Raw genomic sequence first — 144179 nt, 5'->3', positions numbered from 1 at the left:
GCAAAAAGTTGCATCAAAATCTAAACAAAATACATCAAGCTGTGGACTTGACAGAAACATATGTACCAAACAGGTTGATTCTATTTCAATAAAACTGTACACGGCTTGATAAAAAATTAAAAAAAAAAAAACCCTATAAAACCAGAAAGGATTCACAGAACAAAGATAAAATTTATATTTCCACTTAAATCTTATTTACATAGCTACATCAGATAAAAATTGCATCACGCAACAAGGACATATAGACTTCCACTGGAAGAAATCTGCATTTCAGTTCTGCAGGTTCATGATTCCTAAAAGTACATGTTGCATCCAGTTGGCAGGTGGTACGTAATGCCACGTATGGACTTCAGGTTGGCCTGATTAACATGCATTAGATTGTTTCAGGAATTAAACCAGTAAATGTCCTCAGATCAAATGAAGACAAGCACAAGCAGTGCTAGACACAAGAAGTACTCTGGCCGCTGTATTCTGGTTCCATACGAAGGAAGCCACACAACTTCCTGTGAGTCATCTGCAAGAGAAAAGAGAACTATGCATTATAAAGATGCACCTCTAAATGGGGAGATTTTAAACCTGGGGAGGCGGGGGTGCAGTTAGCACATCTTCAGACTTTAAACCCAGCCACTGAATAATCTCAGGCAGACAACACTGCCAAGCCTGTATCTGTGATGATCACCAGGCCTCCCTCCATCCTGTTAGCCAGTGAGGTGTGAATGATAGCTCCCAGGGTCTATTCACACCCAGACTGGTGCCTGGCCCCCTATTGAGGCCTCTAGGCAAAGACAACAGCAGAGAATCTGCAGAACACCTATCAATGCAAATAAGGTTAAGTAAAAATGGAAATGAAGCACTTCTGTTTCAATAAGACACTGAAGTAGTTAAAGAAAAACCATGTTTCAGGCACATTCTGGGTGCCAAACCCACATACAACAGCATATCCCCTTTCGATTTCAGAAGAAAAAACATGCAGCAGGTCAGATAGCTGCTACAATTACAGATGAACATAATGACACCCTACAATTGAATAACTGCATAAACATGGTATACAATGCAGTTGATCATTTTTCAGAACACAGCCTAAGCTGAAATGGTTAAAGGCAAAATGTTTTGCATAGAAAATATCAAGAAGATAATTATGTGTATGTGACATTCCAGGCCTTAGTTACACTTACTGGTGCCATACTGTTTGAACTTCATTCATAAAGTGCATACTTTTCTGGTGGGTCTGCACCTATAAGACCTATATTCCTTCTAGCTTATATTGAGGCGCGTATGCATACTTGCCAATGCATTAGATAACCAAATGACATGACTAATGGAAAGTAAGCCTATGTATGCAGAAATAAATTGTCTACTTACCACAGTTATCCTGAAAGACTTGAGGGAAGCAGTGAAGCATGCCGTACCCACACCTACAGTATGAACAGCCTTTCTGTACCCATTCTCCATGAGGAATGACACCACAGTTTCTAAATGGGGAGACATATCGTTAGAACTTAGTAATATCTTGACCGGAGTTATATTTTACTTTACAAGATTAAATCAACGCTAGGTCGTAGTTAAACTGAAAATTCGAGTTTAATATAAATTGCCACACATACCTGATGCGCTCATCATATTCACAGCTTCTTCCAGTGTAATGCTTCGGACAAGCGCAAAAGCTGCCCAAAATACAGGTTCCCCCATTCTGACAACAACTTCGGCTTTGCTTTGCACCTTACGGGGGGGGAATTAACAAATATGAATTTCATGCAAAAACGTGTGCTTAATTATATTATAAACTTTATGGACGCGCCATAACGTGTATATTTATTTAGAATTCATGCCAATAGTGTAGGCCTATGTTGCGGCATTTCGCCGGAAATGTTCTTAATCAAGGTGCACGAAACCCAGCTGGACTGAACAGTTTCGGGCTCCGAAACTAGTTATTCGGGGTGTTAAACAAAGACCAAGTAGGACGTTTGAATTGCCAGAAAAAAGGAACGAACCACCACTTTCCTTAGGACCAATTTAAGCAACTACGTGTTATGGGCTGAACAAAGATATTGAGAAGATTACTGATTATATCACGATATTTTTAATTCGTCTCCATTGTTTAACTTACTTCCAGTGAGGCCAACAAATGGAATAACGGATTCCGCATGTTGGTGTTTTCGTTCCCCAGACAGAGAGTTCATTTCATTAAATTGGTTCAGGTACTCAGCGCGTTCGGTGGTTTTCCCAGCGAGTATCTTTATGTTGCATCCTGATCCATCGCAACCTGGAATTAGATGGAACAACTACAGTTAAAGATGCACTTGCAAAATTAAATAAATATTGTTTCATATAAACATCGCCTATTGTTCCGGATTAATGTGAGTCAAGGCCTCCGGTTGATAACAGCAAAAGCGCACATACCTGCTGCAATGTGTAGAAGATGAGAAGCAACCACCGCAGACAGCAGAAATCTGAGGTAAAGAAAATGCATTTCATTGTTTACCACTCGGATCAACTCGTTAAAACACACTTAATGACAGAAAGCGTAACATTTCAAACTGTGTTGTGAAACAAGCTAAATCCGAGGGGCCTGGAATATATTTTACCTCAAAAACCTTTCCCGTGCCATGTTGCGCTTCAGTTAATCCAACTGAAATAAAACTATTTAAATCCACTTTCGACCACTGACGGAAATTCCATACAGGCCCTAACCATAAAAAATACAGACTAAAGCTATGCTCTTAACACGCCATGTCGGGAGTTAAAGTGGTTTATGTTCCTCCTTCATTGCAAACCTTCAACCTGCCTCCTAAATTCAGAGCCCACACTCTCAAACCATTCGCAGCCAATTATCACCTACAAATCCAACTGTTTGCGTCCTGTGGGTGAACGTGAAGTCACACCCATTGACGGAATTTCTAGATGCAAATTACAAATAAAGGGACTCCTCGCCCTCAAAACAATCTCACAGCCAACACATTAAAAAAAAAAAAAATGTATTTCACGTCTATGTTGTAAGCAATATAATGGCTTGAAAAAATACATGAACGAATAATTTGGTATTTTGTTATCTAGGATAAAGCATATGACGTGTTGTTTAATTTTGTTTGCTTAACACACACGGATTCAAAATAAAAATGTGACCAGTATGAAACCCCTGATTTTCAGAAGTTTCCAGTGCTGTTTGCTTTTGCGCCTGTGGAATTTTTTTGTAGAACTTGCAACGGTGTATATTAGTTATTATAGTTATTATACTAGTGTATTATAGTTATTATATTCCACCATGCTTTTTTACTTTTTATTCATTTTTACAGCTGTTCTATTCCATACAGCCATTTTGGTTCTACGCATCTTACCCCTTTAAATGTTTAACCTTTTACCAATCTGTCTTTTTACAAAATGACCTAGTATAACACAGCATGTCTATTATTGAAGGTGTGAAGAAAACAAAGTTTGTGGAGTTAGTGGATTAAAACAATTACATGACACTCATATATTCTGCATTGTATAAAGATGAAAAGTTATGACTGATGACCTTCTTGTATGTTATGGATGTTATGACCTTCTTAGAAATATAGTGCATACTTATTACAGGTGTTGTAAAGGAACAGTTCTGTCCTACATCCAATATGCTTACAAGAGCAATGCACTGTATACAATATCTAGTTACTGTTGGTCATAATTTCTGTTAGCATGGAAAACGAACTCTGTGAAATTGGTCATGTAAGCCTTCTGAACCTATTTGTAGTACTAGTTAATGGAGAGCACAAGCTTTCTATTTTCATCTAAATTCTCTGGACCAGACTTGAGTATATAGATCACTTGATGAGCATATATAATAACATTTTGCTCAGAGCCTAATTCAAGGTCTCCCAGGTATCTTTAGCCTGAATCCCTGCATGCTCTCCTGCCAAACATATCTTATGTTAAATCCTGCATCAAACATGACCTTAATTTCACCCTGCCATCTCATATGTAAACAGATCTTACATAAATGTGTGTAAAAGTTTGCACGTGTAACTGAACTGTTAATAGAAGCGGGATTTATTGCAAAAAACAAAAAAACAAAAAACAAACTGTTCACCCGCTGTCACCAACTCAGTGGATGACATGATTACACTGATCAACAAGACCGCGTTTTAAGGTACATATACAACGAAAGGCTGGATGATTTTTATTTATTGTAGAAAGTGTGAACACATTTTTTCAGCCTTGCATGTAAAGGAAGGAATTCTACCATACAGGAAGGGGCAGCGAAATATTTTTTTCTTACAACTAATGGTGCCAAGAGGAACTATGGTATTCCCATTGGATTCGACAATGATAAATTATATATTATAGACTAGGTTGTTGAATAAACAAACACATATGGATATATTTTGGACAAGCCTTTTTTCTACTTGCAATCTGTTTGTTTCTGGGCATCCATTTGGAACAGGTGCTGCAAATTCATAATTAATGAGAGGGGGAAAAACAGCCCATAGGCTACTTTTCCCAAATACAATCGCACAGATCAGCAAAAAGCAGTGATGAGTATATCTAAATATACTGATATCTAGCCAAATATAGCAAGATAGCTAACTGGCAATCAAAATTGTATATAGTGTGTACTCCTCAGTGGAATTGCGGTTAGCGGCCTTCAATATTGTACAGGTGACTTTTGCCACTTATCAATTAATACTATATTTTTAGATGGCTAATAACATTTGGTTCAAGTCCAGGTACAGCCATTCTGCTCTTGGTCAGTCTGAGGTTTTCTGTCATGTTTTGTCCGCAGACTGCCAGGGGATCGTAAGATAAAACATCCTTGCCAAGATTCAAGATATTGAATCGTGTAAATATCCACAGTGCTTGATGCTATAATCAGTGTTTAAACCTGCTGTAAGTTTCCAAGACATTCTTGGATGTCTAAATTGTGCAGGATGTCAATGGACATCCTGGCGACCTGGCAACAGAATCAAATAGTTAGTGACAGGGCGCGAATGAACCTTGAATCTGAAAACATATAAATTCAAGAACAAATTTTATTATTTGTGCTGCAAGGTGATACGTTGAGTGGGTAACACTATCATACTATTTCAGGTTGGACATGCATAGTGTATATGTGGGGGTTCATTTTCAACAATTTATATGTTGTTCTTTTCAGATGCGCTGTTTAAGTTTTACATATGTATGAGCACGCTAGCTGTATGGCTTAATCCTATTGGTCGGTGTTGTATGTTCACTTACTGATGCCATCGATGTTCTTTTGTTGCCTTTATCTTACAGTATTTTATGATATAAGTTGATCACACATGAACAATATAACTGTCAGAACAGGTTTTATATGGTTGCCAAATAAAGGTAAGAAATAATAGATCATTGTGGAGTACCAAAACTCTGCCATTGGATTCTGTTCTTCTTTCTATGCAACACAGGTAGTTCTCTTCTCGTCAAGAAATAAAGCATTACAGTATGTGCATAATCCCAGTGATGAACGCACATCTTGGCCAAGGTGTTGACCTTCCTTACATCCTGTCCCTGGTGAGTTTGTTGCATGCTCAGCACAACTCTTCATAGGATTTAGAAAAGCTGAAAACTATACTGCTCTAATGATATCCCTTCTTCAAAGAGATTTTCCATCTTCCTTCCTAGCTCACCTGACACTGTGGGCTGGTTTAGAGCAATGAGCAATGGATTATGTAAAAAAAACTGCAAACCATTTTCAAGGTTTTATTTCCAATCACCAGCCAGATAATGATGTGCTACTATAGCCCTTTAATGGCTGTGCCTTATGCAGAATTAGTCACTTAGGCCCATGACCCCACAGACAGGCCAAGTATGTCAGCTTGAATAATGCTATAATGTGATGGGGGAATGTACTGTATGCGGAAAGTTGCCAGATTATTAGGCTTTCTCTCTGCTTTGTGTGGGTCATAGCTGTTGTGCTCGATGAATCATTATAAGCATAACTGCAGTGACCCACGATAAACCCAGCTCTTCAGTTAGAGTTTGTGCATATTATCCATGTTGTGATGTGAAAGTGTAAGCAGCAGAGAAAGTCAAATGAGTAAGGACATCTGCTGGAACACACCAGGTAAACTGAGTAAATCTGAGCACCCTAAAAAGGGAAGAAAAAACATTGCACTTCATTCAAGAAAAAGAAGGGACCAAAATCGAATTTCATGAGGCTTTGTGTCTCAGTAACACAAATAAACAAATTATAGCTTAACATTGCTTTTGAAGTTACTAATAGCCACTTAGATCAGTAAATTAAATTCATGTTTCATACCATAAAGCAAAAATGCTTATTTTATATCCATAATCCATGTGAACACTGCTCTGAAAGGCTAACATTCCCAAATAGAGGGTTGAATTCTAAAATGCTCTCTTTGAGGAATTGGCTAAAGATGGCACTAGGATGTCTGCATATATGCATTTAGAGTTGGTGGTGTAAAATCACAAGTGATTCTGAATTTGTGGTTTGTTGTCAGGAAAGAAAAAGAGGCACATTTTGCATCCATTAGCTTAACAGAAAGTAACTGCATGCTGACCAGATGTTTCTGAACAAAAAGCTCACATAAGCTTGTAGGTGCAATAGATTTTAGGTGGAGAAGTTGTACCCTTGAGGCTCCAGTAGACAAGGATTTTTGTATTTTATGCCCACTCCTATCAGAGGCCACTGCAATTTTAAAGATATTTGCATCATTAGCATCAACATCATCTAGTGTAAACACAGAAATCATAGAAACTTGTTCTTTTATCTTCATTTACAAAACATATTCTGGCATCCGACCACCTACAAGTTGCAATTTCCAAGAGCATAACTTATTGACTCTGTCACTGGGAGAAAGTGCTGAATGTTGAGACAGCTATTTTCTTTCATTTAGTGAGTTACTGAACAAGAGAAAATAAACTGGCTCACTGAACCTTTTTTGCTGATATGTCTTAAATGCTTATTTGGTGCAGCCTCTCAATAGTACTATGTGCAGAAATGTTTACAGAGCCAACACATTAAAAATACATTTTGGTATTGGCATATCATTTTTACCAAATAGGAGGTAAAGTATAAGAGATTGATAAACATTTCAGCACTTTGTCATAAAAAAAAATCCTGTCAATGATGTTTCAATCATTTGAACAGTTGTTCATCACAGCTGATTTTATTGAAGTATACCTGCCTATTAGTATTTGTGGTTTGTTTAAGTCTTTCTGCAGTTCAGGCAATGATGTGATTCTGTACCGTATTACTGTGAATTGGAGTGGATTAACTTTAGTTGGCTCCATATAAATTTACAGAAAATGTTGTTTCAATACTACCATGTTCCATGATTATAATACTGAATATTTTCCTTCAAAATTAGTTTAAGAATACACCTGTACACTAAAAAAGATTTTATTTGTAGTTTATATTCAGTTTCTTAGTTTGTACACTACTCTACGAAACAACAATTTATATTCCAATATTTGCTTAATAGTTACTAAATAAGGTGTGATAAGGTAAGGCAACCCATAAAGAAAATGACCAGGAACAAATTATGTTTCACATGCCTATAAATCCAGCTGCTGCTAAAAGCTATCTTAAATCAATCCTGGAATAGTGTTCAAAGTTGCTGTAAGAACAAGCAGGCTAGCCTCAAATAATCATATTTAATGGACAAATCACTCTCAAAAAACATTTGAACTTGATGGCCTAGTAAAGCTGTCAGAATAAAAACTAAAACTAATTTAATATTCTTATAGTGGAAATGTTTCTTATTCAAAATTAAGATAATTTTACAAAAATCATAAGCTAATCATATTATTGATTAAGAATAAAATTACCACCTAAAAGAGAACTAGCCCTATGTGCCCACAATTTCTACAATAAAGTACACGTATTGCAGAGCCAAAACAAAAGTAAAAATACCAACAGAATGATCATGCACATATATTCAACCATTTCTGAAACTGGCTATTGTTCATAGTGTTACGAACGTGTTGCATTATAAATGGTCGCTTGCAAGATGACAAAATAATCTGTAGCATCTGTTTGACCTACAGCTTGTTCAGTGTTTCATTATTGATGCAGAAGGCTCAGCCATTGGACGCTGAAAGATGATTCCGAAAGGAAATTGTGCAAGATAATGATGGGAAGTTAAAAGCCCTTGAAAGCACGAGGCCCTTCAAGGCAACAGCTCTTGTCATCGGTTCTTTTTTCTACCGTCAGCTGCACTGAGATTTTCAGTGTGTGACAGAAATAGAGGTAGTCAAAGGGTCCTCTCGATTTGCCCGTACCCTGGTGTATTTCAGTGATACGAATCTGTCAAGATGTCATATGTTCTATCCAGAGCATATGTGCAGTAATTAGAGTGACAGAGGTGGGAAAGGGGAAATCATATATCAGATGTCGTGATTTGTCTGTTACGGATACAATAAGGATGCACAAATACCATGTTTCCCAGGCAAATAATTTTTTTTCTAATTTCCAAAAGAGTATACCTTAAACATTTATTGTAAATAAATACATTTGAAAAAGTCCTACTATATTAATACTCAAATTGGACACAAATTTATTGTTGTGCTTAGCACAGCCAACCAAAGCTCAGAGTCACTGTAAAGGGCAAACTGAGTGCTCAGGGTCAGTTTGAAACGAGGTGCTTACAGGTGTGATGATGCCTTCTCAATTAGGACGCTTGATAAACTTTCAATTTGGCCTTTGATCAGATGATAACAAAGTGTAATGGAAACCGAGAACAACTTAAAATTGAATGTGGAGGCTCCGTGATTTGTTTCACAGCTGACACAGCGCCTTTCCCCAGATCTGAAAAGTGCTGCGGTCACAGGACTGCGCCATCTGCTTAATGTAATGTTTGCAGAGATTTGTTAGACTCTCAAGATGGGAGCGGAGCGCTGCAGTGGGTCTGACAACGTTCACCGAGAGCAGGCTGCAGTGTTCGCACGCATCAGCGCTCACATTAGCGGAGGGGTTCGGAAGGAAATGAATAGAGTGCCTCACAGCCACTCGAAAGAGAGGAGGCAGATTGGGAGAGCCGTTAAATTGCAAGGCGTCCCGTCCCAGCTGCTTCGCTGTTGACGTGCCTGTTTTTGAACAGACAGTCGGGTTTGATGTATGTCTGTCAGGGGCACTGAAAATGCGACAGAAGTCGATGCTTTCTGTGCCACGCCTTGATCAGGAAGCACAGGAAATACGACGCCGCTGAGTAATTTAGTCATCACAAAGGCACGTCTCGCCACTCGTTCCCTCCCTCTGCTCCGGGAGGGCTCCAGCAGCACGGTCTATAACAGCTGGAGCCTGTTAGTGCTTCTTCACCCTTTGGCAGCAGCTACAGCAGTATTCCACTGGCTAAGGCTGCAGCCCAGACCTCTGCAGCAGCATTAAAGCACATGATCTGCAGCCCGGGTAGCTGTCTCTGCTTATAAAGAGCTGGAGCACATGAGTACCAGATACTTATGAGTGGATGAGCGGCCAGATCTTGGCCTACTGGATCTTCCTCCCAAAGGTTTTTCCCCTGTATCCTTTCATCTGCTTAGCTTCCAAGCTGTCTGGAACATGCAATGCAAATGAACCCTCTCTCTGCGGTATGGATGCTGGGCTGCAACAGCAAACAAATGGTGATGCTACCATTGGTCTCTAGCACTACCCTTTTTTTTACAGCAAGAGTGTATAGAATAGATTAGGTCTGCAGTGGAAGTTATTTTTATTTATTTTTTTTGTGCGTGCATATGCTTGTTCAGCTCCAGCAGACACCGAGAGACAAGTACATTTTGAAAACAACCAAACATGGCTATAAGGAATTAGGCTATAAGCAAAAGTCCAGATTTGTAAGAACTCCTCAAAACACGAATCCCTGCATTGCTAAATAAATTAAGTGAATAGGAAATAATGGCATACGTACTCAGGAATGACAGCAGCGTTTCTGTATAATTAATCTTTGGAGCATAAGAATCGCATCATTGTGGCTCATTGAGCCTAACAATGTCGTGATATCAAAAACCTGTAACTGCAAAACATAATTTCAGCAACTATAATATAGTAAGCTCCTTTAAACCGAGAAGAGCTGTGATACTGCTTAGTTCATCACTCCAAAAAGTGATCATCTGTGGTAGACAGTAGCTTTGTCAAGATCATTGGGAGAGCGGACACTGGCTGTCATGCATTGGAGGAACCTCCCATGTAAAGGAATAACTGTGCAATGGATATTTAAAGTGAGGTTTGCAATGACTGAGGGGTAACCTCCAGTCTATCTTGGTCCCCAACACACATCTCAGCTTTGGAGCATACACACTCTGTGTCTTCCCTGTGGTGTTAAATGGCATTACACTCACCGGCCACTTTATTAGGTACATCTTGCTAGTACTGGGTTGGACCCCCTTTTGCCTTCAGAACTGCCTTAATTCTTCGTGGCATAGATTCAACAAGGTGCTGGAAACATTCCTCAGAGTTTTTGGTTTATATTGACATGATAGATGTGAATCTCCCGTTCCACCACATCCCAAAGGTGCTCTATTGGATTGAGATCTGGTGACTGTGGAGGCCATCTGAGTACAGTGAACTCATTGTCATGTTTAAGAAACCAGTTTGAAATGATTTGAGCTTTGTGACATCGCACGTTATCCTGCTGGAAGTAGCCATTTGAAGATGGGTACACTGTGGTCATAAAGGAATGGACATGGTCAGCAACAATAATCAGGTAGGCTGTGGCGTTTAAATGATGCTCAGTTGGTACCAAGGGGCCCAAAGTGTGCCAAGATAATATCCCCCACACCATTACACCACCACCACCAGCCTGAAACATTGATACAAGGCAGGATGGATCTATGCTTTCATGTTGTTTACACCAAATTCTGACCCTACCATCTGAATGTTGCAGCAGAAATCGAGACTCACCAGACCAGGCAACGTCACACTTCTATTGTCCAATTTTGGTGAGCCTGTGCCAATTGTAGCCTCAGTTTCCTATTCTTAGCTGATAGGAGTGGCACCCGGTGTGGTCTTCTGCTGCTGTAGCCCGTCTGCTTCAAGGTTCCTTGTGTTGTGTGTTCAGAGATGCTCTTCTGCATACCTCGGTTGGAACGAGTGGTTATTTGAGTTACTGTTGCCTTTCTATCAGCTAAAACCAGTCTGGCCATTCTCCTCTGACCACTGCCATCAACAAGGCATTTTCGCCCAGAGAACTGCCGCTCACTGGATATTTTCTCTTTTTCAAACCATTCTCTATAAACCCTAGAGATGGTTGTGCATGAAAATCCCAGTAGATCAGCAGTTTCTGAAATACTCAAACCAGCTTGTCTGGCACCAACAACCATGCCACATTCAAAGTCACTTAAATCACCTTTCTTCCTCATTCTTATGCTTGGTTTGAACTTCAGCAGATCGTCTTGACCAAGTCTACATGCCTAAATGCATTTAGTTGCTGCCACGTGATTGGCTGATTAGATATTTGCGTTAATGCGCAGTTGAACAGGTGTACCTAATAAAGTGACGTGTTATTCATATTTTGTTTTTACTCAACTGCGGTCTTTAAAGCTGCTTATACATTACTGGTCTGAACAACTTAAGTAACTCAGCATAACCAGTATAAGCAACACACTTATTGTATGTAATGTATAATAGTTGAAAGTGTTTGCCTTTTAATTATTTACAAACACACACACACATTTATTACCTTTTGACTCACTTTTAATTAATCATAAAATTAGCGTCATTAATTAAAGTGTCAGTTTTTACCTTCAAACAACTTGAAGAAAAATGCAATTATGTTAAATACAATGTTCAAAACAGTGCTAAATCCAGGCTTAAGGTTCATGTAGCTGTACACATAAATAAGCCATACGCTGCATTCACTCTGCCTAAAATAAAACCTGTGGGTCAATAAAGTTAATAGACCAGGTTATTCACTAAACATGTCCTGAGACATGCAGTGAAATCTCATGTTCCACAGCTCAGGCACAGAACATGATGTACAGATCTATCTTTACTCCTTAACTCCTCAAGAGAGCTGACTTAATTAATATGGTGTATTCAATCACACACACACACACACACACACATACACATATATGTATATGTGTATATATATATATATATATATATATATATATATATATAGATATATATATAGATATATATATATATATATAGATAGATAGATAGATAGAGAGAGAGAGAGAGAGAGAGAGAGAATCCAAACATGCTAACATTCTCTTATGGACATGCATAGCTGACCACTGACCTCCTTTTTTTCTATATGGGCATGTTGCTGTGCATTTAGAACAGAAATATCCTTCCCAACCTTCTAACCGGATTGAACTATTCTAATGATTTTATATAATAAAAAGAAAACGTTTATTTATATCAGCAACAAAAATTATTATTACTTTTCATGCACAAACTCAACACAATATGATGAGAGTTGTTCAAGATGTCAGGAGAAATGTAAAAATATAACCATGGCATTAAAAGGGATATATTAGGGATAGGGATATATATATATATATATATATATATATATATATATATATATATATTATATATAGATACAGCTAGATGCTGTAACCGTTTTGTTAATAGGCTGATATATTCAATATGCTACAAAGTCTGACAACACTCAACTTAATGTTAGTCTGTCATCAGAAATATTACTCACATCAAAGCATTTGAAAATAGGCAATAGTTCAGCTCTTTATAAGGAAATAGTTGCTAGCAAGCTAAATCAGCAAACTTTATAACTGTTAGCTAACAGGTAGCTAGCAAGCTATTTACCCTCAGTTTTGTTATTGTATCTCTGTGGTTGTGAGACAAAAATGAAGCGACAATGGCACTAGGCCTCATTACGAGATTAGTGCACCTAGTCAATGCAATTGAATTAATGATATTTGGTCATATCTTCCTCTATTCTGTTAACCCTAGAAATTATTTTGATCCAGGAAAATATAAAATGTAATTTTCTGCTTCTATTAATTACCACAATATGAGCTTCTGGCACCTAATTCACGCTGGAGTGTATTTGATGAATCCCTAAATCACTCTGAAATACATGGCAGACTCATCAGTAGTACTATTTCTGATTGGGGAAAATTGACTTACCTAATGTAGTGACCCTAACTAGTGCTCACACTAAGTTCAGTTTTTATACATTGTCACCATAATTTGCAAATAATTCACGTACATGCCCACCGAGTTCATTCTCAATGACCCTAATTAGTGAGGTCATTGACCGGTGCAAATGGGTGGGTGGATGAGCAACTGGGAGCATGTTTCATAAATCCTTTGTCCATTGGTTTGAGACCAAACACTGCTGTTTCTGCTGCTGCTGGGGCCTGGGCACTATAAATAAAAAAATAAATGTAATGTAATGGGCACTTTCCGAAGTTATTCTTCTGTTTGGAGGCAGCCGTTAAACTGGGATCGGTGCAGTCCACTCACGGTTATCTCATTGGGCACTGTTGTTAGGTTACAACATCGCCTGTTAATTTGCTGACTTGTGCTCCGCCACCAATTGAATTTGGCAATATTCCATATTGTTTATGACATTTGTTTCTCACAAGTGAACTAATGCAAGCCGATGCGTTACAGATGGCATCGTGAAGTGCGTGTGTTTCTGTGGTGCTCCGCCCCAGTTGTGTCAGCCAAACTGTTTTCCTAGGCATACACTGTTCCGTGATTGTTCCAAAACTGATTGTTTAAAAGCATCTGTGAACTTTATAGCGCAAGACTTGGTTATTTTGCCCGATATTCCACCCAGTTTAGGGCAAAGTGATTTCTGTATCTCTATGGCGGCAAAGGAACTTGTGGGGAATGTAATTATCATTTTAGTGCCCATTCAAGAGCCACCTGCCTTGTGGCCCTGGAAGTCGGGTGTACCCCTCTCGTTCTCACCTGCAGCTTTGACGTGTCTGTGGCTCTCTAACACTAAAATGTATAAAATGTAACCACAACCACAAAGTTCATACTTGGTCTTTTAAATGAGGTTTTATATGTTTCTCAATATCACCATGTCGGATGATGATGTTGATGTTGATCGTCTCTAGCCTTCTTTCTTGAAAATATGCTACCGTGGGATTATGTTCTAAGAATATAGTGCTACACCCCCAAGCAAACCATGACGTTTTGTTTGGGGGTGTAGCTTCTTTTGAAATGCAACTCTGGGATTTGGAGTATGAACACAAACTCTTTTGACCACTAGTCACTACAGATGTCGCCAAATCCACCAAACTTAATAAAAGAAATTAAGGATTACCACTTTAAACCACTGCTACTTCTGATACTGCAATCTGTGAAGTGGAGATTGCGCAGACATAAGTCAGAAGAAGATACTTCATATGCAGCTTTAGCAAGCAGATTGTACAATTGCATTTTAACACTCCATCATGATGTATCCTGAGCATGCACACTGGAGTCTCTCACATTGGTGTGCATGGGCTCTATTCTGTGCATTGTGCTTTGTTTATTTCTAGCACTTCCTCAGAACAAGAAATACATTAAAATTTTATGGATAACACAGGTATATACATTATGCAGGTTTGTGTTTATGTAAATAGTATAAATACGCACATATATGCTTGCTGTCATTTTAGTGGATTGATCACAAAGTAAAGGCTTTCGATGATCATTTGTTTAAGCTATGCAGATAAGGATAATATTTTTAAAATATGAAAATATTAAATTAAATAAAAGTATTTATTCTATCTGTTATTTGCTCTGCAAAGGAGGAGCTGACCTGTAAAGTTAGTAATGTCAAAAATGACGCACAGCTGCTTTAAGCTGAACTGTAGATACCAAAGGGACCACAGACCCCGGGTGCCATTACACTGGGGAGCAATTTATACTTAATAGTACTTAACAAAAGCAACAATTTACTGTAAAAATTCTACCATGAATTATATTGTCTTTACTAATCGATTAATACTTCTGGAAATGTGAAATTGTGTAGCATAGATGGGTTCAGCCGGAACTACATTTCAATAGTAATTTCAATTTTTTAAATAATGAAAGTTAGGTAAACAAATTTTTTGTGCACAAAGTATTCATCATTTATTTGTTGTCTCTCATTTGGACAAGTAAAGTTTAGCATTTCTTCACGTCCACAGGGCTGACACTTGTTGTAAGTGTGACAGAAGGAATCGTATCTCCAGGAGGTAAAAATAGCACATTCAAGCATCCCAGTCACACAGGAAGGTTAAATATGGTTGACAGTCTCGGATATATATGAGCTGCTCTGTGAATGTGAACAGGTTGTTGAAGTTTGAGAACCAAGAACAGATTTAACTGTAACTGGTAAGCAATGGGAATGCTATTTATTTTCCTTATTTTATCATTTTCAGTTGTATGTCTTGCATACACGTACATTAGCATGCATGTCTTGTATTTCCATGACAAAAGCACAAGAGTAATAATAATAATAATAGACTTGAAGTAAGAATGGATTATAAAGTGGTGCATCATAATAACTTTATTGGTTAATGGCTTGGAAATATATGTAGGCATGCATTCTTCTGTTTTCATTTGCTCAACACTACTAAGCTTTAAATGTTAACTCAATGTTAATATCTACATCCCATTACTAAACAACCTACTCAAGAATGATATTCTTCAATGTACTGGCCAATTAAATAATCAAAGGTGCACACCTAGGCACAACATATTTTGTGTTTTTAGTGGATATTTTACTCATATTAATCCAAGACATCTTTTGTAGAAAATGTGATACTGCACAGCTGAAAATAACTAGTTTGGATTAGCCTAAATAGAATTGTGCACAGAAGAATTAAAATTGCCAACTAACAAGATCAAGAAGAAAAGCATGTGGATTAAAATACTGTATTGAAACTTCAGGCTAATATTGCTTGAAATGCTTGTTTGAAACAGTGCATAAATAAAAGTACCACCAACATTTTTTTCAAAAAGATTTCATTCCAGTTGAGCACGAATAATTAATAGGATAAGCATTTAAAAATAAGGAAATCCTATAAATCTGTCATATATTTAAATCTGGTTTGTATCCTGTGTAGGTCAATAATACATTTGTCTTTGCAAAGACTATTAAATATATATAAACCTCAAACAATTAATTTCAATTCATGGAGGCAATAAAATAACAGCCTTTTTCCCAATATATAATTTTTCTGTCCAGCTGTTTTTTATACGGTATGTTCAAGAAGGAAAACCCCATGGTACAAGCTGACTCCAAGCTTATTATTTAGTGTGTTTCTAATGCTTGAAAAGATCTTCTGAAGTTTAACCTGGAATTGTGATTTTTGCCAGCATTCCAGGAATGCTCCTGCATTTGTTTCTGTTTACAGCAGCCTGTGTCTGTTTATCTTATTGCCACACAATATCAAATCTTTATCTTAATAATAATTTTTTTTTTTTTTTTCTTTTTCAGGGGGATTCAGAATGTTTCAGGAGAAAAGTCCAGAGGCGGTGTGTAATGCCTCTCTGATTCGGAATGTGTGGGAAATCAGAACGAAAACATACACACAGAAATTGAACACAGAAGAAGAGAGGGTGAAAAAGAGTGCACTGCAACAGTAAGACCTGTCCCATGTATAACCTGTCTGTAAATATTGGCTCCTATTTTACTGACAACCTCCTTTATAGACACCTTTGATAGCAGCAATTAAAATGAGAAAATCCTCATAAGACACAGTGGCCCACACTTGCATGTCTTAATTTGATTTCAGTCATATGGCGGATATGATAAACAACAAATAACCTAATCTTCAAATTTAATCCACCAAAATAATCCGTGGCCATTATTTCATTCAGCCAGTTCTGTAGCTAATTTCATACTTCTCTCAGCTTTTCACTAACAAAGTGGAGTGTAAATGCATGTGTGCATGCATTTTTTATTCAAGCTAAAGATGTGCAAATAAACACTAACAAAACAAAATACTAACACTAAAACAAAATACATCACAGAAGTGCATCCACTTGACACTGGTATCATATTTTAAAATGCTCAGATAAGGAATTGTACACAGATATGTTTTCTTTACAAAGTTGACCGATGATATACGGAAGCTATCTGAAAGATGCGATTAGCAGAAGTAAGCATGAAAAATAAAACAATAATCTAGCAAGCATGTGCAAAATAAAACACATTTTAATCCTTTTTGTGTTATCTATTCCAGATAATGTTTCAACAGGAATAGATACAGATAGCGCTGTCTGTGCACACCTATAGCGTATCAGATAAAAAAATAAAAAATAAAAAATTAAGTGTTTCTTAGTGTGGAACTTTAACACAAGTTCTTCTTCTGAAAACATTTTAATGAGTAAAAAAATATTTCACATAATTTCTTATATACAGCCACTTGAAAGGTTGAAATGTGATACAGAGTGGCAGAACCTTGCTTCTTTTTGTAGTTTCACATACCTTTCCGAAAATAGAAAAGGACTGATGTCTTGCAAGTGCCCGTGTGTACTTGGTTAAGACGCACATCATCTTCTTGTTTAGAGCACCTCTTAATCCTCAAGAGGGATGAGTAAACTGGACTCAATACTTTATTTCCAAATATGGAAAGCAGGAATAGTTGCCCATAACTATGAATTGCATTTACAACACCTGGCTTTGAATTCAGCCAGATGATTTTACTTTCTCATGAACTTCTCTGCAGCTCTTTGGTTGCCCAAGGAGTGTGATGCTCTTCAGGAATCACCAGCGTCCTATAGTTTTACCATTCAGAATTGCTCCCATACACTTCTAAGATGAGTAAGTACTGTATCATGTTCCTGGATTCCATTTCAGACACAACCTGATGAATCCTCACAGCTTTCCATATAAGATGCCCCACTTAAACAAGCAACATGCCTTCTTCTAGACTTATGTAATATGATGTCATGCTGTATGTTTGAGCTTGAGCTTAAATATAGCAGCATTCTCTGTTGCCTTCTTTGGAGCTTTCAGCACTGGCTATCTTTTTCCCCCCATCGGCTAAAGGTCAGTGTGCGCTTTTACTTTTTTCTCTCGCAAGTGTATCCAGGTAAACTGTCCTAGCCCTGAACAGGCATTCTGTGTGTTGCTCCATGTTCTTGGCAATAATTGTCCTTTTCAATCAATCAATCAATAAATCAATCAATCAATCATTCTGTCTTTATTTTGAATAGCTTCATTTGCACACAAGCTGCTGCACAGCACTTCACAATGGAAATTTTCCAGAAGTTTAATGACTATTTGTTTCCTCACCGTGGATGATGGCTGCTACAAGTCACATTGCAACAGACAATTGCCTCAAGAATGGATCTGCAGAAAGCTGTGATTTGTTTTAAAGTCCCTTCACCTCAAGAATACTATCATATCCTCAGATTTCATATGTACACTATTGCAGTCAATTGTCATTTTCAGCTTCTCCACATTTCTGTTGCTTTGGCTGAATGTATGCCAGTTACTAAGGCAGCTCGTTTAAAACCTTTATTTACACATTTACCTGCCCTTTATAAAATGAGTTATTGAGTTTTTTCAGGAATATTTTTGTAGCTGCATCAATCCTCATCAGAATGTCTAATCACCAATACCCAGCATATGGTATATCTACTAAGATTAAGAAATTTGCCTGCTTGGTATTCTAAAGACACAGTTTCATATACACAGAGTGGAGGCTTGCTGAGTGGCAGATAATTACTGGTCAAGAGCAAGTAACAAAAGTGTCCTCTCTTCAAAGCTTTTGACAATCAACTGAAATCAGTTTCTAAAACTCTTATTATTTAAAAAAAAAAAAAATTCACATTTTTTAGCAATCACTGAAACACTGAAACTGTCACAGGCTGTAAATTTCACCTTTATATTTATCTGTAGGTTCAGTGCCACTCCCGCACCCGTAAATATAAATAAAATAAATCATTGAGGCTCTTCTAGAAATTGCATAAATCAAAGCAGCATTCAGATCTTCCTTGAAAGACAGCATTCTGTATTTTTTCTGCTTATTCCACCCGGCCCTGTTATTTATCACTAAAAAGTCACTAATTATGTATTAATGAGGCCAAACGAGTTGCTCAAAGAAGCTTTGACTCTATATCCAGCATTTATTTAAATATGAAATTTGGTTTTATTGCACACATAATTTGTTTTCTGAGAGTAATGCTGCTACATTGGTGGCTCTGCCACAGTTGGATCATATTTGCCTGTTTCATTTTTGTGCTTTCCATGTGAAACTGCATGATGTTTAAATTGTCTTAAGTGGATTAATCAATTTGAATAATCTCTTATCATCGTTTTCTAGCTCTTCAACTAATCCATTCTGCAAGGTTTTTCTCTTGGAAGCTGTTTGCAGGAGTTAGTGAATTACCTTCCTTCAATGCATGGCTGTGCAAATTTCAAAATGCGATGTTATAAACAGTGGATGACATCACATGCTTTGGAGGAGAGTGCATTGTGTCTGTGCTTTCCTGAATAGAGAAGATTGCAGCAATGAGCACTGAGCAACAGGAATGACAAATTCAGTATTAATCATAGATTATTACAAAATATTAAAATAAGTGGTAAAAACATACAGTGGCTAGACACCCCTCTTTCTCCACCTGACATATATGGTAAATAGATGCATTTTACTGGGAAATTGTAAGTTCCATAGCCTTAGTTTCAATGCAGTTATACCTCACAGGTTTATGCTTCTCACTTTCCTCATATTAAGCATTGATAAAGGTAGCAGTGGATGTTATATCAGTGACCTTCAAAGACACTGCTTTCTGTTTTCAGGATTAATCAAGAATGGCAGAATCGTATGGAATCCAAGAGGAAGGCACCGCCAAGGCTGGAGAGAAAAGCCAGGCACAATGAGAACACAACACTTCAGAATTACTTAAATAAACCAGCTCTCTCTCATATGAATAACACTGATATTTTTAACTCCAAGTTTCAGAATCAAAGGGGGTCACTGTCAAAAAGGGGAAAGTTTATCAATGATATCTATCAGGGCCAACCGTCTCTGCAAATGTGGGGGAAGTCCTGGAAGTTCTCACGACCCAAATTGCACATGGAAGAGGAGGGACAAGCAGAAAGTGTATCAGATTGGGGTGAGTCATGGAAGTTCTTGAATCTCCAACCCAACCTGGAAGATCAACCTTGGTCAGAGCAGGACTTATATGATGATGACCTGGATTTCCAGCTTCATAATGACACAACATTACTATCAAAGGAGGCCAAGTCAAATGCATTCTTGAGTTCCCAGAATCTTGAGGAGAATTTGTGTTGTTTTGAATGGGAACAGTCTTGGAAGTTTCCAAAGCATCCTAGCCATGAAAAAGAATCATCATCAGAGGAAGAACAATATAATGGGTCCACAGATATTGAAAGCGATGAGGACATGTGTCTGTCATATGGAAGCATGCCCTTGGATTATGAGAATGAAATGTCAGAATGGAGCGAGTCCTGGAAGGTGCCAAAGCCTGAAGAGACGGATTCCCAGTCTGTAGAATCAGAACCTATGGAAGATGAGGATCACGAAGACAATCTGGATAAAACATCTGTTTCTAAGTGGTTTGAGTCCTGGATGATTCTGCATCATGAGCTGCCTAAAAAGAAATCTCAGTCCTCTGACTGGAGTGAGTCTTGGAAGCTCTTGCATGTTCCATCACAACAAGAAAAAAACAGTCACACAGATCAAGGCTTGTCTGACGAGTCATCACATATTCATGATTTTGAGAGGATGCTTCCACCAAAAGGGAACAAGATAAACATATTACTGACTTCCCAAGATTTCTCAGTTTCTGAATGGAGTGGATCCTGGGAGATCACAAAGCCCCAAGTGCAGGCTCTCCCCCAGAATGATCAGAGACATGAATCAGAAAAAGATGAGTCAATGAAAGGAATGTCAGAGAGCATTTTAGATTTTCAATCTGAAAAGGAGAGTTGGAAACTCAAGAGCAAGTATAGACAGTTTCTGAGTCCCCAGGTCTTCTGTGATGAGTTGTCTACATCTGAATGGGGTGAGTCTTGGAAGTATTTTAAGCATCAGTCTTTCCAGGATATTCACACAGATGAATTCTTTATTAACCAGATGGACAAGAAGAGATCTCTTTCTGACTGGAGCGAGTCCTGGAAATTCTCCCAGAAGAGATTGTGTAATGATAAACCATCTTTTACAGAGTGGGAAAACTCATGGTTTTTCACATCTGAGCCGTATATTTGCAAGGCACTGTTAATACAAGAAAACAGGCCAAATGACCACTTGGATTTACTCCCTGGCAATAGTACATTTCTGTCTAAGAGTGTCAAGTTCAGAAACTTATTAAATTCTATGCTCCACAAGGACAGGCCATCTCTTTCAGAGTGGAGTGACTCTTGGAAAATCACAAATCTCGAGATTTCCCAGCAAACCGAGTTCGAGGAATCCTTGGAAATCCAGAACTACAATGAGATGATGTTTAACTTTAAAGCTGAAAAGTGCAGAATATTCCGTGCATCCCACACACATGAAGAGAAACTATCTTTGGAAAAATGGGGTGAGTCCTGGAAATTTGCAAAACGTCAGCACCCCAGGGATGGAGCGATTTTATCAAAAAAATGTAAGGTCATTAACTTCCAGAATTCAGAATGGGCTTCTTCCTGGAAGTTCTTAAACCTTACACTCAACCAGAAGAAAGATTGTTGGGAGAAAAGCTGGACCAATGTGGCAGAGATCTGCCGTGAAAATCCATCAAAATGGGGAAAGCCCTGGAAGATATCAAATCCTCAGCCACCCATGGAGAATGGATCCTGGTTAAAAGCTGAGGATTTCCATCACCAAAATCAATTAATAATCCTGGCAAAAGGCAGGTGCAGAAAATTCTTATTTTCTCAACTAGAGACAAATAGGCAATCTCTGAGATTGTGGTCCCATTCCTGGAAGTTATTGAAACGACATGCAGATAACAAGACAAAAGCTGGGAAAAGTAGTTCTCAGGATTCCTCTGACTTGTATACGCATATAATGTCAAGGAGGAGCAAGGCAAGGAAAGTTTTGATGACTCCGCTGGAAAAAGAGAAGTTGGCTCCGAGAAAGTGGGGTGATGCCTGGAGGTTAGCAAAGACACAACCCCGCCAAAGGAGAGGATCTTATTTAAAGACAAGCAAGGAAACTATGAAGGAGGACAAAGCACATCTTGCTGACTGGAGCAAGTCTTGGAAGTTTTTATACACTCAGCAAACTGAAGAAAAATCATTTATGCCAGAATGGGAAGAGTCCTGGAAATACTTACTTACCCATCAACAAGAGAGAGAAGGAGAGCGATCAAAATAAAGGCTAATTCAAATAGTCTGTGACTGGCTGAAAAAACCACTGGCAGAGAGAAGAGGGAAAGATATCTGAAATAAAATGGCCAACCAAATGGTATAATGTTTTTCAGACTGAAAAATTGCAAGTTGAAGAGAAAAGATTTATGAGCCAAACTGACATTTATATTTATTAACTTATATGATATATATATGACTATAAAGCATTGAAAACCATGTATTTGGATTTATTAGAACCAAAAACCCAAGCAATTTTATGAAAGGCAGTAAGATCATAGTTGTATGTTTGTGTCGTCAATTATATTTACTGTCTATAAAGCTCAATATTATTATACATACTATATAATACACAGGTTTATATAAATGTCCTCAAGTGTCCATGCATTATTTATTGTTCAGCTGATACTGGGCCGTGGAACTACAATGTAAAAAAATAAAAATATGCAAAACTGATGATCTATTTTGGTTATTCCAGTTTGGTCCTTTGTCTTCAGTTATGTTATATATATATATATATATATATATATATATATATACACTAGACATGATATTGTAATAATGGTCTTGACACAATTTGGCTAATTATGGAAAAATGAAAATGACATTATTGATTCATTTAAGAAATGACATTTTTTCCAGCGAAATTTGTGAGCCAAAAGTCCTGAACTAGGGACAGGCATCAAACATATTATTTGCATAAGTAAGACTATCATGACTCAGTGAAAGCAAATTTGTTCATTTAGAGAACTGTTAAATAGTACCATCGAATATGTATGTTAAACTAAAGAAAAAATACATTTCCATTAACCTCTAGTGTCTAGTATTCAGAAATGCAGAAAAAAATGTTTCAATATCAATGGCTAATTACATTTCCCCAAGATTCTGTTCACACTTCAACACAATTGCAACTCACAAGGCTATCACTCAAAGAGCCACACAGTCTAAAGATATTGCCCAAATTCTATTTTTTAATTTTTTATTATCACTGTCATTAGAGAAAACATTCTGTCATACTGCAATAAAAGTAACCTACTGTAGCTAATACTGAAGACGCATAATTCTGTCTCATATTCCTCCAGTAATGGGCAGGACTTCCAATGATGAAGTGCCAATGCGACTATAGAGCTGATGAGACATGCCCTGTAGCTGTTGATTTCTGAGGTTTGACACCAATGATAGTGGTGGTTGGTGAGCTGAAAACAGACAGGGCAGAACACTTCTCTTTAAACAGATCATTGGACTCGACTGTTGGGACAATGGAACTACATTTCCCTACATACCACAGCAAACACAGATGGTGTCAACAACGCACCAGCTTGACATCCAATTACAGTGAAGTAATCCTGTCACCCGAAACATGTAACAGGCCATAAAACTTAAAACCAAAGTAATAAAACTGAGTGACCATCATCTTCTGTCTTGGTGCTTCTTTCTTGGCCTTTTTACCTCTTGACCTGATCTTTCTGCCCTCTTAGGTCAGGCTTGGACATTGTCTTTGGGAGTACCCACACACTGGAACTTCCTTAGACCTAGCTCTAGAGTTCTCACAACTCAGTGAAACTGTTCAATTCTAAGGTTTGCAGAATGCTTACAGTAGTTTGCTGTTACCACCGCTACAGTGATTTATCAGTACAAACACATAACGTTATTGTAAGGTGCAGCATATTTAGCTCACTTACAGTGACTAAGGATCTTAACTCACATGGAACCTAGTGTGTGCCCAGTGCTACATTGGGTAACCACAAGGTACTCCAACAAAAATTTTTCCAAGGAGCAATCAACCTTTTCCAACCAGTATAAAAGGCTCTTCTTCAAATGACCGACTGGATGGGAGAACACATACGGCGAAGGACTCCTGTTTCACAGATTTCGGCTTGAGACCTCCACAACTTTCCAGCTCCACCTGCGTACACTCCCATGGACCCAACAGTGACCATCGGAGGTCAATACCGATGTGGACCGGCTGACAGTAAGACTGACTTACATCCCAGGCAATTGCTATACAGCTAGCTTAATCTTAACCAAGTTTAATGTATGTTCTATGTTTCCATTTGTCTTTTTTGTTTTTCTGATCATTTCAATGAGTTGTTAGTTTTGTAGTTATGTAGATTGGTTCGCTGTCTGTAGCTGCCTAGTGCAAACACACACATGGCCTCATCCAGCTAACTTTCCACCTCCAACTCTAGCAAACTTACAATCTCAATATAGTCGGTAGTCTGTGAATAAACCACAATTAGTTACCGATTTCGCTCATGAGCTGAAGCTAGGCTTACCTCTTCGGCCCTACTGGGTGTGAGACTCACTTTTAGCCAAACTGAAGTTCTTCCGTCATGTTAGTTTGTATTTCTCCTTTATCCAGACAAAGAACACAAGGTCACGTGCACACACGCACATACACTCTAATAAAAGCTCTCATGCATTCAATTCTACTTAGCTTTCCCAGTCAGATTATTCTGTGCATGTTCTGTATTTTTGTATATTTAATAAATTATTTTATTAAACTTGTGTCTGTTCGGGTTTGCCACTCTGTTGTGCAGCTGTGCTTTAATGCTCAGTCTGGAATGTGCACTAGCTATGATGTACACCCTGCTACTGTGTGAGAGATAACCGGGAAGAACATTATTCAGGAATAGGTATCACAGTTAGTTAAAGTGAAGCAACAGCTACTTATTTTCTTCACCAATTAATTTTAGAGGTAGGGAGATTCTTTCTATTGTGCATTATGGATAGCCAGCTAACTAATCCAAATACAGTTTCTTCAGGCCACTAAATACCACCAACTTAATGTGATTAATATTGACTTCATGCAGCTAAAGTTGGTTTGAAGGACCATACCAATGTTACTACATGTCATTGTCCATTGTCAACATCAGCCACATAGTTTATATAAACCTTTCCCAAAATCGCTTTATTTTTGAGATATCGTGTTTGTTTACGTTTTGTCCAGACAGACGTCATTCACTGCCATTCATGTTGAAACGGTGTGGAAAAACACTTTACGAGACTTGAAAGTTGCTAGGTATAGGTAATTCACCCTTTTGAAAATCACTATGCCGTTTATTTTTTCTAAAATTACAAAACGTCTCTGGCTGGCTCTAATTGGACTTTGTAACCAGGAAACGGTAAAGACACAAGTCTAAGGTGTAACTTTCAGCCAGTCGTTGACCTTGATGCTTGTTATTGAGGCTGGCGTACACCTAAATGAGATGCTCTTGAACTTGATATTATGTGTGAATTTGAATTTGACCGATGTTGAGAATGGACAATGACAATGTAGTAACACTGGTATGGTCCTTTAAGCAAGGTAGCCAGACTGCACTTAAATGATATATACCCTTTTCTGTGAGTAGAGTGTCAGACCCATATGCACATAACAATAGAATACTTTGGTTGTAGTGGTTTACTTCTTACAAATAATGCACTGAATTTCCCTAAGGGAACTACGGGATCGATAAAGTTTCTATCTATCTATCTACTTATTAAATTAATTTATTTATACCCTGCCCAAAATGCACTGCAGTGCTGTATACTAAATGGTGACACGTTGCATATGTGCAATATATTTCAGGTGTATTTTAAATGAGGCTGCATATTTCTGAGTTAATATATAGGCCTGATATTTTATGATACTGCATGATGTCATCAATACTTGTCTGATGTATGGTATAAAAGTACAAAATGTGACAGCATAGACCACATGGACAGTGATGTTCCTGTACATTACCCCAGTCATGGAACAGTTTGTACCGGACTATATTCATCTCCAGCATACCACATCCATATACATGTAACCACCACATATATAAATAGATTATTATGCATATTGGAATGCACACATGCTACATACATTTGTGTGCTCCTAAGTGGGCAAGCTGCCAATTGCCAAGGGTCTGAGGCCAAGAATACCCCTACACATGAAATAGCAATGCATTTTCTCTTGTACACATGCACAATCCCTCAACTACATTGTAACACTTCATCATTTTAATCATATTTTTATGTAGTTTATCTACTTCCCCACCTTAGAGGGGATTTGTTCTCTTAGCAGTCTATAATTGTAATAGGATTTTACACAGATTAAATAATGAGATTGAAATATTAAAATAATTACATGTGTAAATTCTTTGAGGTGGTAGGTTCAAGCACTTATCCAAATAAATCAGACCCACAATGACGTTTAATAAAACATAATTTATTAAACAAGCATCTAAACTAAAATCACAAAAGGCTTAATACTAGCGTGCTGTTTGTGTGTGTCTAGTCGTGTGTGTTCACTAGCACACGTGGTTCCTGGGAACAAAAGCTCCTCAGTTGTTTGAGCGATTTATGAATGGTGCTAAATCTGACGTGGAGTCCAGGGGAATGTACAAAGGGCTACTGAAGCCGGCTATATCTAGCTAATCTCAGTGCACCCTTGGATTCTAAATATCCGAGACCATAAATCAAATGAATATATATTAGTGCATCAGAGGTCACATGCACAGATCTTGGTTAAAATGAAGGCGGATTGTAAACTAATGTTATATAGAGTTATAGAGTAATAGAGTTTATACATTAGCTATGCAGGCTAGCTGGCTGTAGCTAACAAACAAGCCTGGATGTTTGTGCAAATGTTTCTGTGTGGTGCTTGCTTGTCCAAGAGAACTCTGACTTGGTCATCATCTCCAGATGTCCATTGCGCTGTCTGTAGAAAAAAAACAGTCTCCGTTGGTCTTTGTCCTGATTTGTCTTACTGAATCTGATTGCTGGAGCTAGAAAGTAATGCTACATAAACTATGTGCGTTTACTTGTTGATATGTTGCAGAATGATACCAACGTGTATAGTTAGTAAACTGACCCTGTGTGGACGTAGTTCCTTGGAACACATTTACTTGGAGTTATAAAGCACTAGTCGTGGCCAAAACCTGAGAGAACCAGTGTTCCTTTACAGGCAGACCTTTTCTCTCTTTAGGCTTGTGTTTGCGACCATGCTTGTTGCACATTGCTCTTGTTGAACAGCAAAGAAATGAATGGCAAAGAGAAGATGGGAACACACATTGATAAGACAGGAAGTGACGTACTGCATCCAGTCACCATGTAAACAATCTATCCAACCTTGATCATGCGATCGTGATGTTAGTCTTAGCTGTTGATCCAAAATGGCGCCCAGTCCGTACACCTGTAACCTTGATATGCTGTACATGCAGGAGTCTCTTATTCAACTGAGATGTAGCTAGTTGGCATAACAGAGTTTCCAGAAAAAAATTATTATCAGAATATAGTAAGAATATAGCTACAAGGGTGTTTGGCAAAGGAGTTCAACAGTCTCTTCACCAAGGGGCAGACCAAAGGGGGTATAACAGGGAAAGCTTTTCCGAATGTCTCCAGAGGTCCCCCAGAGGTGATGTAGTTGTGTGTGCATCCGGTCGTGCAGGGTGGGCCTCTCATATTATTTTCCTGCAGAAATTATTTCTAGGTCTGTCCCTGCTGTTCAGTACTGTTGGCAGAATGGCACTTGTTGACCTAGCATATAGTCTTTTGGTAGACGTTCTTTTATTCAAATTTCTAGATACACCGCTTTACGTTTGGAACTGGCCAAGAAACAGCTGAGCAGCCAATTGTCCTATAACTTTTGCTCCGTAAAAATGCGGGACTTTGCATGAATAGGACCCGAAATGGATGTAAATACCCTCTAATTAAATCTGACATTATGCACTTTGACCTCATATTCATTGTTTTATTTAAAATCCAACGTGACAGAGTACCTAGCTACAACAACATATACCTGAATCATTTGCAGCTTGCTGACTGCCACTAGCATGGTTTACTGAGATATATTCCGACTTTGGAAATAATCACCTTTCAACCGTGATTATATGGAGACAGCAGGCATAGCTGGCCACTGGCATAAACACTATTCAGTCGATTAGGGCCACAACCATCTCCGGGCCATACAATTACTTTTTTTCTTTTCCTTGTTGGGGCCACAACATTCTTGTTTAGGGCCACCAAATCCCTAGGGCCAGCTCTGGCAACAGGAGACATTTTAATGTAGAGACAGCAGGCTGCCAGACTTAGCACCCCCTAAATGACCTTGCTATCATGAATGAACCAAATATCCAGCAATTGTAATGAAATCTTACTTGTTCATATATGTATTATAATGCACCAGCTTAATGCTTATCAGGTTATTTTGTCAATTTTTTTAATTTGCTTATGTGGCATGTACTGTGGCTTGTCAATTAAATTTGGTTCAATTCAAATAGATTTATTGGCATGAAAGTAAGGAAACAATTTTATTAACAAACAAGTTTATTTACAGTTACTGAGCTCATCACTGGTATTTCATTGGAAATATGCTTATTTAATTATTTTATAGCAATGACATTGGTGCTGAATTTGATTTAGCAAGCATGCCACTGTGTACTCTGCTTCTTCTGAATGGCTGAAGCCGAGTAATTTGACGGGAGACCGCCTGGATAAACTAAGTTGCTGCTGGAAGTGTGTTGGTGGGCCAGTAGGGGGTGATCTTGTCTCTAGTCAAATAAACCTGATTGCCCTAGTGCAGTGATGGGGACACCCTTCTGTTGGAGATACGGTCTTACTGAGGTCCGGACGCATTGTGGTCATTAAAGATCCCATGACACTTTTCGCAAAGAAGAGGTTCTTCTGTGTCTTGGCTAAATTCTCAATTTGCACCCAGTGTAATTTTCAAAAAAAGATTGTTATATTCCTCTTCACCTCAGCTGATGCGTGGTTAAGGGTGTAATTTACGACAGGGATAGGGTTACCCCCTCCCCGAATATTACAAAACAGGTCAAATAACCCCTTGCAGTATTTGCATGATGATGAGAAAAATAATTTCATATAATAAAGATGGAGATTTCATGATGTGATTGGAATATACTTATCAGAAAGGGTGGATGTTTGTCACGGAAGTCACAAGTGTGAAAAACCTCTCAGATACACCAAACAGCATTTTGAGGTCACCAGCAGTAAGAAACCAAAACTTGTCACGTCGAGATCAACTGCATGAAGCCCCTCTGCAAACCAAACAGCAGAAGTATCTGAGTGACGAAGGAAAGCGTGTAGTCTTACCCGGTGCTACCGGAGCAGGATTATATGAATGTTATCTTGATTATCTGACTCCAAAATAGTGTTTTAACCTTTCCTCTGTGCTAACAGTTATGCATAGACGGAGGAGACTGCTGTCCGCCAGAAGTGTTTCTCTATATGGATAACTATCAAACTTGGTAGATGCAGATGCATGTCGTTGGCTTGTGTAGCCTGCATAAATACAATTGTGTATCCTGCTAATCATTAACTGTGAAAGGAAGCTTTTTCATAATTGGAAAACAACGCTGTCTAAACAAGATGTGACATAAATGTCACACTAATGCTGAAAAAGAGAAACAAACTGCCCTTTCCAGAATGTCAGTTTATATGCAGTAAAGTTGCAGCTGAAGACAATAAGCTATGAACTAATGAAATTCAGTTAAACAAACCAATTATGTGACATGATCATGTATACGATATTTAATCCAAGCAATACAAATAATATTTTATCCCGAACGTTCTCGTGTTGCACCATGAAGGGCGAAGCCAGTAATTGTATCTGCAGGTAAAAATAGCATTCTATTCATATAGACATGTTATATACAGCTGACTGACTGGGATATATATGAAATGCTCTCTGCTCCTGTAAACCAGCTGTTGGGGAGCTTGACTGAGAACCACAACTTTGATGTAACCACACATCTGAAATAGAGGTAAGCAAACTTATTGTTTCTGTTTGATTTAATGATCTTAGCATAGAAAGAGCATGTTCCATAATATTACTAGGATGCATGGTATGAATACTATTGACATTATATCAAATGATTTTATGTTTCCATTTTCATGCCAATGAGAATATAGTTCATTTAAATTAGTTTTCATTAATTCGTCTATGTATTTAAAATTCCGTAAGCTTTGGGCACGAAACATCAATGAATAAACGTAGACATGGGTCATTGTACTTGTCAGTGTTTCTTGTCTTAAAACCAATGAATATAGATAATGCCTTATACAATGACTTCGATGTCTACAATATGGCACATTTTACCTTGCTACAATCTCTCATTAAGAAACGTGTGTAAAGCATCTCAGTTGCTCAGTAAAACAATGAATTACAAAATCAGCCTCAGTCACTAAAGGTGCAGGCTAAAGCCTTTGAAAGCAAATCCATGTGAAACTTCAACATTTGTCTCAACATTTGTTTGACTGTGCATAAGATAATTTGTGATGTTTTTCAGAACATTGCTCTAATGCATTTTTAGTGCAGCCCTGAAGTGTTCTTTTCTCTGAATGTTCTGTACAAACCATGTCCATAGCAAGTAAGCTAGCAATCAAGCAAGTGACTTTTGCATTTATTTTGTTTGTGCAAATTGGTAATGCAGAAGTTATTATGTTTTATTATATTGAACTGATTGTCATTTTTGTTTTTGTTCACAGGAGATTTCACGATGATGCATGAGAGAGGCAATGAATTGACAGTGTTTGACAATGCCCAGGTTCGGAATACGTGGGAGAGCAGAGTGAACCAGTACAAAGAGAAGGAGACATGTGAAAATGAGCGACGCCAGAAGAGTGCTCTGCCACAGTAAGACCCACTGATTCATAAATCATCAGCTCTGTACCAGAGCTCACGCAAGGGTCCTCGGATATTGATATAAGAAAATATTTTTATTTTTTATAGGAATTCATGCAGATCACGATGCAAAACAACAGCTGAACAACACCAGAAACAAAAAAGATTATGACATATTTCGCAAGATCTTTCGTATGTGGCATCATTGCCTCTCATTATTTGCTTTCACTCTGGCAAATAGATAACACATCCTCCAGCTTTGGCCTGGTTCAGTAATCCAACCCTGAAAACAAACAGGTATTGAATGTGGGTTCAAGCTGCACTAAAACACCTCATGCTGGACTACTACCATTTTCTAAAGAGCATTTTCTTTTTTTCCCATCAAATATCTGACAAATTATGTTTATTTAAATCAGGTTAGGAAGACAAATCTTTATTGTAAATATTAAATTATTTATATTTAGTAATTTAGTTGGAGATACTTACTGAGGTCCGGGCGCATTGTGGTCATTAAAGATCCCATGACACTTTTCGTAAAGAAGAGGTTCTTCTGTGTCTTGGCTAAATTCTCAATTTGCACCCAGTGTAATTTTCAAAAAAAGATTGTTATATTCCTCTCCACCTCAGCTGATGCGTGGTTAAGGGTGTAATTTACGACAGGGATAGGGTTACCCCCTCCCCGAATATTACAAAACAGGTCAAATAACCCTTTGCAGTATTTGCATGATGATGAGAAAAATAATTTCATATAATAAAGATGGAGATTTCATGATGTGATTGGAATATACTTATCAGAAAGGGTGGGTGTTTGTCACGGAAGTCAAGTGTGAGAAACCTCTCAGATACACCAAACAGCATTCTGAGGTCACCAGCCGTAAGAAATCAAAACTTGTCACGTCGAGATCAACTGCATGAAGCCCCTCTGCAAACCAAACAGCAGAAGTATCTGAGTGGCGAAGGAAAGCGTGTAGTCTTACCCGGTGCTACCGGAGCAGGATTATACTAATGTTATCTTGATTATCTGACTCCAAATTTTTTTTTTAACCTTTCCTCTGTGCTAACAGTGTGCTAACAACACCAGTGTGTTCATATTACAACAAACCCTTTTGAGTATGAGAATTGCATGCGCCTACATTAATTTGTATTGCTTAAGCCTGCACTAACGCCTTCCTTCTGTTTTCTGAATACATTTATTTTGCAGATGCCCTTAGCCAAGAGAACACACACGCACGCACGCACACACACACACACACACACGCACACGGTATTTTTTTTTTAATCATCACTTTGCATAATGCACCTTGCTTAAGACAACAGTAGTGTCCCACTTTGCATTCCACATCATGACAGACCCGAAGTACAGCACAAGATTTCTTACAACACAAGCTGCATGATACGTTAGAAATATGACCTGATACTCCACATTTAAGCCTTCTTGTTTCGGTTAAAAAATATTTTTCATGGAATATTCTTAGTTTGAAAAAAGAGAAAGTTGGGAATCTCAATGAAAGTAATGATTAGCCTTTCCGCTGGACAAATATAGAATTGAAGTTTTGTAAGTGTTTCTTTGGCAAAATAATTTTAAAGTGTTAGCTTCACAACAAATTACATTGCATTATTTTAATAAAATGAATTGCATTCAATATTTGGTGAAAACCAGCACATTATCTTTAGGAAGTGAATGTGCTGGAGATAACATATATTTTGATAAATAAATAATGAACTGTGGTGTTTGCACAAATGTGCATGTGCAATTGTATTGCACTGAGAACAATACTCTATGCTTGAGAACACACTGAAAACAAACATTTGTAAAAAATAAAACAGAAGATGGGGCTTATGGAAAGTGCATTATCATTACTGCAGTGTTATGGTAACTATATTTAGATGGTAACCTTTTGGAAACACTCAGCAGTGCATTCCTCACATTGCTTCTGACGGTTTAATGGTCAGTGTCTTCTTATCCTCGTTTTAAAAGGCTATATATTTACAACTGGAATTTCTGGAGCATCATTAACATTATTTCTCAGTCTACATATAGTTTGCTCTGTGAGTATCAGTGTTCTCTTCCATTGCTTGTCCATTCCTGAATATGAGCTGATCTCACAAAGGGAAACATTCCACTGTAAGTAAAAGTAAATATACTATATTATATTTTGTCTTGACAAACCCTCATCATCTCTTCCAGCAGTTTTGTGTGTTGTGGTCACTATTCAGCAAGAGTTCACTGATCAATATTAGGGTCATGAAACTTAGATTTCAGACAGTTTGCTCACAATAGCTCCTTGCCAATTCTTAATTGCTCAAAATTTGTCTGGGTTTACTTTCACATCCCTCACTACTCTTGATTTTTCCATGTTAATCAATATTTCAGGTCAGCCATCAGTGTAGAAATTGGTCTGTGACATGTGCTGTTAATCCACAATTTATCTGCCCACATGCACAGCCGACATGGCCTATGCTCCAAACTACAGGCCGATTTTTCTCTGTTCAGTCTTTGAAGTTCTATCCTCAAGAGTGCCATCACAGCAACTGGGACTCTTCATTTAGGTAACTTCACAAATTCAAAACTGTCAGTTTCAGTTTTGAACTACCTCCCAAAAATGTGAGCATTTACTGCTCTGAAATCTACATTTCAATGACATTTCAGTGAGAAGACAGTTGAATACAAGAGTATTGGAGCAGTTGTGTCGAATTGGTTGTTTTTTCTCTGTTCTAATCCAATTTGTATTTCAAATCGAACAATGACTATGAGGCAAAATTCACAATCTCTTAATTTATTTCAGGTGTGTTTTTAAAAATAGAACTATGTTAAAAGTTAAACGTTTTGATTACTTTCATGAAAAGATGTGGAATATGGGATTGTTTTAGGCCCAACAAGTAATTCATTTTGTTTCAAATATGTGTTGGTTGCTGTGTGTTGATTTTGCCCACTTTTTGGATACTGTGCAGTAACCTTTAGTTATTGCATGTTTTCCACTACAGAACATGTATAATTCCATCTTTTTGTATCTTTTTATTTCCTTTCATAATATTCATCTTCATTTGGTCTGCCCTCAGTCATTTTGATCATCTCTTCGCATTTCAACAGCTTATCTACTGAAACATTTCACAAGGTTCCTGAGAGGTTCTCTCTGAGGTTGTGTATTCCACACTTACTTTCTGACACACATTGATCTCAGATAAGTGAGTCTCCAGTGAAATTACACGTAGCCTGTGGAAACCTCTGATTAATCAGGTTTATAGCAGGTCTTTCTTTCTTTTCCTACTGTCTTCAGAAAAGGAGTCATTGATCAGTCCAGTACTGCTTATTAGTCTTGCTAAGTTTTAGAATGCAGTTTTATTAATGATTAATGAGTTTGGTAAACAACATTAAACAGCTCAGGCATACTCAACATCTTTTGCAGAACTTCCAGACTGTCTCTTGCATGTTTCTTGCAATGTGACATCAATGTACTCTACAAACAGCATATTTTGTACCAGGGTATATAATAATAATAATAATAATAATAATAATAATAATAATAATAATAATAATAATAATAATAATAAACATGTTTCTGCTTTCTTCTGCTGTAAGATATTCAGTTATAATAAACAGTTATAATACACATGCACAAGCTGTTTCTTTTTATGAATAATCAACCTTTCAGTGTTTTTACGCAAACAGCATACTGCAAGAAGGCTCCAATGCCATTCATTGAACCTGTATCATTATTCTTTGTTGACGTATGTATGTGAATAATTGTATGTGCATAATTGCCATGTTTAATAGCATGTGCCCTTCCTTAACACTAAGAGACAATGTATTTTCCCAGGCTTTTCAATCAGTGGAATCAACGCTGGGCATGCAGAAATGGGGGACCTGAGAAGAAAGGTAAAGGATATGAGATCTCAGAATTCAGGAAGACCCTGGAGCTTAAATCTGAAGAAGTTGAACAACCCAAGCCTGTGGCTGTCCAACCCAGACCAAGACCAACACCTATTGCAAGCACACCTCTGATTCCTCCACTGCCCAAAATCCCCCCACCAAAGAAACGTGATCCAGAGGCACGTAAACCCCACAGTGCACCTAAGCCCCAGTTTCAGCCACCACCGAAACGAGAGGAAGTTAAGCTCAGAAAAGTCCAAAAATCTGAAACAATACCGAAAGAGACAGTGAAGACAAGTAGAGAGAAAGTAGTTCTGTCAAGTATTAGTGACAAACCTAGTCATGCGCCAACTCCTCCGCCTCCCAAGAAAGAAGTGCAGAAAGTACAACATATACCATCTCTTAGAGATTGGAATCACTCTTGGAAATATGCCAGGCCACAGCCGCATCATAAGACGAAACCTGTTAAAACACAAAAAGACACACGGTTTATGTCAAATAGAAACAAGTCAATTAAGTTCAAGGAGTCTGTAACATATTTCAAAACACCATCCCTTTCAGAGTGGATTGAGTCATGGAAGTTCATAAAGAACCCCAAAAGACAAGAATGCATGACAGAGGAATTGAAGTTCAAGGGGTCCTTGTTCTTTGAGCTTGAGCAGAAAAAAATATCTCCAACAGAGTGGGCTAAGTCCTGGAAGGTCTTGAATCTCCAGCTCCACCAAGAAAATGAATCTTGGGAAAAAAGTTGGTCCCAGTATTGCCGAGATTTCCAAAGTGACAAATTACAGAATTCACAGCTCTACAATGAACCAGCATCTCTATTTGGTTGGGAGGAATCCTGGAGGTTCTTAAAGCCTGAACCTATGCAGGAGAAAGAAAAAATTCCTGATGATAAGTCTAATGAGTCAATGGTTCTTCAGCCTATGAAAATGAATAGACTGCTAAATTGGACTGACTCTTGGAAACTCACAAATGCTCAGTGCGATGATGATATTATCTCTCTGACAGAGTGGAGTGAGTCTTGGAGGTCCTGTGCAGTACAAGACAAGCGCACAGATTCCCTGGATTTCTGTCACAGTGATGTAATATGTATGCCAAAGTATATCAAATTAAGCGGGTTGCTCAATTCTCAAATTCTTGAAGAGAATCCGTCTTTATTGCAGTGGTCTGAGTCATGGATGTTCCCAAAGTCGCAGGAAAACAAATGCGAGAATGAATCTGAGTTTAATGAAGACATTGCTAATCCACTTTTGTCTCCCCAATCCCCAAACAAAACCTCTTTCTCAGAGTGGAAAGAATCCTGGAAATTTTCAAATGCTAATAATGAGAAGACCTCTCAATCACCATGGATCAATTCCTGGAAATTATCAATCTCCAAGTCACACGAGGAGGTAATGGTTTTGTCAGAAGGGGATACAAACGTGTCAAACCAACTTGTACATTTTCAGCCCTATAATAATAAATTTTCAATGTTAGAGTGGGACAAATCCTGTGAAAATCTGTCTGAGCCTGAGTGGTGTGAGTCTTGGAAGACTATAAAACCTCAACTACAGCAAGACACAGAGCCAGTAAGTATGCCTAAGGAATCTTCATGCATGCAATTCAACTCAAAGAAAGTGTGTCTGTCAGACTGGAAAGAGTCATGGAAGCTGTCAGCGTCCCAGGTACACCCTCATGCACCATCTTCTCATACACCATCTCAATCAGAATGGACAGACTCTTGGAGGCTATTGAATTCTAAACCACACAAGGAACAAGACTTCTGGCCAGATATAAGCACTTTCAAGGAGTCATTGAATGGACTTTTCCACATGGAGAACCCATCCAGCTCTGAGTGGAGTGATTCCTGGAAGTTTCTGAAGTCTGGCCCCCCAGGTTCTCAGGCAAACAGTGAGAACATACCGGAGTCAGAATGGGGAGCATCCTGGAAATTTGTGAATCCCCAGTGCAATTTGGAAGGCGTGCCCTGGTCACAGCAAGATGAGTGCAATTTCCCAGATAATGTCCAGACCAAAAATGAGTTATCTATTCTCTCAAGGGGGGACAGATCCAGCACGTGCTTTGATGATGAGCTCCAACTCTGTCTGACTGAGTGGAATGAGTCCTGGAAATTCTTGAAGCCCCAAACTCAAGAGCAGCGAGAAGCTAAGTCAAAGTAGGGTCCAGAGTGAATTTAGAAATGGAAGAGGACAACCCTGGACATCCTCAGTCATGTAGTAAAATGATTTGATTCACAGAATGGCTATTGGTATATAGTGCATCAGCGTGACAAAGGAATTGTAAGTTTTGAAACAGATATAAAATTATGCAACGATTTTTGTTGGGAATTGTTCATTGTCATTTTCCACTGTAAACAGAACTGCATGCTATTGAAACATTTCACATGACAATATAACAGTAAGACAGACATGGAATGTATTTAGGTAAATTAGTCAGGATAAAGGATTTACTTCAATGCCTCGCTGAATTGATAAACTCACTAAACTCTCATTTACTGCAATTTTTTTCCCTTTTAATTTTACTCTTCCACAATCCAAGAAGTGTATGTGGAATTTCAGTCAATATTGAGGCTACACAGATTACATACTCCTTACCTGACTATGAAGCTTTCACTTCACAAGATAACTACCTTTTATTTTAATTTAACTTTGCTTTTTTACTATTATTTATTTATGCAAGATCAGTTTGAATCTGTCACTCTCTAAGCTGTGTATCTACAGAATGCATGAAGCAAAATAAATAAATTAATTAATTTAAAAGATTTTGATTTTTCCTTGGACTTATTTTCATTAAACTAAAAGTCTGACTTCACAGGCTTAGTTTAAAAAAACAAAAACAATAAAGCATAAAAATAAGTTTTGCTGTCCTGGTATTGTACGGTGTATATTATCACACTGCTGCAGTTTCTTTATTAGAGCAAAAATTATATGGTTTCTAATGGTGATGGACATCTCTGAAGTCTACATAAGCTGTCATTTAAAATATTAATATCTGAGTAGCATCCATTCATTCTTTCATTTTTATTTTGTCCTGTCCTGCACACCCAAGCTGTAAACGCTCTTTGGGCCAAAGGTAAGAATGGAAGAAAACAGGCTCCTCCATGGTTAATTTGTATGGCTTCTTTTAGGGCCACTGTAAACTTGACCATTGCTGCTAGTAAGGATCACTTGTCATGATCATGGTCATGAGCAGAAAGCACATCATTACTGCTGTGCAGAAATGACCTAATGAGTCACCACTCTAGATGCAGCTGTTGGAACCTGTAAACACAGATTCAGTCTGTCATCTGTCTCTTCCATGTTATGCTCTTCTCTGGTGTTGATCACAAAGAAACTTTTGACATCAATTTATTTCAGAAAACACAGGTGCATCTTGACCACTAGTTAGAAGAAAAGATAAAAATATCTGTAGTATATCTGACATGGAATGGAAATGTTGCCATTTGTGGCTATAACCTCTCACCTATTCCATCCAAATTCCCTCCTCTGAGGGGTATTTTTACTCTTTCGATGCCACAAAATCACACTATATATATATATATATATATATATATATAAATATTTTAAACAAGCAGAGGCGGATCTCTGAAAGAACAGGGTCTATAGTAAGCAAGTACTGGAAAATCATCTGTAATATATGGAATTACTGCAAGATAATTTTTGCCGCAGTTATTTACCTTAATTCAGGTCAGTAACATTAAAAAAAGATGCAGGTGTGGGACTTAATTTGAGTCACACCATTAGAGGATCTGATGAAGACTGTGATGTTGTATTGCCTTGGATTATTTTGAATAATTCCTTATTCCATCACAGTAACAATCCATTAGCTTTACGTAACTCAGTGATATACTCCTGGTGAAATGCCCTGCAGTACTACAAAACAAATAACAAGGCAACACAAGGTATCAGGTAAGCAAAAATTAGACACAGGACTAGCTAAAACATACAAACCAAGCAATGACCAGATGAAAACCAGGAACTTAAATCCACAGTGAAACACTTCACTGACAATGAGCAGACATGCACGGAATGTGATCAAAGGAACTAAGGTAAGAGCTGAAACTAAGAATGAGCCATGTCTGGCAATCATGGACCAGAGCTGTGACAGAAATAGACCTATTGTGGCTTGTAATAATCCTTTGTCAGGGTGAATTATTGGTTGTATTTTATAAAATAATCAAGCATATTATAATGTGATAGTCTGATATATTTAGAACACATTTGTAGTGTGCTTCACATGAAAATATACAATCAAATGCAAACGTTAATAATAATAATAATAATAATAATAATAATAATAATAATTGGGCCAAGACGCATACTTTTTTCATTTTAACGGACAGAATATAGACAGTATGTTTCTTTTTCTTTTTTAAAAACTTTATTACCACATTTTAAATGCCTATTTGCCGCTGCATACCTGTGCAATCACGGGGTCTTTGTTGCATTGATCAGACGTGCAAGCACATCCTCTGAAGCTCATAGGGTTGGCCACCACTGCTTTTCACTCTGCAGTCCCCAAGGCTAAGCTGCAGTCATTGCGCCAGTGGACTGCACCATTTCCCCAGATGGTGCTGGCAGACGGTTGGTGTCTAATTAACCGGTGGGGTTTCTATAATACAATCAGGCAAGGTATACTGCATTGACCACCCCTCCCTCCCTGGACAGCGCTCTGGACAATTGTGCGATATTGCATCAAGGACCAGCGGTTTAGAATGTGCTAGAGAGCCTGAGAATACACCTTTTATATATGTGAGTTACAGGTAGTGATAAACAAAAAATAAAAAAATAGAAAAATAGAATTCCATAGAATAGAAACATAAATATAATATACAAATGTAAACTTCATAGGATGTTGGGGTACCATATGCGACCAGTAAAGTCTGTGCTATGTCTTACACTACCATGACTTTCACCAGCTTCTGGAATTCCACAGGAATAATACAGCCACAAACATCCATGAGATCATTTTGATAAGTTGTTGGAAGTAGAAATTCGATCTTGTGAATTATTCCAGAATATTCTGTAAATGCTAAACTTGGTTTAGATTTAGACTGAGAATGCCATGGAATTTGGATCACACCAGTCTAATCCATTCTCAGACCAATAGGCTTCTCAAATAATTGACCACTATTCATACTCTGTAGGCAGGGATCATTAGAATCTTGAAATATCCCTCTCTATGCTGGAAATATATCCTTTTTGAAGAGGTGAAGATGATCACTCAGAACTTTTAAGCAATGATTAACCAGAAATAACCACCCCAAACCAATAACTACTAGAAGCCTTCACTGTTGTAATACCATTGAGATTGCGTTTGTTTATTGATTTGTGTGTGTATGTGTGTGTGTGTGTGTGTGTGTGTGTTTGATAACTGAAACTGACTGTTTTATTTTGAAACTATGTGGGCAAATAAAAGTGTGCCTTAGCATCTGGACCAATCATGAAATACAGTATGTGTAAATTAAACTCACTGATAACTAGTTATAACAATGTATTGGGCATGGACTTGCAAGGTAATCAAAGTCTTATGAATTTTATTATGAGTCTATTTGCCTAATTCAGAAAATGGGTTAACAAAAATACAGATTTAAAAAAGGTACGTAAATTCTCCTTTACATGCATATTTACTCCGTTGCAGTGTAAATGTGAAACAACAGGGGGCAGTAGAAGTATTGCATCAATAATAAAACATCAAAGCACAGACAAGACCTGAATGCTAATTGTTTTCCCTGTGGTATTTATTTCTATCTCTTTCTTTAAGAAGAATTGTAATCATTTTTGTTAAAAGTGTTCTTGCAGGGTACTTTCAAATGGGGTGAGCAATTAGCTCATGCAATTCACTCACACTGATCTGATTTACACACTACATGGGGTGCATTTCCATTCTGATTCAAATTCAATAGTACAAAATTTTTAAAACATTTAGCCATACTTTCTATGTTGCTTTGGTTCTTCTTTAAAGATATTGCCGAAAGGGGACTAGGAAATGATTTCATCCAGTGTACTTTTTAACACATACTTCAGTATTTCAAAGATAAGCTTTTTCTTAGTTTGAAGGTATATATAAGTGTACATCCTCCTTCAAATTTCAGCCAGGCTATACAACCCAGAATGTGCTCTCCTCTTGGGCATATGGAAATATGAAAATTATAAAAGAACAAGCAGCTTTTCTTTAAAAAAAAAAGATCTTGTCCTGAATGTAATGAATGGAATGGATGGAATATGCTTCTGAAATTTAAGCCAGCTGCGTTGCTAAATGGAATTTTAATGTGCAAAGAACTGTGGGTGGAAACAAGTTAAGTGCATTTAGAAGAGTTGAGAGAAAGAGGTACACAAAAGGTGCATTATTTTCTGCTGCTGACACTCTGACACTCTGTATGTTTCAGTCTGGCATGTCCATAGTGCACTTAGGATTGCAACGGCTTACTTGAAGAGACTGCACAGAGTAGAACGATTCTGGGAAATTGTACATTGGAGTGGATATGCCCGGTTAGAAACAGAATGACTAGCGTGAGAGTGTGATCTTGGTCATTTGCGTATGCCTGAGGCTCAGAGCACAGCCGTTGGCAGCCCTGTAATCGCCTAAAAGTTTGGGTATAGATAGTTATGTCTGACCATAATTTTGTTCTGTCCTCGCTTCCTACCACAATATTCCAGTAGCCCATTGCTGTTACTGAGCCACCCTGCTAATCACAACCAGACATTTGATTCATAGAATCTGTAATTTTTTTCCTCAGTTTGCCAAGCTTAAAAAAATGACTATGTCCAGCTATATATATATATATATATACAGATTAAAGAAAAAAAAACCTGAATAAATGAGTGGAGACATATAACGAATGCAGATGCTGCCATACAGGTGTACTGCAAGATACAATTAATCAATTAACATCCTACCATGCTCTGTGGTATGTAGACAAATGCTGAGCAGTCCCAGTTGACCTCGATTTTGGATCAAGATGGCGCAAGGAAAATATCTAAGTGACTTTGAAAGAGGGTTCATTATTGGGGCATGGATGGCAAGAGCTTCAATCACAAAGACTGCTCAACTGACTAGTGTTTCAATAAGAACAGTGACTAAAGTGGTATCTGCATTTAGATCAATGGGAAAGACTTCAGTTCATAGGGTTGGAAATTGTGGTCGACAGTGCACATTCAATTCCCGTGATGTTTGATGCTTATGCATTAGTGCAATATGTAAGGAAAAACAGAAGAGAAACTCTTCCTCGGGTGACTGAGAATATCAATGCAGGGCATGATCAGACTGTGTCAGCAAGAGCAGTCCATCAACAACTACATAAAGAAGGATATTATAGTAGGGTTGCAGTGCATAATCCCCTCATTACGAAGACAAATGCACATTTGAGAGTTCAGTGGTGCAAAAACCATCGGCCCTGGTCTACAGAGATGAGGAAAAAGGTGATATGGGTCATCCTTCACCATATTCTCAACAAGTGGGTGAGTACATGTGTGGCGTACACAAATAAAACGGTACAGGCTTAAATGCTAGACAGTGGCTCTCAGTTTTCAGTTACTGCCTTAGAGCAACATTCTATGCCTGGGCATACAGACACTCTGATAGAAAATGGCCAAATGTAAGGTGGCATAAATTCATGCTCAGTAATAAGTCATGGCTCAAACTGTTCCAGGATGGCAGCAGGTGAAGGGCGTACCATGTGGAACAATTCAAAGTGTTAATGCATTAGTGGCAGTCCAGCTTGAGTGAAGTGAACACTGTATTGATGGCGAGAAAAAATAATCAGAAGAAAAAAAGGCCTAATCCACTGGCAGCAAGTTGTAACATTCATGAACTGAACTGTTTCAACAAGTCAATATTACTCCTCAGGCAGCAGGAGCAGGTACAACTCATCCTTTGATGACATCCATTTGGCTCCCACATTGTCCCAGCAGAATACATTTGCAAACTGTAAAATCCTTTTGTTCTCATAACTTCCAGACAAATCCTTGTTCAAACATAAATTATCTCAGTCACATGTGTGTTTGTACTGGGAATGAATCAGTTCAAGGGATATGCAGATTTTCATGTTTCAGAGCTCGCCAGCAGCAATTATAAGACTTCTGTGTGTGTTGGGGAGTGGGTGAGGGATTGGGGGTTGGGCATTCTGCTCTCAAAAACCCACTAAGCATTTAAAAAATAAATCTTATCCGCTTGGTGGAAATCAGCAGAACTCTTTTATGATATATACTGTATATAGTAGCAGAGCATATACCATATGTGAGGAAAATTGCAGACCTTTTCTTATCTTTCTATCATATATATATAGTAGGCCTACCAACCCCTCTGATTGTGGATTTCCATAGCCAGGTCAAGCACAAAATCGTTTTAGCTGAACTTGATGCAATTGCTATAAACTAGATGGAAAGGCCTAAGATGCTGAGAGTAGAAATCTGATATGCAGGATGTTCACACACTTTGGTGTCCAGTAGTTGGAAATGTCTTTTCTGAAGTCATGACATTTTACATTTTAAACCCTTTTCTAGCCTTTGAATGTATTAAACCTTTATTTGCATGATACTTTGTATCAATATCAGATATCATATCAAGTTAATTTCTCACAAAATCAGCTTTGTGAGTTTTGCAATCACCAATATTAATTAAAAATGCATTAATACTGAAAAAGTAGCCAAGTCAAAGATGAGTTCTAAGATAGATTAATTGAATCAAGGCCTTTTTTTTTATAGGAACAAGACCTGTAGGGACATCTGAAGGATCCACATATTCATTCAAGTGAAACTTTCCAGAATACACTTGGCAGCAGAACAAGGTTATTTTCTAAAAATATGCTGTTAAGGTTAACTTTGCACTTAATAATAAGCATAACCTTATAATGGGCATAAAGACATGCCAACAAAGGCAAGCCAGTTGCAAACTGATGAAACAGCTCGCGGCCAAAGTTTACTCTCATTAATCAAATATGTCAGTCAAGCTGACAGCATACACTCAACTGTAAAAAATCAAGTGTCATTTTTCTCCAGAAACTAGAGTTCCCATACATATCAATTAGCATACAGTGCAATCTAAAACAAACAAATTCACAGTGTAAACCAAAGCTATTAAAATGGATAAATAATGGTGCTTGCTTGACTATATTTCAGTTGACTTCGAGGATTATACCTCTGTGAGGCTGTATGTTTAAAATGTCTATTTTCGGCACATGCTATGTCATGTCAATCACAATGCTATGCTTTTTGCAATGTTGGACCATCCATGCTCAGAATTGGGGGGTAATGGATTGTTTACAGAACATATTTATTTATAAGACAACTTTATTTACCATAGCTCTGCACATACCGAGAGAAAAGAATAATTGCCATTCAGTGTTGTTGTAATTAAAGTATATGCTATTTGGAAGTGAACAAGAATATCACTTCGTATTCCACAGTGCAATTGTCTCCTCGTAATGCTTCCAAATCAGATCTGTATTGAATGTGAACAGTTCGCACTGTGCTGGGTGATATCAGCCATGCAAGTGATTTCATTGTGTTGCCACACTCAGTAACCTGGATTTATCTGCCAACCAGTTTTATAATGCACTGATCTGCATTCTCAGCATGTCAGTGAATATAAGCAACAATTCAAATTGGAATTACTGGCAAACGTTGTGCCTCACTTGGAAGTACATATTAAGAGATAGTTACTTTATACATATTTTAAAAATCTTAATTGTGTAATAATAATAATAATAATACTTTATTATTATTATTATTATTATTATTATTATTATTATTACACTGATGTAACTGGTCAAGAATATGGGAGTACACTGTACAGACAAATAATGAATAAATAAAAAAACAGATACTTTAGCATGAAAAACCTTTTAAATTCCAATTTGCATTTAATCACCATCATATATAGTTACTAGTTTGTTTAAGGGTGGTATGTAATGCATCCCAAAGTGCTGATGGGGTTTTTAATCTCTCCTAGGAGAATGGCTGTTGAAGATATTGGCCCACAGCCCATTATCAAATCTCAGGGATATGAACAATGTGTACCAGTTTAGTACCAGAAACTTATATTTCTTTCACAGTCCCAACAGCAACACTTAAGCAATATCACTGGAATGCAGCCATGCACATAAAGACACTTAATACTGGACTAACATTTTCTAAAAGCAATAACAGCTTTAAGGGGTTGAGCATTGTAACTACCTTAGATCACTGTAATAACAGCTTATTTTCCTTGCCAACTAACAACTCTGCTACAAGGTCCAGGAATGAAAATAATGAAGCAGTCTTCTTCTTTTTTGTGGTGTCCTGAATCCTGATATAATTTTGCCAAGCAATCCTTTTGGTTGCTATACCATTTTAAATGAATCTTGATTTGATAATACTGGCTGAGCTCTGAAGATACACTTCCTTATGCCTTCAAATTTATTTAAATGAACATGAACTTGCTCTCATATGGTACACATGCTCAGTGGTGTTTTTGCCTTTGTAATAAGGGTTTGTGTGCTGTAGGTTTAAAATTGGCCTACTTTAGCTGCTCCACACAACAGTCCACTCAGCTAAAGTTCAAGGTCTCAAACAAAGGAAACTAATAACACCTTACCGAAGCTCCAAAGGGTGACATCTCCTACTGTAGCAGACAATATTCCTGTACACACACTTATTCTGTTATACTTTATGTAAGGAATAAACTCTCAAGATGAGTGGTTCTCATGATATGAAAATTTAATTCTCATGATATATACTGTAGATATGCGCACCTGGAGTGCTAATGCTTTGAGATATTTAGAATTGTATTACCATAGCGTAGAAGATGAGCTGTCACATGCATTTAAAGGAAAAATTTGGAAGTGTGTTTTCATGTTGATCCCTGCTTATACAGCCAGTGTGTTTGGTCATATTAATACAGAACTTGGCTTTGAAGTTGGAAGGATTTACAGCGCAATATAGAATATTGCAGGCTTAACAACTAGCCAAATGCAATCGAATATTCATCCTAGTCATGCTGTAAAACCAGCGGTAATGGGAATATCACTGGAATGCCTGGAACATTCATTGATTATTTTCTACATTGGTTTTCTGAGTGATATATACAGTATATCCTTTCCCTCAGTCCTGCCATCCCATTAGTCCTAGAATTGTCATATTTGGTCTATCAGCATATCTCCTCGTGCTTGACATTATTTCATCTAGGATCCATAAGCTCCACATGTAATTTTTGCCTGCCTTTTTTATTTTAAAAGATGAGTCCATGTCATGAAACCATGAGTCCAAATGATGCCAGATTAAGCAGTAAATGTGTCATCGTTTGTGAAAATATTATCAGGCATAAACAAATGCAGCATTTTTGTCCATTAAAGTCTGGAAGGTTCATCAGTCTAAAATTCATGACATTCATCCTTATCATAACCAATTAGTGCTCCAACAAGTTAGAAGTTGGTAGCATCACAGATGCCATTTCATTTTGTGGCTGGCATCTTCACATTTTTCACAAAAAATGATCTGTCTTAGAATTTTCTTGTCTTTCCCTGTAACGACTAAGCTAATCATCCAAAATATTACATTCTGAACAAATTACTGTAGCAGGTGGGACGTTAGGACCCAGCGGTAGCTCCAGTATAGGGAAGGCGTCACTTTAAAACAAGGTAAGATGTAATCGATCGTCGCGAGACCTCCTTCAACTATCCTTTGGTATTTCACATGCCAGGCCCGCGTTGGTAACTGGACTGAGGTATGTTTTAATTACTTTTAGTTTCGCATTGGCCGTGTTATTAAATTAACGCTTTTTACGAGGGCTTAGGCAAAAAGGGTAGGACAGTAGCGCTTGTTTGTACATTTGAACTTTTGTAGCCTTGCGTATCTCGAACGAACGTGACAAGCAAGCGCATTAAGATTCTTTTACGGAAGACAGAGATTAACCTAGCTAATGGCGCTGGCTGGGACTGAGTATGTATATCTCCTCACTTTGATTGGAGAAAATGACACAACTATGTTTAGGAAAGGAAGCTGAGGTTCTCAAGCTATCAGTTTCTTACCTGATGTTACCAGTTCAACTCCTAACTGGCAATGACCCATTTTGTATTTATTTTTATTTATTTTTTTACAATTTAGTATTACTCTCATCACTCACACTGCAATTGAAGTTTGGGCAGTCCTCTGATTTACTTTGCCATGACAAAATGACCATTTGCTCCATCACAGGCCGCACAGTATTCAAAGAGAGATTAGACTGATTAGTTAAGAAGCATACCGCTCACTGATGGAAGCTGCGTGCCTTTGGGCACTTGACGTGTTGCTAAGGCCTCATACACACTACAAAACCAAACTTGCCAATGTGTACAAGGCCTGAGACGAGCGGGTGCAGTGGTAGCCCAAGATAGCCTGCAGAGCTTAAACCCTGTTTACACCAGTCAGGTGAAAATCCAGCTGTGTGCCCCCACTGCCATTCGTAGCAGGCTAATAACAGCTCAGGCTCAAACCTGCCATGTCTAGGCTACAGGTCCCATCCTACACATGGTATGAGTACCTTTACCAATTTAGCCATTTGGGAGAAATACAGATATCACCTCTGATTTGAAAAATCGTCAGAGAACAACACATTACATTTAAAAAAAAAAAAGAACTGATTCAGAAACAAGTCATGGTTAATTATTTTCCATGATAACAGCAAGTTGAGAGGAAACTTCAGACATGTGAGGAACCATTAGGTACCATATTAGGTGAGTAATACAATTATTTTTATCTGCATCGCAAAATTGAGCACATTTATTTTATCAACATTATTTAAAATTGTGGACACATGTACTCTACATTCTCCACACCCATTCTCAGAGAATATTTATAACAGATTTGTTGCCCTTATTGAAGGTTGTGCAGAAAGCAATTGCGGTCGTTAAGAGAGTGGGTATCTTTTTCATTGGGTAGTTACTGATTAAAACTGATTTTCCTAAATTTAATTTATCATTTAATTTCCCTAACATAATGTGACAAAAGTGAAGCTGTTTCTTTTATTATTCCTGCAAATTGAATATTCATATCATTTGCACACTTGTTTATCAATGAAAATAAATAAAAATGTATTTAAAGGGAAGGTTTCTACCCCATCTATTTTTAACTCAGCAACCGCCACTGTAGGGAAGTAAGCTCATTAGTGAAATCAGGTGGTTTAGTAGGCTACATGGTTGGAGGAAATGCTACAGACACTGCGACCTTTGGGACGAATAGCGTTGATTTATACTACACTACATTCTGTAGTAATATAAAAATATCTAGTCCTGTTAAAAACTTGCACTGAAATTAAGCATCGCACTCTCCCTAAAATAAATAAACTATAAGTCAGGGCAAATTTAAAATGAACTGCATGGGAGAGAAGCCTGTTTCATGGCCAGAACACTGAAATTATGTACAAAATTCCATTCCCCAGGTGAGATTTTGCAGAATTCAATCACACACACATTTATACCTTTGGGTATTATAAGATTATCAACAGGAGATTCAAAAAAAAAAAGAAGGCACATAAGGTTTAATGCTTATCCCCTGCATTAACAGTGGAACAACAGCAAGGGCATCTATCACTGCAGGCATAGCAGATGATAAGGGGGTAGATGGCACAGACATGGAGAATGAAGAGTACATTTTGAAAGACCAGAATTTAAAAAAATATATATATATTCAGTGGATATAGGGAAAATACGTCAGATATAATAGACAAGGAGGTGTGTGTTAAAGAACCACCCAATGCGAAGCAGAGTTTGCCTCCATGGAGTATGTTCAAACCCTTTAATGCACACCTCAGAGTGGATTATTCTGCTTATGCCATGGTCATTTGCCAACGATTAAAATATAAGTAGGGGTCGTTAATATTTTGGGGAAACTTGTCCTCAAAATATAAACATTTTTGCTGGCACTAACTACGCACAAAGCTACTTACTCGGCTTGCTACTGTTTCATGTTGTTTAACCACATTCTGCCTCTTACTGGCTATTCATATTGTTAATGAGTAGTGCTATGCAACTCATCATGATATATGAGCAATTGTAAAATGGGTACGGCAAATCTCGCAATCTGATTTGATAATAATTATGGTATAATAACCATATACCATGGCTATGATATCTAATGCTTCATTACAGTTCTGTTTAAATTATCACTCCATGGCTAACAGTCATTCAAGTCAAAATAACAATCATCATCAGTCACTTATTTCAATACTTAAATTTGATTATGCTAATAATATTGATAAACACAAAGTGCCATAAATGCAATTATCTTGGCAAAATATTAAAATGTTTTAATATAAACTGTCCTCCTTCAGCTTGAAGTGAAATACTAAGAGATCACACATAGATTTAAGAAACAAAAAGAAGTGTATCCTGGTGTCCCTGAGTGTCTGCAAATCTATCCAAAATGTCTAAATTGAGCATTGCTGTAAATCATGACATAATTATATATTTAACTACAAATAAACTGTTTTGACTCATGAAACTCACCTTTGCATCATTTCAAGTGGGAATTATTACCTTTTCATCAATATAGGGGTCTAACATAGCTAGGCGTCCAAAAACATATGAAAAAATAAACCTCATAAAATACTTTTGTCCATCATAAAGCATGTAAAGTTGCCTCTTTTGATGGTTTAATACGAAACATTGGTATCACATTGAAAAATAGATGCTATGATGGAATACAAATTTTTGGTGGTGAATGAATATTTATGAACTCCCAGATAGACACTATTGTCCAGTGTGTCATGATTTGGGGGGGTGTAGTTCTGGATGAACTGCAGGGAGGGGGTGCCTCTTGTCTATAAATGAAGCTAGAACACAGAGTTTGTTGTTTTCACACATTGTTTGGTTGCAGGAGCACTGAATGTCTGAGTCGAGCAACCTTAGCAGGCTAGCCACTTGGGGGTTTGCACGAAGGGTTTAACCTTTAATTATGCAGGATAGATTGACAGCATGTCTTTGGATTCAGGTGAAAACCAGAGTACCCCGAGGAACCCCACACGGATACAGAGAGGACATGCAAACTCCATGCTGAAATGCAACAGTCGGATTTGAACCCGGGGTCTTTAAGCCGTGAGACGATAGTGCCATCTTCTCTAAGCCTGGTTCCTGCCCCTGAGGGGGCAGCAGCACTCAGGGAAGAGTTAATTGAACACGTAATTGCGTTTGTTTTCAATTCAGAAGTGTTGTCATATAAGCCTCTCTGAATATATATTCTGTGGGGGGAAAAAAACACTCTGAAGCTTTGGTTGCCTGAGCACCCTATTTTGTAAATTACATCAGAATACATGTTCATTTTGATGGTATATCCAATGGAGAAACTTGTTCTTGACAAGGTTATATAATATTTGCTTGGTTTGTGTAACTATCTTTTGTTGAGGAATCTGTCTCCACAATGTTGAACACCACAGATGTTGAGGAGGTGAAATTGAATAGAATATGGAAACTGTGAGGCCTTAGCAATTTTTTAAAATGTATATATTTTATATGTTACTCTACTGTAAGAACACAACGTGATGATCATGGTAAGATTAAGACCAAATCAATGGTTTAGAAAACACTGAGTACGGTTGGCTTTTTAATATGTAAGATCAAAAAGAGTTGTATTTTTCTCCTAATATGTTCCTGGGGTGTTTTGGTGAAGTAGGATTTAAAAATACAAAGAAAAAAATGCACCACAGTTAAACATTAAATAAGCCATATCACATTCTTGTGTCTTTTTCATTAACTTTTAGCAAAGTGCTGACACTTTAATGTATTTCCCTGCTAGAAGATATGGCTTTTGCCTTTTTCATTTAACTACCAAAAGTAGAGGAATATATTTTTTTGGATTTTCTATCCAACCAATGAACCAACGTACATTCCTTTACTGGGATAAAATAGTTTTAACAGTAAAGGAATGTTAAAGGCATACTATGTTAAAGGCAACCTATGCAGGATATTTACCTTGAATATATTATTAAATAACTATGCTAAGGCATATCTATGATGCACTGGCAATATCTGTCTTTATGCACTTTTACCAAAATTGTGCACCTTTAGCCCTATTTGTTATCTGAAGAAAAACACATTTTCAACGTACAGAAATGCCAAGTTACTCATACATACAAAGTGCTGTCTATACTATAAGTCATTAGGGTAGTGCTGGGTTATGATTGAAACAGTTGACTCACAAAAAGCCTTATATAAGCAATTATATATAATGTTATAGTGACCTTATTGTAACAGTGGAGCAGTGGAAATGCGCTCTCTGGTGTGATAAATCACGCTTTATTATCTGGCAGTCTGACGGACAAATATGGGTTTAGCAGAATGCATAGTGCCAACTGTACAGGCCCGAATAGTGTCAGCTGTACAGTTTGGTGGAGGAGGAATAATGGTCTGTGGGTGTTTTTCATGGTTTGGGCTAGACCCGTTCCACTGAAGGGAAATCTTACTGCTACGGCATACAATGACATTCTAGAGAAATGTGCACTTTCAACTTTGTGGCAACAGTCTAGGGAAGGCCTTTCCTGTTTCAGCATGACAGTTCCCCCATTCACAAAGCAAGGTCTGTAAAGAAATGGTTTGTTGAGTTTGGTGGGGAATAACTTGACTGGCCTGCACAGAGCCCTGACCCCATCAGACACCTTTGGGATGAATTGGAAAGCCAACTGTGAGCCGCACCTTGCACCCAACATCACGACATGGGTGTGATGTTCAGGTGTACACATACATTTGTAAATTAGTACTGTGCGAAAGTCAGAGACCACCCTTTCATTTATTCAATTTCCAGTCAGATCAGTCATTCAGTGCAATAATGCAGGAGACATTTTTAACATGGAGTTACAGAAAAGCCTCCACTGCTACGTATATATCAGTATTTGTCCACTCTTTTGTGCACCCTACTACAACTTTTTTTATCAATTAAGCCTGATAAAAATGTGAAACATTTATATTTATGATCACAACTATGTCTCTACAAACATGAGGAAATATCAAATTCAAAGAGAAGTAATAACCAAATATTGCCCAATAACTACCTATTAATGAATTCTTCTTCAAGCATACCTTGCTTTTTCTCTTCTAAAACTGACACGCTACTGCATGAGCTGGTTGCTAATTAGCCTAATTTCCTGTCATATTACTCAGCTGGAGAGCCACATTTCCAAATTAACATAATGAGGGAAGAGAAAACAAGCAGCAAAATAACACAATTAACTATTCCAAACATTAGCATTAAAAAATAACCCGAACTACCATAAAACTTCAGCTCATCCTGTCAATTAAAAAAAAGACAGAGAAAGTGACTCTATCAGAGCTGTAAATAGACTGTTCTTTGTTTATTTGTTGATCTTTGTTGATCCCATGCTAGTCTATTTGATTCTTTTTTTTCATTTAATCATCTATTTTTGTCTACCTGTGCAAAACACTTTATCCTCTTTAGGTGTCTAAATTTATTTTACATAGCATTGTTCACACTAGCTTGCTAACCATGAAAAGATTATCTAATCCTTATGTAATCCAAATAGAATTTTCTGCCATTTTGGGTGTGGGAGGTTGAAAGTCAGTTTAACTGCATCAAACAACTTAGAGACAGTTTTTGCAAAATTGTTCACAGTTCCCACTGTCCACGTTCACTCATGCCAAAATTGAATGATTGCTTTTGTTCTGTACATACACATCTGAAAAAAAAAATACTAGCTTGCTGCCTACAACATGAACATCATTTCAAATCTACAGCTACACTATTTTTCTGCCCTTAAAAATTATCGTGCTCACCTGCTGTCGCTAGTCCTTCAAGTTAATACCGCCACCGACAGCAAGCCACCACCACTAGCACAGGTTTCAACAATGGATTGATACTGCTCACCACCAATCCCACACATTTGGTAATGTATAATGTACAATAAAGTTCATTTTTAGCATTTGATTGTCGGATTAAAGAAATTTAAATGCAACGTGCTTATGCATATTTCACGTTTTGGTATTCCATAACCTGATAAATCAGATAAATATTTATTTATTTTATGTAAGCTTAAATTTGGATCCACCACAGCAGTTGTAACAACAATAATCAAACAATCATAATATACTATAGCTGTGGCAACACTTGAACATTACTGTTCATAACACTTTTTAAAGCTTAAAGGATTCTTAAACTGACATTATGTCTGACTGTCCTATTTGATATTCTTAAGCTGCTTCAGCTTCAAATGACCTCAGATGTCAGTTTGCAAAGTATCAGATAAAAACAAAGAAAGGCTTGGCTTGTTGGTAGCCTTTGGGGTAGTGAAAGTACTTTAGAAAGATACTGGCTATCAGCACTTTATAGGCTAACATCATTAATGAGTTTCAGTGCTCTGGTACTCCTGCATGGACAATCAGAGATATGTGTTTGAATTGAGCTCATCATGCAACAGCAATAATAGGCACTCATTATCTTACTAAAGAAGGAATTTCACATATTCTGGAAAAAAAAAAATCACAATGTAGCTTTGGGAATACAAAATGTTCATTTTCTGTGATTCACTATGCATTGACCAGCTTCTTGAAATCTCACTGAACGTGATCCTTAATAATATTGCACAAGTCTTGTCATGGCATGCCACCCATTATGAAATGGTCACACTTTTCATATTTTACATCTTTTATAATTATCTTCTTTAGGTTACCTTATATAGGTTAAATACTCATTTACTAGATAGGGATTTATAAATATGAATTTGAGGGACTGCAAGATCATTTATTTTATGAAAACCGTGAAAAAAGGGAGAAGGGGCGGCTTATGTGAGACATGTCAGAATTTGTCTGTGTGAAATGGGATGTATGGTACATGCTTTCTATTATTTTATTAATAAACATCTTTGTTGTATCCCCTCTGTAAAAAAAAAATAAAGCACTATGTCAATATTGCAAAAAGTGAAAAACCAAATGAAATTTGGAATGCTGATTACTTTTTCTTTTTATTGTTCATAGGATAGCAACATTTTCTTTTATATTTGTAGTGTTGAGTTGACGGGCACAGATTTATAACAGATAAATGACTTATGCCTCAAGTTTATGGCTCATTGTTTTTGGTTTTTACCTATTTTTAAAGAAGCTGGTTGGTTTACGTCGATTTCCACCTGGATTTCATGTTTCTATGCATAAAAAACGTTGTTGCATGCAATATTATGTAAAGTGTCCTCGTGGCAAAACTGATCTTTCGTCAAGACCCGTCAAAGTCTAACTCCTTCGTTACAGTGGCCTAACCGATGCTGCAGTTATTGTATTCGACCAATGCTTACTTTACTTACTGTACTCGACCAGTTGACTCTATGCATGAAATAATTTGTTGTAAGAAACATCTGATTACTTTTATCGTTGTCCTCTTCCATTGCTGTGGTATGTCATTGACAGCAATTCCTGTGCAATGTGCACTGATTGATTCTGGAAAATAGAGCCTTATGTTAATCTAAAACTAAACATGAGCAATGTAAATTCACATTCATCTTTATTTTTTTTTTACTACGATGATTTCACTGCCATTCACATTTTACTACATTGCATTGTATGGGTATCTAAACAGTTACAAATTTGCATAGATCATGATGCAAATAGCCTTTGCAAAGAATATGAGTATATAAGTATATTGTGCACTCACAGTTTGCCAATCAGAGATTGTGTGAATATGAATAAATGTTGACAGACTTATATTTGTGAGACTGGCATTAAATGTTAGTCTTTTTACCTTATTCTATATTTTAATTTATATCTATTAATTCATGCTCAGTAATGAGTATGATGTTTGGTAAACACCAGATGATGTTTTGGTAAACAAAAAAATGCGTATGATACCCATAAGAGCGGTGATGTGTGCCATTTTAAATTTATGCAATTTCCATGTCCTGGTTTTGGTTCCTTGAGGAAGTAGATTTTTTAGTGATATTCATCACTACTTCAGCAAAACTAACATAATGCTCTGAAATTTGCCCTATGATTTGGAATATGTAACTTGATATAGTCAACACCAAGCAATCTCACACAGGAATTTGTTTTCCTCACTGTACATTACCTGTAGATCCTGCAAACTATTAATTTCTACAAGGTAGGGAAAATATATGCATTGTGGTTGCTCATGTGGCACCTCTACATAATCTGAGGAAATGGTAGTTGTCAGACGAAATGATCACCATTATTGCAAAACAGCAAATGGTTGTTTGGACCCATCGGCAAAAATGAATTAACTCAACTGTGGCGGTTCCTCCACTAACCACTGTATCACTTTGCATGTGTATAATGCCAAAATTGTAGACATGCTCATTTGTTCCACTATTGAGCAGCTGACAGCAGTTCATATGATGATTGTGTTAATAAGATAACAATAATTGTGATGCAGCAGCATTCAACACCCCATAATTCTCCAGAGGCTGCTGCACAAGCCAAGGCAATATTAATCAGTGTCCTCTTAAAGTATGCAATTACTGCTGAGAGGGACAGAAGAGCTGGACACAGGCAGATGCAATAATTCCCACTTTTCACCAGTTTTTTATTAAAAGAGGGAAATTTAAACAAATAAACAAAAAAACATTTTCCCCTTATGGATTTCAGGTAAAAAATAATAAACTGAAATAAAAATCAAAAACCAAATTAAACAAAATGCAACTAAAAGTTTTCAGCCACATTACTTCTTTGTTTGTTTCTCTCATCGAGGATTCCCCAGTCTCAGACGCCTGCTGTGGAAAGAAGCACACTTTTAAGTTGTGGGATGATCAGTAATACAGCCCAGATGTATGGCTCTCAAATGTTCCCGATTCCCTCTCTCCAATACTGAGCCCTACCACAACTTAGCTTCCATGGAAAAGCCTCAGTTATGACAGAACAACGCTCAGTTCTGCAGTTCTTGGTCCAGTGTCATGTGAGAGATGTTTTCACAAAATGCTTAAGGAAATTTAGTCAGTTTTGTGCCTCTATCTCTCTGTGTGTGTGTGTCGTCTTCTATTCAATGGAATATGTACAAGATGCAAGTGTTCCAACATTGTCTGGTATGTGAATGAGTGATTTATGTAAATTTGGAGTGTGAGGCCTTCAGGTGATATTGTCGTGTTGTCAGTGCTAGTTTCAAGGATCTGTGCTCTGCATGATACACAGTCAAAATGTCCAGTGTTAGTTCAACTTTCAAATTGTTACATTATTTACTGTGTCCGCATACCATGATTCATTAATAATATTCTTGTGTGTGTAGCCAAAATGCAGAATTTTGGTTTCATCTGACCGTAAATCTTAGTTCCAGCTGATGTTCCAATAATCAAGTGTTTTGATCAGATGAGAGCAAAATCAAGCTATTTGGTCAGGCACACCTGAGGTGCATTTTATTTACAAGATGACTGCCATTTTGTAGCAACTTCTGCTTACATGTCTGCAGAAAATTAGCTTTTGGTAATCCACAGTGAAGTTGTCTTTCCAAGACAAGCATTTATGCAAATCCTTCAATTAAATATGCAGCAGTGATTCATACTATTAATTCCCACCCTCGTATTACATTTTCAATTAGCTTACCTCTATTCTGCAAATCAGATTCTAAAGGCATAATTATATACATGTGATAAGGAAGAGATCAATGTCTTCATGGGGCAGCAAAACAGGCTATTACCGTAGAAAATGAGTTGTGCATTTCTACAGATTGTGGAGTGTAACTGCCAATGCAAAAAGCAAAGAACACAAAATATCATGATCTTTGAGCAACAGGGCTCAGGTGTACATTTTCAACTTTTTTTGCCCTTCATTTATGATCAGTGGAAACCCTTGTCACAAAGTACTGCCTCAGGGTACCTTAGAATAAAACATAGGGGATGACCCATTGATTGACTTGTTTTTAAAATGTAATTGTATCTATTACATGCCTTACAGCAGTCTTAAAATGTCCATGTACTCCACTGAAATAAAGAATTTAAGACCCCTGAAACCACCTAAAATGTTTGACCAGATGACAATCTGAACTCATATTGGTTTACACCAAATCAAAACACACATTTTTTTTTACAGGATTACTGATTTCTACGGTGACCCAGAGGTGTAGTTATAATGAATGAAATGCTAATTATAATGCCATTTACCTAAAATATGGGGATGCTGAGTGGCTCATTTTGTTAATTATCATGTTAATTACTGTTCTAGTGCAAAGATAGCCCCACCTGTCTAGTTTCAAATATGGACTGTTCCAGTGCTGAGTGTGGCGATAACAGCTGACTCTAGCATTGCCCAGGCATGGGAGAGTTTCAAAAAGCAGTGTCTGTTTTTGCACACCGCTGACCCCTGCTTGTCAATTGGGTGCCCTTTTGCTAAACTGCACATGAACTGTCTACCTCTGCCTCAGTGACTCAAGCCTGTGCAAGCCAGACATGAAAACTGCGGTGTGATAAGAATCAGAGGCTAACTTCATGTGCCTCGAAGCAGAGTACACAATTGTCTGTACTCTCCCAAATCAATAGGGGTCATGATACTGAGCACTGATAAAAAACAATATAATTGGGAATTCCAAGACTGGGGAGAAAAAGTGAGTAAAGTATAAGAAATATTTAAAATATGAAGTGCCATTTTCTGTTTTGTCACTGTTATCATACTGTAACAATGGCAGACTAATATGTAAGAACATTTCAGAACAAATTGAAGTAGTATTTCATGCAACATATTCTATGACCAAGTTAAGACAATAATGTACAAGCGCGGGATTTTTAATGTCACTGTATCGTACAGTATAATGATAATGGCAACATTGTTTATTTTAATGTAATTTATTATGCAGTGCCTTTCTGTTTATTCCTGGTGACTCAGTCATTTTTGGGAAAAAAGAAAACACAAAACCATATATAATTCAGCCTCATTGAAAAAGTGCATTACATACATACATACATACATGCACACAGAGAATACTTGATTATCCCCATAATGACATTTTCACATTGCAATCACTGCCTGTGATCTGTATACAAACAAGACATGAGCATGATAAACCCTATGCTGTATAATCCTCCATTTGATTTTGAGCTTGGCCCTACTCCACCAATGATAATAAAAGCCAAAAGTTTAATTAACCATTTGAATTAAGCATTACTGGTTCACTAACAATAGCAGAAATGCAAATGCTACAAATCAGCTTATTTGACAACAACAAGCTGGAAAGTGGTGCAAAGGAGTCTTATGATCAGATGAATGGAACTGTGACCTAGGACCTAGTTAGGAAATTGCATTCTCTCAACAGGATTTATTGGAATGCTCTCAAGCCAGGTTTTTTGGCCGGGGGTATTTCAGATTCAGTGGCACCAGGGTGCTTAATTTTCACGGCTTTGGGTGCTTGTCTCACTCCAGAACATACACCAAATATCCTATTCACTTTCTTGATAGCATATATACAGTTTGTTTCATTTGTGAAACATTGTGATGGCATGCTCAGATAGGAAGTGAGTTCATTAAAACAAACTAAAATGTAAACTAGTCTCCAGTCAGGTTTGAGGGTAAGAACAGTTTAGCCTGAAGGATGCTGTGACTGTATTCCATAGCATTCTAGCATTACTTCAGAGGTGCAGGAGTGATTTTGAACCTGGGGGGAACACCTAAATGCTAGGGGGATCTGGGAGAAATTCCCCGGGAATTCTTTTAAAAACATTTCTTTATTAAAATAGTTAAATGCTTGTTTCTGGTGACTATTGAGAACAGAATATTCTAATTAATGTGGTTGTAACAGGGTCACATGGTGCTCGTGTAAACTGCTAATTAATGCAAAAACTATACAGTACACCCTGAGAAGTAAACTTGACCAACATATTTTCCTGACCTGAGTGCTATTCCATAGGACACCTTCAGGTAATAAAGGGCATAGCTCTATCTGTATTATTATCAGGAATTGATATGGTTCAGTTTACCAGCGAATTGTAGGAAAGTGGTGAAATCATTGTTGCAGCAAACATATCTTTCGTGTAGTGATTTTATTGCATAGCCAAAAAACAACACTAAACAAACAAACAAAACTGCAACTTATTTGTCTTTAGGTTTTTTTTTTTTTTTTTCTAAAGAAATACAAATGTCTGGGCCCTTCTTTTTCACTTGCTGCATTATTTCAAGCCAAGCCATGCACTGACTGCAAACACAAGGATATGAGAATGACTAAGACAAATTACAATGTAGGTCTGCATACAGTAATGAGGTTAAATGGGGGAACTATGCATAAAAAGGTCTGCAGTTCCTACACAGATCACCTGATATTGATGTGCAGCACATACCCTCAAATTAAAGCTGACAGTCTGCACTTTAATATTCATTGTTTCATTTCAAATTCAATGTGGTGGAGTACCACAAAAGTGATTTTTTCCTGATGCCTGTTAGCACACTGTATATCATTATTTCTGTGAGTCTTCCACAGTAACCCTGTGATCCGTAATGATGCATACATGCATTCACATCATAGCCACATTAAATAACAATTGCTGCTTGACCCAGTTGGTGAACCTGTTGTGACCTTACATGCTGTATTGCTGACTGACAAGAATATACAATTGTGTTAGTTAGAGCATGACATGGTAAAGTCTTTTTAAATAAACAGGAAAAGACATGCAGATTCATTGATTAGTATGGCTGTATGGATACTGTACAGTATGGATTAGTATGGTTAAATTCTAGACCTTGCACCAGTTCCAATGCATGTATATGTTACTTTATGCTTGATACACAGACTACTTGATACAGATGCAGTTTGCTTAAAATTCACTCTTGCTGGTGAATCTACAATTAAGCACACACGTGTAGTTCTCTAGCAGTTAATTAGCTAAGCATTATCTCTCCTTCTGCAGTGATAAACAAGCAAATAAAGAAGTTGTTTTTCTTTTTAATTAAGGAGTAATTGCTGTTTGTTATTCACAGCGGTTTCCCTCATTAAATCCACTTTGGGACTAGCCTAGGTGTCCTGCAATTTGAAGACTGAACATAGCTTTGCAACACTTATGAGTTATATGTGTCATGTGAACTGACATATTGGAGAAAAACCAACTAGAGTAGGAAATATTCATTATAAATGCATTGGGTTTCCCAGCAGAGTATGGATGAAACTGACTTATCCCCTTATTCACATCATAGTATTTCAAGTGGTAGGTCTAAGAAAACAATGCTGTGTTTGTGAACCTGAGTCTCCGGTATTGCCACAGCAACTCCAAACCAAAGGGACTTTTATCGAGCCTCTCTACTAAAACATAAAAGAAAAACCCACACCAGCAAGCAATCCTGAAAAAGTCATAAAAGGCATTGATTATTGTTTTTGTCAAAGTTATTGTCAATAACTTTTTCCATTGTCGATCAATCTACAGAAAAAAGTGTGTTTCTTGCAACTTTCCTTACATACATTATTTATCTAGAGTGTTAATTCTGTTTTATTAAAAGAGAGAAATAAAAGATATATCATCTTAAAGAGTATGGCATGTGTTGCAAGCACACAGTGAAGATGTCTGAGGTAGCTAAGAAAATCCACGAGGTAGCTAAGAAAATGTTTATCATGGATTCAGTAGCCAATGTGTATGTACCACCAGGTGCTGCGGCTGTATTAGGAATAATTAGCACAAACATAAACACAAACACCGGAAAGTTGTTGGCAAAATGTAATGGCTGCATTAAAGATAATATAACTGTTGCTTAGCCTCTATTAGACTCATGCTTTAAGAAAATGGTGTAATATATTAATAACCAGTTACAGCCATAGCCCTGTTGGTCTATGCTGTTCCACGGCCCATGAAGCCCATTTATGAAAAATATATTTCTGTGTTATTCCCTAACATGCCCGTTAACATCATGACACATGTAAGCCTAATTTTACTAATACAGTCATTTAAAGATGCCTTATAGATCATTTTTTCCTAGGCTAGTTAACAAGCTAGCTTAGGAAATAATAAACTTTATTTAATGCGATCATCATTAGTTAGCTACACCCATACAGCAGACTTTGAGCTAAAATAAAATTCCACACTTCTCACAACTTAACTTGCTAGCTTGGTAATGTTAGCTAATATTAGAACAAAATGGTTACCACTACACACATGGATTCTGGCTAACAACAATGAGGGTTACATGTTCCCTTCTTTTTTGTCTTAAGAAATAAGCAGGGCTTCTAGCTTCTTTTAGCTCAACTAAGCCTATAGAAAAAGAATGTGGAAAGCAGGGTGTAAGCCCAAGTTCTGGTGAGTACACGTTAAAATAAATTCTGTTAATGGAATTGTGAAGTCTCAATATGTTTTTGTGTTAAAGTTCATGAAGGCACATTTTGAATACATAAGTGCCTTCAGACATACTGTAAAAATTCCCCATTGATCAGACAGGACATAAGAATGAATGTTGGAAATTGCTTCTTAGTGCTATCCTAATAATTAGCAGATAGATAAAGTCAGTCTGCAGACAAATTATAATCCTGGGGCTACAGGGTTACACAGCACAAGCAAAAAAAAAATATTTTTGTACTAAGAAATAATTGGATCATTTATATATATATATATATATATATATATATATATATATATATATATTATTATAGAACAAAGCTAAAATTGTACAGTGACTATGTGCACAAGTCAATGTGCGGTGTTCCCAAGCTAGATAGTTATAGTGCACATACTCTTACTGTCATGACAGTGATCTGTAATGATTCAGTTTTTTGTTTGTTGTATCTGCAATTGTTTCACATCAGTAGGGGCTGTAGGACAGTCGTTCAGATGGCCACTAATGGTAATACAAGGGAAACAGAGGGGATAAAACTTAAATATACAGGATTTTGTTGTCACATATATTCAACATTATCATCAAAATCGAATCACATTACTATGAGTAGGTAATACAAGTCAAACCAATGGTGATTTTGAGCAGGCGATTAAAAAAAAAAACTGAAATTAGTGTATTTAAAACGTGATGTAACCACCACTCATTCAATCCCGTTCAGTTCAGTTAAGCCATGCCATTGTTGTGATTTAATAATGGACTCGTGCCTTATACTTTTTATTTCTTTCATTTGAGCAACACTGAGTTTTGGTTTTGTTATGTTTAATACAACTTCAAGAGGCTGTTGTCATTATTTCTTAGTTATAGAGCATATAAGCCATTTAGTTACAGGTTTAATGGGAAATTAAAACTGACTCATAATGAAAGGTTTAGATAATGTTCTAATTATGATGGAAGAAAATTCAAACAAATTTCTCTCAATTATGAGATTCCTTCAAACTCAATAGAAAAGTGACATCTTGTGAGAAACATCTGATTAGTGTATCATTATCCTTGTCTTTCATTGCCGCGGTAGTCTAGGGAAATTTGCAGCACGCCCTGCGCAATGTGCAAGGCTCTAAAAAGGGAATGTGAGCAGGTCAATTGATTGGCTATTAACAAATGCATCACACCCACTGATAATATATTCAGCTGCTTGCCAGTGGTCTCAAAAATATCAATAATCACGGGCCATGCCCACTGTGCCACACGCCACACCAGTGACTACGTCCATGCACCGTGCAACACTGATTCCAGCCATGCAGCCAAGCAGATGAATGGCAAAATCAATTGTTATTTAGGAGCACAGTTAAAGTGACTTTGTATGCGACCGAACGTTTTCATTTCCTGTGGGTGGCTTTGCATATTATTTGGACAAATGCTCATGTACCACAGCTGCTCTACATTACAGTGCCCTATGTTTCGCTTCACTCTCTATTTCGTGACCATTGTTGCAAAGCTGCATTTAAGTTTTCTATGGACTAATTTACATAACTGGAAATACACAATGATTATCCCTCCTTAATGATGTGCAACATTCAATATTAAAACTTAATGGTATAAGGTGTTCTGGGACACAGGTTTCAGTGTGCTATGCATAAACCAGTTTACTTAGAAGAACAGAACTTGCAAATTTGCAGTGCAGCAGCTATCCACTCCTATTGATCACATCCTGTGTTGTTCTTTATAATGCAGTATCTGAAGCGGCTTTCTCATCCTCCGCAATGTAGCGGTTTGGAGCTTCTCTGCTTTCCATCTCCTTCCTCTCATACCCAAGTGATTTCCTCCTGGTTTCAGGAAAAAAAGTTTTTGTGTATGCTCTGATTTCAAATGTTGCATTGGCATTCATGTATTACACAATAGTAACCTACACATTAATGCCCTATTAGCAGCCAAGTAATATATAAGCATAGCTCAAAACACCTCAATTTTTTGTACTGCTAAGCTTTTATGAAAATAATGTGTATTTGTGCAGTAGGCAGCATGTAATCTATAATTTAATTTGTTGAAGGCACAGTTTAAGCAAATATATCCCTGAGGTAAGCACTATACATTTTTAGTTTAGATTTTCTTTATCACCAAAGGAATTGGGTTAATGAATACACTGAGAATATTTCAGGGTGATGTGGAAATAATAGATTTTGAAGTGTACCTTATTGACTTACCACTTATGAGAGATTACATTATTCTTCCTCTAGTTGACTCAGCAGAACTACATAATGAATATATGCATTTTTTTATTATTCCAAAGGAAGCCATATGCTCAGTTTTGGAATGCATCGCTTTCTGTTTGGCCACACATTCTGTCCTCGAGCAGTCGTGCCAGCAGCCCTGAGATGGAGCCAAAATGTGTGCACAGTTATGATTTCTGAAATGTACTGGCATGCAGAACAGCTAGTCTTTATTGCCATGATTGTTATGCAATATTTTAGGGCATGTAACAGGTACATTTAGTAACCAATACATGCATCTTGCTGACTTTCAGTGACTTCCTTTATTTTGAGGAGTCTGTTCATTGGCAAAGTAACTAAGACAAGGGTTCAACAGCAATATCCAAAGAAAATACACCGACCACCATCATAGGCTAAAATGGATACACAACTTGTTTTTTACTATATAACTATAACTGTATAAAATATAATGCTTATCGCCTATTATAATGCAGGACACATAGTTTTTCAGGACTGCTTAGAACAGCAGCACAAACGTGTTCTTTTATTTTTGCTCGCTACATTACTCAAATGATGTAGCTGGGGACAGTCCCTTCCCAGAGGGCTTTTTATGCAAACTAGTAACATGAAACTATGGTGGTTTTTGGAGTTGGAGGCTGTTGTGCAGGGTGGTTTGATTCCTCATTTTTGCGATTTAACATTAACATGCACTGATTCCTGTATAGGTTAGGGAATGACCTTAAAGGTGTTGTGTTACGTCATCCTGTTAGGAAGTTACTGGAGAGAGGTTTTTTAGTAGACCCACTTCTCATTTATTTCCTTCTCCAAACTTTATTTTTACACTGCAGTATTTTTCACATACTCACTGGGGAACATGCACTTCAATGAACTATAAAAACAAACAAAATGAATGACAAGGCTGACGTAACGGGATGCAGTGGGGAGACTTCATAGTGGGTGAGTTACCGACCTCCTGCTTTTGGTTCAGGGACTTCCTGAATGTACCTGCGCACTTTTTGGTTTGTCTTAGTTTCATACTAAACACCCAGCGCTTAACCCTATGTTCAGCTATTTATAGTTACTATGCTTGGCCCACCCCATCAAGGAACGCTGGGTAAAGAATAGGTAGTGGATTGGTTAGGTTCTTTCAGGAACCTTAGATTCAGGCTTACCCTTATGGAAATTGAACATACTTGAAAATGTATTGATAAAAATATACAATCATGATTTGACAGTGCTTCAAACTACATGGGCAAATATACACATTATATTTCAATATATTATACTGCTACATCACTATATTTTCAATATGTCCACATATTTACATTCCAATATTTCCTTAAAGGTTCAGTTCCCTCAAAAATAAATCACAGCCTTGAGCGACAGATGAGTTAAAAAGGCTGTAAAATAACCAATACAGCTACATTGTATGCTGAAAAAAAGGAAAACTACATAATTTTATGTTATTATCGTAAACACATCTACCTTTTGTCTTACACTATGTGGTTCTTCTCCAGTCTTGGACCATATATTCTCTCTGCCCCTTTAATGCCCCACTAATGACCTTTTTACAGCTATTATTTTCCCAGAACAGATGTGCTAAAACGACTGTCACTTAATCATAGTTTGAATTTTGTGTTGATAAAAATTTGCTCAGGCTACATATCAGTGCCTTTATTTGCACAGCCTGTTCAGGTGGATATGGCTGTGGTACAAGTGGTACACTTGTGGTTTGCAAAACATTCTTGTTCCAAATGAATTGCAATGCTGACAATATACAGCATACCTGTCTGATTGAATAGCCAATGAATACAGAAATTTGAGTTACAGTGTTAGCGGTGACTTGGCACTGTGTAGTGGTAAGGCACTTTGCTGAAGGGTACAACTACCGGTGTCCACTTGGGAATCCATTATCCCCAGGCTCATGGCAATAATATCCTCAGGCTCATGCCAATAATATCAATATGACATGCTTGTACAGTTGCTGCTGAACAAGGCAAGCTATGTTTCAGGGGAAAATAAAAATATGTATGTGTGTGTGTGTGTGTGTGTGTGATAGAGAGAGCAAAAGGTAAGGAATTTTTCACATTGAATCCAGGCTACAGTATGTTGAAATGCAGACAGGTAACCTTTTTGTCAGAAGGAACAGTACGGTCTTCCAGATCCAACTCTGTCGGTCAGTATATAGTTGCAATACTAATGCCACTCATGATTCATTATGAATCCCTTGCCCTTGAGAAAGGCTTTGGTAGAGAAGTCATATTGTTGTTGCTGGCTCTTTGAAAACTTTCAAAAAGAGGAAGAGATTAAAAATAAAGAACTTTTCTAAACATTACTGTTGTTTGGAGTGCATCCTCTACTTTTAAAAATCATTGATTGAGAATCTCTTCCTAGAGTCAGGGGAGGGGGTCCAGGAAGAGATTAGGATCCACTTTCCTTTTGAAGCACTAGGCATGGCCGAGCACAACCCTGCAAGTTTGGCAGTCAGACCTTTGAGCTCCCTTGCAGGCACTGCAAGAAAGTAATTGTGGAGACAGCTTTGAAGTGTTTGTACTGAACGCTTTTTGACAGATAACACTAATTCCCCCTTAAGCAGAATCATTGGTTCACAAAGTAAACAGTTAAGCAAAATAATAATAACAATAATATAAGAAACTACTAAATAAATAAGAAAGTTAACAATACCAAAGGGAAAACCTGGTTCATAATAACATTTCCATGAGAATTAACTGATGTCCTGCATTTTCTACCACCAAAAGAAAAATGAAATCACAAAAGATATGAAATCAGAGATATTCATCTTCTGGCATTGGCATTGCTTCTCCTTTGAAAAAATATTAGCTCATGATCATTATTTTATGGGAACCTAACATTTCCTTGCTTGATTTCAAGGTTAATGCAAGGGAATGTCTCAATAATTACACATTTACTGTGATATTTAATAGCTGAATTTGAAAAAGAATAAGATTGGGATAATATTATGGTAAAACAATTTTAATTTGGTGCTTAAGAGGGGTAATGATTCAAACTTAAGTACCCATTATTTCTGAGAGGCAATCAGGTGTGTGGAATTTCAGACAGGTCTTTAATCAGAACAATCAGATCTAGGTCATGCTATCAGTAGGTCAGACAGTTTTCTGCAGCATATTAATGGCACTAGTCTGAATGATTCATATCAACTCTGGTTTTCCTCCAACATTCAAGTCAGTGCAGGTCGGTGTATTCAGTGTTTATGCTTTTTTGTATTTACCTCAGCAAATGCTGTCCCCAAATATATTGACATTTGAATAGGTTTACAATCCATAGTAATATTTGAACCTTACAGTGGGCTAACACAGATGGACTAGGAAACTGCAATTCCTGGGGGATAGTGCCAGATTGCCTTTTGTGTTGTGTCATCACCATCATCATCATAACAAGAGAGGTGCATGTATTTCACCAGCAGCAGTGTGACCATCAGAAGACAGAGAGACATCTGGACTACAGGACGGCAGAAAAGCAACCCTCCACGGAGGAGAACTGCAGAGCTGGAGAGCTTCTTTGGAACAGGTGAACAAAAGGAAGACATCTGCCATATGTGTACTGAATTATAAGATGCCCAAGTAGAGGTTGTATGCATGTCACCTGTTACTAAATTCGCTATCATTTTCACCGATTCAATTTCCACACACCTCAGCATCCCGGATGATATCAGCAAAGACACCAGGGCTGCTACTTAAAATTTGTGTCTTTTGGGCGCATGTTGTGAAAACGGAAGACATCTCAATCCTACTCATTACTTTCACTTTGTAAAATTCAACCAAAAGTAGAACCCTTTAATGTGGTTGAGAGACTAGTAAAAAGTGCTGTTTCAATATATCTGTTAAAAACCATAGCAACGTCTTGATTTTCTTTGAAGTTTGTGAATAACACTGAGGCTATGCCTAATAATTCCAGGGAGTCGTTCTTGTTAATATTACAGAAATTGCTGACATCCTATACATGCTTTGTTTGGATTTTTCAGGGAAGAGAATACCACCCAGTTGCTTTACCCCCTTGCACTGCCCATAACTCATTCTTTACCACTGACAAATTCTGCTGCCTGAAGAGTACACAAACGTACTTGAGGAGTGCCTTTCCTGATTCAGAAAGATTTATGGCTGTTTATTTCCTCATTCATCCCAGCAAGGAGAGCAAAATTTAAAGAGCAAGAGGTTGTCTTCCTCAGTGTGACTCCAGCTGCTGTTTTGGCAGGACTATCACAGATCTATGCAAGAAGTGCTATCTCGGAGGAGAGAGAATTCTTTCCTGCACAAGAGAAGAAAAACCGTCTACATTAGCCATGGACCAACACGGTCACAGAGGAACAGGAAGTGGAAGATAAGGACCAGGCTGTCACTAGAATGGCTGAGACCTTAGGGACTGCATGGGAACCAGATAAATGGACTGTCAGTCATATAAATGCTCCTCACAAAGACTATCCTCTGTGGAATTGAAAACATCTTTTATATCCAACAGATATGGACCCACCCAGTATGTATGCAAACATGGAGGTCTTGTTCATGTGAACTGTTGGTGCTCCTTTGAGGAGAATATAATATCTGAATTATGACAATACTAAGACATTGACCAGGATTTCACCAATAATTGCGCTCATCTTTGAAAGTTTTTTCTTTGTAAACTAAATTTAGACAGATAATCTTAGTTATTCCTGACCTTGACAAACTGTATTTATAGATACAAAATTGACACCTTTATTGTAAGTCAAAGTAAATTAAATAAGAAGCTATTCTCCCTACAGTAAGTCTATTAGATATATGTTGGAATGCATTTCATCAGGTGGCTAAGTTCTGTGTGTGGGGAAATCATTTCTGGTGATGTGACAAGCAGGAAAATTAATAAGACAAAGACAATGATAACAGAGAAGAAACGTCAAATAAGCCAAATTATTTCATTGTGCAGCTGTATTAAGTTGTATCTGAATATTATATATTTACAAAAATGAATGTATGCAATGAGTGCAAAGTCTATGGTCATTGCAATTGCAATCATTTCTGTTGGAAACCATGAAAAGTGTGAAACTCTTGGTGCTATATAGATACAGGATATCCCACAATCCAGTAACTTGGTGAATGGCCTACCTGCCATCCTAGTCTTGGAAATTGGCCTCTTTTGATGTCATATTTGTGTAAATTAATCGTTTCCTTACACAGTGATAAAGTTGGCTGAATACATTTAGATTCTGCCCTTCTGTCCTTAGTTACTGAGTTCCAGTTATACCAAAAGTATGCCTAACAAATAAAAGAAGCCACAGCAAAGAAATCCAATGATCGAATGTGTGGTCAGTGGAAACAGATTCGTTTGTCAGACTGCCAGATAGTAAAGCGTGATTCATCACTCCAGAGAACACGTTTCCACTGATTCAGAGTCCAATGTTGGAGTGATTTACATCACCCCAGCTGACGCTTGGCTTTGCGCATGGTGATCTTAGGCTTGTGTGCAGCTGCTTGGCCATGGAAACCCATTCCATGAGGCTCCCAACAAACAGTTGTTGTGCTGAAATTGCTTCCAGAGGCAGTCTGGAACTTGCTAGTGAGTGTTGCAACTGAGGACAGACAATTTTTACAAGCTATGTGCTTCAGCACTCAGCGGACCTGTTCTGTGTGCTTGTGTAGCCTATCGCTTCGTGGCTGAGCTGTTGTTGCTCCTAGACATTTCTGCAATAACAGCACTTACAGTTGACTCTGGCAGGACAGAAATTTGACAAACTGACTTGTTAGAAAGGTGGCATACTGTGACAGTGATAGGTTGAAAGTCAATATGACCCATTCTACTGCCACGTCCTATGGAGATTGCATGGCTGTATGCTTGATTTTATGCAATAGGTGTGGCTGAAGTATCCAAATACACTAATTAGATAGGGTGTCCACATACATTTGGCCATGTCTAGTGTAGGTTGATTCTTTGAACACTTTTTGTTAAATATTTGTTAAACATTAAATTGACAGAATTTATTGTAAAACTTATTTTACCCACTTATTTGTACATTATACTACCTGATAGAAAACGGATGAAAAAGAAGCAGTCTGCAGTAGAGAAATTGGAATTCTGTACAAAAGATGAACCAAGCCTCAGATACTCCACAATCCTTATCATTGATCCTTTGTCATACAGATGAATTCAATATTTTTTAAATGTGAAGATACTATTCAGGAAAATCCAAATCAAAAACACTATTTTAACACAACATTAAGGGCAAAAAAGCCCATGGGGAGAGATCATAAATTGTAGTGAGGGTCTGAAAGGAGCTGATTGAGGGGGGAAAAAAATCATGACGGGATTTCATTACATTGACATGATGCTCATTTCCCTTGATCTATAACAAGGGTACAAGGGTTTGAAAAGTGTCATTACTCACTCCTTGAACATATCAGTGTATCCCCTTTAATTGATGTCACGTTGAGGCCTTGATAAAACAATCAAAGTGTGATTAAGTTTTGAACTACAGTGCTTGCAGCTACAAACACTATTCAGTTCATTTTGGTGTAGCAACGTTGAGAAAGCCAGGTTGGGAATTTAGCCAGAACACTGGGGAATCCCCTACTCTTTGCAACAAGTGCCATGGGGACTTTCATGACCACAGTGAGTCAGGACCTCGGTTTAAAGTCTTTAATGTTTGACGTTTAACATCTTTGAACCATGCTGTAGATATAACCAGGTGCTAAGTATCTTCTGTAGTGATGCTTTTCCATGCCTGTACTGCAACCATCTCCAGCTTTGGCTTGTTTCAGGGGCTAGTTTGCTAATGTTTTTTCTTCAGCATATGAAATTCAGATCGGGTGACTGACATGGGTAGTCAAGACTTTTCTTACAGTGGTTTAGGGTTTCATTTGGCACTGTCACTGTGAGAGATCTTCCCGGCAGAGGCAAATTTGCATATTTTTATTTTTTCCCACAGGAACAACTTGTTGTTTGCACATCCACCACCAGGTAGCAAATGTGAGCACTCAAAATTATTTTTGACAGATAACACTTCAACTGTGGGACTCATGAGCAAACTATACTCCTCAAAAAAAGTTTGGAAATTTGTGTTCAGTGGATCATATCTCTGTTGTCACTGTATTATTAGCATTGTATCATATATAATTGGAAAGCCTGTTCATTTCCCTTTACAATGAAGTCCCATTTACAAGGATCATGCATTTGTGGGATGAGCAGCACAGCTGATTATCTGGGTGGGGTCCCAAGTGAAATGTGGCAAATTTCCCTGCCAATGTCAAACAGTGTATTCTCCTGTTGGTATTGACTCTATTGTTTGGAGTTGTTTGCAGGATTGGATGATTGAACTCTCTATCAGTAACAAGGAACAAACAAGACATATTGGTAATTTTACGCTTTATTCATTGAACAAACAGTCAGGAGCCTCAGTAGTGGGTGGGAGAACCATACGCAGCCACAACAGCCTCCTCCTCATGCTGGCCACCACCATGGTCACGCGTTGCTGTGGGATGGCATTCCATTCCTCAACCAGGATTCGTTGCAGGTCAGCCAACGTGGTTGCGTTGGTCACTCTAGCATGTACAGCACGCCCGAGCTCATCCCACAAGTGTTCAATTGGGTTAAGGTCTGGGCTGTTGGCAGGCTATTCCCTTCAACCACGTTGGCTGACCTGCGATAAATCCTGGTTCAAACTCTTTGAGCTTTCTTGGGAGTTCATTAACTTGCTCAGTAAACATCCTGGTCTCGCGTTCACTGAAGCCAGGAAACTTCTCTGGTACAATGTTAAAGTATTCTTGCAGGTTCTTTCAAATGCTACAGTATAATGAAGTAACAATATATAGATCACTGAACTGTCAGAAAATAGTGGCTGTTTGCTTTAATACGATGTTAAAAAATAGTAATTTCCCTCGCAATCATTGGGGAAAGGTGTCATCGTCATTTGAGTAAATTTTTCCTTCGTCAGCATGAACCAATATTTGTACAATAAAACTAATATACATGCACATTTACTCATATTGTTAGGCTATAGGATGCAACATTTTATGAAATATGTACTCACAAAACAAAGTGCCAAAATGTCTCAGTTTTAAACCTAGCAGCCCCAACGCTCAAAATTCCATCCCAGTTGGGGACTCGAATCGACCAGACACACGTCTCCTTTTTCACCGTAATTAAGAGAACATCCATTCATAAAACAGAAATGCTTTAGGTCTATTCCACATAGTAGACAAGACCTTGCTGGCAGTGGCATACTATTCTAGCAACTCGGGTGACCCTCCTTGCGCCACACCTTCAGCTGATAGGAATTGGACAACCAGGATGATGACAACAGAGGCTGGCTACAATTAGCATTATATTCGTTTCACCAATAAAAATAATCCATTCTGTGGTTATTTTTAATAGAGATTTCTGTTTAATTTATTTGTTTATTATTAGTATTATTATTATTATTATTATTATTATTGATGCCATTTTGCTTCTGTAATTGCTGTAGAAGTCCCTCAGGACCCTGGTGGCTTAACATTTTGGGACACCTAAATAAACAAAAGTATGAATACATAATAACCATATAACATGTAAAACATTTCACTGTGAGGTTTTCTTTTGACAAAATGTGTAATAATGCCATCACTGAGGACACAAATTATCGTAAACAAAGTCTAATTGGTGTAGTGGGTGGGACATTAGGACCCAGCGGTAGCTCCAATATAGGGAAGGCGTCGCTTTAAAACGAGGTGAGCTGTCGCTCCTCGCGAGACCTCCTCAAACTATCGTTTGGTAATTAATATGCCAGGCCCTCGCTGATAGCCGGACTGAGGTATGTTTTAATTACTTTTAGTTTCGCATTGGCTGTGTTATTAAATTAACTATTTTTATGGTAGGTTAGGTATAAAGGGTATGACAGTAACGCTTGTACATTTGAACTTTTGTAGCGTTGTGTATCTGGAACGAACGTGACAAGTGAGTGCATTAGGATTACCCTAGTTAACAGAAGAGGGAGATGGCTAGCTAATGGCGGTGGGCGTACTGCGCTTGCAGAAGGTGACATAGTTTATAAGTTATGGTTGCGTATGTTTTTAATGGAATTTGTAGTGTGTAAGGAGAATTTTAGAACAAACACTTGTTGCTACTGGCTATCAGCCACGTGCATCTTACCTCACAAATTAAACACGCTGTATTCCAAAGCAATGCTACCCAATGTTTCTTAAATTGTTTTTCATCAAATATAATTTATTTTTGCACTGTTTGTAATGAGTACGTGATGATAGTAATTCATATATAAATGTAGGTTATGACAGGTTATACACATACATGCATGCAAACACAGCCTACTGTGTCTGAAAGAAACATAAGCATGGATTCAATCCTTTACCATGAATGCCAAATAAATGAAAGTATGTCAATTAGAAAGGGAAGTATTTTTTTTAATTTTTATGGGCTATCTCACGCGACAGGTTAATGAATTGTTTGTGTCCGTGGAGGATCTATAGGGCTAGCAAACCATTAATTTTGAAAGGAGGGGCTGTCGGGTAGCTACAGTAACATAGTTTAAAAAGCAGTTATCAGTACAGCGGCACCGGTTACGTGAACAGTTTGAGTTAAACTAGACATACCAGACGTGAAGTCATTATCTTGCAGAAGTTTCTATACGACGGGTAACGTTACAGAATCGTGAGGCTGATGTCAGATCAATTTCGGAGATGCCTGAATGTGTACTAACGTTATACAGTCGGTCTGTCGTCTCGTTAGCAAGGTAGCTAACATTAAACACGGTGAAAATGCGGAACGTGGAACTGTAAAGTGTGGGTCTATTATTTGGATTTCAGAAATGTAATGCAGTATCCCGCAAATATTTTGATACAACATTTAAACTATTGCTTTTGCATTTGTAGTTGGCCAGCAAGCCAGCATAACGAGTTGGATATGCTTCGGTCGGAGGGGGCATTTGAACCCTGGTTTGTCAGTCGTGCAGAAAGTTCCAAAGGCGAAGGCACTACCCAGTGAGCTACGAGGGAAGCATTTTGTGTGTGTATCCAATGTTTTTATTGGTTGATGTATGTAAAAAAAAAAAAAAAAAAAAAGACCAATGGGGAGACATTGTGTGGGCTAGGAGCATTTGAGGCAGGAAAAACAAGGAAAAACTGCAAAATACCCTAAGTTTGTGGCTTTATTGTGTGAAGTTATTTGTGAATTCTGTCTGTTGAAATGTGGTCAGAAGGTACAGAAACTATTGTATTCTATTCTATTCTATAAAAATGTATTTAAGGGCTGAGAGTCTGTGGTTATTTCTGTAGGGAACCCTGAAATGTGCCAAACTCTTGGTTCTGTGTAGGTATGTGGTATGTGAGACCGACCTCTTGAATATTAAAAAATTTAGTGCGGCCTGCTGTGACTGGTGTGGGCGAGGCCGAAACCAGCGTGATAAGCAACTATGGTTTTACTGGTAGGCAGCTGTTCTCCAACTTCAAAAATGGGATGTAATGGGTGTAAGCTAATGGCAATGGTTAATCTGTTGCCTTGCAGGCTAAAGTGGAGAATTAAATGCTGATTCTGGAGAGACCTAACCACTGGTTTTCCCCATTGTAATTTTGTATATGAAGTTGTATGTATATTTACATGTGTGGATAGTTTTGAATGTAGGCCTATGTCCATGTATTTAACTTAAGTGCACCTTACCGTTTGTGTATTGGGGTTCCTGGATTCTTTAACTTTGCCCCCTTGTGTGCTGTGTTGCACCTTATCCCAGCGACTTTAATATTAATTAACTTGTGTGTAGTGGAAGGAGTCCTTTTGTGTGCAGTGGCCTTTTCTATGTGGGCATTGTGCAATATCCCCTTCCCATTTTTGGACATTGTGCAATTCTTCCCCCTTTTTAGACAGTGTGCAATATCTCCCTCTATGTTGGGCAAGAATTGTATTATCTTTGATCAGTTTTACATTGTGTGTTACTGTTGTGGTTTCCAGTCAACAAAGTTCTTCTTTTTTTGATCTAGATTTAGCCTAGCAGATTTCTTCTATCTTTTCAATAAAGAGGATGAGGCAGAATCTTCAGAATCAGACTTTATTCTCAAGTAGCCTATATAGAGTACATTTCTTATCATTTCTACTCCTCCTGGAGGGTGTTTCTTTTGGCTGCGCCACAGTTGTTTACTGGTTCTTTGTTTTTATGATTTAGATTATGAGCAATTGAATTAATCGGGGAGACTACAGTCTAAGAGTTGTACAATCTTTTTACCTCCCTTGAAAACGATGGGAGGGTTTTTGGTTGTGCATCTCAGGGACATCGACCAGCTTATGTCCTGTGCTTCTCACGCCACTCCACGCCTCTTTTCCTGGGCTTTCTATTGCTTCTAGGAAACCTTGTTTTATCTACCTATCCCAGCACTGTCCCCAAAAGAAAAGAAACCAAAAGAAATGTCGGTGGCATAACTGCTCTACCTCAGCGCTAGTTTGGCTACGCCACTATTGTCTTGTTATGCTGTGCCTGTTTGATATTTTGGAGATTTTAAAATGAATTGTATTCTCGTGAAAACACAGCTGTGATATGGTGAATCGATAAAATCTATGGGTAAAATAAACTAACCAGTTTTGTACATAAGCCTATGCCTCTATTCATTCAATTGAATTGGGTTTGTGTGGGGAACCTTAACCTTAACCTATAGGCTATTAGACGGTCTCCCATCTGAAGAGTACTGATGCAAATAGAAGCCAGGTGATGGAAAGCCATGCTAAACAGGTGAAGCTGCACACAAAGCAATATTGTGTACTTATCTAATGACTGTGTGCCATTTAGCTACATGGATAGAATATCTTATTGAGAGATATGCCAGGTGGTGGAGCTGGTGGGGAATGGGAGGGCGGTGTCCAGTCTCCGGATTAGATTTCTGGGGGATCATTACATTACAGGCATTTAGCAGACGCTCTTATCCAGAGCCACTTACACAACTTTTTACATAGCATTTTACATTGTATCCATTTATACAGCTGGATATAGGCCTATACTGAAGCAATGCAGGTTAAGTACCTTGCTCAAGGGTACAACGGCAGTGTCCTTACCCGGGAATCGAACCTGCGACCTTTCGGTTACAAGCCCAGTTCCTTACCCACTGTGCTACACTCCGTCCGATGAGTTGGATCACTGAGCTCCGGTCTGCCATTTGTAGTCTCTTTTGGTTTCACTTTGTTCCTTCTCCACCTTCCCCTTTCTCTTCACCTTTAAGGGTATAAAAACTTTGAATATATGATAGGGGTTGACAAAGACTAGCCTAATTATCTTCAGTCCCTGCTCCCATTACAAAAAAACTGGCAGAAAATTCTCTCTACCAAAGCCATATGGACCTCAGGGCTCCTGGAACCTGTTAGCAATACATGACTTGCAGCTTAACTATAATCTCTTTTTGTTCAGAGGGTACAAATATTTCCAACTCTTTATTTGCAAAATGTCTTTGCAGGTCATCTGAGTAAGTAATTTGGCTATCCATGGACTGGATATATTTCCAATGCATCTGAAGACAAGTAGGCCTACATAAAGTGTAAAGTCTGTCAAAAGGGATGAGTCCACAAGATAATTCCGTACTAAGACGGAATTCAATTCAAGGGGGCTACTCTTCATTACCACAATATTAGTTTTAAAATGTTCATCTGATTTTGTCTTAAATCAGTGTTTCTTAATCCCTGCTTTCAGTGGTGATATGTGACCACTTAAATCGTGTGCGTGTGCGCGTGTGCGCGCGTGCGTTCGTCTGCCTGCCCCTCCCCCCCCGTCTGTCGTGTCCCTCCCTCTTCTCTGTCGTGTGGGCTTTTCTTCATGGAGTACTGGGCCTTTGAAAACCGATAATGTCACTAGTAATTATGTAGAGAACTTTGTCTTGCACATTCATTTACAATTCCTTTTGCCAGAGCACCTGCCTAATTAAATATTGTATTGCATAAAATGTCTGTGCACAAAATAGTTAAATTGGTAGTTTTTTGTATAAAATTTCAGTGGCACTAATTATCGTATCTTAAAAGCCCCCTAATAACTAATGTAAAAGGGCATAAAATGTACATTATGAAATCCTTTTAAAAGCTTTCCGTCAAAGTGCAACTACTTCCATTATATCTCCTATATTGTAGCTCACTCTGAATAAGAGCATTTGCAAAATTAATGCAAATAAAATGTCATGTAATGTATGTGTATGCATCAGTAGGTGATTCTTGAACATTTTTTTTAAATGTAGCCTATAACTATAGTCTTTATATGACCAATTGTGGTGACCTTTTACATAAGTATGCTGGCATACACGTAGTTGGGGGATACCACCTCAAGTGTCTTTTGTATTTGGAAAAGAAATGAAAAAATGCAGGCCTTCTTTTGAAGTTAATGTAGCAGTGTTTAAAAAAAAAAAAAAAAAAAAATGGCCAGTGGAAGGCAAAGAGAATGGGGAATGCAGTTCGAGAGGGAGAGTGGAGGGAGGGAAGTGGCAAAGTGTCCTGAAAAATCTCTCAAGCTTCCTTAGAACACAGTTCAGGTACATATTTCCATGGTGACGCTGCAGGCAACATCCATGCATTTCAAAGTGTTAATGTTCTGTCATAATTCAAATAAGTCCCTGGCAACGTTGCAGTTTTATTATTTCTTGCCACTTTAATCTCTGGATATGCCCTGGATGATAAGGAATCAAAATTAATAGTGCTGAGTGATTTTATTGTTCAACTTCAATCATCTGTACAGTAGTGTTAAATTGCTCCTCACAGTCCCTTTCCACATATGAGCACTTAAAATTCACTGGTAGGTTTTCATAATTATAAAGGGGTTAATCAATACAGTTACAATATGACATTACATCACATTTTGTATTTGATGCAACTATAGAGAACAAGATCATTTATGAACTATATAATGCCCTACTGTCATGTTATTGTATGGTTATATTTACTATGGTAAATATAGGTCTTTAGGTTTTACTGTCCAATATTCAGTCTAATTAAATTCAATGTATAGCAAGTTTAAAGATGCATACTAAGAATAGAGATTTTGCAGTGTGGATGCACATGATTCATGTGTATTATACTTGAATGGAATCAAATTTAATAATGAGGAATGTCAATTATTTTTCCGTTAGCTGCTTCAATGGCCTATATCATACATCTGCATGATTTTTTGGTAACCTCAGTCTAGATTTGCTTTGTTTTTCTTTTAGGGTCATATGGAAGTATAGCCCCAGTAGGCCCAAAATCCAACTGAATAGATATATTGCAAAATAAAATCAAAACAGAAATGGAGCAAATTTACAGTAGGATGGCCCTTAAGGTCAAGAGGTAGTGCTTAACAGTTGCATAATAAAGTATATCTACAACTTTGAAAAACTATACTTCAAAGGCATGCATTAACAGAAGATTTCAGGAAAACAAATAGCCTACATATGAAAAGGAGACAGAAGGGGTCTCAAAGGTGGCAAGAGCTATTTGACAGTCTTGTATTAAATGTATCGTCTCAAAGCTACAATAAATTTGGTCATTTGATAATGTGCTTGCTATGATTATGGCATGAACTTCTTCAAAAAATCGATGTGAATGGAAGTTAATGAGGGATTCCATGTCCCAATCAGAGATATTAGATGGAAACTATATTTTTCCTTCAGCAGGTAGCAAATCATTTCAACCAATGTTTATATAAAAAAAATTGCAATCTGGACTGTAAACCACATTACAAATCAGTGCATGTTCTGGAAATCTGGGCTACTGCTATATATAGCCTATATATATATATATATATATTTCACCGAGCTGTAGACAAGGTCAAAAAATAATTAAAACCTGTGTAATTTGTGCATTGTTCAGACTTGAGTATTAGTCGTGCCAAGTAAACTGCCCAGAGAGTCCATTTATATGTAGGCTGTTATTCCCTAAAGGGAAGAGGAAACATTTAAAACATTGAGCAAACCCCTTTTTCTCCATTAATTTACCCATCTGATTATTTAAGATTCAATGATTTTAAAATATTGAATAGAATTATTTGTCTTAAGTACCATTGTGTTCTGAAAAGGTTCAGAATTGTTCAATACTGTAATCGTGTGCTATGGAAAGAAAAGTAAAAATGGTAATTGATCAAAAATTATCAAATGTTTCTTGTAGCTAAATACTAACGGTATGTGTAGAAAGGCCTGGCAGCTGAATATTAAAAAGGACGTTTGTGGAATTTAAGAGAGCAGCCTTGGACCAATCGGCACGTATGGAGTACCCCTCCATTCCCCCCTTCTTTTTTTTTTTTTTTTTAAGAGGCAAAAGGTGAGAAACATTGTCACAGTTAATGGAAAGATAATAGTCTCAACTGCAATTTCTCACATTGTTAAATGAAAATTTGTATGCATTTTAAACTACCACATACCAACCTGCAATACCTCTTAAAGAAATAAAAGAGGAAATGTACCTGCTTGCGGATTAATTACACCAACTTTCTGAAATTAAAATAAAAGCAATGTAGTCAACTGATGTCTTAATAGATCTGAAGCACTGATGGCCTAAAGGTGTGTTGAGTTTGTGATGAATTATGTCTATTTTGTTCCTGCAATCAAGTATGTGCAATATCATGAATATGCATGCAGTGCAAATTTGACACATTTTCAGAATTTAGTAGGTGCGGTTATCCAAAGTAATTTACGCAGATTAACAGTTGGAATTTGTGCCTATATTAAATCACATTTTATTCCCCATATAAAATGATCTAGTTTGATTTTAATCTTTGAAATACTCACTGATGACAAATATAGTTGTGAATGTGACAAATGTGTGATAAATACAAATAATTAAATGGCTGTCTTATCAATTGTACTCTTTCAGGGAGCCAGAGTGCTATACCTCTGGGGAAGAGCAGGAGTGTGCAGCTCACCAAGTTTAAGTGACCGAGGCTCATTTGCAGGGGGATGGGATGGGTTGCCTCTTAAATCTGTTATTTACCCTAGGTACTGGATTTAATTTGTTTGACCAGACCATTTGCAACCAAACTTGCCAAGTCGTCATTGATTTGGTGGATTGATTTTTTTTAAATGTTTTTATTTATTTTCCCAACATGATACAGATACAATAATATGCAATGTGATTCTATGCAGGCTAACCTTTGTCAGTGATCTCCATGTCAGATAAGCACAGACTCCCCTCTCCCCCCTGGGAACTGGCTAATTGAATTGCTAAATGTATTCTCTCGTTAGCCACCTCAGGTGCAACCACATCCCTCTTATCTGTGGCACCCAGATTGTGCATGTGGATGTGTGAGTGAGTTTGATGCATTTACTTTTGTGGGGGGGAAAAAAAAAAAGGTGTAAAATGTAATATATTGGAAGTCATTATGCAATTATCAGCTTCTTGCATTAGCTTACAGAAGTCATGCAGAACACATGGCTTCTGTGTAGCACATTACATGCTTTTGATTTTTTTAAATGTGGAGATCTCTCACATTAACGGTGATAAGAGAGTAACATTGAGCAAGTGTTTGAGAGGAACTTCCAAATAAAGTTTTAAAGCGTATTGTGTACTTTCATTTGTTAGGCTTGAGCTCCATGGGAAAAGGCTATTAATGAGAGTTATAAAGGCTGTGCAGATTGTTGAATTTTTTCCCCGTTATAAATGCAGGCAAAAGGCTAATAGGGAGTGCCCAGTCAAACAGAAAATTAACTGTGCAAACAGAAATCTTCATTTTGTTAATCTGAAATCTGCACATGTGCAATTGTGACTCCACCCCTGAAAGGCAGAGAATGAGGTTGATTTCATACATCCCAGCCAAATCTAAAAACAACCATATAAGTTCATGATGTCTGTTGCCCATTCATTGGGTAAAAGACAAATTTAGGCTGCACTAAGTTCAAAGGGGAATATGATAAACCTAACATGACAGATTCTGTATTGTAAAATTATAATAACAGCAGTCCAAATTCTGGGAAAATAGAATCTATTCACAGAAGCACAGACAAGCATTCGCTGTCTCCAAAAACATGACACCAGCTACAACATGCACGCACGCACACATACCAGAAAGCATCTCTAGTCAATCAATTTTAAGGTCATAGCACAGATCTGTAATTTTTGCTGTGTTTTTCTGGGTCTTTGTCCTGTTGGGACATGAATCTGTACAATTTCATTACGCTATTATTATTTTAAGTTGTTTCTGTACTTAATACACATTCTCCAGTTAGGTTTGTGTTTATATGAGGGCACTGAGTGGTGACTTGAACTTTATTTTTTGTAGTTATTTCAATTTCATAATTGTTCCTAGGAGCCACTGTGAAGCTAGTTATTACACCTCATCGTTTTAATCCTCTCAAAGTGATTAATGTTCTTGGCACTAATGTTCTGTTGGACATTGACTACTGGCATACCAATTTGAAATTTACTGCCCTGGTTGACAGAAAGGATAAACAGGGCTCCTCACTGCAATTTGGGGTGAACTTCTCACCAAACATATTGCATTTAAAGCCAGGTGTTAGAACTACAGTGATAAATACAATGCATTATTGAGCAATTATGCTAAGACATGCCCCTTTGTCAAATCATGGTAGCATTTCATGGAAAGTAAGACTTGTTATGGTCTAATGTTCACCTTTGTATTCCAGTGAAAATAAAGAGCTTGTTGTTGATAAGGTGGATCTACTTCCAGTTTAATAACCTGTTCAGTAGACCAGTCAATTTAACTCCGTTTTTCTACTGTACTGTTGCTGCTGCTGCTTTCTACTATACTGCTGCTTTCTACTGTGCTGCGACTACTGTGACTACTATTGATAATCATAAATGGTAAAATACAACAATGCATAATGTATATAGGACCTCATTCCAGTTGCTCGATAACATTGTGCAAGTGACATCATGGTTGTTTTGCAACCATGAGAAACGAAAATTAAATGTCATTAAGAGATCATCGTTGGTAAATTAGATTTTCTTCAAATACTTTTAAAGCCATCTTCAATACAGAGGAGAATCCTTGAAATAATTGGATGAATTAGTGATGCATGCTCATCCTGTATCATACTTTTAGATCATTTGCTTATTTATTCAGTATTTTAGAGGCTCCATGTCAGATTAGGTGCTGTAACATGCTTCTCTTTTATTGTCGCAACTTTTATAAGTTAAGGCTTAATCTAAATCTAAATTACCCCAACAAATGTTGAAGATATGAAATCAGATTTACAGAGTAATTTATATTTGCCTGTGCATTATATATTCTCAAATGTTGCTGATTTGAATTGATTTAAAAAAAAAAAAAAAAAAAAAAAAAAAAAAATTGTCTTGCTTTTATTCTGAATAAAAGGCAGAAAAATACTAACCGATGCATTAAATGACCTGAAAAATGAAGCCTGGATCTTTGTTTACTTTGATTTGTGTGCAGTCAAAAATACAAGTCTCATAAATCATCTGTAAACCTGGATTGCTGTGGACTGTATTACACTGAATTGGTTCACCTCCTAGCTATCTTTTAGATGCTTTTCTTTCAGTTGGGGATTGTATGCCCTCTTGTGCCCCTGTCATCCGTTGTGTTATTTGTTGATCTATCTTGGAATGATTTTGTTCTCCATTTACATTCCGCCCTGCAGACAACATTTCCTTTCACTTCTAAACTCTTGACAGAGAGACCTGAGGTGCTGCATGCATCGCCAAGTGATTGATTATTACTGTAATTTGGTTATTATTCATCAGGTCAAGAGTTCATTCAGATGTTTGCGATCTTGCATTGCTGATATTTTCTCTATCCCGTAAGCAGTGTTATGTTATTCCTTAAGAGCTATTTAAATAGTTTTAGTAATTATATTTCAAGTGTAATTTTTTGTGCTAATATTGACTTCATACTTTTTTGTTCAAGTACGCATCACCAATTTATTGTTCAGAAGATTGAGTCGAAGGATAAACTAGAAAATGTAAACAAATATACAATTTACAAAGTTTGTCTGTGGAAGCTTATTGATAGTTTTCTGTTTCCGTAGTCATAAAATGGGTTTTAAAGACAATTGCTCTGGCAAATTTTAGATTTGCACTTCAAGCTTTTTCAAAAAAATTCAAAGCTCTTTCAAAAAGGAGCTTTGAAAATCATGTATTCACTTATCCAGCTGACTCAGTAATTTTGCTTCATGATACATGTCCCCAGTTAGCCATGCTGCATAAATTACCATGTTTAACTGACTATCCCTGTAATCTTGCTCCGTGGTATACCCTCCTGGTTTGGACATATGCACTAAAAAAAATCATTTATTTATGTGCCAGGAAAAGTGTGCAGTTAACACATTTGACATGCAATGCAATGTAAAAAATAAAAAAATAAAAATTAATACCAATCTGGTGTTTTTTTTTTTTTGTTTTTTTTTTTATTGGCTGTACCAAGTACAAAAATACTATAAACTAAATACAATTGGCATAAATATTAATATGCCCTTTGCCAATGCAGCAAGGATTGCATTTTCAGATATACTAAGCTAAAATAGTACAATGGTATTGATTTAAAAACATTGAAAATATATACCAATACAAATATTTTGTACCTTTCTACCTTCAAGACATAATGACAACATAGACCTGGATTCAATGAATACTTGTCTTTCAGTATTCAGTAAAGTATTCAGTATCAAAATAATAAAGCTAATAATTATTATAATACTTAAAACAATACTAATGATATTTTGCTTTGGTGTAAAATAGTGACTGAGAAGCCAGATGTTCCAGAACAGTGAAGAAACTTGTATAAAACAGAAAATTTGAGGTTTGTATCAATTATATTTAATTTGCTGCTTGATGTAACAACTTTGTATTAGACACCCAAACAGCCACACCATACTGAAGAATAAAAAGAATATAAGATTTTTTTCAATAAGAACTGTGCATATATCAAAATGTCACATTTCCACCAAAGGCCAAAGTAGCCTGCTGGAAAAGGCCCACCATGGTAGTGTTCCACTCATTGATGGTATTAGGTAACGTATTGTATATCAGACTACTTGGCTAGAGAGTTCAAAAGTGCATTGAGAGCATACATCCAAGCTCTTACTATTATTGGCTGATTATCATTGTAGCCCAAAAGACTGAAAATGCCCAAAAAATTAATTATCCTCTAAATCAAACATGCATTCGTTATGATTATGTGACTGATTGTTTCGTCCATGGTGTGCACCTGGGCAATTGTTAAAAAATACTCTCCAAACAGGAAGATATGTTGAATGTTTTTACAGAAAGTAATTCAAGGATGATTTACTGCTTTGAGTGAAGTCCATGTCAAATCTGAATCTACGTCAGATTTATTGCCAAATCTAACATGCTTGTTTTGACCAATAATTTAATACAACTTCATGGAGATGACCAAGCATTTAATACAACTTGAAACAAAAGTGGGGGCCTTCAAGATATTTTTGAAATATTGAGATTAAACAGTTGACTGTGTACTCTACCAGCAGTGCCTATTCATACAGAGGAAATCAATGAGATTGTATTTTTTCAATCATTTTGTACAGCTGTTCTTAACAGAAGGCAGGTATTTAGCCTCCAGTTGTTCTGTGCTACGTTATGTAATTAAATATATGAAAGCAATATTACAATATGCATTATACATCCTTTACAACTTGTAGTTAAAGCCTATATTAAGGGCCATCTGGAGTTTGATTTGTCTTATGGAGAACATCACTTGGCATTTGAAAATGAATTGTAAGGAAAGAGGTTTAGAAATTGATGTGCAAAATTCACACTAAGTAAATAGGCCATAAAGGGCAGATTGATAAGTGTTTGCCATAGCCAACAGACATACAATCCTTTTATATGTGTATACTAACGAGTACAGATCCATGTTGCCCTTCATTCTCCTATTTCACCAAGTAAATGAGCCATACAGGGCAGATTGCTAAGTGTATGCTACAGCCAATTGCCAACAGACCTACAATCATTTTATATATGTACGGTAATGGGTATAGATTATAGATCCATGTTATATTTCAAGTCAAAGAAACACTTGACAAAAAATTCATGTGTCCATATTTGATTGGAATTACATGAGCTAGCAGTATCTTTTTTGTGATTTCTGGATTGACAGAATGTCTATGAATACATGGACTGTAAATGATATGCGAATGTGAACTGAGTTCAAGCTGTTGTGAGTTTGTAGAATTCTGGGAAGCTTCTTTTCCATGACCGAGGGAGACCCATTGATGCACTGATACTGTACCATACAGGTAATCTAAAATCAAAAGGAAAAAAGGGGGTGGCAATACTGATGACCCTGCCAAGAGTTTCCTATGGCAGCATAACTACTAGGACAGATGTACTATCTGCACTGGCATGAGAGAGCCAGGAAACCTACACACCCTTCAAGAGCCTTAAAAGTAAAAAAGAACAATCCAGGTCTGAATATTGGTAAATGGTAAATGGACTGCATTTATATAGCTACATACTTTTTTACGTTACTGACCCATACAAAGCACCCTAAGTCATTAATTCAAACTTGCAAAATCTAGGCCTGCCAATAAAATTTTGACCAAGTTACAAGAAACAATATTTGGCTGTCTTAGCTCACTCAAATTAAACAAGCTATATCCTATTCCAACGCAGTGCTACCCATTGCTTCCTAAATTATTTCAAATAACTTCAAGTAATCTACATTAATGGGGCAAACGTGTGGATAGGCTTGTAAGATTCAATATGTATTTAATAGGCCTCAATATTTCTATTTTATTTGTATTGTCTGACTTCATTTTATGGTTCTGACTTCATTGTATGGCGCTCACTGCATTGCCATGCAAGCAATATCAAGTTTAAATAAAACATTTTTTAAAAATTACTTGTATTAACAAAAATGATTTAAATAAATGAAAATGAATGAATGAAAAATGAAAAAATAAATTGGAAGCCAATATATAGTTTGTATTTAGGAATTGGCTGTAAAATGTCAACATTTTGTTGTTCTCTGATTTGTGATAAAACATCTTTTTCCACAGAGTTGACTGAGAAGATAAAAAAAAATTATACTACATCAATGTCCTTTGCTGTACTTTTTCTCACAATGAACATGTTTTGACTTCTGTGGGTTCAGGTGAAAACCATTGACATCTGATAAATATACTGACATAACAGACATTTTAAAGTAATCTTTGATCAAATGATTGACTGCCTCCATTAAGCTACATTGGATTACAATGTATCGAGGGATAAAATTATAGTGCACTGCAAAAAAATAAATAAATAAATTTCAGGTTGATGCAGAATTCATCAGCTTTTTGCCGTTAAGGCAGTCAAGCAAAGGTTTGCCACTTACAGCCCCAATGAATATCAATGAGCGTTCCCTTTTGGCATAATTTTCAGATTTCTTTGTAAAGACTGTTGACAACTGGCAGAACAGCATGTGTTTACCAAGGTATTAAAATCTGTGTCAAAAATGTTCCCTGAAGTTGACTGCACTCAGTTCCTTTTCATCTGAAATGGTGTTACTTCTGATAAATAGCAGAGGTGAAAATTCCATGTCCTGTTAATGCACAAGAACATCTGTAACATTTTATCAGTTCTTAATGAATATTTTTCACATTATTTAATTTGTTGCTTAATTCAACTTATAATGGATAACATAAAATGAATTTGTCGTTTATTGCTCAAGTCTGGGCTATAACAGTGACATTTAAGGAAACCTCCAAGTTGGTTTTAATCAAGTGATATTTAATTATTTTATCTTTAAATCACAATTGACTTAACAGTACCAGTGGTTGTTGTGGGTGTTAACACGATGACACTATCAACTAACATTAAGTAACAAGTATCCATTCATTAATATAATGTATTTCTGAATGAATGAGTTACACATGTATTTAAAAAATAATACTCGTCTACTCAGCCATCAACACAGGGAAATCTGTGACTTTAACCACATTCCTTTCCAATGTCAGATATCATGTTTCTTTTATAAAGATACAATATTTGAATAACTCAGTGTCCAGCTAAATTTCCAATGGCTAATTTAAATCACAGTTCAATAAATACCAGTTGAATACAAGAAGAAAATACTGTCATGCAGTGGTTTGAAGAAAACTTGGGTGGAAAAACCTGTCTATACAAGGAAAGCACATCACTCACTGGCCAGTCTTCTATCAATAGTTAAAGAGAGGCTAAATGGTAATGAGGAAGTAATTGGGGAATATATCTAAACTAATAATGATAGTGGTAGGACAGTTTATAGCATGAAGCAATGAACTAGCTGGCAAAGTAGACTTTCCAAGCAAATAACTGTGTGTTATATGCAGTTCAGAAAAGCAAGGCGATACATCTAGGCCTCCAGGTTGCATTGTGGCATGGGGCTCAACCGGGATAGGTTCAGGGCTAAAGCAATGTGTGAACCAAAGCTAGGGGAAAGGGGCAGGAGGTCCAGGAAAAAAAAAAAAAAAAAAAAACTGATATGTTCTCAGTGGAGGGAAAAAAGGGAAGAAAAAACATTTAGGAAAGGGGGAAATTATGTTTTTTATGTTATGTTAATCTTTCAGAGAGCATGATTTATAGATATTATATGTTTAGTTCTGATGTGCATTGTGTATCTTGTGATACTTATCTACCTTTTGAATTAATGTAGATGAAATTTTTTGTATTTAATGAAAAAATGTCATTCACATTTTTGGAAAGATTAACAACACATCCATCTATTGAGAGTTTTCTAGGATATTTGAACACTTACATTACTAATTGCATTTCCGAGTACAGTTGACTTGGCAAAATATCAGTTTTATAGTCAACTAACTTTAATTTTTGTCCACACAGTGCACAAAATGTTGATGCTAATGGGAATGTTGCTTTTGTTTATCATGTTTTCCATTCTTAGTTGCTGTGCAGACTTTCTACCTGTAAGTTTCTTTATTCTGGAGAGCCAAGCTTTAAGACCTTAGGTTAATGATAATGCAGTGATCTCCATTGCACAGTACTTGGCAAACAGATTAATTGAGCAACAGACCACCTAGCCACGCTATGCATATGTAATAGCATCTGAAACTGCTTAACTACATACAGGTGCATTCATTTATCATGGTCAACAAGTTATTATGGCAAAAAAACACTATGTACTTGACTGAAACCCATTAATCTTCTGTTCTGACTACCTTGTGTCCTTTTCAGAGATAAAGTGTTAGAGAGTATTGTATCACCTTTTAAAAACAGTAAATTAATTCCTTTCAAACAAAACGGGAAACATGGTTTTTCTGTTTTTTTATTTTATTTAATTTTTTAAATTTTTTAAAGAAGGCCTGGTTTTTTATTTAATTTAATTTCATTAGTATTTACATCTATAAAATATTACTGACATTACTGATAATGTTTTTTTGAATGTATTTACAACATTCTTAAACAACCAGCAAGCACCACTAATATGCTGATCAAGCTTAATATTTTATTTATTCGGTTTATATGGTGCCTAGGGCATTTCTATGAGAAAATAAACTGAGGTACTCAGCTTTTGCAAATCGTCACACTAGAAACCATTGATTTGATTTATTCTTGGTACTGTAGGCCCAATGTAACATTTGCCCCATGCATTATATTTGAATACTAATGGACAAAGTGGTTTAGATGTGATAGGTATAGATGATTGGTAAAAAAAATATTTTTTTAAACCTGAAAATTTCTTTAAGTAAAAAAGCAATAGGCACCCCAAAAGTCCAAGTGAACAATGTGCATTTCAGGAGTCCATGATTGATGCACTTCACGACAGAAGCACATTTTAAAGCAGTGCATGCCATCATCATCATCCATGTTGTTAGCTGTCATGACCAAGGGGGAAATGAGCCTTCAAAGACTGATGAACTAGGCTACATGACACAGTCCTGATACATAAGTAATTGTTTACTTGGACAGATTGCTCTGCTACGACAGGGGGTAACATGGTCAATCAGATGACCAGGAAGAACAAGATGTTGGGTGCCTGGATGTTGGGTGACACCCAGCATGATAATGTAAATAAGCTTGTTCAGGAAAAGTGCTTTGCGTGTCTAACTTGTTTCCATTGGCTGTCTGCTCAGACTGAGGAGCTGAATGTTTTAATGGTCATTTGGGGACGTACACTGAGCTGCTTAATGTTTGGGACAAAGCCATATTTTGTCTTGATTTGGCTCTGAACATCATCATTTTAGAATTGTAATCAAGCAATTTGTATGGTTAACGTGATGATTTTCACATTTGAAATGGTATTTTAATACATTTTGCCTGTTATACATTTCACCATGTAGGAAACTGCACATTTTATGCATAGCCCCCCGTTTCAGGTTGCCACAATGTTTTGGATAAATGGCTTCACAGGTGTTTCTGATTAGTCAGCTGTATTCAATTTCTTCTTTTCTGCAGGTACAAGAGAGATTTCGTTATCTAGTCTTGAGTCTTGAGGCTTTTGATTACGTCTGTAATTGGTGTGTGTCAGACCTGAGTAAAAGTCAAGGATTATGAGGCTGATAAATATGAAAAAACATAGGGCAAACCTTCAACTTACCAAAATCAACTGTTTGGAACATCATTAAGTAGAAGGAGAGCACTGGCGAGCTCAGTAATCACAAAGTGCCTGGTAAGCCAAGGAAGACGTCTACAGCCGATGACCAAATAATTGTCATTATTTCACCATAATGCACAGTGAAGTCTGTCAAGGTCTGGTCGGTTAGACAGGGTCTTTGCCCTCAGAGCGAAGTTGGTTTTGGTGAGCTTTGAGCATAAAACTGATGTCACGGAACCCCGCGTGCATTTCCCATAACCAGATTGGTCGATCATTGTGGGCACTCGAACATTTGATTGGCACAAGGTATTGGAGTTGTTAATCAAACACTGATGGATAAACTGTTTATTACTACTTTAATGTTTTAAACACTATTCCAGGCTCCTAGAATTCCTTCTAAAAGAGGCTGTTCCTGCGCCAAACTGGAGCCTAATCGATCAAGCAGTGAGTTTGCTGCAGGGTCACGATACGAAGGACAGCCACTTCATTATGCCTTGGTTGACCAGAAAGGTTAATTGTGAATGTGTCTCAGCAGAGGGTCAGTCGTGTGGTCTGGAAGCCAGAGGCCTCAAATGTTCTGTGTTCTTTGTTACACCACATGTGCATTGTTTAACTGAAAGTCTAAAATGGTGGAGTACAGAGGCAAACCAAGAAAAAATGTCTTTTCTCCAAACATTATGGAGCTTGCTGTAGGCCTGTATGATGTGATAGGACTGACTCACTACTGCTTGCAAAAGCCTACAAATGTAGGACAGAGAGAGATGTCGTTGCATAGCAATATATTTTTTAAATTAACATGAATGGGGATCTTGGAATGTGTGTGAAATACATGGATTCACCTGCTGCTAGTTAATATTATGTAAGTGGTATCAATAGCCAAATTGAATAGATCATAAATTCAGTTTTTTTTCTAATTCAGATTAGTAGAGATGTGAATATAAAGCAACCAATTTTATTAAAACAAATAAAAATATGATGGAACAGACACAAAACAAAATAATAAGCACTTAATAATTAGGCCTAGTTAATTATATATTATTTTGCAGTTAACAGGAGAGCTTGAGCTTATCTTACACTTATCTGTTTATTCATGTTTTGCACCTCATTATTTGTGAGGTGTGCATGCTGCATATTTATGCTCTTCACACAAATCAGTGCTGTGCATTATCACATTCCAAAACAGTGTTGACAAAGATGCTCAGAACTGATAGGAATGCAATTATAACAGGACACACATTCTGATATGTAGAAATGGTAGACGGATATATTGAAGTATCGGCAATTAGACTAAGGGTGTTTATTGTTGTTGCATGTATCACTATTGCATGGCATACTCTAGCAGTCTTTGCCACCTACATTAATCCTGCTCTGCCTCTGCTTCCATGCCTTGGTGGATTACTTTAGCCCCCTCATGAGTGACGCCCCCCCCCCCCCCACGACACACACACACACACACAACCTGTTCATTCCATCCTTGAAAAGCAGGAGAGATACTTCTCACTGTGAATAAAATGTTCAAGTGAAGTGTGCATTTTACTGAAGGGGTAGCAGTTGGCATGATGATAAAAGCAAATTCCCAAGGACAAGCATGGTCCTCTCTCATAATGTTTACTGATCTCTGTGTCCTTGGTATTATTTGAATTTTCTTGCTCTGAAAAGGTAACTATAATATTATGTGCATATTGCATGATCTACTTGGGCCCCATCACATCAAAGATTTAAGTGAAATATATTCTGCAGTGCATTTTTGTCTGAGAATTCTAGCACAGATGCATTTCCTCATTTGCTTTTTTCTAGCATCCCATGCATTTTCTTGTTTGCTTTTAAGCATTTCCTCAGGCAAAGAAGGTTGAATGACTTCAAGATAAAACTGGTTACTGACAACCCTCAGATGCACCCTTACTAAAAGCAACGTATGGCAGAACAAAATAAATTCTGCAAGACTTTGGTAAAGAGGTTGTGCTCAAAAACCTGTACAGCCTGCATGCACAAATCAAGCACAGCTTGTAAACTAAATAAAAATTAAGTAGGCTAAATAAAACCAAAGTTTACCAGGTCTGTTAATGGAATTAGCATATGCTGTTTTGGCATGTTACATTTCCACCAATGCACAGTAATAGGGAGGGGATCATGGGGAAGACATTCGGCTAGGAATCGGTTTGGTTTTGCTACTGCTACAGGGGAGAAAAATGTTAATGACTATTTATCACAGCTTCAATTTGGCACTTTACTGTGCCCAATATGCCACTTCAAGGTTCTTTGTGTGAAAGGATGCTTTGTGTGTCACAAGGAGATGACTATGGATTCTTCTGCCATCCATTTACTTATATTTCATGTGGTGAACATCTGTTGTGGTTCACCAGGATTCTTAAACCCAAAGCTGGAGGAGCCTAATTTATGTATTTTTTCCCCCCACATTTTTTTGAGATTAGGTTTTCTTGGCATTTACTGCAATTACCATTGGGCTGCCTCAACACCAAGGGCATGCACAGGATTTTTAAAAATCTGCCTGTCATGTGGGTGCCAAAGAAAAGAGAGTAGTGGGGGGAAGGGGGAATTTATGATCACAGGTAGCAATAATAATTAAAAAAAAAAAAAAAACAATGATTCTTGACTTACACAGGTCTTGCTCTGCTGCTGAATTTAGTGTCTGCATCCCCTGCATATTCCCCCCATACTTCACAAGTTGTCTACTTATTTCAAGCAATGTTGTATTGCCGTTTTGTTTGCAACACATCATGTGTTATGTAGCCTATACGCATGCTAACTATGTAGTCTCTGGCCAAATGTTACCTTTAACAAAAGTTACACTCAGTCAATTTTTAATAGAGAATTGACATTATCATTGTCAGCAGCTCAATCGTTGTTAATGTGTTGTATCCTCTGTCCAAACTAAGTTTGAATAATGTAAAAACTCAGTTATCAACATGCAGCTGATCAAGCATTGACAGTTTATAATGGTTAGCGTGCACTTATTTATAATGTAAATACAGCTAGATAGGCTAGTTCACAACAGAAAAGTTCCAAAAAAGTTGTAATGTGACTTCTCACGCTATATATTGTATATAGCTTTGAAAAGATGAAGGCAAAATAAAAGAACCAGAAACACAAGATGCACTTAAATTGTTGATGATTGTTGAAGTCCGCTGCATTGTGATAGCCTACCAAGGTAATGCCCCAGGGTTACAGGAGCACCCTTTTTGTTTTACAATCAATAAATACAATCATTTATGAAAATATTTTAATGTTTTTAAGATAAGCCATTCAAAATATGAAATTGATGACTAAATTGATTGCCTTAGATGCTCTTGTTCTTGGTGCAGTGATTCACCCAAATATAGAATCCAGTCCTGACCATGCCAGTGGGAACTGTAGCGGGGAGTCTTGTGGGGTGAGGCAGGGTAGGAATTGTCGTCCAAGCAGATTTTTATAGTTGGGAGGATTTCTATCCCCTCATCACACAAAACTCTTCTAATTGGTTGAAACATCCGGTCTGCCTGCTCATTCTGTGTATGAAGCGTACAGATGGTGGACTGAGAGTGAAAAATGTGTGGGCTGGCAATACGCACCCCGGTGGAGGTGCATATTTGTTTGTGCTCTCCTGAACTGATGGAAGATGGTTCAGCATTGGGAATGATCTTATATAAATAATAATTCAATTTGCCCTTTCTGAGGTGGTTCATGTGTTTTTTTTTTTCACCATTTGTTGCATTTGCTTACCACCTGAACATATTTCACAGTTGATAGTTTTAAATTTTATTTTGTATTGTTCTGCAGATATCAATAGTAGAATGACAGGCTACTGTTGGCTTTATAGTGGTTGCTATGATGGAATTCAGATTTTTGGTGGTGAATATTTTAAAGAGCTCCCAGAAAGATGCTAATGTCCAGTTTGTCATGCTTGGGGGTATAGTTGCAGATGAGACTGCAGGGAGGGGGTGCTTGTTAAATCGGCAAACTACACAACAATGGTGGCATTGTATTTTGCATAGTTGTCTTGTAGTGTCTACTAATAAAGCAAGCTTAACTGCATGAAAGTAAACATAGTAAAACACACATCATTGCCAGACCTTGTGTAAACCTTGTTCAGTCTTAAAATGCTAATTTTTTTTGGATCAATGTTATACTGATGTAGCAATGTAGTTACTGGTCCCACTGCATTAGTGATTCACATGCTGTACTGATCAATTAATGAAAAATAAAAAAGGCAAAGTTCTTTGAATGGATAAAGCAGACGTGGTAACCAGTGAACTTTATTGTCAACAAACATGGCAGCTACCTGGTGTGGATTAATGGACAACTTTCTGATTTTTTGAAAACCTTATGGTTAAAAAATAAGATCAGTTTTAACCTATTTTCAATGCCAGTTCTTTTGTTTTGGAATTATACATATGAATTATGCATGACAACTGGGGTCAGACCTTTAATACAAAAAATGGACCATATGCCCAAGTGAAGCAACAATGCAAATTAGTTACTATTGTATTGTGCAAAAAAACTTTACCCTTTCAATTTGTTGAAATATTACACTGTAAATATGGTTTATGCATACATTAAAACTTCTGTGCACCATATACCACTGTATTGTAGTGATTTTAACTGCAAGTATTTCAAAAATATTACTTTATTTTTGACAAACTGCATGGACATGTATACTCGCACTCTACACATACACGCGTGCACACACACACACACACACACACACACACACACACACACACACACAAACAAGCTTAAAAATACAAAGCTATAAGACACACCACACTTGTCAAAGGCTGCTATCAACACCAACTACATTCATCTCAAGGGAGAGAGTATTTCATGTGAACACATGTAGAAACAGCTGGTATATCGTATATTCCATCTTTTGTTCAACAATCCCTAACCTCTCTTTCTACAGCACTTCATGTAATCCTTTATTGTTGACCATAGGAAAGTGATATTTATTGTAATAATTATTGTTATAATCATAAAAGCGGTTATATTTCAAGTTTCTATAAGGCTTGTTTCTTTTACCCTTAGTAACATGCAAAAATACAGAAACTCACGATACACAATGTATTTGTGCACTGAAACTGAGGTGTTAGACACAGATCAATGAATTGCTAATCAGTAGAAGTTGTAAGTGAGCATTATTCAATGTAAGCTAATAGCTGAGGAAATGTTTGTTTTTTCTCACTGCAATTTTTTTTAAAGCATTTACTTGACAGGTTGTTATCTACAGTGACTGGGAAAGGAATTAATTACCATGCATACAAATGAAGCTGGTTCATAGTAGGTACTAGTCATGTATTAACAATTAAAGAGGAAGAATTTCATTTTTTTCTGGACGACTGGTTCCAGCCCTCTTTTGCATAACGTTAAGTATATATGGTTAAACCGCACAACTGCAGTGGTGACCAGAACCCATGGCCCATTTCATGATGTATTTCAGCCCCTCTGAGTGTCTTTATGAATTTATGAAATATGAAATGTGTAATTCAGTGTCCCCTGTGCCATTGCACTCCACTCACGCGGAGTCTGTGTTATTGGTCTGGTGATTTCTCAAAGTGCACAATACATCACCCTTTGAAAGTTCAGAGGCATGTTCGAAAGTGAGTTTTAGCTTTAATGTAGTACCATGGCCAAGCTTAATTAACGCTCATGTGGCATCTGTTGTGCATAGCATCATAACTCATGCGATCAAAGTTTTGCAAGACTTTCATCACTATATTTAGGTTGACCAATCTATGCTCAATCATGTACTGTTTTACAAAACTCCTGATATTCCAATCGAGCAACAGAATGAAGGATGTAAATGTGAAGCATGGCTTATCTGTATGTTAAGTGGCAAGAAAGTGAGCTAATTTCAGCATCCTGTGTTTTCAAGCACCCGATACCATTATAATGGCAGCGGGTGCTTAAAAACATGGGTTAATGAAATTTGCTGGTATTTGTTAGTGATATTACCATGCTGGTGTTTTCTCAGAAAGGGAATTGTTTTCCCTTGCTGAGAAATAGAAAGGTGCATTTTGACAGTACATTGAGGAAAGTGATTATTTTTGTCTACTGAGCGATTTAAAATGTTAGAATTATGTGATTCCAAAAGAGTTATCTATGGGATTGAGAGAATATTTAAACTATATATATATATAGCTCAGCAAAATTTAATAACCTCTCAATCGTTACAATATAATTTAATAAACATTTGACCACCGAAAATAACAAATACATTCTCCACCTGAGGGAAACACTGTTAATAAATTTGACTTGACAACCCACAACTTAGGAAAATAATGTTTATGCACTTTACGTCGTAAAACATGCATTGCACTACCTGTGGAACCAAGGCCACACTTCCTGCAGAAGGCACAAGGAATAAATAGGAATTAGTGTGCCTGTGTTAAAAGAGTTGAATGAATTTCCCTGAAGCTTTCGTGCATTGATCTTGATGTATTTGGTGTATATGCTGGCAGTGACTGTCTGATTCGCTGGCTGCCTGTTTCCATACAAGAGGCCGTAGTTCCCTCTCCTGACCCCGAGGAAGCTTTGGTCATCAATGCTGCTCTGTTTGGCACATTCCTGTTGACAATGACTCCAATGGCATTCAGGAAAGCAGCTGTTTCACTAAGCCTTTTCTTCATCAGTCTCCTTTGACCTAGTCTGACTAGGAATCAGATGGAATCAGCAGCGTGCTACATCATGGCTCATAAAATTGTGTCGGGCATTTTGATGGAGCCGACTGCGATACACTCATCAAACCCCCGCGACTGTATTGGAAAAAAAAAATCCAAGACAAAAAAAGTGCACTCATGACCTTCAGGAGCAGCAGGAGTGCATGTTGGTGATTGATATGGCTAACCTGCTTATCAGACAGTAACTTGCGCAGATGATAGATGGCAGCTTTGTTTAACCGAATACATTTTATGCGGTGGGCATCTGTTACAACCGCCCTATCCAGGCAAGGCCAATGCGCCATATTTTTCTTTCCTCTCTTAAAGCCAAAAACTTTGAGCAAGGTATAATAGCAAGCGCTATTAAATAAGTTGGACTGCTGGGCCTGAGTCAAGGCTAAAAACCGGAAGAAAAAACATGCCCTCTGAACTGGAATGTCTTCCTCAGATTTTAAGTCTTACTCGGGAACTTTTTGATGTTACTCAGCAAGGTATTTATTTTTTCCATGAGTGTTAAGTAAGTTTTCTTACAGAATTTCAAGTTATAATTAAATTACAATTATGCAATGACATTATCATTCAACAAAATGCTTTAGAAGTAGAAAACTTTTTTTTGTGGATTTAAAAAATAATTTTTTTTTTTTTTAAGTAGCTGAAAAGACATCCTGTCATGCTAAGATTTGAACAATGCAGAAACTCATCAGCAATGCTTGATGGGTTATGTATAAATAATATCTCACATGAAGTAAATCTGTAATTAAAGCCAGCCTAATTCTGCATGAAACAATGAATCTTTCAGGAAGATGCAAGTTAATTCAACATTATCTGTTCAATCTTTTTCTTTTTTTTTCTTTTTTTACAATAAATAAAAGTTTCAATTGTGAACAGGAAGTCGAAGAATTTACGTTTTTAAGAGGAATTAAGTTATGTCAACTATGTTGAAATTTACCACTTGTTTTTAGGCATACCACAACTCAGGTCTTATTTTATCATGAATTCATCTTCTACAAAATGTAACCAAAATTGAATGAAACGCTTGACACATCACTTACACAACTCAAGGGATGTAAAATAAATATATCTGGCAAGTTTGGTCCAATGTGTTCAGATCAGAATAAGAGAATCAGAATAATTCCTGGAGGCCCACAGGCACTGCGATAGTACAATAACCCCAACTGTTAATAGGTAGGGCCCTTTTTTTGCAAGGAGGATGTCGCCAAATATCTACAAAAACAATATGGCTTTGCTAAAAAGCTGGTGTATGGTGCAGTGCCTTACCTCTTTTCAACTCCCTCCCAACAGTTGCTGTTTGTTACTGCCTGTTGGGATAAGCGGAATTTATGTTTTCTCAACTAAAACTTTTTTTTTTTTTTGAGTGGAAACAGATGCTTGAGGCTGTATCTTTCCAAGACCTCCAAATGGCAAGGCTTCTGTTTAGACTTAGTCATTGAAAAATATTTTTGTTGTTGTAATACAACCTTAGTAGGCATGAAGTCTCAAGAACATTGAGACTCATGTGTAGTGTTTTCAGCATGCACCCTGAAAAATATACAGTTTGTTTACACAGGAGAAACAAGGTGTGTCCTTTTATGCAAGCCAAGCAACCAATACATTGTTAGAAACTAATTTCAGTCACAGTTTATTCACTAAGGAAATCGGCTCAATGAAAGATACATCTAAGATTTTGTTTATAGAACTGAAATGGCAGCCTGAATGACTTGTGTAATAGCAATTAATGCTATTAAGTGCCGAAACATTGGAGATAAAAATCTGCATTGGAGTAAACTGAGTGTGTGACCCTTCTTTCTTTTTAAGTTTTACTTGCATGTCCTTCTGGTCTGCACCTCGCTAAAACAAGGTGTGCGTTTTTTTCCACTTTTGATTACTTCTTTAATTAAAACAGCACTAGTATGATCTTAGATAAATCTTCCAGAAGACAAAACCATATACCCGAATCAGGATGATAAACACCAATAAAAAAAATTTTAAAAAGAAGAAAACTGACATTTCCCTTGTATCCTGAGAGCATAATATCTTTCCTGCTCAATTTTATTTAACATTGTGGAACAGCACTTTCCTCTCTCTATGCAATTAATTAACTTAATATAACATGACATTTACTGCTAATGACACCGTGGCATAGTTTAACCTCTTAGTTCTCAAATAAGGCCAACAAGGATGTTCATGTACCGATTGTAATAAAATTGTTTTTGTTTAATCAACTGCAACAATAACATTTTTGTCCCAGAAGAAGAGGCTACTGGAGAATTCTATAATTTTTGTGATACATGAAAGGTACACAATGTCACTCTGAATGCTCCATATTTTACAGACTCACAAAGAACATGCGGTGTTCTATTACATAAATCTAAATGATTATATCCTCCCTCCGCCCAAAACAATACTCAATGAGATCATACCACAATGATTAAATTGAGCTCACTGTTACCATAAACACCACTTAGAGATCTGACACAACACAAGTGGTTGGCATTCTCGCCATAAATATATATATATATTTTCCCCACTTCCATCTTGGAGATGGAATTAATTGATCATTAGGCTAACCAATGCCGTCTTATGGACATACAGTGAGCAGAGTTATAATGACAAGGAAAATGACTGGATGTCTCACATTAATTCCACAATACTATTTGAATGCAGATCATAAAATAGATAAAAGCTTCAGAAAAAAGAATCATAAATTGATTGGTGGGCGGAATATTAATTGTAAATAAAATGATTACACATGCTGTATAAATGTCTTAGAACTTCCATTCAAGGTTATTGTCATCTCCTGTGACTTACAAATAAATTATGTATAGTTCACATTGTATTTCGCTAAGTCCTTTAGGCTGCCAATGTGAGAGGAAATTGCTTCTGCAAAACTGAACTTACCTCTCGATATTCTCCTAACATTTCAACACAACACATGCAATACAAGGTAAATTATTTCAGTTGATAAAAATGAAATGGGATAGCCTGTAGTATGAGGAAGCAGATGTCACTGAACCAAAGGGGAGAAGTCAAGTGGAAAAAAACAAAAGTAGGGTATCTGAACGAAAGTACAAAAAGTCCTCCTGAAAGGACATGCATGGCCTACCCTGAATCCCGTTCATTGCAGCCAAAATGGAAGGAAGAGGAAAACTGTATCTGCTGGCTGATCATTTCTCTCCAGTTGAAATACAGCAGCCTTAGGTACTTTTTTATTTTTTTTAAATAAATCTATCAGATTATGTAGCACTCTTGTTCAAAGTTAAGAGCTGGTAATAAATAAATAAAACATTTCAGTCCCATGCAGCACTCAAACCTAATATAGGGCAGAAAGATAAACAAGTATTTCCATCAAATGCACATTTTCTTTTCAAATTAATATGAGATAATTGCAGCAGTCATTAATGTTTCATGCTGCACCAGATGGCTTAGGCAAGAAAATTGTGGGTTGGTAATGTGAGTAAAATCCCATTGAAAGCAAAGCATGACCACGGCAGGCTTCAGGATTTCAGCATATAATTCCCACAGGATGAAATGGCATGCCTGAACACGGGGAGGTGTTTCTTACCAAAATAAAATGTACCTGCAATATGTAAAACATTGTTAAGAGGTAGGCTTCAGAACGGTCATGGTAAATCCAATACATAGAGCAGTATAGAGTTAAATTAGTAAACCGAAATTTATGCATGCTATATATTATATTCAGTGATCTGTTGTGTATGTTGTATATGTATGTAAAACGTCCGTAGAAAACATTTAATACTCCGAGAGTCTGCTCAAATGTGCTGCTGTCGTGTCACAATCTTTGAAGAGCCTCAAAGTTTTTTTTAAGTTTTTTTTTTTTAAACATTTTTTTATCTCTTCTTGAAATGTTTTTCATCAACCACACATTTCTTTTTATTTTATTTTTATTTTTTGCACAGTGCACAAAAATACCTTTGTGGCAGTTTCATGTCTCTACCACTGGCCTAAGCAGGGAGCATGAAATCCACTGTGGAACATTTTCCTTATCAGCAGCAGAAGCAACTGAATGCAAAGGTCAACACAACAGACTTTGCCTTTATAGTGAAGGTGATTTGAGGTTTAGAAACGGCACTTTTCATTAGCATACAGAGAAATATGAAGTCATGTGGGGCTTGTGGGTCTTGCTCAGTGGCTCCAAAGTCCTCAGTGGGAAATATCTACATTTTTTATCAATGCAGTTGAAGAAATGATAGGTGTTGGCATTGAAGAGCTTGGAATGTCAGAGTGCTACAGTTCAGATGGAGATGACTGGATTAGAATGCAAAACACACAATGATACATTTTGTGGAATAAAAATAAAATGATGTGGAATCAGAAAGGAAGATATCCTTACACAAAATGGCAGATTTGCAGCAATAAAACTCTCAAAACATTTGAAATATATATTTAGTATTTATAATGTTCAAGCAACAACCACCTTTAAAATGAAAATCTTCTAATACACTACAATGAGTGAAATCACTTTTCTAAATAGATATTTGTACTAGTCATTCAGGGCTGATTGGAAAAGAAGATAACTGATTCACTAAGGGTTACAGAGCTTGGGTGACACAAAGCAAACAATAAAAGAAGGATTACCTCAGCTTTTCCTCCAAGCGAAGATTTAAGTGGATTTTTCCCAGCCCTCTGACATCCATTGTTCTCTCTTATGATTAAATAAATAAATAAATAAATAAATAAACTTTAGTTAAACAGGCACAGATAAACTACACTGCTACTCCTTTCTTCAATTGGTTTAAGTGATGGTAGATGTGTTCAATATTATGTGAATCACAGGAATGAATGAACTGACACCTAGAAGTGAACTGAAAACCGAGAATGAGGATTCCTTTATTTCCAGGCGTGAAGGGGATACATTTTTGGGTGAAGTTAACCTGCATACAGTCTGATATAATTTATATGCTTCCGTCTAGCAACACTTCAGACACACAGTTGACTAGCATTTTTATTTTCTTAATCGAACTCTTGCTTTGGTGGAGAACATGCATTATTTACAGTAAAAGAACAATAGACCGGTAAAACCAGATTACGGTTGACAAAGATTGTTTTTGTAAAATTGTTGTCACAGAGACTTGACAAAATAATACACAAGAGAAAAGGTTCAGTACAAAAAAGTCATTTGGTTGAATGCCATTTTTTTCATGTTTACTCTTTTCTAATAAAGAAGCAAATCTATTGTTGCAGATTTCTTATAATTGTATACGCTCTTTTCATAGGTAGATTATCACACAGGCTGGACCATAATCAACAAAAGTCACTCTTCAACAGTATAGCCCATTGTACTGCCAATGTTTGTCAATGGAGATTGCATGGCTTGCACGCTTGATTGTATGCACCTGTTAGCAATGGGCGTGGCTGAAATGGCCTAAATTACAAATTAGAAGGGGTGTCAACATACTTTTGGATTGGAAATGTAGTAATGTAGTATATTTGTTTCACATGAAGTGAGTTCCCTTTTGTCTTCTTTAATTTGTCACCCATATATATATACACACACACGGAGGCACGCATGCACACACTAAATATATACATTTATTTATTTATTTATTAGTTTCTAAATAGCATAGATTTCATCTGGGAGGAAAGGTGCTGAGTTCAGTTTTTGCAGAGGCATAGAGGAAGTAAAGGAAAGACTCCACTGGAGGCATTACATTTTTGCATGTGTGCATTTTTTTATTTTATTTGTTTCTGTTCTGTAATGCGAAGCTGTTATTCCTGAAGCAAAGTACATGCACTGAGTATGTGATTACAGAATGTTCTGACATCTTTCTGCTTCTTCAGATAATTGCAAACCCTCAACAGCCTTGGAGGACGCTAATGATGCTGACAACTGCGTAACGCAAAGTAGCACATTCCCATGTATTGCATTCAAAAAAATAATGTTAAGATTCACCAAACAAATTATATAATTGATTATTCATGTGACATTTTAAGAAATACAAAACTAAACATGATGGCAAGTGTCAGCTGAAGTAGCTCAATAATTAAAACTAAAAGAGAAAACAAAGCTCATTCAATACCATAATTGCACACACACAAGTATTAATTTAGATAAACTGCAACTGAAATATTAATGCCATGTAATTACTGAGTACATGGATGTCATTCCATTGTAGCCTACGTGAAGTCATTAAACCTGATAATAACTTGCACACTTGAGAAGACTGGGACCAAATTGATAACTGTGACCCGTCCTCCATAAGCAACACTGCAGGCAGCTATCACTGCAGGGCCGTCACGCATAATTGGCAAGTTCAGCATTCAACTCTAGAGCACAAAGTGCATCAGTTCTTCACCGAGAAACATGCAGTGCTTTAGCAAGAAGAGAGCCCCTTATATCAAGAATTTGAATGTTTGGAATTTCTTGCAGACACACAAGATGTATCTCCTAGAACAACTTTTGACTAAACACAAACTCTCCAATCTCAAAATTGTTATGCCACGGACCAAATTTCAATGACACACTATTCAACATAATTGTGCTGTGATGTAAATCATCCACTACTTTAGATGACTTCCTACAAATAGAATAAAATGCACCTATTAACCATAACAGTTGATTTAGCACATCAACCTAGTGCTGGTTTGACATTTAGTACAGTGGTTCCCAAACTGTCGGTCAGGACTATTACGTGCGCCGCACAAGGTACTTCACACATGCAGTTATATTGACTTTTCATAAAATCATTCTATTACTTGAAATCATGTCAGACTATATTTTATAAAGCAGACTGGTCATAGAAAATGATTCTACTCATTAAGTATGTTGAGGGTTTACAGTTTCTGTACCCTGACTTAATTTTCATTATATTTACATTTAAATTAAGCCACAAACAATCAATCACATTTGATTTGTCATCAGGTTAGGTCTGCTGGGTAATATAATCTTTATGTTACATTTAATGGGATGTAAAGGGTATTGTAAACCCTTATTGTGAGAGGTCAATGGCCTCTATCGATAACATTCTCTTAAATTATTGCTTTTATCTGTCATTGATTCAAGGTGCAGTGCTATGGAGTTAACAAGCTTAGACACTTCACGCTGTGATGTGGAAGCCCCATATCAATCAGTAAAACCACAAGAGATAAAAAAAGAAATAAAGCAGTCCCCTCGCCAATGAAGGGCTGAAATTGACAGCCCAGGTTGATGATTGGGGTAGTTTATAATCCATTAACTGAGTGCAACAAGTCAAAGAACTACTGATACTCCAGTGATAGTACTGACAAAACCAAAATACCCATCTGAGTCATAAGCAATCAATCCACTCTGTGTATATAGGCTAGGAAAAGTCAATACATTGCTTCCATTGAGCTGAAAGTGTTTTCAGGAACACTTGAAAACAAGCATTTCTGTGTACATAAATAGAATTTCATATGTGACAAGTACCATCTTTCTGAAGAAGCAACTTACCTTACAGACATTGAAAAAAATGATCTCAATTAGACATTGCAGTGCATTGCCTCACCTTTAAAATTGTACATTATAATTTCATCAAAAGGACTGAGCTCTGCCACTGTCCAGGAAATGAACAGGAGGGAGCTGTGACCACAGAAACATTAGTTGGAGTTGTCCAGGTGTTGAGCAGACACACAGCTGCATTGTGTCTATCATTGTGAAGTTGTTTTTATGTTTCACATGGTTGAAAACAGCTGCACAAGAGAAGTGTCTGCTGCCTCACTCATGCCTACTACTTCTCTGGGTCAGAGAGGTTGTTTCTCTCTGGCTGTTTCTCTCTGGATGTGGTGAGGTGCACATTTGGTTCCTCTCCACATCCACAGGAGACATATCTCTTCCCCTATACACCCTGGAGCTGCATGGAGCAGGATTAAATGGACTCACTTTGACTGTGCCCAGTGCATTTCGGGAGTCCCAAATGAATCGGTATTATTTCATTTAACTGGCTAAGGCCTCAAGCCTACCCAAGCCATGGTGCATGTCTTTGTGATTGAGGTTTTGCGGTCTATTAATAAAGCTTCTATCCAATTCGCACTTTAAACCTGCAAGTGGGGTTTGCCTTAAACCATGTGACACAGTCATGGGAATCTGGGCATCAATACTGTTTCCTCTTGCAGCTATTTATCAAGGGCACATGGCCCAATATGATTTATCGCTGAGATGAGTGTCTCTGCATTTTGCCTTTTGAGTTTTTTTTTTTTTTTTGGTTGCATTCCATCAAAAAGTTAAAAATTGAGTGATTTGAGTCATGTCTCCTGTTTTCTTCCTACGTAGTTCTCTTGCATCATTTATGATGGAGTGAGGTTTTGTGGAAGCTGAAGCATAGCTTTCAGTGATTCTGCTGTGAAGGCAGCCCTTACTAAAAGGGGTGCTAACTAAAGTGCCCTTAGGCAGGTTGTGCTGAAGGATAACGCTTATGAATGGAACCCCTGCCCTGGCATTGTTTTCTTGCCATGTCGATTGAAAAACTAAGTTAAAGTAGTGCTGATATCATACTGAAAATTATCCTGTCTTTCTCATTGTTCTCATAGCTGTTTTTCTGTTGTTAAACATCTCTTTCCCAATATCCCATCAAATTAGTTTCTTTAGGCCATTCTGGAGGTTCAGTTCATTAAACTTTTATCATCTCTTAGGATTCTCCAAAAGTCCTTGTTCTGCCATGTACATTTTTATATCACAAGTGCCAATTGGCAATAATTGTCTCTTTCGCCGGCACTGATCTAGCATTCTCAACTTGTATAGCAGTGTAAAATGGCTTTATTGTGGTGGTGGTATGCAAGTAATTGATTTCCATGGCGATGTATGTGTTTTATGTTGTTTGGTGAAAAATTGGATAATGCCACTCTATACACTGTGAGGACAGCTCTGTTGAATAACTGAAGATGGAATGGTTTAAAAGTGATGAAAGTGTTGATACAGCTGGTTATGTGCATGTTTATTTCAGTGCAAGGGTGCTGTATTAGAGTGCAGAAATCTCTTCCTTATGTGGTACAAGACTAATTTTGATGTGTTCTGTGTTTTCATTATGACCGATTCTGTGCACAATCATGACTGGTGTGGAAAAGGGGATAGCTGGTGGGGGGGTGGGGGGGGGTTGTCGGTTGGAGGGGCTGAGGTGAGGTGAGATGAGGTGAGAGATGACTTTGTCTCAGACCTGGGCATTATGCATAGCGGCCCGGTGTTGGAAACCAGCATTTATAGAATTTCTCACTTATTCTAAAACTAGTCTAGTCTGCTGGTACTGAAACTGCCAGTATATAGATTTCAGTCTTGCACAACAACATTTTAAATTGGATGATCAATACGATGAAAGACTTGGAGAACTAAAAATATATTTATTTTCTTTTAAGTGGGCTAGTACATTGCTAGCCTGCGGGTAACTTATTTATCTACTCATAGGCCTACTGATAGCATCAGTGTAAAGCCACATAGCTCTTGCACATCGTGTCCATTTCAGATGCTCGGTCTGTTGAATATTTAAAGAATATTTAAAGAATGTATTGATGATACCCTTCCCTGAAAATGTTAAAAGAACCTTTAGGCATGTTCTCCAGAGGACAGATATAAAAAAACAAGTGGTTGTTTCTGTTCTTAGTTGCTTCAGAGAACAGAAAGTTAAAATAAAGGCTACAGTATATGGATGTGAAAATGGATAACCTGCTATTGGCCATATGGATAACTTTTCAAGTGTTGCAGCCCCATAAGTGTTTGGACATATTGCCAATTCTGTGTGTGTGTGTGTGTGTGTGTGTGTGTGTGTCTGACCTCCAGTTGTGCAAAGATAGGGCAATGACCCAGGCCATATTAAGGGATGCAATACTACTCGCTATTTTGGTGTTAATAGAACTGGGGAAGAGATCTTTGCTTGCATATTTTTATTAACACTGCCGGTGGATTTTCCTGACTTTAATCTTTGCTGAATGTCAGGATAAGTTAGAGTAGCAATCTGATCATTTTGACCACACAACCGTAAGACATTTTTTTAAGCTGCACTGCTACAGAGCTGTGGATTAACATATAACTGTAATATGATACAGAATAAGGTCACTTTCATCTGTTTACCAGCATAATTTAAGTTATAATGAAGTTCAAGGCCAGGAGATTTCCTGCTCATCTGGAATTGGTCCTGTGAAAATTGTTTTCTTCAGTCTCAGGAAATGAAAAGGTTTCCAAAATCTAACTTGTCAGAACTAATCCAACCAAGTAAATTCCAAAACAGCCCAGTTTAATAAATATCATGCAATCTTATTCTGAGTAAGTGTATATGCATGTGAGTGTGTGAATGCATGACCTGTTTCACTATTTATTATTTGTTTGTGATGTAGGCTACATGCAAACAAAATTCACAAGTGAGATGCTGTCAGATAGCCTACTCTTTGCTGTGTGTCTTTCCTCAAAGTACTCTGGATACAATGATCAGCCAATTGCCATGAGTAAGCTCCTCGCTATTTGAATTACTGAGTGAATATGTAGAGTATGTGTGTGATTAGACTGCTGTGTGATCAGCACACCTGACTGAGTCACAGTACAACACTCCTGCACCATATTAATCAGCTTGTCACCACCTGAAATGATGGAATGGTTATGAACTTTGTTAAACTATACATGCTCTTTGCCTGTTGCGTCTGTCCAATTGCGGCATGGGCTGAACCCAGGGATTTGTTTCCAACAATTACCCTAGCTCGGTTACCCACATTAGTGGTATATACAAATGGAGGAGCACTTGTGAATTAGACCACAGTACAATATTTCATATAGAGACACATTAAGAACAGTATCTGGAGGTCATTCCTGAGCTTTTCAATAAATGTAGATAAACAATATATGATTGGATTAATTAAATTATTCATGTCAGATGTTGTCATGAAATCCCCTGAAACTGATGGCCCTCCCTATCCATTCCTGATTTTGCTCTTTGTAACACACTGAAATCTGCACCAAGTCCGGGTGAAGAGAGGAAAAAAAAAAACTGACTTCTGCGCCTGTGAGTGGTACTGATGGTTTTTTTTCCATTCACTTTTTGAATAAAGAGTGAACATTCCAGCATTCTTTTTTTTATTTTTATTTTTCTAATTCTTTTATTTAACCATGCCTATTTTGCACCACACCTATTTTTACCTATTCTGCCTAAATCCAAGGTGTCAACAGAGTCATTCCAATCTGCTTTCCTCCTTGGATGATAATGATTTTGTATAATTAAAAGGTATTTATTGTAACAACTCCAACAGTAGAGATTTATATAAAACTGTATAGAATTACTAAAACTGACTATTCCGTTAGTCTGATGATTCAGTAACTTGTGTACTGTGCTTTAAGCCAGTCATAATGTTAGTGGCTAATAGCTAATGCCTCACAGCTCAAACACCAAAACAAGCTCATTCATCAAGGAATTTCCATTACTCGCTGTCTTTTATAACCTACTGAAAACAGTGAATCTGTTATTCCAAATCTGGAACCCTATTTGAAAGAGAGTTGGCTAAACACAGTAAGAAACAGCTTTACAGAATTATCATGATCATTAACAACTTTAACAAATCATTAACAACCCACCGCAATAATATGCTCGCAATAATACAGTATTACCAATAACTGCCCCAAATTTAATTATTCCTACTAAACATAGCTGCTGATTGGAAACCAAAATATTCAGTGTTGAAATGTAATTTGAGATGTTTACTGTAGATTCACAGTAAGCATTATTATATACTCTGGATCAATCCTAATATCTTTTATTCTCAGAAGAAAAAAAAGTGTCAGGTGAACTATGGATTTTCATTTTTTCATATTTCATTTTCATTCAATTTTTTAAACATTATTTATATTGTTTTATATTATAATAACAGTAATAATAATTATTATTTTATTGCAAATACTGAATATGTTATTCCCTGTAATATATATCTAGTTATATATCATGCCCTATTTTGTTTGGAAGATGCCTTGGTAAAAACAAAAAAAAAAAGAAAAAACAGTACATTAACACAAGATAACATTTAGAACTAGTACGTACCATTTTCCCCATTCAGTGCTCAGCTTCAATTAAGCCTGAAGCACAAACAACCAGAAATTCCAGGGTGCAAGGGTGTTCCCTCCCACAGGATGCATTGCCATTTTTTCCATTTGTTCCAGTTAATTCATAGCCTTTGTGGTAAAAACAGATAAGGTTATTCAAATATCTGTTGAACACAGCACCGGGAAAATGCAAATACGTTGTCAAGGATGATTGTACATATGAGTGATCTCGGGCTGGTAAGACTCAAATCTGGCAGTGCTTTTCTTGGCTTTGTATAATCTGAAGGAAAATGCAATTACATTAGGCATTGCCCATTGTAGTCTGTGAAAATATACTGCAAACAAAGTGATTTCAGATAAAGTGGTCAGTGTCCACAGGTTCAGAAACCAGTGATTCAACTCTGCTTGTTTGAAGCCAAGTTTCTGGACACTAGTTTCATTGTTCAGAAAGGACACTTGTTTTACAGTCTTTTACAGTTGCCCCGCATAATAAGACAGGCCTCCAAGTAATTTAATACAGCCTTGTGTTTCTTTCCCCACATTTTACAGGGTTTGATTTTTTTTCACTGAGAGACTAAACCTGTAATTACCATCACCTGTCAGCTGGCACTGAGAGTATACATAACATTGAAATGGAGCATAATATACTGTTAAACAGACATTTGAAAGATACTTTTTGAAGTACACTTAAAGTCCAGTGGTTCATGAAAACAAGATAACTTGCTTGGAATGGACTGGCACATGACAGCAAAAACCAACAGGAGTATTTAAACAGAGTATTACTAAGGATCAAAAGTTAGTTGCCAAGAAACTGAAGGTATTTAAGTCCTATACAGACTTCTACTGTTTTTGGATTGTTTTCAAAGTTTAAGTATGTTTTTCAGTTTTCAAATGGCATATCTGGGTAAAGTAGTTTTGCACAGAGGAGTGACGGCTTAATCCAAACCACCATCCAGTTTGGGTCAGATCTTAACTGTGGAAACACCTACTGTGGCATGGCCAGGCACTGTGTGATGTATGTTGGGTAATGGCATCACTCAAGGAAAGGTTTCAGTTGGAATACTTTTCCAGCCTTATCTGTAAATATAAGCTATTCTGGTTGAACAGGTGCCAGTAAGCTGTTGTGCATTCTCTGGCATCTGAAAAGAAGCCGATTCCTGAATTAAAGCATTTCCCGGGGCACAACTGTACCTCTCTGACATTTCTGATGCTGGTGGAGCAAGACTGTGGTTGCTACTGAATACTACCAAAAGAATGGAAAAATGGGGTAAAATAAAAAAGAAAATTACATGTATAAATTTATATGGTGTGTATGATGGCAAAATAAAGTGATGGCTTTCCATAAAGAATGTATACCTGGCTAAGCGGAGAAGGAAGGGACTGCAGTGGCAGGAAGGGGTTACAGATATAACTGGAATCAAAACCTAGGGAAGAAAAAAATGGGGATGAAAGAAATGGCAATAATTTCAATAGTCACCTAATTATGTTACACTATTCAGAATAGCAGCATGTGATAGCTGTACCTTAGGGCCACACAGAAAATCTGTTTGCCAGTTCAGTGATAGGGAGTGTATGCAGTAGGATATTCTGTCTTTAGTATGCAATGGTCCTGCATTGTGACATTCTAAATTGCCATGGCAGTTATTACACCGGGTTGGGGGGTGGGGGGGTGGTTGTCTTGGTATCCTGGGAAAATTCCTGATCCTGTAGTTTCCCTGTCTTCATAAATTCCTTACCCTTTCAACTCAGGGTATTTTTTGTATGTTTTATGTCTCAGAACATGGCTCTGGTGTGCTGCACGTGATGGTGGAAGTGTTTTCCCTGTCCACTGCAAGGACATTTTGATCACAAGATGAAAGTAGCAGCATAAATGAAATCCATCATCATATGCACATTCATGTGTCCTGGATCACCATAGCCTACATAAAATTAGTTGTGAATCAATGCATCGCTCTTGCTAAATTATATTTTGTGAACATTTTTTAAGGACACTGCACTGCAGTTTTCTCAGGCACACTGTATTTACAAGTACATACATTTGAAGCCTATGTGCTATGTGCTCTGATCAAATGCATGTTCTTAAAAGAAATATTTTAATGCTGCATCAGAGATAAAGCCACTTACTCAGTAGTATGTCTGCTTGTCTGGATGGAAGCACAGGGAAAAAATAAAAAAAATAATAATAATAATCAGTGTCCATACAGTGGTGAATTAAATTCTGCAGTTTGATCTAAAAAAAATAATGATAATTTCACCTCAGCAAATGCTGAGAGGCAATGATGCAGAAGTGGAATAGTGGTATGGCATACAATTGCTTTCAGGAATCAGGAATGGCGACTGAATTGTAGTATTTTTGTGACCAGAGGCAGGGAGGGTACAGTACAGGAGGAAAAGGGGCTGGATTAGGCTGAATATATTATCAATGGGTGTGTTGCAGCTGGGTTTAATCATAGCCATTCAAATTACCTCTTTTCATTCGCTTTAAGAGCAATGCACTTTGTGGCCCGGTGTAATGCCAAGTTCTGTGGTCTACTGCTGCCGTAGAAGAATTGAGAATCTCATAAATAAGATAAATTTGTTCGAATTTATTTGAATTTACAACTGTCAAAATTTCAATAAAGTATTGTCTAAATGTATAATTATGGTGTAGTTTTAATTTCCCATTAAACCTGAAGCTAAATAGCTTAAACGTGCTATGCTATAACTAAGAAATAACGACGGAATCAAATAATAATGGAATCTTTGTTTAGAATTTTGTTTGAAGTTTTGTTAACCCCTTTGCAACCCCAGTTGCCAAACCTGGGTAATCCTTGCCCGTTTAGGGGGTGTTCTATTTAAGGCTTTATAACTCCAGATGTGGCAATCACAGACACTTGCAAAATGGCTTCAATGAAGCAAGACACTGGTACCATTTATAATTCTGTACAATACGATTACAATGAAATCATGTTTTACTCATGGTGAAGTGATGCATCAAATATAACACATGACTGAGCCAGCTATGAATGCTTTCACTACAGCAGTGGTAGCCAAACTCGGTCCTGTGGCCCCCTGTGTATGCTATTTTTTGTTACAACCACAATCGTTTTACTGATTTTCAGTTTACTGATTCATCCATTCATGTGTAATATCGGTATGCGTAATATCTGTGTGACACTAAGCTCAAATTGTGAAATGCATCTGTACACTAATGCATGACACAGTGTATTCTTTTGGAACCAAGTAAGTTTTCCTTTTAGTTGTATCTCATTTGATTTCAAATCCTTTCTGCTGCTCCAGCTCAAGGGATACTACATTGAGACCTAGAGACAGACAGCACAATTGCTGTGTTCAAATCCAAAACACACACACAAAAAAAGACTGTTCCTTATACTGCACTGCCTCTAGGGAACTGCTTTTCACATGGTGGAATGACAATAGTCTACACAAAGGCTTCCATCTGTCTGCTAGCCTGCAAATTGCTACTCTACAGCTGAGTGAATATCAATACAAACTCACCAGTCTCCAAATATTTAGGATTACAAAAACACACACACATATATATATATATATATATGTGGGGCTCATAAGGTGACCAGAGCTGGCCATTACAGAACGTGGTAGACATTTTTAGTGCAGTATCCTAATGTAAGCCAGTAATACAGTATATATGGCTCCTATAAGGTCTATTTTGATGTGTGCATGAGAGCCAACTGTATGACCATGCATTCCATAGATAGAATCGTTCAGTCAACCAGTTGATTTCGGGATGAGTTGTTCACTTCCCATGAGGGAAAAAAATGGCTTCACAGGTGCTTCTGATTAGTCAGGCGTGTTCAATTGCTTCCTTAGTGCAGGTATAAGAGATGTTTCTGTATCTAGTCTTGATTCTAAGCTTTTGATTGCCTTTGGAGTCTGTTATTGGTGTCTAACCTGGGAATCGAACCTGCCACCTTTAAGTTACAAGACCAGCTCCTTCCCCAGTGTACTACACTGTGGCCACTAAAACAGATCCTGTGCCAGCTCACTCTGGACTGACGAGGACATGATTACACTATCATGGAGATTATGGAGAACATATGTTTTACATAATGCTGATCTAATCAGATGCAACTGAGCACTGTCTCTCTATCACACTTGCTGACTTCCTGTCAGGGCTGTAAACAGTCTGTTTTCTTTTGGAGGTCTGATAAGGAGCACACTTTGGAGATTAGCTGTGCAGGCTGGTTTTGGGTCCCTGGGTGAAAACGCATGACATCACCAGAACGGGAAACATCACCGCTGCATTACGGGAAGCCAAGTACTCAGACTGTCAATGAAGACATCAGTATATACTTGTAAGGCAGATTGGGAATCCTTCCATGCCCAATTCAAACTGTTAGCTAGCACAATTCTTTTTTCTTCTTAACTTTTTATTGAGTGGGCATTGGGTGGGCACGTTTGGGTAGGAGTTTGGGTGGGCTGAGCCCACCCCTGCCCATAGCTACCGCCGGCCGTGCTATGAGGCCTTTGTTGGGTTTCTGCAGAGGTGATTTGGACAGTGTGCGCAGCTCGGCCTCCTGCTCACCGAACTGTGTACCAGGCCCAGGCAGCCAGGAGAGCCCCTCCATGAATGACATTAAGAGTCTCTCCAGGTGGGCATATGCTCACATGCCCTCATCAGTCCAGGGTGAGCTGGCTCGGGATCTGTTTTTGCAGGCCCCTATGGAGCCACACACCCAGACACAGTTAGCGCACCCAAAAACTCTGCAGGAGGCCTTGGAGTTGGCTTTAAAGAGGGAAATTGTGAGGGCTGGAGCTGTAATGTCAGTGTTGTAGGACAGCACACCCGTTGTGAGAGCTGTAGAGGAGAGCAGCCTACCTCAGCCTGCCTGGGCACCCGAACTGACTGGAGTCTTCTGTGCCGTATCGCTGCAGGCTCACCGTGACATGGACACATGCTCCCACATCCCATCTGTCGGGGGTATGGCGAGCCGGGGCACTGAGTCAGGCAGTGCTCCTAGTCTGCCAGAGCTCAGAGAAATGGCTCGGGGTCCACATAGACGGATGGGGGAGCGGAGCCCCAGTTAGCCCTGAAGCAGATGTCAGCATGCAGCAGGAGCCAGTGGTGGTGTGCTGGGGACTTTTTCCATGTCCCGGTTACCATGAGTGCAGTCCCATGCTCCACGCCATGCACTTTCCAGGCAGCAATGGGGGTGCTGGAGAGAGAGGCAGCGGCGGGCCTGAACCTCCACCCTGAGGAACGCCACTTCCTGCAGAGGACAAACTGCAGGCAGTCAGAGATTGGGGTGCTGGACCGCACCTTCAGGGTGCCGGCTACAGGTGAGGAGTGGTGGCAGGCGATGGTACCCAAAGCTCTTTTTTTTTGTTAAAACAAAATTCGGCAAATTTTAGCTGACTCCCAGGCCTATATTAGGAGTTGGGATTAGAATAAATCTTATAGTGAAACTGATTTAGGCTATTTGATATTGATGTTAAAATAACATTTTCAAAGTTATGTTTTATCAAATTAGAATTTACTAAAACAATTACATTGTAGTGACAGAAACATACTACACCCCTCTCTACGATGATTTTACCTGCAATTTATTTCTCACTATTTGTGATTTTAAATGTTATGACATTAGGTATTAATCAGGGTTTCTGAATAAAAATAAAAAAAAACTAATTACAGTGTGACTTGTTGAGCAAACAGAAGCTTAATTTTGGTATAATAAATCTTAGTCTACACATTTACTTTTTTTCATTGAGATAACTTTATTATGTAAAATGAATGTCAAGATAAGTGCTAAGTGAGAAGCGGTGATGAGAGGAATATCAATAATGGACCACAATTTGACAAGAGCAGAGGCCCTTGACAGTAGACGGAGAGCAACAGGGCAAAATTGATTGGCACAGTGTCAACGACTTACCCTGGAGAACAGTTCCTTCATCGTAATGTCACGCCACCGACCTTTTGCAAAAAGTCACTGGAGTGCTACATTGTAACCATCAGATGGAATGACTTTGAGTGTACATGCTAAAGTTTGTGTGTATACGTGTATAGTATTTTGTGTATGTATGTTTTATCACAATGAGAATGAGAACAAAAGGGTTTGAAATGTGGTAAGGCAACTATATTGAAACAGGAAACATACAGTACTATTAAATAAATATTCAAGAAAATGTAATCCTGCATCTTCCAAGATACTAAACAAAGTTCTACAATAACCACATTTTAAACAACGTAATCAAAATTATCACGTTGCAATAGGTATACGTAAATACTTAAGCAATAAGTAATGAGAGGCCATGCTTTAGTGTCAGAACTTTCTTTTATTCATGCATCTGTTTAGTGTGATAGGTAATTAACTGGGTTGTAATCTAGGTTCAGTTCCCGGCTAGGGCGATGTCAGTATATATCCAGCCATATAAATGTGAAAAGGTAAAAAAATAACGTGTGCATAAACGGATGAACAAATACACGAGAGGCGCATGAGTGAGTCTCAAATCAAATCTGACCTGTGCCAGTGCCGACTGTGGCGATCAGCCCCGCACGGCATGGATAGCAGCGCTCATAGCTCGAGTGACTCCTGTCGGCCAGCTGGCCACCCAAGGCTTGCTCTCTGCGCACTGCGCTTGCATGGCTCGTAACTGCAGTGTGAAAAGAATCATCTGGCTGGCATCACATATTTCGAAGGAGAACACTGAGTTGTCTTCAGTCTCTTCAGCAGGAGGGGTCATATTTGAGCATGCTTGTAGATACCATCACTTAATCTTTGGCCATTACAAAATTAGCAGTTGACTGTGGCATTATGCACTGTTTATAAAGGGAAAGATGGGGTGATCTGATTGGCAATAATGAAACCCAATCACATCCATGGTTAATTTATTCATATTGATCCAGCTTCTTTTACAACTGCACTAAAGCCTGATGTCATGTGATTACTGAAATTGAGTTGAACAGGCCCTAATCCTCCAGCACCTTGAGTTACAGCTAGTGTTTAACAATTGCGCCTTGGCTGTATAATAGGGCCCATAGTATGACTTAAATTGACTAGCTGGCAAGCTATCTAATTTGATTGTCCAAGTTACTATTGGGAATTTGGTAGAAAGCAAACTGACTGAGTTGCAAGATATCAATAGCCTGCCAAGATTAAATAGTTTAGTCACCCTTCTGACACATGCCCATTTGTCTGATTGACAGCTTCAGATCCCACTCCAGAGGCTGGAGCAGTGATGTTCTGATTACTGGAATTAACTAGCACTGTCTGGAACATACCTGAATTGCTCCAGTCCTTCAGATGATTTTGTCAGTCATTTTGAAGTCAGTGATGTTAAAATTATTGTTGTTTTCCATATAGATCTCCATTTTCTTCTTCCTATCTAAGGAAATGCTAGTGCGAATCTATTGAATGGGCTGTCTAGCAACAATGAAGTATCCATTATAGCATGAAGATGCCCACTTAGTCCTCCAATTGAGTTGTCCTGAAATATTTAACTTCATATGAAAAGGAAACATTATTCTCCCATTTATACATTTGCTAAACATAACTATACATATTTTGCCTATGCTTAATGAACACTTAAAAGTAAGTAAATGCCTCTAAATAAACATGATAAATAATTGGCTAAATCTTCCGATTATATGTTTTTTGCATACCTTTTACACTAGCAAAGCAGTTCATGGCAAATAACCTTGATCAATGAGCTGTTTGAAATTTCTGTATTCAGGACCCATGGGAGTAAATTTCACACTATGGCATGACTTCTCTCAGTATAACGGGAAATATAATTATGTATTAAATTATGTGTACATTTATCACAGCTGAAACATGTCCCCAAATGATTTGCAGATTTATTTGTGAAAAAAGAATAATAATAATACATAACTGCAGGGGGACACGTTTTTTTAAAATGATTAAGCATGCAATATAGTTTGTGAAATATCAAAAATAAAAAATAAAAATGTAAAAAATAAAAAATAAAAAACTACTGTATGTGTATCACAAGGGAAAATAAAAACTGATTGTCATTGATTGAAAAAAAGAACCTTGTTTTACTGCAATTGTAGCAATTCTACAAGCTCAGTCTGTTTTGAAAAGGAATTGACTGCTAGAGAAATGATTCAATCTCTTTCCATTCCACTGTATAAAGATCTCAATTTAGATATGTCACAGTGAATGGGGCTCCACAAAGTGCTGAGCTACCTTGTCTGTCAATGATTTCAGGCAATTCAAAATAACCTGTAGCAATGTGAGGGGGGGAAGCCAAACAACAAAGATACTATACTCAGTATATTAGAAGTCCTTTGAGCTTGCAGTAAGTCGTACAATGTAGTATTAGCTTGTTAGGGGGGAAAGAAATTGGTTGTATGTTACCACATGTTTATGAAATGAATACACATATACAAAACTAAATTATAATTGTACGCCTGGTTTACAATTTGAATTAGGGGTACAACTAGATTCGCTTTAAAAGCATTATGTAAATAGATGTTAAATGCAATAAAGTGTACAGCAACACCAGCTTTTCGCCTGTCACTGCCCCCCATGATGTCAGGACCCTAGCTAGCTGTAACTGCCATTTTATTATGATATCAGCAAACTACACAATGGAACAGCAAGGGCATTTTATCAGATGTTCGCCTAAATATTCTCATAAATCTTGGGATAAGTTGACGATGGCTGTAAAGTAGACCAACCACAGTCACTATCACACAGTCACCAATGAAGCCCAGTTTTTGAGCCCAATTTTATTTTCCACTATAAATGATTTCACACTTTCATGTGACACACAAACTTTGAATGGCCACAATCTCTTCAGATGGTAAGACAAAAAAAAAACACAGAGCCAAGTTATATGAAATAATTTAGGATAACTGGGTAGCATTGCTTTGGAATAGAGCTCATTTAATTTGTGTGAGCAAAGATAGCCAATACTGTTTGTTGCAACTTGTATGCGTGAGTAACCTGACTTTTTTGTACGTTGAACGTGTTGTAGTGATGTTTAAATACAGCAGACTGTATGCATTAATCATACCGTCTGACAATTAATAAGTTTTATACGACCAGATGCATATGAAGAATTAATGTTCACTGACAGCAGTAAAACATAAATCAATGTATCATCCCTTTAACATTCTATTAATAATACAACTGTATAATTGCACATAACATAATACATTATTCATCTATTCTTGACAAACAATTATCAAATTTGCCCAGGCAAATCGCAAGTTAACTGTGCCCCGATTATACTTGTGTGTGGTTTGCGTAAGGTTTATCTATTTTGGCAATGTAAAGCTGGAAGCACAGAGCTAAGCTAATTGTGTTTGAGGTAAAATAATGCCAATGAGTTATGCATGATGGTGACATATTGGGAGACGACAGGTTTAGAACTGTAGGATGGGGTCACATGCAATGAAACCTGAGCCCCGTGAATTTATTTATTTATTTGAGTTCAATGTGTTTTGAGTTACTGCAGATACACATATTATTGTTCTTTTTCTGTCGGCAATTTGTGCAGCACAAAAAACAAAGCTAGCTAACAAGATGACAGCTGTCAGTTTTTTATATAGTTAACTGAAAAAGAGTGCAATAGCATAACAAAGGTGAGCAGTCTGGTCAACAAAAAATGGTAATGGATGCACAGCAATCAGTAATCATATGAGTCATGGAGGCAGACTACAGATGAGCCCTTTCCCTCTCTACATCCAGAAATGGAAGAGGTTATTGATGGTGAGGTGGATTCGGGGGGAAAGTCTGTGCACTTGAGTCTCTGTCTTTCGGCCTTGGGCCCTCTTTGGGCAGTGCTTATGGTGAGTGAGAGACTGTGTAACTGCAGCACATATATTCACCCAGTGCCTGCTGGCTTACCAGGCACCAGAATGCCTGGAGGTGGAAAAACGGATGTTGGCCTTCAAGGTAGAGGAGGTGAGGAACCAAAGGCAGAAGGTGACACTACTAAGGGGCCTGGCTGACATAGCAATAAAGCAGACGTTGTGGACTGAGACTCTATCATTGGTGCTGATTCAGCTTGTGGCATCCCTGCCAGCAGCTATGGGTGTTCCCACACCACCCTGCAAAGTGGCAGATGATTGTGCAGACCATTTGATGTTCTTTTTTTATTTTTTAAATCCCATATGTTGTGCTGCCAATACATGCATTTCTTCACTTCTACAAGAGAAAAATATAATTATCACCAAAGAAATATTCATGTTGTAATTAAGTATCCAAAATAAATACACCTCTTTGGAAATTGCAATGAATGGAAAAAATATCCACGTATTGTATCTGTTTGACTGGACACGACTTCATCTCATACCACACCTAATTAAAATTCATGAGGCCATTCTAATGTTACACAATAAACATTTAATGTTTAGAACTTAAAACTACACATTGCGTGTATATGATCTGTATAATTTAATTGAGATTCCCTTACTACAAGGAGCATCCTGCTCAGCAGATTGAAGTTGAATTCCGGGTCAAGACACCATGAAAAACATTTACTTATAAAAATTTTACATGACTCAATAAGATTCAGGGCTTAAATAGTATAAATTGGCTCACATTAAAATATCTAAAAACACATGAAAAGAAGCTTTTCTTTGCTATGCATGTATTCTTCTTCCCTTCGGTCAGATGTTGGAATTACTCAGTCACATGGACACATTAGGTTTATTTTATCTGTTTGTGAGGAATTATGTGCCAGAATTCCTTGACATTTTGATGTGATAAAACACAAGAGAATGCTCTGGTACTCTAATGGGATTTACAAAAGGCCACCTTGCACTGAATGAAAATGAAATCACTGACATTTATTTCTTTTGTTTGATCAACAGGACAAGTGAAACAGACACAAGCCACAGGGTATGCAGCCTTATTTTAAACATTGTACAACAAATTTGTTCGTATAGCAATATGTAATACAATAATATATACATAAAATGCCTGTAATGTAAAAAGTAAAAGATATACAAGTACTGAATGCTTGGCTTTTATTTAAGCCGTTCTAATTGGTATAAGATACACATTTCTTATTATCTATTCAGGAAACTGCATGCAGCCAGCATCAAGTCCAGGAAACATGCTATTATTTGGATATATTATGTTCAATGTGGTGAAAATGCTGAATCAGTAATGGATTGCCATCAACAGTTCATCCAATTTAAAAGGTTAAAAATAGGTATTATGAGCCCTCACTTACACATAATGGACCACAATTGAGGTTTAAAATGACTTCTCCAGTACAAATATTGCTATGCATGGATTTATGATAATTAGATATATACCGTGCAGGACTCTAAATTTCCCGTAGGTGTGAGTGTTTGAGTGAATGGTGGGTGAATGATGTGTGTGCCTTGTGATGGACTGGCGAACTGTTCAGGGTGTATTCCTGCCTCTTGCCCAATGCATGCTGGGATAGGCTCCAGCACACCCCACAACCCTGACCAGGAATAAGCGGGCATGGACGATGGATGGGTGGCTGTACTGTGCAGTTCAATTCCTAAGAAAATTATTCTGAATGTGCTATCCCAATTGGTCCTTCGTTTTTGAAAACCTTACATCATTTTAACCACTGACTCACTGGTACACATACAAACTTGATATTCTGTATATACAGTGCAGTGCATAAGTATTTTGACAGTGACTATCAAGTAACTTATTACTAGGTAGCCAGATGTTCTGTTGGTAATAGTGATTTCACTGTTGGTACAAATGATGAATGGATAGTTGCCAGGTTAGCTTGAAAAGATGCAGAGATAAGTATTCATTCAACTGATATTTGCTGTGTGTCAGGACACAGGTGGTTATCCTTTTGTCCATATACTCTGTAGCTATGTCTAGCTAACAAATGTGCAGATGCAACTCAACAACGCCATATAGCCAGCAAGCTGCTTCCATTCACTGTTGAATGATTATCACTTTAAGACCAGAGTTAGGCTGACATTATTTAATTGTAAATAAAATGACATTCTCTTCTTTGATGCCAATATTCTTTGAATGGAAAAATATTCATTTCAATTTACTGTGTGCTGATATGTGCTAGATGAACAAAAAATATCCCTTGGAGTGATCATAAATAGTAACATTTAAAAAATGTCATCCCGTCCTCATGCAACAAAAGATTACATACTCACATCAGATATTTTAAGAGAATCTACACATCGCTGAATGGAACGTGATCTTAATGCTGCTGTGTAGATAGATAGATGCTGGATAGATGCAACTGAGTTCTCTCTCCAGAGTCCCCTCGGAAAATACCATTGCTCGCATTTCGATCACTTAATAGTTCTCGCCAGATGCATGAAGCTTGTGTCCCTGTAACTCTGCATCACCAGAAACTTGGAGCAGGAGTACAGGTGTCCAGTCACTGGCGTTCTAATGTATTCATAATCAGTTTTACCCTCAACAAGGTTAAGTTGTTGAACCTGTCACCTTCTTCAACCCTCTAGTTTGCACCCCAGGTAAAGTCAGAAAGTTTTCTGAAACCTCTGAAAATAATTGATCCTTATATCTGGGCCAATCAAAAATATGCACTAAAACTGAATGAAATAAGAAAAATATATATATATAATATAGTGACTTTTACTCTGATACAGTACAATTTTATCCCTTGTGCACTCATAAACACTGTTAAAGTTTAATTTACCTGAACAGAAATACTGTATGCGAATGTGGGACTACTGGAACTATCCAGGCCTCAGAATGACAATTATTATACCATTCAAATCCAAAAATAATTCCATAAAATGTTGTAAAATGGAACCAAAACAAAGTTTATTTTCGGTAGGCACTTCTTGTTCCGCCATGTCTACCGATAATCACTGTAATATTGTTTCACAAAAAATAATTTCATAACCAAACTCCAATATAGTGTGAAAATAATTGCCCAGAAAGAGATGGACAAAAATAGTTTCAAGCAAACTCACAAAGCAAGTCAGCATTGTGAAGGTCAACAGCTGTTTGGGTCGGCTTGGATTCCTAATGAAGCATGTCCCTACTGAAGTTCCCCTTAACTAATAGGTGAACACGCTCATAAATAACCACAGTATGCTAATGGCATTAAAAGTCAACACCGCACTGAGAAAATGACCTTAAAAAATGGCATATAGGACATAAACTGTATATACTATATATAGTATAAACTGATGCCATTTATATAATGTGTGAAATGTTGACATTTAACTATTGATTTTCACCACAGTAGAGTATTCAAAAAGTTTTGCTTGTAAGTAATGAAATGATTAATAAAACATTTACAATGGCGCAATATCTTCTCAAAGAGTTTTTCTTTTATTCATTCTGCAGTGTGTGACTCCATGTCTTTTAGCCTCATTTGTCCACTTCGACCTCCACTCCTGGAACTAATTGACATAAAAATGACAGTGTTAAGCGCAACAGCATTTTCCATGTCAAATTTAGCCAGCAATTCCACCTCACCCAAGAAATTCCCATTAGATTAATCAAACAGTGTCTGTCCTTCCACGAAAGGCCAAGTTGCGTTCAGCTGAATGACTGATAATGATGATTATTCTGGTAAGCATCACTCTCCAGTGATTTTTCTCACTCTAAATTATCTCCGTGTTGCATTTGTCAGCCGTTTCCGACCATTTGCATACGCCATGACTCCATGCTGCAAACGTGTGTGTTACATGCCGTTGTGACACCCTCAAGAGGGTGATGCAATAGTTCTGGGAGAGGATCGTTATTTGTCACACGCAGAGAGAATGAGCGCACCCACAGCCACCCCAAAATTAAACCAGGTTTCGGACAAAAACAAAGAAGTAAAACAACAAATTTAAAATAACAAAGATAAAAGATAATAAAACAGAGCAACCGCTGTTCAGCATGCCACTTGTAGCTGGCCAACTTTTCAGTTGCCAGCCAGACTGCTTCTCACGGAACGTTTTCTTTCCTGTCTTTTGTGCGCGGACAGACAGAACTCAAAACAGCTGTTCTCTCGGTGTGTGCAGGAAACATTGGGAGCATTGCTTTGGAATACAGTGTGTTTAATTTAGCCGCGTTTCCACCAAAATTACCCGGAACTTTCAGTCCCAGGAACTACTTTACCAGGAACTAAAAGGTTCCTTCAGCCAATGGTTGTCTGCGTTTCCACCGGGGTCTAAAGTACCGCGAAGATTAGGCAAATTAGCCCACTGACGTTGTCGTCGGTCCATCTGTCATATGATTTCTTCTGTAACCCCATACTACCACCGAAGTAGCCTACATTATTTTCTAATAACCGGGACAGCCCGGAGGGGTTTATTCCACATATATACAACGGGTTACCAACAATGACTATATATGGTTACTTTTGTATTTATTGATTTTCATATATCCTCTCAAACACATTCATTAACAGCAGAAAACATGCACACGTTGTAAACAATTTGCTGTTTTATTACTTTCTCGTCGTCAATTCCATATAGGCTAATCGCAAAATGACAAGAATAGAACGAAAACTCGGACTTGCGTGAAAATGTAAATTAGTAGTGGTACAGCCACCGTTTGCTTTCCTTCGAAGTTACTGCTAGCCGAGCAGCGAAGTGTGCCCTCCAGATGCGAACCGTGCACCATAAATGAGTCCATAGTCTTCCTGGTCTTTTCGTGGAATTGAAAAATGGCAGTAAAATTGAGTAAAATTACGGCAGTCTGAAAAAGCTAAAGGGAAGATTACTAGAATTAACCTGTTATTTTACCCGGATAAAAAGTGCGGAAGGTGATTTCCAGTTTGCTTGTACTGTATCACCAATGTTAATTATGCAGAACTACCGCACACCTCACATAACTGTATCAAACGTTTTGAGTCAATTACAACGGGCTAACAAAGAAAATCCGGAAGAAAATATCCGTAATATGCTGTCCCAGCACGAATGCTTAGCATTTTATAAAACGAATACTAAAGCAAGAAAAGAACAGAAGAGCACACGTTATAATTCCAAGACGTTGACAGGCTATAACCAAAAGTAGGCTACTGCGCCGCATAACATACAAGTTTGATTTGAAGTTATTATGAAAATAAATTGGTTTTCCGCTGCATATTTTCAAACATGGCGGGTAATGGCGGAAAATAAATACAACACAAATGCTACGAGTACTCGACCAATCAGAAATGTTCAGCGCTGCAAGCTCCACCCAAAAGGTTCCTGTACTTTCGGAAAGTACTACCCCCCGAGCAGGAACGTTTTGGGGGGTAGAACAAAGCCCCCAGAACTAAATTTAGACCCTAGTTCCTGCGGTGGAAACGCACTGAGTTCCTCAAAAGGTTCCTAGTTCCGGGGTATAGTTCCTGCGGCTTTTGTGTGAGCTGACATAAATCTGTATCTAACCAATTAGATACAGATACTAGATGCCCTAATTGACTTGGCAAAATAAATGTATGGTAACATGAAATGTGGAGAGTTTTGATTTTGAAATAACCTCTTATGGAAATAAAGTTGATACTCTAATTGACTTAACACAGAGTTGTGAAAAATTGAGTTTAAATATCTTTAGACTGGGTGTATGTAAATATTTGGCCTCAATTGCATGGAGATACCCGAAAGTGAATGCAAATACCGATTTGTACGAGCATTGATGTTTGATCATAACTCTGTTGCTTTATTTCCAGATTTATTTACTTGAATTATAATTTAAAAAAATTAAAAAAAATAATAAAAATTTCATTTATTGATGTGAAGTGAAAGTAAAGGTGTTGGCACTTCAATGCTGATCTGAATGCCAAAGGAAGCTTCCTAGCTGAAAAATGAGCAGAAAAAAAACCACATAATTGATGTGCTCATTTGAATGGTGTGCAAAGCAATCTCACTTTGATGTATTTGTTACTCATAATTGTAATACATAATGCAAGGCAGCCTTCTCTGCATAATTCAGAATCTCTTATATTTTAACATCTGGATATTTTGTGCATTTTTTTCTCATGTTCAATTGTCTGAGCTGAAATACAAGAGACAGACTCCACTGAGCAAAGTAATGATGCAAAGCTACAGAAGTGCCTGAAGCGATTGCTGGAAAATGAGAGACATTTGGCCATCATTGTTATCCAATCTTTGGCACCCTTCAGCTTCAGGGAAACCTGGAATTCCACACAACTTAAGGAAAATAGGTTATTTATTTATTTATTTATTTACAGTGGAAATGTATCTAATTGTACAGAGGAATCATAGAAAAAAAATAATGATTTAACTGGAAAACATAAAACCCATCCTAATCTCTATTAAGCTCTTTGGTCTATTATCAAGCTTTATTTGGCCTATTATCAAGCTTCATTTAAGCTTCTCCCTAAATGATCATTTTGTCCGATGCATGAATTCTTACAAAGTTATCATAATGATGTACAGTTTCAATACAATACAAAAAATAATAAATAAATAAATACATTTATAAGCCACTATAGTATGCGCAACTATAATATCAATAAATACATGGCCTGTTTCCACATGCAATTGTTTTCTTGCATGCCTGAAAACTTGATATTTTGAATAGTAGTCCTTTTAAAAATAAATTAATAAATAAATCTTTCAGAATGTATATATTATTATTATTTTCCACCTTATCAAATATGTCAATGTTTCACACCTCTTTTGTCTCCACAGCAACAGGAAAAGGTTCTTGTCCCATGAATTCATTACACTTATATCTCCCATCTAGGACAATTACAGCTCTTAAAAGGCAAATGGCAGTAGTAAGTGGCTCTCAGAAATTGCCATTGCAGAATTGGTTAATTCCAGAGTTGCTGTTTAATTGCTACAATCACATTTCTACAACACTTTTGGAAAGGAATAGATACCTGAGACCCCTATACAGATGATAGGAATTCTCACTTGAGAATGATGCAAAACTGAGTTCCATGAGTCAAAACAATGCATTTTATCATGTAAAAATGGTTGTTTTCAAACTACAGCAATAATGAACCAAATATATATATATATATATATATATATATATATAATATATATATATATATATATATATATATATATATATATATATATAAATTTCAGAAAATGAAGAGTGTGCCAGGTTCCATTCCAGTAATTAAAAAGTGTCATGCAAGTGTGTGCATATAAAATCCCAAATACATTTATGGTTGCTGATAACCAGTAAAATGCACATTTCTTCTGTTCTGGAAGATTCTGCTTTGGAGTCATACGTATGTGGGATACCTAAATACTTCAATTCAAAATAGCTTGACACTGAAGGCGTATTAATAATTTCAATGATATTCCACTGCAGCATATTCACAACAGATATATGCATTTTAGTCTTCAGTTTTCCCCTTAAGAAAAAATAAAATAAAATAACTCTCCAGCCCACGTCAGACATTCTCTAAAAAACATATTTTGATCATTCCATTAAATATGGTGGGAAAGTTTTCAAAATGTTGCAAAAGCTCTCAGAAACTCACATTTACTGACTGAGCGGCTTACAGAGCCTGCAATGTTTTGCATGTGTTAATCTTGCCTTTTGTCTCTCTTCTCTAATATGCTGAAAAACATCGTGTAATTGTTAAATTTACATTACACATTCAGGACAAACACTGTTGCTATGGATTTACATGGATTTCAATTTTGGAAATGCAGCAGACAAACCTCAAAGCTAGAGCTACACGTACAGCAATCACAATAAGATAATGTTAAAGCATGTCATTAAAAATAAGTCAAATAAAATAAGAAGAGGAAGACAGACTGATAGGGAGTGAAAATAGCACCGACCTGAAGTTATATGGACTAAATTATACAGCCAAGGTAATAATAATATGGTGAATGTGGGGTTTTTTTTTGTTTTTTTTTTTTTGCTTCAATATCTTATGAAGTAAAAACTCTTTAAGATATATACCCTGAAGCATTAAGTCTTTTTTTCACCAGAAAGGTTTGAGTACTTGCAAATGTGGAGTACAGCAACCAAGAATACCCCCTGAGGATCGACCGTATTATTCGCAGGGCTAGGCATTAGGGCACTGAAAATAGTTTTCCATTTATCGAAATTAAGCAAATGTAGCATTGCCCCATTGGCTTAAACGCTTACTTTTAGCCTGTTTCAAAAGCAGTAATTGATGTATCACACTGTGTAAAATCTCTATGGATGTAGTATCTATGCTGCTGCTTGGGTGAGATCAGTTCACTGTATACCACAAGCAATAAACTTGAGATACAGTGGTTGCATAATGTATTATGACAAGCGGTTGTAAATCATTAGTGGAGATACGAAGGAGTCATGTAGCATTTGACATGCCATTATAGCAAGCCCTGTACATAACATATTACGCATTATAACTACTTAATATAACTGTTATGCTGTTTTTAATCTGTGTGTCAGTTTTATAAAGCTGAACATATTACAAAGAACAACCTATATGTATATACATATATACCTTTTTTTTTTTACGATGTAGTGAACAATTTTAGATGGATCAAACAATTTTGTAATTAAAGAAAATCACATGTGGTTGAACTACACATTCTCTGCTTTCATTTAAGGGTATTTTTATGCAGTTTGGTTTCATCATTGAAAAATTATAGCACTATTTATTCATAGCCCCCCATTTCAGGGCATCTATATGCTTCAGAATTAATTCTGCTGTCGAAGACAGTGAGACAGTAACTGGCAGCCATACATTTTATAGTGATTTGCAATCACATGATTATCTGATTTGGGGGAGCAAGCTATTTGCATCAACGAGCAGGCGTACCTAAAAACATGGTCACATAGTATTGTGGCATTGCACATTGATTGTGAAATATGGTATCAAATTGGGTCGTCATTGCTAAAATCTGAAACCCCAGCACAATTCTTGCTCTTGTTAACATATTGTGATTCTGTAATTTGTACTTGTGCCACTACTTCGGCACAACAAAATAAGTATATTTCTGGTAATGCACACACATGCACACAAACATAAAATATCCAGTGAGTTTTGGAGGGGATTTAAGTCCATGTGTCCACAATTTATTTATTTATTTGTCCAAAAATACAGGTTGCTCTTATCACAAGATGCAAGTTTCCATATTGTATAATATTGCGTCATGAGCCCCTGCCCACTGATAACGAATGTGAATAGATTTTTTATTTTTTTCAACAATATATTTTAATGTGCTCATTTTGGGAGATTGCACATTGCAGGGGGTGGACTGGATTTTGCCTAATGAACATTATTCGTATTGTAAGAAATAAATTTATACTCTCTATTATGTAAATTTTGCCATTAAATTTCAAGCAAAGCTTTATTATTGATTGTCTCATTTTGTAGCTGTTCAGTGCTGATAAAGCTTCAGTGAAGAACAATCTCCGCTGGATTCAATTGGCATTCAGTCAACTGGAAAGCTTTAGCCCATCCTGCAGAGAAGGATTCAGAAAAAAAAAGTTGTATTCCTGTGTGTCCCTGTTGAAAAAAATGTTGTACTCTGGTGTGTCTCTTTAGATTATTTCATTTATTTACTTATGTTTTACATATGAACCATTTTTTTCTGAAGCTGTATAATTACTGTAGGAGTTCAAGGTCAGGTATCTTGCCTAAGGGCACAACAGCAGTGTCATAACAGGAGCCAGACCTGTCCCCTTCTGGTGTAATTATGACTAACACAACCCTATCCCACGGTGCTTAGAATAACCCATTTCAGAAAATAATAATAATTAGGAATGCTGTGTTATGCCATAATCCCATATGGACTATCAGAACTACTCACTGAATCAGTAGTAGTCCCACAATCTGATTTACATCTACAGTACTATGGATTCATAAATGTCAGTCACAAAAAGTCAGTCAAATTAACAAAACATTTCTATCCTCTTTAACACTTTTTATTATGACCTTACTCTCTCACTGGAATTATACCAACAAATAAATAAATAACTAAATTATATATATATATATATATATATATATATATATATATATATCATTTTTATTTATTTATTTATTTATTTATTTATTTTATTTTATTTTATTTCTGTTGCTGTAATCTATCAGTTATATAACTAATATATTTTTCACTGTTCCAAACATCCAATTCCCTGATCGATGCTATTGTCCAGATTATCATGCTTGGTTGGTATAACTGCAGATGAGACTGGGCTGGGCGTGCTTCGTAAATGGATGAACTACATGACAATGGTGCCACTTAGAAATTCTGTATTCTGTATCATTATTGTTGTTTAATGTGTACTAATGAAGCTTTAAAAAAGTGCACAATTTTGGTAACCAAAAATACCAAACACAGAGTATTTTAACACAGAGTATATTAGTGGTTTCAATTTAACACACCTTTATTATATTATTTGTGAATACTTTAAAAATATACGAAAGTATACTTACAGAAAATATATAACAATAGCTGGATAGCCATAAAAATAAAAACATATATAAGCCATTCCTTACTGTCCATCTGGAACCACTGGCTACTTGTAGGCTCACTGATGTCTCTTTGAGCCAGTTAGCATGTACAAAGAGGAAATGCAATATTTTCCAATAAATATTTTGCACAAAAATCACTGAGCTTTGCTTGTAAACATGCTTTTCCAGGAGGTATATTTAGGAGAATAGTTTTACTTCAAACTGAAAATTGGAAGTTATGGGTAATTTCGTTACCCAAAGTCTGCAGTATTGTATACTTTTTCATCATGCAAAATTAAGTGAGGAGAGACCAATTTAACGTGCTTCCCTTCCGTTGTTAAAAGACTCAATATGAGCGAATTAACAGCTTACTGTTTCGCAAAGAATTCCTCCAAGTGGAAGTGGTTAAGTGCAAGTGAACAAGGGCACATCTTTAACGGATTGGACCGCATCCCTAGACTCCAGATGGTCATGTTTATTTTTCCTCAGCAGGCTATGTAATGAACCATGAGGAATTGTGAGGCTTATTTCCGAAACCGTAATGGTCATCAATTTATGATTTAGCATGATCAAAGTTGTTTATATAATGATAATCATGCAGTGGCCTTGGTTCAGTGCAGGAAAAAAAATATTGTTTTGTATAAAAACAGGAGTTGGTTGGGCATTGGCAATGTTCTCTCTGTTTTTGTTTGAGCTGTTTGGTATTAGAATTAGAAAATGAATAAAGCAGATAATGGCTAAATAAACATTTGTATAGATTGTGAGGTCTGAAACAAACTGTTTATATGAAATGCAAATTGGGAGTAAAATATATCATCAGAATTCACATACGTTAACATAAACACTAATGTTCTTATAGAATTGTTCTTATAGAGTGTTTTGTTCATTTCAAGTTTCTTGAAATAGCTCCCTATTTCCTAAAAAAAAATAGCTGCAGTGCTCTTTTGCTATTTCTCTCTGCACTCAATTTAACTAGTTCAATGCAGAATGCAAAGTTCAATGCAAAATGCAAAGTACCTCCTAATGCTCAAATATGCTGGGAAATGAAAAAAATAAAAATATAGCAGTGTTCCAAAATCAATTTGCCTTGCTTTTAATATAAAACTTTCTCTCTGCATCCATATTAATCTCTGTGTATAGTTTTCCCCTCTACACATGACCACCTAATCCACTTGCAAGAATAATAATTAATAAAATTTTTTTTTTTTTTTGCATTATTTTTGTGACTCGTACATTAACTACATTAACTTTTGTTTTAATTAATTTGTTAAAGTATATGAGTAATATTGAAATATGGTGGTACTATAGTGATTCATTGTGACCATGGATTCAGGGTCTGAACACATTGACTGCAAACTAGACTATTTCATTGGTTATTTATTTATTTATTTATTTAACCATTAAAACATGACATACATTTTAGGGCGTAAAACAATTGCCTCTGTCATGCATACTGCATTTGCAGAACAACACTGAATCTTAGCCACTTACCTTTCAGCTCAAATATTTTGGGTGCACAAATGAGTTGATGAATGTAAAACTCCTGGTTAATCTTGTGTCTTTCATCATGAAATCCATCGTGACAACAATTGTGATGCAGTTATCTTTGCTTTAGGTGATGGAAGAAGCACCTCATACCATATGTCCAGTTACATTAATGGACATGCTACTAAGCTGGGTATACGTGGACAGGCAAGATAAATTGTTTACAGTGATACAACTATTTTATGCTTGATATTTGTATTTATTTTTTCTACATGCTTCATGATCCATTCAGTACTTCACAACAGGTAGCTACTTACTGTATTTATTCCTTTTTAAAAATGTACAATTTTCTAAATAAGTTTTTTTTCCTTTCCTAATTTTAGAGTATTTAATTACTTATCAGTTGATCTTAAGTGCAGATACACTTAGCCTTAACCGTTCTGCTGTTTCTGCCATAACAGAATGGTCCAGGCTGCTGGCACATGTCTGTCTTTGCTTCTTCTAGACAGACAACCTACTTATCCAGCATGCTGATCTTGGCCCTTGCACTGTTTCAGTAGAACAACTTAAACTCGCTCATGATGCTGTGGCTAGGCTCATGTTCAATTAACTCAGAGGAGGCCTAAGCTCCTGGCTCCTCCCTATCCTTGATCTGTCATGAGACCTAACCCCTCATTATAGACTTTCACACCAGCAAAGTATGGAGAGTACTTCAACCCCTGTGGCAGCACATAACACATTTTTTGACTGCCAGCACCAACATTAGCTACGAGCACTCTTAAAACCTTTCTTCATCCAAAGGCATCTTAAACGTAACATTTTTAGACTCACTAGCAAAAAGCACAGCGTGGCACGGTGGCAACAATTAGCTAATCTTACATTCATTGTGAATGGCAGCGCTATGGATCATGGGTCATTTTGTAGGAAAAGAGTGCTCAGCTTGTTACCAGCTGAAAAAAATCAATGGAAGTCAATTGGGAACTGCATTAGGGGTGCATCTGGCTAAGCACACCGAGAAACTTATCCATTTTCCTATTCATACTGCACTAGCTGACAACACTAAGTGACCTACCCATGCACCTGTTCAGCTTATGGCCCAGAGCTAAGTGAATGAGACACAAGCAGAACAGTTCCTCTTTCTCTTGCCTGTGACTAATTAAGGGAGAAGACTACAGTATATGGTTTTTCACTGAGGCTGGCACAGTCCTTTCTCATACACCACTAAGTCAGGCAATGCCTTCCTGAATTCATTTAATTCAGTTACTCGTTTGTCATAAAAGCTTAACATTCCAATAGACCTTCATTATTAACAAGTTCATCTTAATCATTCCCATCAATAATCCCACAATCCAAACTTGGTTTATGGTACTAATGATGAAGATCATAAGTGTTTATGCTACAGCCTGTTGTTTACAAAGCCGATGGCTCTGGTTGGGCACGAAGTGGTTTGTATTGAAGTGAAAATGAGATTCGTTTGACCTCAATTGATTCATTTGAGCTTTCTCAGTGTCCATGCACTAATAACCTAGTTTACATTAATGCCACTTTATATCAATATCAAACGCCCATTTTGCCAGATCCGTGAACCAGATTTTAAGGAGCTGAGCCGTGTAAATGCAAACTCACGCGTTCACTCTGCCTTGAGGAGAGCAGAAGACAGTTGACATCTGCCAAATGTGAGCAATCAACATTCTTGGGCACAGGCGGATGGTGAAACAAATGCCTGACACACACCAGGGTCTTTTTATGTGCACCAGATGAGATATTTAACAACCCAGAGAGAATGGCGGACATAACTGGCAATAATGATCATATGCACATCCAGAGACCATGGAATTAGGCCAGCATGGGGTTGATCGGTTGCATTCACATGAATATTCAATAAAGGTAGAATACATGCTCTAAAGAACAGCAATGCAACCAAACAGCATAGATTTACAGAAGTAAAAATTTTGACCTCTTCATGGATTTCAAAAGGGTTATTAATACTTAAACGTGCCTTTATGAATTCTGCTTAAGTGGAAGTGAGCCTGAAATATTTACAGAGTTTGAAAAAGATTAATATAAGGACAGTTTTGTGAATGAGGCCCATTGTTATGCTGTATGACATTACTTGAGTTTATTTCAGAGTATAATTCAATATGTATACCTAATATATGGTAAATGGACTGCATTTATATATATAGCGCTTTTATCCAATATATATATATATATATATATATAACAAAGTATTGCACTAAGCTACTTTTTATTTGGTAATTAAATTTAGCATTTTTTTAAATCAGTAAACTCTAAAAACCAATAAAAACAGCAGGTCTTCCATTTTGGAACTGTCAGAGCACAGCAAGTGCATGGTAGACAAGGTCACAACAGAACATGAAGTGAAACATCACTGGGCCGGCCCCACTTAAACATCTTTTTCATGTGAAAGCAATACAAGATGAACATTTACATTCTTCCTGAAGATAAAATTGAGAGATTCCCTTTCAAAACTTAATTCTACAACCTTACAGGTACAGTAGCTATCATTAGCTGAACAACTTTTCATTGTTGTCACTTGGTTCTTGGATATGTGTAAGAAAGCTCTGGTGTTGAGGCTGTCGCTAGCTATACCGTGTTAGCTATAAATGTGTTCAAAGTGGCTGTGTCGTGTGTTTTAGCTGGGCTATATTTTTTGTAATTACATGTGGGAATGAAATCAGTAATGGATGAAAGTATATCTAACTTCCAATATCAGTTGCCAGCAGCTGTTATATCAATAGAGAAACATCTTAAAGAGCATAAGAGCAAGGAGTGTGAGGTGGTATTTACAAAAATAATAAAGATTAAATACATTTTTTAGAAATTTTAGGTGAATCAGAATGTTAATGAACACATCCACAGGAATACGATAAGAATATTTATGCCAGAACATTGATTGTTATTTATTAATTCTAGAACTTCTATTATTTTTATTTGTAATGTATTATATTATCTTTATATTATTTTATTCATTTCCAAAATACATATTTTTTTTCTATCGAAAAAAATTCAGATGATAACTATATGATGGTAGCCATAGCAACTACTAGTTCAATATTAGGAGAGTAATCATATAATCACCAAGAACTTAGGTGTATTATGGTTACAGCCGTGATATGAAGTGATTGTACTTTTTCAATAAACAACTTATTTACTCCTACTTGAGTAACTGCCTTAGCTTAGCTTAACTGCCTGTACTTCTACTTTTATTATGGTAGATTGTCTCTGAAGTAATATTATGTTTACTTGTCTAAGTTTCTCCAAATGCTCTTTCCACCACTGCACACCTGTATCGGTGAAGTGCCAGCCATAATTTATCTGGGTATCTCTACATATTCATATGCATAATCTTTGAGTGGTAAACATATGGTAATTCACCAGTCTGTGTGATGTCTGAGGATACATTCATAAAAAGGGAAGCAAGAGAAGCTGAAAGCACTTGCTGTCCCTGATAGGGAAGGGGTAATTGTCCCAAGGATGACCTCGCAATCTGAACAGATGGTTCTCAAACGCTGCCAGGAAAATTAAGGAAAGCAGGTACAGATTAAGAGAGAAAAATATTCCTGAGAAATTCCTGAGTGTTGAGTTAGTGAGCCTGCAGTGCATGTACTCTTTCAAAACCAGTTTCTCTGCATTAATCACAATGGGCATTCCCCACATAAACGTAAAGCAAAATTGGCATCTGGGTTCACTACAACAGGTAATCTAACAAGAAAAGAAAATTTGAGTATATAAAGCAATTCAATCGAAAAAGTGCACTGAGAGTTCAACAATGTTACTTGTTTTACTATAGAAGATCAGACATGATTATGCAAATTTGACTCTATTTTTGAGCATGTGTGCCTGCACTTAACGCTTCACAACAATCAGTGGGGTCATTATAAAAACTCTAATCACATTAAAGGCATTCTTACACATTTTATTACTAAATATTTTATCTTATTCAAAATAACCAAGAAGGGATTTTGTTTTGGTGAAATGAAATGTTATTCAAATTGTGGCCAACCCCTGTTTTGCCATCATCCGGATTTTTTAATTCTGATCAGTCCAACCTAGCCAGTAAAGAGGTCCTCTAAAATAATTTTAAATGTCGATCTTCACCAAGATAACGGTGTGGTATAAAACATTTTAGTTTTACGAATGGGTGTGTTTTTTTTTTTTTTTTTTTACAGTAAAAAGGTGACGTGTGCCTTGTTGATTCCAACCAACTGCTAGAATAAAGTGTCATAGCCACCAAACTTTCTGCCAAAAAAAAATATAGCTCTAAAATGTTGCGGCCTTTAATTACAGACGCAATGGAGCACTGTACTTTGGGATTATTTCTTCTCAGTCATTTGAAGGGGTGCTGACTGTTCTCTGTATCCATGTGTGGTTTTAACAGTTGCTTATTCACATTTACATATTTGTGTTTTCATACTCTGATCATTTTAAACTAGAATGAAAATGGGTTTCACAGCTAATGCTTACTAATTTCACACAAATCTGAAATAAATAAAAAAATTGAAAATTGAAGCAGAAACAAAAACTTGTTTATTGATACATTCTTATTCCAAGCAGCTGAGTAAGAGTTTTTCTGCCAAATAATAAGTGTAGAACCATGAGACACCAAGCATGTCTGTGCCTATGATGCTCATATTACAGAATATCAGTTTTGTGATCAGAATTATGTTTATGGTTTTAGTGGGATTAGGGTTACAAAAAATGTAAATTGGGATATTGGGCTAAGATGTGTATCAAAATGAGCTCAATTCCCTAGTGTTTCATGCAACAGTGTAGCGGTCTGTATCTTTCTATGAATCTGGAATGTTAAAAGAAATACTCATTAGGGGGAGCTGAATTGAAATTATTCTGAAGGGAAACAGTTCATTCCAACTGACATCCAAGACACATCATTATAAGGAATTCATTACGTATTCTGCTCCTTTGGGAAATGATTAATGGGGCCACACAGATAAAAGGCAACCTAACATTATGTGCAGGATTGTTTTCAGTGTTACAGAAAATAAGGTCATGGTAACATTACCATATGCATTTTACATTGTTACACAGTAAGTACAGGCGCATTATGGTATTTTTAATTATTTTTTGCCATTGACGTATGTTGGTGAAAACAATCACCAAATGCAGATGAAACTAAAGCTGGAAAACCACATACCTCTGAGAGTTCAGCTCAATATTTTAAGTGTGGAACACCATATTAACTAGTCTTTCATACACAAAATATATACCTCTATGTGGTATGTATCTATCACTCCAGACAGCACACTGAGCTCTGAATTGAAAATTCCTCATCTGCAGAAAAAATAAATAAATCTGAAATACCCAAAAACATCCATCACCCATAAAATTAAGGTACATTACTTCATTTTCATTAATTTTAAAAATTAGAAAACATAAATAATTCAAATTATGCAGTGCACTTCATTTAAATTGCCTTTCTATAATTATACTGCTGTTAAGGTTTCATTTCCTTGATGGAGGCATTCACAAAATGGCACTTTTGAATTTTATATTATAATTATACAGCCTGATTTGACATCTCAATGCTGAGCCCTCCATTCAAAATTAAGGCATCAATGTCCACAGATTTGAACCTACAACCTCTTGGTTATGAGTAGAAACCACTTTTCCACAGAGCTGAACAGATAATTCTCATTATAGTCAATGATTCTTCACTTGCAGAAAGCCATACATTGAAATGGCTGTCTGTGTGAAACTAATTGATTCTTGACACCAGGACATCTGTCATGGTCATGAGGAAAAAAACTAAATCCTCTCAGCTGAAGTGTTCAACATGCCCAGTGAATGAATGAATACATTTTTTCTTGTGTGTGTATGTGTGTGCGTGCACACAAATGTGTTTGTGTTTCTCTTAATTGGTCCTGCTCCCTTCGTCCCCAGTCATCCTTGTACTGTAGTATGTTTTTTTTTTTTTTTTGTTAGTCAGGTACTTACACTTACCTTCTTCTTTTACTGTATAGCTCAAGGCTCTTTTGCCCATCTGCCCCGCTCTGAAGCAACTCCTTCTCCACCACACCTGCGTCTGTTTAAATTTTAATACCTCTGTGCGGCATTCATTACCATCACATAATTGTCTTGGCCTTTCATTACTTGCCCCTTGGCTTATGAAACATAGCAGCATCGTCAGTCAATTATCTGCCGTTACTGACTCCTATGAGGGAATCCAATGCTGTTATGAGATGGACACGGTGCTTTCATGTACGTAAATATTGTCTCTCACTCTGATACCATCAGGTCCTGATCTCATATCCAACAATTAATGTTGGAAATTTATTGCAAGAAGTGATCATTATTAAACCCAATTATTCTCAGTAATAAGAAACTCTGTCGTTCTCTTTCTCTCGCTCTCTCGTACCCAATACATATACTTATGCGAAAGATGTAAGCTAAACGTGACTAAATGGGGAAAATAAATAAATCATATGCAATCAAAAAGGCATTACAAATTAAGGACTAAGCACACAGATTACATTGAAAATGCCTTGTGAATTATGCATATAACATTATATTAATGTAATGTATCTTTTATAATTTGACTGTATTATCAGATAAGCTTTGCCAAGTATACATTCAGTTCTCTACTCAAGATATGAAACATCTCATTAAAAAATGAATAAATACATAATCCCTATCTCCCCATGGCAGTGGAGTGGCTGCATGGGCTCAGGTTGGAGATTTGCTGATAGTCTCTACCATCATTGTCCAAATGGATAGTCCCATCATAAGCCGCACAATGAGCTACCTTTGGGGCGACATGGCTCAGGAGGTAAGAGTGATTGTCTGGCAGTCGGAGGGTTGCCGGTTCAAACCCCAGCCTGGGCGTCTCGAAGTGTCCTTGAGCAAGACACCTAACCCCTAACTGCTCTGGCGAATGAGAGGCGTCAATTGTAAAGCGCTTTGGATAAAAGCGCTATATAAATGCAGTCCATTTACCATTACCTTTGCATGCATGCACGTATGAAATCATATGTACAGCATTCCTACGATCCTAAAATGAACAAAGTGGCTCCGGCAAATCATATCTAGTCGTAATTATAGAGCTTAAAAACCTTTGTGGAAGGACTGATTATAGCAATAACAGAAATTGTCCACATTTTATAATTTCACAAAATTATTCACATCTTTATTCAAAAGAAATTTGAAAAGTCGTGCCTGCAGTGCAATGAATGCAGTTTTATTTCCTCTTCTTTGAGAGCTCTCCTATTCAGGCCCACACTTTTTGTAGTACTTGGATTGTGCCGATAGTTTGTCATGATAACATTGCAGGAAGTTTTCTACTTGCAAACATGCACAATACATGCGGTGTGCATAGGAATTTGGGTTGTCTTTGAGCTTGGTGTGCCTTGGTGGACCACGCTGATCAGACCTGGAAGCTAGAACAGGGAGAGAGAGAGTTTAAGATTTGAAAATAAAATATCATACAGTGACTTTATTTGTTTCAGAGATAGCTTGTCATGAGACAGCTTGGCAGACGCATTCTTTTTCTATATCTTTCGCTCCATTGTTCTTCTGCCGTAATCTGCTCTCCCCAACAGCTCCATTTATTCTGGTGTAATTCAGGAGCTCAACAGTCACAGGCAGAAGTGCTCTCCTCCAGTGCAGGGTTATACTGTAGCGCCAGATGTGATCTGGACTTTACAGACAACTGTATCTTGGAAATGCTGGTCTGTGGAGCATAGCAAATGAAAAAAAAGGAACTCATGAAAAATGACTTCAAGTCTGAATGATACTAAGCATCCTTTGAAATGTTCAGCCTTTCCTCCATTCAAAAGGCAACTCCAAATTGAACCAAGGCCTGGGTTTAAATAAAAACTCATTGTATCAGGTATCAATCCAATTGAGAATCTGGTTCACTGGAAGGACATTTTCACCAGTGACCCATGAAACACTCACAAAAGATATTTTTGAACAATTTGCAAATATGTGTGAGCATAGCATATCTTTCTGAATAAAGCATACTGCGCAAGGCACACAGTGCTGCATTGCTTATAACTTGCATTATTGAATCAGGCGATATATAATTTACTGTCAACTGCCAAATTTTACAGCACATTATGCCAAATTATCCGATTATCTATGTGCGGGATAAGGACAGTATGTATACATTATATATGGATTCCAACAAAAAAACGTGGCCTGTTAATTCAGCATGGTTTCTGTTCAACATTCCTTATAAACAGTTTCTTAAACTTTGAAGAATTGTGAGAAAAATTCAACTAAACACCCGTTGTGTATAGATACCCCTGGAAGCTGCTCAGAACCAATAAATTGGTGTGTGTGTGTGTGTGTGTGTGTGTGTGTGTGTGTGTGTGCATGTGTGTTTGTGCATGTGTGCGAGAGAGAGAGACCTAACTGTGAAGGCACCAAAACACACTGTTGTACATTTTCTTATCAGTATGTGCAAGAGCCACATTGAAAACCTAAACTGACAAATTTACAAAAGGATAGGCTGCCTCGCCACTGGATGTCTGCTAACTGTATGAAGTTCTTTCAAATTTGTATGTGTTCTTTTAAGCATTTGTACTGAGCTATGAAGGCCAATCTTCCAATTTGTTGATGATGATAAAACACACATCAAAAGATCTTCTTTTCTTGTGTGATTTCTGTCAGATCTGTTTTGTTCTTTAATGAGTGAATATTATTTGGAGGCAAGATTTCTAATTATCTGTTGTGCTCAGTGCTCCCTCCAATCTTTCAAGGACATATGCTACACATTGAAGGATTGCAACTTTTTTGTCCCTATCTGAAGAAAAAGGAGAAAAGGAAATGTTGAATTTCTTGCAGGTGTTAAAGCAACCATGCCTTGACATAATGCCTTTCCACTGTGAATTTATGTGACTTCTCTATTATGACTGTGGCTAGAGCTTTAAAGTACTGGAGCTGCATTGTCCTTTGTCTTAGATGTCTGACCTTGTCCTGATGTCATCGTGGAGTGGACATTCAGGGTTTGATTCCAAGTTCTGATAACTAAGCTCTTCACCACATCAAAACCACCTGCTCACCTCAGTACTGTTAAAGATGACACTAAAAAACATCATTATTGTTTTCCTGTCTGAGAAAAAAATGATATCAAAACAGAACGATATGCATATAAATTGATTCACAACACAAAATGTTTAGTTTGTGTAATCCCAATGATAAAATATTTTTTAAATAAAATTTTAATTTTTTTATTTTACTTAGTTCTCGAGACAATGTGAGGGTGAAGTTTAGGTACTACATAGAAGGCCTCCTGTAGGAGCACAGCCACACTGTGACACGGAGTCAGTTCCCCAAGGTCATACATTTGGCATCACTGAGGCACTGACCAAGGGTGTCTGCATAATATTGACTGCATAACGTTACAGTTCAGTTGTTTAGATGTTGAGATCATGAGCATGCAGCATAGTTTCCCTTCAGGCTTCATAAAGGCCTTGCCTTGCTGCTTAGTCTGTAGTCTTATGCAGTAGTGTAAAGTAACAAAGTACAAATACTTAGTTCTGTACTTAAATATTTTGTTTATAATTTGTACTTTACTCAAGTATTTATGTTTCTGTTTGCTTTCACATTTACTTCATTACATTTAAAAAATATATATATAGACTTTTACTCCAATACAATTTCTCAGACTGCCTTTGTTACTTGCTACAAAATAAACAAAGCGAAAATATATGTATTGTCTACAAATACAGCCTTGTGGACTGAGCAATTAAGCACCTAATGCTAAAGGATGACAGAAGACTGTTTTCTAGTCGGATGACTGCCAGCAGTACACCAGCCACAGCCCTGCGATCATGCCGCCTGGGCGTTGTCATGTGTAATTGTTTAATGTGCAATTGTTTGTTCAGCAGTGTCTGCATGTCTGCTTATAATACTCTACTTGTGGCTTGTTTTTTTTTTTTCTGAAGTCGCATGAAGAAATCTGAATCAAAGGTGGCGGTTTTCTGGGCTTGTTTTAGAAATCTGTTCTCTTTTTTTGTAGTGTGACAAGCTCTGTTTTAATCACATTCATGCTACTATTGCTTAATGGCAAAAGATAACCTGTAAATGTAGGTAAATGCTCCCCATCCCCAACTTGAGTCATTTTCCAGTAAGGTATCAATACTTTTACTTCAGTATGAATTTTTAATGACTTTCTACACCACAGTACTTATGAGAAAGTCAAGTGGATAAAGATGGTTTTCATTTACATAAGGTAAATAACATGTAATGTATATAACGTGTTCTTGCATTTTTCTTTCATAGATTTATGAAAACATACATTTTTTGTTTTGAACTTTATTTCTTATGTTATGAAATTAACTTTTAAATCATGCTTCCCCTATCAAGCAAATCATCTCCTTTTACTGATGGTGCACACAAAGCTCCAGTTCAGATGTTAAGACACAGATTATCTCCCACAGCTTCTGAAATATCTGTCCTTTGCAAAGTAAATTCTGAGTACCCCCACCCCATGATGTACAAATGGCTAATGTCTGTCTTGTAGTACATATGATTGATTTTAGAATCTCTTAGAGGCTATTTATGATTGAGAATCCATAAGACAAACAATCAAACAGCGTTCCATTTTTAATGAATGTGTGTTCTAATAAATACATTAGCAGGAGGCAACTAATGCACAGTGTGATGTGTGACCTTCCCCACTCTGCACTGGTCTCGGGCTTGTCTGCAGAACAGTGTATATAAAAGCAAGATGCTGTACACATAATGGAATTTTTTGGTCAATTTGAACAGTACATTTTCACACGCTGTTAAAACTGATTCCTTTCAAACTGATTTCCTTTTTTGTTCTTATGCCTGTTTTCTATCAATTTTGGATACATAATTGGCATGTGATGGTGCATACCATGGCAACCTCCCATGCACAGCTCAATCAGTAGCCGTCCACAATGTGCATTTCTATGTCCAAAACATTCTAAAATACACATCACAGTTTTTTTCAGGGCCCAATGTTTCATTTAAAATATGCCTGTCCAGCAGCAAGGCTTCATTCTATGTAGCCGTATTTATATACTGGCTAAATATCAAGCTAACTAGTCAGATATACTATGCTTGATTTCAATAACTTACCAGGCTTGTTTAGGCTATTAAGTAAATCAGTAAATTTAGTAAAGACTATTTAGTAAACTGCCTACATTCTGGAACTGGTGATGCAATAACAAAAGTAGTTTTAGGCACACACGCAAATTTAGTCTGACAGTGGAATGTTGAAGTGATATAGAATTTGAACACTATTTAAAGAGAGTTTTTCTAGCAAAGCTACTCACAGTATTCTAAATATACCTTCAAAATATTTTTACAGAAAAGTGCTTTTGCTGCTCCAGTGCCAGCGTACGTACATACTGTACAACATAACTGGGGAAGGCTCTGAAAGACAAAGTTAATTTATTATTATTTTTTTTTAAAGGATTGCAGTAAAAACTAAAAAAGACTAATAATGATTATTACTTTTTTCACCCTGCTTTTCAGGGCTCAGTAGCTATTGGACCTTTGTACCTGAAACTGTATGAAATGCTGCCAGAACAGGTCAACATGCTGAAGAAATGCCCCTGGCTCCCCCCCAAGTGTAGCTGACCCAAAGCTAAAGCAGGTCATTGAAAATACAGATCAAATAGCTGGGGAGTTCCTGCACATCCTGTTAACACATACGGATAGTACAGGGGATAGACCAAACGCATGCCCGAATAAAGGCTTCCACAGAACACAAGTTCTTTTGGGTGCCTCGACAGACTGCCATCACCTGAATGTCCAGATTTATTTATTTAACAAAGCTTCAGCATTGCAAGTGTGGTACCACAGACTTGGCTTCACAGAACTGTAACATCTCATCCAATCACCTGTAAAAAGGTGGAATGTTTTAGTGCCGGATTATCTGTTAGTTGGTTGGTATTCATTATTAGTTGATATTCACTATTTCTTAGCTACTGTATGTACCAAAACAAATATTTAAAGCAAGACTGCAATGGTCTATCCTGCACCTCGAAACCAAGCAGGCAATACAGATGTGCATCTGTAAAGATGCACTGTCTTCATCAGGATGTGTTCTGCACTGCCATTTTGGTAACATAACAATTATCTATACATTAATACATCACTAATGCTGCTTCAAGGGCCAGAGTACAGAATGCAGAATGTGTGTAGGTATAAAAAATATAAAGTATCAGTACACACACATGCTCACAAAGGACTGTTTTTTGTCCTGTTGGCTAGACCACCAAGTATTATGCCTACTGGTCACATCAATGCTTTGTTAAATCTACTAGGTTTGATCTATCTTATGTATTATAATTAACTTCCCAGCTAACAGTGTTCACTTTTTGAAAGATATCAGGCAATCGACAAAAATAAATAAATTAACTCTGCAACTAAAAAAAAAAAAAATACATAAATGGTAAATGATGGTTAGAGATATTTGCCCTATGAAATGTGGAGCCCTGGTTTTACATATCATCAATTTCAGTGCCTCAGATGTCATGCGTCCTCTTATTGGTTATTGTCTGGACAGACTACAATACTCTAATTTCAGTTAAAATTCACTGATAAAATCGTACACTAAAATCTGTCCTACGAGAATTATGTGGGATAAACACTCTAATTCTACCTCTACTTTATACCATGGTATATGCAAAAATACAGAGAAAAATGAGATATTTATGATTCAGTATAATTGTTTTTTGTTTGTTTGTTTTTAATATGGCACTATCTCCATGATACATATGCTGTTCTTATAATAAATTGAAATGTTCACTTTCGGTTTGTTATGCTTGGATTTAGAAGGCTTACGACAGTTTCCCATTTTGGTTGCATCTGAAAGTGGCCTTGCTTTTGTACCTGTCAAAATAACTATGTGAGTTGTCAACAAAGAGAATGTATAGCACATTGTTATATGCTTATTCCTATAGCCACAAAATACTGCCTTGAGAGGCTACTGGCCTCATTATGATTGGCCTGTTCAGAATTCAGTGTCTAACTAAGGGGCATACTTCTACACTGAAAAGGAGTGCTTCAGCGAGATGAACCACTCAGCAGCCCACACAGTGCCAGCCGTTAAAAACAACATGTTCCAGTTGTTCCTGTTATATCTTGGTATCTGTCTTTATTTAAGTCAGGTTACAGATTTGCAATGCAGTTGGACATAAGTTACCCTTGGAGAGTTAGAGGCAGAAGTCGAACAACAGAAATATTACTTGCACTCAAATAATGAGTATAAACTTCAAAGAAGCTCAGATAGAGTAAAGTCCGCAAGTTCATAAGAAGCATGATGCATACAGCCACCCTCAGTGTTCTAGACATACTGCTCAGACTATAAAGATATCAACCACATGGCAATATCACAAGAGCCATTCCCACTTTAATTATTAAATGAATTATTATTCATGATAAGTTATTCATGACAAGAAAATGAGTAACACATTGCAGGCAGTCATGTCAAAAATGATTGAGGCTCCAATGAGATTCCAATGCTTCACCTATGCCCTTCCCATTGTGCACCAGTCTTTTTAGAAGTTCTGTCAGGGGATTTCTATTTGATTGTGCCCACCTTTTGACTTCTTATAGGTATCATATTCATCGAATGGAAATGAGATATTATTTCCATTAGATGAGTACAACCTGGGCCTGAATACAATCAACATCCTCAGCTTTGACTTAAATGAAATACTCTTTTTATGCCTCCGCGATGGCACAGCCGTGGCCGGAGGCATTATGATTTCGGGTTGTTTGTCTGTCCGTCCGTCCCTCCTTCCATCCGTCTGTCCGTCCCAATTATCGTGAACGTGATATCTCAGGACCGCCTTAAGGGAATTTCTTCAAATTTGGCACAAACGTCCACTTGGACTTAAGGATGAACTGCTTAGATTTTGGTGGTCAAAGGTCAAAGGTCAAGGTCACTGTGACCTCACAAAACAAGTTTTTGCCTTGAGGGAATACAAAACACGTTTTTGCCTTGAGGGAATTTCTTCACATTTGGCACACACGTCATCTTGGACTCAAGCATGAACTGATTAGATTTTTATGGTCAAAGGTCAAAGGTCAAGGTCACTGTGACCTCACATCCGTCCCATTCTTTCGTGAGCGCGATATCTCAGGAACGCCATGAGGGAATTTCTTCAAATTTGGCACAAACGTCCACTTGGACTCAAGGATGAACTGATTAGATTTTGGTGGTCAAAGGTCAAGGTCACTGTGACCTCACGAAACACGTTTTTGTCCATAACTCAAGAATTCATATGCTAATTATGACAAAGTTTCACACAAATGTCTAATAGGATAAAATGATGAAGTGATGACATTTTATATCCAAACAGTCAAACAGAGCACTGGCTACTGGTTGGCGGAGGCATACAACTGCGAGGCGGTATTTCTAGTTTTTTTTCCAGTTTTCACGTTGAGAAGTCAGGAGGGTTTTGAAGTGTAACACTATTTTCATGTTAATGTTTTAGAGACATATTGTTCTAGTATTAAGCCAGCAAACCCCTTGGTAAAAGAATACTGCAGCAATTGTTTAGCATGTAATACATGCTGAATTATCAGTGAAAGAGAAACTGGGATGTACATTTCAGCAATATCAAGATAAAGGTCCATAAAGGCCTTGATGATGCATTCTTCATAACAACAGTTTCCCAGTACAAAGCATGAGCTGTCTGAACTATGTTTCCTTTCATCTCTCCAACCATTCTGTGGCCCTGTGTTTCCTTACAAACATGAATGAATGCATCCATACAGGTCAGCAGCTAGCCTCTGCAGCTTAGCCTGCAGACATCATCTCTCCTTTTACTTATTTTATTCATACAGTCAGCCACCCCTTCATCACTCCTGATCAAACTTGGTGCATGTAGTCAGGGGAGAATGCACTGACCATATCAATCGTCAGTTTGCACAGCAGAGTGTAACCATGCTGATGCCCATCTTTTTACTCCTGAAAGATTCATAAGTGCATGGAACATAGCCATCCCCTTCTTGGCATACAAGCTTGTTTTCCCAAGCACTGTGTCCTCAAACCGTTCACATCCATGCAAGGCACAGCACTGCTTCGTGTCTGTCAGGAACTTCACAGAGTGTGCATCTGAGCTTTACCTGAATGACTCACCATCTGATATCTAGTTTGTCTTTCAACGTACAACACAAATAAATTTGTAATATCATGAGGACTTCACATCAGAAGGTCTCCTGCTTTAAGATATCAATTCTACACTGAAGCAGTACAGACCACAGAGCTAACCAAAGGTGAAGTTATTGAAAACGTTTAGTCTGTCT

General features: G+C 37.2%; 1 protein-coding gene and 5 long non-coding RNA genes across 11 annotated transcripts in view; 5 read left to right on the top strand and 1 right to left on the bottom strand.

Annotated features, from left to right (window-relative positions):
* The window catches only part of tdgf1 (teratocarcinoma-derived growth factor 1), a 3307-nt gene extending 453 nt beyond the window's left edge, over positions 1-2854 (bottom strand). The window contains exons 1-6 of the mRNA XM_064308139.1: positions 2586-2854; positions 2401-2450; positions 2108-2263; positions 1605-1719; positions 1363-1472; positions 1-514 (exon numbers count right to left, since the gene is read on the bottom strand). The exon at positions 1-514 is cut by the window's left edge and continues 453 nt beyond it. Of these exons, the coding sequence (XP_064164209.1) occupies positions 414-514; positions 1363-1472; positions 1605-1719; positions 2108-2263; positions 2401-2450; positions 2586-2608 (555 nt within the window). The 5' untranslated portion in view covers positions 2609-2854 and the 3' untranslated portion in view covers positions 1-413. The remainder of the gene's footprint in view (positions 515-1362; positions 1473-1604; positions 1720-2107; positions 2264-2400; positions 2451-2585) is intronic.
* Positions 2260-6953, top strand: LOC135239470 (uncharacterized). The gene is made up of 3 exons (XR_010325377.1): positions 2260-2455; positions 5397-5502; positions 5614-6953. It is a non-coding gene; the product is annotated as an uncharacterized LOC135239470 (long non-coding RNA).
* An 8152-nt stretch (positions 6954-15105) lies between these two features.
* On the top strand, positions 15106-22625 carry LOC135239469 (uncharacterized). The gene is made up of 3 exons (XR_010325376.1): positions 15106-15238; positions 16347-16491; positions 19659-22625. It is a non-coding gene; the product is annotated as an uncharacterized LOC135239469 (long non-coding RNA).
* Positions 22626-29811: 7186 nt separating this feature from the next.
* Positions 29812-37415, top strand: LOC135239787 (uncharacterized). The gene is made up of 3 exons (XR_010325487.1): positions 29812-29920; positions 30645-30792; positions 34599-37415. It is a non-coding gene; the product is annotated as an uncharacterized LOC135239787 (long non-coding RNA).
* An 8845-nt stretch (positions 37416-46260) lies between these two features.
* Positions 46261-50337, top strand: LOC135239837 (uncharacterized). The gene is made up of 2 exons (XR_010325512.1): positions 46261-46357; positions 49600-50337. It is a non-coding gene; the product is annotated as an uncharacterized LOC135239837 (long non-coding RNA).
* A 15722-nt stretch (positions 50338-66059) lies between these two features.
* Positions 66060-129145, top strand: LOC135239641 (uncharacterized). 6 transcript variants are annotated; one of them, XR_010325435.1, is made up of 4 exons: positions 66070-66601; positions 67056-71849; positions 112017-112421; positions 129034-129145. It is a non-coding gene; the product is annotated as an uncharacterized LOC135239641 (long non-coding RNA). The 6 variants fall into 6 exon arrangements; XR_010325434.1 differs by lacking the exon at positions 129034-129145 and adding an exon at positions 116942-117684; XR_010325433.1 differs by lacking the exon at positions 129034-129145 and adding an exon at positions 114286-115633 and having other exon boundaries at positions 66071-66601.
* Positions 129146-144179: the final 15034 nt, after the last annotated feature.

Source organism: Anguilla rostrata, chromosome 14 (genome assembly GCF_018555375.3).
Source record: "Anguilla rostrata isolate EN2019 chromosome 14, ASM1855537v3, whole genome shotgun sequence".
Taxonomy (NCBI): Eukaryota; Metazoa; Chordata; class Actinopteri; order Anguilliformes; family Anguillidae; genus Anguilla; species Anguilla rostrata.
Note: the sequence above shows the minus strand (reverse complement) of the source record. Positions and strands in the feature narration are given on the sequence as shown.